Consider the following 118116-nt stretch of genomic DNA (forward strand, 5'->3'; position numbering starts at 1 on the left):
CTGGAGTGACATTTATTGATATAGGCTACACTAAAAGAATCTTGTGTCTGTGTATAGCTAAACATATTGCCTTCTCTTGTAAGCCACAGAAATCTTAGTCATAAATCAATAAATAGTAATACCATGTTGGGTATGCAAGTACGTATGCATATGAATCAGGGCAATAATCCATTTTATTTTATTTTAAATAACAGTTCCTAGTATGGTCCAAGTCTTGCCCTCTTGCCCTCTCCCCTCCTCCTAAGAGGAGCCCTTAAGGTTCCTCAAGCAAAGAAAAGAAATATAACAACCATGGCAGAATCTATGAGGCTGTTGTATGAGCTCCCTGATGTTCTCATGAATGTTCTTTGATCCAAATTGTTGGCCCTGCCTCTTCAGCCCTTTTAATGAAGAACAATAACCAGTTGTCAACTACTGCAAAAGAATTAGAAACATGGGTAATATTTGCCCTGCCTGTTCCTCCTTAATTCACTAATTAATTAAGTTCTATTATTCTTATTATCAGGAATCTCAGTCCCCACTTCTATGACTGGACAACCACTGAACATTTGAGCAGAGTTGTCCACACTGCACTGAGAGTTAAAATACATGCATGAACTAACCAAGCACAGCTGACCTTGAAACTCTAAAGTAACCATATCTAAAGAAGCCAGGAATCGGCTTTATGGCAGAGTAAAATTGAGACAGTTGATCACTTGGAAACCCCGTTGATGTCCCAAGTAAACGTTAAAAGTCTGTCTCCCTACCCAAGCCTGATCATTATTTGCCATGCTAGTTAAACTGTAAATGACTTGTCAATCCCAAAACTTCCATGAAAGGATTGTCAGTATCAAAGGAAGAAACACTTAATACCTACTTTCCTTCTGTTTATTTCTCTTTTTCTGAGACCTTTCTGAAATTTCCTCCACTGAGATGTGGTTTCATTTTGCTTTTGGCTTTTCATTTCATGGCTGCCTATAGAATCCAATTTTCTGCCCTTCCTTTATCTTAGAGATTACTGTACTCCATTTTTATGCGCACCATACCACAGCAATTTTGCCTTTGAGTAATACTCAATTCCTAATGACTTACACAGTCACATGATCCACACACTTTGCTTGGTATGATAGAGAAGTACTTTGCTATTGCATTTTTCTAGGATTTTTTAAAATTCCTGATTTAGCCTAGAGAAAAGAAAAAGTACTTTGTACTATTTACTGTTCAATTTTTTTAAAAAAAAACTATCCTAAACAATTAGTTCAGGTCTCTTAAGATGATTCCAGATGAGAATGTTATTGTGCCATCACACTTAGACATAGCATTCTGGAGAGAAGAGGCTTCCATATATCAGATTTCTGAGTTTCTCCATTGCTTCTTCCATCTAAACCAAAGAGGAACAGGCACAACAAATGTACATTTTTTTAAAATTAATGTGGAAATATCCTTAGGCAGACAAGTCTAACATGCCCACTGCAAGCATTGGTATACATCTCCTTGAGCATCTAACCAGCAGGGTAATCAGGAACAGAGATCTAACCCAGAAATGCCTTGGGGGTTTTATTAATCCACCATAAATTCCATCTACAACAAATGAAAATCATTCAACAGTGATGGCTCTCCATGCATAATTGTCCACCTTTCATAAATAGGAGTGGGGTTCCTCCAATCTTTGGAAGTGATACCTGGATTTTTTTCTGGTTAGTTCAGCGGAAGGCTTTGATAGTGGGCAAATTACACTTTGTGGCTGGAGTCCTGAAAGAGCAGAGGTTCACATTCAATAAGCTGTACCAATCTCAACTGAATATAGGGAAAATTAATCTCTCCACTTGTTTGCTGTCATGGAACCTGTCAAGAAACAGATACTAAATAGCAATGTACCACCTACGGAAGGTACACCCATTGGCCACCAGTTTTAGAAACTGAGAAGAAACTGAGATTCAGTATATAAGGTCTCGAAGAGCAGTAAAGCCCCTGCAAAGACTTTCTACCACCAGAGCTATTTAAAATATACTACTGTATAACTGGTGGACACTCTTTTGGCAGGGTTATTCATGCATAGAAACAATGCCTGCTGTTTCCCAGTTGGGTGGAAGATGGCGATTGTAGTTCCTGTACTTAAAAAGGGGGATTAAAAGGATCCTAATAATTACAGGCCCATCATACACACTGTACAGGTAGTCCTTGCTTAACAACCACAACTGGGACCAGAATTTTGGTTGCTAAGCGAAGCAGTCATTAAGCAAATCTGACCCAATTTTATGATTTTTTTGCGGTGGTTGTTAAGCAAACCATGTGTTGTTAAGTGAATCACAGTTTCCCTTTGATTCTGCTTGCTAGAAGTTGGTCGGGAAGGTCAAAAATGGTGATCACGTGACCACAGGATGCTGCTACGGTCATAAATGTGAACCAATTGCCAAGTGCCCAAATTGTGACAACATGACCATGCGGACTCTGTGAGAGTTGTAAGTGTGAGGACTGGTTGCAAGTCAGTTTTTTCAGCACTGTTGTAAGTCCCAACTGTCACTAAATGAATGGTTAAGTGAGGACTACCTGTACGTATATACTGTTTTCACTGTTTCAATGTACAGTATACATCGTAACGTTTCCCATGCCATGGCACTGACGCGTGTTTCTGTTTGGGAGGGAGCTGCTGTGAAACCTTGTACCAAGCTCTGTATCTGTGTTCATTACAATGGAATGTGTTTGGGTTATGTTCTCTGTTCAAGGCCTTTTCCCGCAGACCATCAGAAACCCTTAGGAGCACCTGGGATTGTGAATTTGGGAAGATTCTACGGGGGGAGGGATCTCATTTGCACTGAGGGTTTTTAGTTTGCATTTGGCGTGCTTTTATCATTCTCAGCTTTCTCTGTGATCCTGCATACTATTCTTTAATAAATCAGATATCTTTGAATTCCTGCTCATGGGTCTGATAAGTGTTTTAGAATAGGCATTCGTTACAATACATATGTTCCTCTTGAGCAGAACTGAGAACTGGGTGACTAAAAAGTGCACTTTAGCAGAAGAGCAGTCTGGCTTTAAACAGGGTCAATCTCCTATTGATAATTGTTTTGTCTTGAACCATCTGATTACTAAATCTGTCAGCAGAAAGGGGCAATTGTTTGGTGCCTTTATAGACCTTAGTGCAAGTTTAATACAGTTAACAGAGAAACACTGTGGAGGAAATTGACTGTCTTCAGTAGGGAGCCCAAACTGCTTGCAGTGATCAAAGCCCTTTACACAAACACCTGATTGAGGTTGTGGCTTGCGGTCAATGGAGCCACAACACGTAGGATTAATACTTCCAAAGGAGTAAGACGGAGTGCATACTTGCACTGTTGCTATTAATCTATACATCAATGACTTACCAGGGCTTATGAGAGATCCTGAAGTACATATGCCTAGGGTAATGCTGGCTGGGGACTTCTGGGAGTTGAAGTTCACACATCTTAAAGTTGCCAAGGTTGAGAAACACTGCTCAAAGAAGAGGCAAGCCCTGGGCTGCATCTAAGCATTTTGAACTGGAGCAGAGTACAAGAAACTGCCAGGCTGAGGGGTAGTTGGCTTCCTTAAGTCTTTTAAGCATTGCTGCTTTAAAACCAAGGATGACCTAATGCTATTTGTGGGCTATGATTCCAAGACTTCACCCATAAGTTTGCACTGGCAAAGGAAAATGGGCTTTTTCCTGCTCTCCCATGGCAGCACCTTTCAGCTGAAAAGATAATGACAAAACTGTCAAATCCAAGATGCCCACTCTGCAGAGGGACTTCTGGTGGTGCTGTGAGGTTGAGAGTAGGGCTGAGCGAAAAGAACACCATACATATTTATAGCTGCTTGCTAAGTGATTATGGTGCTTTTATTTCTCAAGAGAATTGTAATCGCTGTATTGCCCTTTAAGTGTTTAATTTACCATTCACTTCAACAATGATTAAGGGCTGTGTTCCACCCTTAGCACCATTAATATGGCGTTGCTAATTTTTTGACTGTTCACATGAAAAGATTGGCACATATGTTTTCTTAAATTCCTTTCTTGTTTATTGGATTCTTTATTGTGATCAGGTCCACAGATTCCATTATTTATCTTGGTATAAACATGTCTATCAAACTATACCTGTCCAATGTTTATTTCATTCCACACCACTATAGGAGCAGAAACAGATAATCCTATATTCAGAGCTGGGTATAGAAATACAATTGATTCACTAGAAATTGTGAATGTATGTTTGTGCTCTATAGGCTGCAATTCTATGATATGTACTGGAATCAGTCTTACTTAACTACAGCGACTTCTGAATAGACTCAAATGAGATTTTATTGTGCATTTGCTTTTTATGCCTCCCTTGGTGAAATATTTGTGCTGTTGGGAAAGTATCATTGAGATTAAGCATTAGCGGAAGCAACTATTTGGTTCAGGTTTTACACTTCTCTAAAAATTCTCAGAATTATCTTTATGTTTGCATTTGTGCTAATGCTCTTTCATAGGCCACCAGCTGTCTCTGATGGTGAGAAGTGAATAGAGAACATCATCAAGTAAACTTGTTATGTGATACTGTTGTCATGACCACAGTGTTTCCTCTTAGCTACCATATATTAAGCCACTTTGAGACCTCAGCCACATTTTCATTGCTTTCCTTCTGCTTTTTTCTTCTTCTTAATGTTAAGTGAATTGAGTTGCTTAATGGAAAAATCATGGGGGGTGGGTGGGAAGAAGCAAGTCTGTTACACTAGTAAGACCCACTGAGGCATGAAAATGCAGGGGAGGAACATTGTTTCCATCGCATCTATTTTTCAAATTGTTCTCTGCAAAAAAAAAAGGAAAAGGAAAAGGAAAAGAAGTAAGAAATGACCCCCTTCCAAAGATACTATTCTCCCAAAGTTCTTGAAGCAACTGAGTTTCCACCAGGTGTTTTTTAATAGAACAGTCCTTGTACCATTCCAGTGAAAAAATCCAGTAACTTTCCCATCAAAGAAAGAACACACTATTCCCCCCAATCCAATTCCATTGAAAGGGACTGGAAGGGTTTGTTCATTCTTGGAAGTGTTTTCAGGTGAGCCCTTTAGTATGCAATTGTTATGCCTCATTCACTAACTTTTATGGGGCTGTTCAAATGACACTACTATATAACAGTTCCCTGCGTTTCTACTGTTTCCTCCTTCATTTTTCTTCAGAAAATTTATTGAAGACCAGAATACTAGTGTTAGAATTTTTTTTATTTCCTTACCAGGTTCTTTTCTGAGTCAGGACCAAAGACACAGGCAGTTGCATGAAATTAAGTTCTTTATTCTTCACCCAAGAGCAAAAGCAATGACATCAAGCTGTTAGGTGGGTGGCTGTGCCGGACCCCCCTCCTTACCGCAGGTTATATATATTCCATTCAACTCCTCCTTTAGAATACCACCAGTTAACCATACTCCACTTTAACCTCATTCCATATTAGGAATTTCCTTCGCTTACTCTATCTTAACATAATTCCATATAAAGGACTTCCTTCCATCCCTTCTAGGACCGTTGATCGTTATTAAACAATGCCTTTCCTCTGGAGAAGCTATCCTTGGAATGGACACCTTACCTTTTTTCTATGGGCATATCTATCTACCAAGGCCTGTAGGCCTGAAAGAAAGGAACAGGAAGAAAGTAAACAGAACTCTTCTAGGAAAATACAACATGGTTTCAGGGCCATAATACAAGTGCAAATGTTCCTAACATATGAATACTACATATAAAATATATGAAAATGAAATATATTTGTATTTAAGTTCTACATATGTAAAATCTTCTATCAGTAGCACAATTTGGAAGAGGCAGAAAAGAAAATGTAATATAGAGACCCAGTAGATCTCATTATTCTTGGAGAATGTGGTTGCCTTTCCTATTTTCTTTCTCGCCCTGCCCTTTTAAAATGCACATCATTCTCATCTAAAAACACAAATATCGGATTTTTCTTAAAGTTGCCTTCTGCTCCGGGAGGAGCGCTGAGGTTAAAACAGAAATTTGAACTCCCTCTTCTGGAGTTAATGAGGGAAAGATATCATCAATGGAAGGTTCTCTCCTTTTATTTTGAGAAAGCAAATTCCTGAGAAGGAAATATTTAACTTCCTTTGTTCTGTGCCTAATAGTTCTCATTCTGATGCTTTGCACTCGCTGGGAAATCATCATCATCATCGTCATCTGCCTGGCGGGTTCGATCTGGCAACGCTGGCACGCTCCGGTGTCCTCGATTAAACAAAGCCTTCCATGTGGACCCCAGAAGCGCCAGCCCTCCTGGGGTTTCGAAGGGTCTTGAAGACCTCCTTCTTCACCCAGGCCCTTTGGATTGTGTGGGCTCGTTTCTTTTCTTTTCGCCCCTTCTCCATTTTTCAGGTGAGGGCTGGCGCTGGCTGGAACACGTGCGCAACTTAATTCGGAAGTCGAAGGGAGCGAAGCTGTGAATCACGCTGACGAAGGTACTGGCTCCAGGCTCCCGCTAGTCCTTTCCTGCCTTCCAGCGGGAGGCGAGCGGTCCCGATACTCTCCCTGCCTGGCCTCGGCGACACTTTCCGCGAGCTGGAGTCTACTTCTGTACCTTCCAGGGACTCATTCAGAGCGCCCCAAGAGGCCATAAAAGTAATTTCAGACATCGATCCCGTTTCGCTTTCATTTTTTGGAAAGTGGGTGGCTGCTCTTGTATTTCCCGCCGTAAAAAGTGGAAGGGCAGGGAATCGCTTCTCGAAGCACTTTTGCAGAGGCAGAGATGAGCACGCCGCTGCTAAACTTCCGGGCATGAGTCGCCGCCGGGGGAAAGAAGTTGAAAGAGACGTCAGTTTTTCAGCACCGCCCCCGCCTTTCGAAAAAGTACTGTACACGGGTGCAATTGCGTCACATTCCTCTTTTGGTTGTTCTGGAAGGTGCGGTAAAGGTCTTCCCGTTGTCGTCTTCTGTTTCCAAACCTCGGCTGATAGCTCCCTTTAAAGGTAGTCTTGAATGCACTTGTGAACGCGGAACGATGAAGAGAATAATAGTGATTTCCTTTATTATTCTGAGCTCTCCCGGCCAGGGCCGCAACTAAGTGGGGGGCAACCGGGGCATGTGCCCCGGCCGCGCGCTGGGGGGGGGGCGCCAAAATGGGCGCGGAATCCATGTTTGCCCCGGGTGACACAGACCCTAGTTGCGGCCCTGCTCCCGGCAACGGACATATATCACGTCCCGTCCGCGAATTTAATCTCAGAGCACACCTCGGGCGCGGAAAACCATGGCTGGGTTACTCAGCACACTTAGCCATAAGTTGGTTAGTTTGATCATGGTTTAGGGTGATGCACTGAGTTAATTTTGGTTTATTCAGTAAACGTAAGTAAAGAACTACAGCCTGTTGTGAAAATAGGTGCCAAAACCAGCACCAGCTGGAAGTGAATAATAGGGTGGGTCGAAAAAAAACTGTCGAAATAGCAGAAGAAATTCAGTATAATCCTTTCGTTTAGGTGATCTGTTTTTTTTTCTCCTCAGTTTACCTGCTCCAGTAAAAATGGAACTGTTGAAAGGTGCTTACGCTGATATAGCCAGTGATGAAAGTGGAGGAAGTAATACAAAGGTAGGGTTCTTGCTTATTCTGAATTGGTTATTGTTCTCATTGTTTGTGTGGAGATTCAAGAGCTAGGTTGCAAAGACAGTATCCCAGCTACAGTGCACAACTCCAGTTATCCAGGCAGGAAGACTTGTATGTAAAAGGTGGTTTGTCAGTACTATTAAGTAGCAGGAGTGGCAGAATATTTCATCTTCAACAAATGCAATGGGTTACATGCATCTAGAGGTTACAGGGGCTTGGCTTCCTGCTGTTTCCCATGACAGATCTCCACAACCTTCTCTCCCAGCCCTGCTACAACTTTCCCACAAGTCCTGTGGGAGAGCCAACTACATATGCTTGCTTTACTCCAGAGAAATCCTGTCTGCTGCTGATTTACCAGGGGAGGAGACAAGCAGGTCCCTTCTTTCTTCAATAACTAAAAGGAAGGCATGGTCTGAAGACTTGATTGATTGAAGAATCAACACCAGTGACTTAAACCTCTGTTGTATGTAATAGAGTCAGAGGCCTAGAAGAAAGTAGAAAAGAAGAGGAAAAAGGCATGAACAAATAAATGCATTAGTCAAAATGTATTTAGGTTAATCTCAGCCCTTGTTGATATGGAGTCTAGACATTCTCTCAGCCTCAGGGTCCATCAAGTATATGCACACCAGAACAAGTTCAGAACAGCCCAGATCAAAATGTATGAAATAAAATCTATACTCACAGACAACCACTACTAACTACAGGGACACAAAAATTACAAATATGTGTTGTGATACGATGCAAGCTCTGCCCTTTTGTTCTAGCATTGGACACGAGTTATGCTTTCCATGAGGATGTCATGACACACATTTCATTACTCTCTCTCCCCCCATGACTGTGTCTCATGCTTTCTCAGGCTGAGAAACCTATTAAAATTATTATTATTTATTATCCGCCCATTCCAGTAGTCTCTGGGCATCTTAAAAAAAACACTTAAAATCATAACGCAGACAGCCCAGACTAAAACAGCCATAACAATAACGAGATACCACAGGGTCCTCATAAACACATTGACCTCAGGCTTGACCCAGAGTCAGGTCTTTAGGGCTTTCCTGAACCCCAGCATAGTGGGTGCTGTCCATATCTCTGGGGAGATGCTGTCCCAGAGAGTGGTGGCTGTGACAGAAGGCACACTTCCTTGGTTCTACAATATGTCAAGGTTTAATAGAGAGGACCTGGAGTGTACCCACTTCACTATAACTGCTGGGTGGGCAGAAAAAATTGGAGATAGGCAGTTCCTCAGGTAACTAGGCTGTATGCCGTACAGGGCTCTATAGGCAATAACCAGCACTGGAATTGCACATGGAAGCCAACTGGCAGCCAATACAGCCCATATAGCAGCAGTGACGCATGGGCATAATGAAAAGCACCCATTATTGCTTGCACCACTGCATTTTGAACCAGCTGTAGCTTCCAAGTTGTATTCAAAGGCAGTCCCAGGTAGAATGCATTGCAATAGTCCAATTGTGAGGTCATCAGGGCATGAGTAACCATCTGAAGGGCCTCCTGCTTGAGAAAGGAGCATGACTGATGCACAGGATTAACCTGTACAAAGGCCCTCCTGCTACAGCTGCTACCTGCTCTTTCAGCAGGAACTGCCAGTCCAGGATGACCCCCAACTTGCACATCAGTCTCAAATAGGAAAGTGCTACAGTAGGTATAAAAAGTCTACACGCCCCTGTTAAAATGCCAGGTTTTAGAGATGTAAAAAAAATCAGAGCAAGATAAATCACTTCAGAATTTTTTCCACCTTTAGTGTAACATACAAGCTGTACAATTCAATTGAAAAACAAACTGAAATCTTTTAGGGGGAAAAAATAATAAACTAGAATAACATTTTTTGTATCTACTGTATCCCATCTAAGACCAACAATAAAAACCTCTCCAACTCAGGGGGGCAAAACAGCCACAGCCAGTCAGTCTTGTCCAGACCCATACAGCCTCCAGACATTTGGTCAGGTAATGCTCTAGTGATAGAAAATTGGCTGGGTTTGAGTCAACTTTTTTTGTCCTTAGTCTCTCAGGGAGCCCCATCAAGTTCTCTGTAGAACAGAGTTTGAAAAACCCTGGACTGTCCCACAACTTAACTTCACTGATCGTAGCATTCTGTCCAAATTCACTACAGGACTTCCAATTGTGTTGCTGCTAAGGGCTTTCTGCTGACTTGGCTTTCACCTGCCCCAGAGGAGGAAACAGAAACCTTGAAAGGCAGACATGGAGTCTGCTCTCTTCCTATTTTTAAATGTCACATAAGAAAATCTCCTGATTGGATCCTCGGTGCTTGATTTTTGCAAGTGTTGGTTGGCTCTGCTGTTACTGGGTGGGATGGGTCAAGCTAACTTTCCTTTAATTTTTTCCATGTTGGAATCTCACGGTGGAATTTTCCCACATTCTCCACAGCCCTCCTTAGTACACGATAGAATTATGTGCACCTGGAGATACGGATTGAGCAGAACATCTCTTAAATTTCCCCATGATTGAGAATCCCAGTTTTGCAGCGTGCCTGGTTACAGGGAAGATTATAAGTCCCATCAACTTGAATATATTTACAATTGCCCTTAAGACTATAGTGTTCAAGATGAAAAGGTATCCAGTACTGTAGACGTGTTGAGTGCAGGATTTCTGCTCATGGCCTTAATTATTTTCTTTCTTTCTTAAGTAACTTAATTACATTTACAGGGAATGCCTGAATTGGGTTAAAAGCACCTTTGATAATACCCCATACAAAAATTGCGTCACATCTACTTTACGTAGTCTCCAGGCACTGCATGTTCTTTTTATTGTTTTTAATGAAAAACAAAATAACAAACAAAATGCTTATTTAACTGTTGCCTTTTATTAGATCAAAGAAGAGATACTAACCAGCAGTGAATATAATCTGCCTGGTAACTATTTTCCTGAGGAAGCTGCAAGAAGCTGCAAGGGTGCAAGCGAAGAAGAACGAGAATTCACTGTGACATTGGATGGCAGTGGGAAGAAGCATGTAGTGAGAGGCAGGGTCTGCGACAGCGTGCTTACTGCTCTCAAGGCTACTCAAAACATTCGTGCCTGGATTGACAGAAAGGGGATGGAAGAGTTCTACTTATTAGAGAAGAAGCAGGATTTAAGTGTCTCCATCAATCTGGGGATGCCTTTGAAGTATGTACCTGAAGGCTCACAATTTGAAATGAAGCGATACAAGCTAAAGAAAAATGAGGAAACTAACCAATCATGGTATCGCCAATATGATGGTAGAGAAGAATGTGTATTGTTCTATGTCTGGGGAACCAGTTCTAGAATGCAAACCTGTGGGGCACAAAGCCGTAGGATAATTAGATGCCCCAAGGTGCTTGAAGAATACTGCCTCTTTTGTATCTTTGCTCCCAAAGAAGAATTAGCAAGTGATGCCGTGTGCAATGATGGCCGCTTTCTGCCGATGCTAGAAAAAAAGAATTGGGTACTGATGGAAGGTTCAAAATGCAGAGAGAAGAACTTTCCAGTTGAAAGCTTATCAGGTATGACTTTTGAAATTCAGGTGATGACTGAGACGGGTGCCACATGCAGTGATGGTCCACGTGAAAAACAGAAGCGTTTACCTTGTAAGAGGCAGCTGAAGGCTTTTGAAAAGCAGCAGCAGGACTCAGAGCAGGGCCAGCTGAATGCTTTTGAAAAGCAGCACCACCACCACCACTACTTTCACTTTGAGCAGGGCCAGCTCAATACTTTTAAAAAGCAGCAACAGCAGCAGTACCTTGAGCAGCATGTCCTGGATTTGTATCCTAAGCTGAAGAAGCAAGGAAAAATAATTGACAAGTTTTTAAGAGATCGCCAGTTGCAACTTAAGGAACAGTCTGTCTTTGAAGTTTATAAAACAGACTTTAGCAAGAAGATAAATGACTCTCTTTCAGTCAAGTTTGTGAAGACTCTTGCTAACCATAGTCAGTCAGTTGGGTATATAAGTTGGAACTGGGGTGCATCAGGGGGTTGCGCAACTTGCTTTGTTCTCACTGGTAGATATATACTAACTTGTCACCATGTAGTAAGGGATATAGTTGGAGAAGGAATTGAAGAAAAGGACTGGGGAAACAGAATTAAGCAGTCAGCCCGTGTGACTTTCTCTTATGAAGAAATGCATCCTAGTGAAAATAACTGGTTCTTATTTGAGGACTGGTTTGAAATATCAGATAAGGATCTTGATTTTGCTGTCCTGAAATTGGAAGAAAATGAAAGCAAAAATCCTCTTCCACCAGGATTGCTGCAATTATTTCCCCCAGCACCACTAGACAGTCCCCTTTTTATCATAGGTCACCCAAGTGGAGAAACCAAGTCTATGGATGTCTGTTTTCTTATTGATATATTGGACCGCTCCCGTGAATGTATATCTCGTTGGACACAAGGCAAGGAAAAGGAATGCTGCAGCATCAATATGTATAATCCAAAAGATTTTGAAGCAATGACCAATCCTAATATGGTCACTTACGATACCTCTTTTTTGGGGGGATCATCAGGTTCACCTATATTTGACAAACGTGGTCAGCTTGTTGGTTTGCATGCTGCTGGATATCTTTATAAAATGAAAAACGAAGACTGCAGTGTAATTGAATTTGGCTATTTAATTCAATCAATCCTTTTAAAAATTGAATCCAAGTTTAAATCTCAGTATGATGCTATAATTGCTCCTGCTTGTTTGACCGGTCCTGGTGCAAGAGAAGATATCTCACATGTTGAAACATCTCTGAATGAGGAAGAAATGGATTGTGATTAATATTATATTGTTAAAGTCCAACCCACTTCTCCAAAAAATGAAATTGCATGAGGGAAATTATTTGCCAAAGTTCTGCTTGCTGTGAATTTATAACAGTTTGTAACAGTTACATTTATTTTCAGATATGTAGGCTGAGCATAGTGGCCGTTCTACATTAAATTCTCTAACAAATCCCTCAAAGTTTAGTGCTCTCCATTGCACTTTTAGAGAATTTTAGCATAAATTCTTTTGTAATCATGTCTCTATCCCAGCTATTTGTACTTCTTCCTTTATGCAGACACCAAATTACCATATTATTTGGGAGAGAAGAGGCAGACTAAGGCAGGATCCCCACTAGTGACTGACAACATTTTCTAGTACCATCCAGTCATTACTATGGCAATATAAAGGCTGTCTTTTTTACTGTTATTTTGGCACAGCAATGGTTGGATGATTCTAGAAGCCATTGGAAGGGCCTTTTCCCCACTGCTGAGTCAAGGCATTATCCAGCCATCCTTGAGGTGGCAGAAAATTGAATGGCCATCTTATTTTGCCTCTGGCCTTTGCTCTTAGTCACAGCCGGTTGCTTGCCTTTTTTCAGGGTAACAGTCTTAGATGTGCTGGCTGGGGCATTCTGGGAGTTGAAGTCCACATGTCTTAAAGTTGCCAAGGTTGAGAAACATTGGTCTGGAGGCTGAGAAAGTGGACTGTGTAAATAATATGTATTCCTAACATGGTGAGGGGAGAAGGACTTTTGCAGGTTATTCTGGTCAAACCCTTATCTAAATATCAATCTACACCAGTGATTGGCACGTTTTCCAGTTTAGGACAATTTTTGGTCTATGAGGGCAACTAGAGGGGTTTTTTTTAATTTTCTGCATTGCAGGATAGGGTTTTGATGGGTTTTTAAAAATAGATACTGGTCTTACTTTTGGCTTAGTAGGCTTAACTGCTCTCAGGAAGTTTGCTTCAAAATTTCAGCAATGCAATCTTGAGTGACTTTGGATATCTCAAAAATGGGGCCACATGCTGCCCTCAGTCCATAGCCTGCTTACCTCTATTCTATATACTAAACTATATTGCTTTATTTCATAGAGTGGTACATAAATACCATTACCCAAAATGCTAAATGAATAGGGGATATAGATTACTAAGGCACAACTTTACTGTTTCATCACTTGTATGGCTTAAATATGTTATCCTAGTTCTTCAATGAGCACACTGTAGTCTCTAGATGTTGAACTGCAGTTCCCAGCAATGCTGGCATCAATATGATCAGTGCGATTTGCAGTCAAAAGCATCTGGAGGGATCCCTTGTTTTTTTGGTGATTCTTGGGTTCTCTAGTAGTTTTCAAGTAGCTTAGGCCCATTCTGCTTATCTAACTGTACTTTTCTAACTTTGATTGTAATTTAACATTTATGATTTATTGCTGTCTTATTCTATCATGTCATGTAGTCAATAAAGCTTTGGATTCCATGAGCCATTACATTGTTTCAGTTTCTGTTTCTTGCCACTTAATTATAACAGGCCTTAAACCTGGAAACCAAAGAGTAAGCATTGCATGTACTGTAATTTGCTCCAAGGGCAGCTGATGATGACAAGATGTGTCAATGAAAGCATAATTTTTGCAAGCAGTTGGGTTTAGAAAAATCAGATACAAGAGGAACTAATACTATTGGATACAATTATTTATTTCTATAAATAAGAACATTAGAATAGCAAATGGTGTGAAGCTTAAATAGATGGTGCAAAAGCTTACAAGACATGGTGCTGAGTGTAAATAGGGGGAAAATCCCCAAACTGCTATACCTGTATCAAGAATGACTTGTCCTTGGTGGGTACATGTGAATTTCTGGCAACTTGTATTCTCAGGAGGACATTACCCTTAAATCACCCTTTGTTTGTTAATGGAATGGCAGAACTGGGATGGAGGTGGTACATTCTTCCTTGTGTTCCTTGATCTCAGAGGCTTTGGATGCAACATCCATGGTCGGGGATTGGGGGCATGGTTTTATGGTGGTTTTCCAGGCTGGTTCCAGTCGGTGTTGGTTTGTGAGAGAGATCACTCCTTAGGCCCCTCCTGTGGGGTTCCGTAGGGCTCTCCCCTTTTCAACATCTATATGAAACCACTCTGCGTGAGGTCATCTGCCGGTTTTGTGTTCAGTGTCATTACTATGTCGAAGATACCCAGTTAATCTTTTGACCCCGGGCCAGACAAGTGAAGCTGTCAAGGTTCTGTCTCCAATTCAGTCTTACCAAGACTGAGTGGCTGTGGGTGTTTGGAGCAAGAGATAAGAGGTGCTCAATCTAGGTGACATCTAGTGTTCTTTCAGTTTTTGCTCAGCTACTGTATGGTAGCCCAGTATAAGCCATGTCATATGGATAGCTGGAGTTGGCAGAATATACTTGAATGTATAGTGAATGGCAGAGGGATGTGGTGCTGCTGCAGGTTAAACCACTGAGCTGCTGAGCTTACTGATCGGAAGGTCAGCGGTTTGAATCCATGTGACGGGGTGAGCTCCCGTTGCTAGTCCCAGCTCCTGCCAACCTAGCAGTTCAAAAACATGCAAATGTGAGTAGATTAATAGGTACCGCTTTGGCGGGCAGGTAACGGCGTTCTGTGTAGTCATGCCGGCCACATGACCACGGAAGTGTCTACGGACAAACGCCGGCTATTCGGCTTTGAAATGGAGATGGGCACCGCCCCCTAGAGTCGGACACGACTGGACTTAATGTCAAGGGAAACCTTTACCTTTACTTATAGCAAAGGGCAAGATGGATGATATTCTAGAGGTGGCGGACTCGACCTTGGGGGAGCTGGGGGTGGTGACCAGCGACCAGAAGCTCTGGCGTGGGCTGGTCCATGAAGTCAGAGAGAGTCAAAAGCGACTGGACGAATAAACAACAAAATAGTGATTAACTAGTTAAGTGCCCTCTCTCTCTCTGTATGTGTGTATGTGTATATAAAAGAATTCAGGATTCTTATTCTCATGTTCTTTTTCACCATTGTATTTAAGGACATTAAATAAAATTCTAAAAATAATCGTCAAGGTATAGTTTGATGGATGAAGAAATCCCAATCTTGTATATCCCATAAGAGACGCTGCAAAAAAAATTATTGCCCACACACTTGTGGGCTGCACTACCGAGGAAGAACCTGAGATGCAAGGAAACAGAAAGAGAAAACGGGAACTCTCGGGAGGGGTCCAGCCATCTTCTGGAACTTTGTAGCCCGGATGTAAACACGCCCGTCCGATTCTAGCAGACGAGGTTGCAACCTCCGGTTCGGAGGTAGGAAATGGTGAGGGATGGTGGTGATTGAGCAGGGTCATAGGCTCCCTAAGAGTGACGCCAGCAGCTGGCCAATGGGTTTTTACCATCTCAATAAACTCTACCTATCAGAGTTCTCTGGGGCCGGACCAGTTTGGCTTTTCTTTCTCTTGCGCCATGATTTTCGGCGCTTCATGTATGAGGATTTGCTTGTCCTGTTTTGTGCGCGGTGACAGAGATCTGATTTGTTGCTTTTATGTGTGATCCTACCTTTCCCCTAATCCCAGGCTGCATATTACTAAAATTTTGCGTGTCTGTGACTTAATCCTCTCACCTGATCCAGTCTGTCTCATCCTGGTTCAGTCCTTTTCGTTTCCCCAAATCCCAGCATCCCGGGGAGGGGAAAACCTGCCATTTGTCTGTTCTCCGTCTTGAGCAACTGGGTCTGAGTCTGTCTGTTGGTTAGACGTCCGGCATAGAATGCACGCTCTTTAATCGGAGGGTTCTTGATACGCGGAAGTGATCGCATGCACACCCTTCAAAGATACATTTTTTATTGGATTTGGGAGAATGCGAATTATAGTGAGTGTAACCGAGGTTCAGGCAGAGAGAGAAAAAACACCCACCCACGTCTCTCTCAGCAAGTCTCAATCAGGAGAGACCCAGGGCAGCAGCGAGGCAGTTCGCTTCTGTCCCGTGGCACAGAGGGAGGTGGGGGAGCTTTCTATCGGAGGACAGAGAAGAGCCGGAGAGAGAGCTCCTGGCAAAAGAAGGGGAAGTCAGACCCTTCCTCTCAGAGCTCTCCTTCTCCACCTACAGGCAGCTGTGTTTTCCTTCTGCACAGCCTGAGTTTTGCAGGGGTGCTGAGAATATGGGGAAGGAGGTGGGATCTATACCTTCAACAAAGTGAGGAGGTAGCACCACTCAGGATTACTTGCAGCAGGTCCTGCTTTATCATCAGTAATTACTGCAAGGGCAGGATGTCAAGGCAAGGATCTGAAGCAATTAAGCACAATATCCAAGATGCTGCAGATGAGAGGTAGCATCTCTGCCCTGAAGCCTCCACAGGCAACAGCAGTGCAGGCAGGTGCAAGAAAGCCCCCCTGTACTATTTCCAAATCTCCCCTTCTAAGACATGTACTTTCCAGCATTGTGCATCTATGGCAGGCAAAGGCTGAATGATTCCGAAGGCAAGAGAAATTATTCGATGAAGGAGACATTCAATAGTGCCTCCTTCAGCCTGGCATAATCTAATGGAACTTGTGGCTCCTGAATATCCCATGCCTTTTGCACTATCTACAATAGACCAGAGATATCCTCTAGTATGGGTCATGCTGAGAGTGCTTGAGAAAGGTTTTGCAGACCCCAGGGACATGCACCAGCTTGCACTTCACCTATGAGGTATGAAAAATAATAGTGGTGGGGCTATATTTTCCTTTTCTTCACAGGGCATTCATGGGAGAAGTTTGGGACCTAGAAGATAAACTATTGGTGAGCATTTGAATGCAGGAGCCTCATACCATGGATCTTAGTGAGTAAACTAAGGCATGCTAAGGAACTGCATGGCAGAGGGGTGGCTTGAAAAGCAGGATAAGCTTATCCATTACTTTATGGTGACCAATATGAGCAGAGACATCACACTGACAACAAAGGCCCGCATAGTTAAAGCAATGGTGTTCCCTGTAGTAACATATGGCTGCAAGAGCTGGACCGTAAGGAAGGTTGAGAGAAGGAGGATAGATGCTTTTGAACTGTGGTGCTGGAGGAAAATTCTGAGAGTGCCTTGGACCGCAAGAAGATCCAACCAGTCCATCCTCCAGGAAATCAAGCCAGACTGCTCACTTGAGGGAATGATATTAAAGGCAAAACTGAAATACTTTGGCCACATAATGAGAAGACAGGACACCCTGGAGAAGATGCTGATGCTAGGGAGAGTGGAAGGCAAAAGGAAGAGGGGCCGACCAAGGGCAAGGTGGATGGATGATATTCTAGAGGTGATGGACTCGTCCCTGGGGGAGCTGGGGGTGTTGACGACCGACAGGAAGGGCTGGTCCATGAAGTCACGAAGAGTCGGAAGCAACTAAACGAATAAACAACAAACATGGTTGCTGGGAGTTGAAAATGACTTGATGGCACATAATTAATAAAAAAAAATCTGATGACACCTGATCACTTGGGATGCCTTGGAGAGTGGAAACAAGAATATTGGAGAAAGTAGTGCTACTACTCTAGACTACCTCTTAAGAGTCATGCTACAGAGGTGTAGTGCACCTCTATTGCAGTGTGAAAGGTGGCAAAATGCTGAAAGCAGTCTAGCAGTGGTGAGCCTCCTGTAGCACCAACCCTTTCAGGACATGGTAACTTAGTGGAATTCCACATACCTGATATTTGAATGGGTGGTCAAGCAATAGCAAGCAATCTACATGGTGGCTTTGAATGGGTAGTCAAAGCAGCATTTGACAGGCAAGAATGGGACACCATCTGTCTAAGCTCTTTATGAGACCATCAACTTCATAAATGTCAGCACTGCTCTCCTCAATCAGATATTTCCTTTGTGAAATCTTTCTAGTAGTGGATGGAGAATTTCCTTATGCCCAATATTCCAGGGCTGTGCAAGCCCTTGGCCTCATCTGTGTGGGCTTTCATAAGGCAGCTGAAGGAGGGAAATGGGAAATAGCTGCTGACATTGTTCAGGGAGAAGTTACATATACTGGGGAGGAAAATGTGATCCTTGCTTAAAGGACAGCATGCATGAAAGCAACATGCCTCTGCAGCAGTGCTATGCAGAGTTGGTCAAGACTGCCCAGGAAGGAAAAAGCAGCAGCTATAACTCCCAGTAGCAGCCAAGAATAGACAAAGTTCTTTAGCACAGCAGCAGCTGACAGATTCCTCCAACAAATCCTCATTATGGGCAGAAATATGGCATCGTTGGTTGAGGATTGGGTCATCCAACCAAGAAGCTGGGACACTTAGCAGAAGAAAGTGAGGAGTTAACCGATTACTCACCAGGAGTATGGGGCAGCCTGAGGCCAACTGTGGCAAGATCTGGGCACAATTGCCTGGGAGCACTGTCAGGTCTGTGAATCTGTTCCAAGTGAGAAGTAGTTCAGCAGGACAGGTGATGTTGAGATGATCTTTTGCACCTTCTTGAAATCTGTGTTGGTGGAAGCAGCTGATGTTCTTAAAAGTACACCTCACATTCCTGGGGTACTCCATAAGTAGAATGACTGCCCTCTGTTGCATGCTGCTGCTGCTAGATTATAATATCTTAATGCATAAGCACATTATAATTTGCATAAAGTCTCCCAACTTTATCTGTACAAGTTTGGGGCAGACATCACACCTGCATTATTATTAATTCTAATCATACAGTTTAAGATTCATCTCAATTTATGAAATCAGAGAGGTAGGTCTAGCTCCAAAATTCACTGGAGAATGAATTTTGAGAATAGGGCAAATAGGGAGACATATATTTTCTTTTGTAGAACTGCAGAAAAAGGTGCTCAATAGTGAGCAAGGTATAAACTGTGAATGGCTCTAAATTATGAATATTATTGGCTTGCTTTTAAGTAGACACGGGGCACAGCTGTTCTCATCTCTCCAAATCTAAAGTTAGAATAGGGAAGAATATGTATGTATGTATGTATGTATGTATTGCTCTTTTGTACTATGGAACTCCAGTTGTTCTAAGCCAACCTCCTTCTCTGGGTCCTGCCATTTTGTGCCTGGCACCCCATAAAAGCTAGGAATTAAAGGCAGTGAAGCACAAACCTTTGGTTCCACATACAAAACAAGTAAAATATTAGATTATAAAACAGATCTTGACAATACATATTTTTAAGATGGAATAGGATGTTATACTGGCCCAACCACCTGCTTTTTATGCTTTTTTCCTACACATTAAAAATTTTGGATACTTGTTTTCTTGTCCTTTCCTCAACCCTGTTCTCTGCTCTACAAGTACAGGGAAATGTTTTTTAAAACCTTTGAGGCTAACTGCCTGAAACATGGCAGGGATAATGTCCTTTTGTAAATCTGCTGCCATCCCTGTTATTTTCATCCTGAACTGCCAGGGGTGTCCATAGGAGGTGCAGTGTTCAAGAAAGTCAAGTTGGTGGCTATGACTTTGCAGTCAAAATCCTACCCCTTTGGGACGGGGCAGGTCTCTTATGGCATAATCACAGCTGCTATCTTGCCTTTTTTGACCCACCCATGCAGATGCTCCTACATTTTGCCAAAGGCTGAAGCAGCTTCAGACATGTTGAAATTTCTCCATTAACTCTGGTTACCCTAGAAGGCCAAGAGGTACAGAAAACTCTTTCCTGTGATTGTCCAAACTATTGCCACCGAGAAGTAGCCTCCTTAAAGCCTGTGGATGGTTCTTCTTTCGACCTGAATCTTCATTCCTGAATCAGATCAAACTGGATCACCCTAATCCTAAACTAGAATCTCAGACTGGAATTGAATCAAGTCCTCTTGGAATCTCAAAACTCCCATTAAAAATGAATCCAAGATTATTTGCACAGACTGAGAACTTCTGCATATGTTTATACTGTTATGCTATTTTTTTTTCTGTGAAAAGAAAAAATTACCAATCTCTAATATTTTAAGAGGTGTACAGGGAAAGGCAGAAAATAGATTTCTATCTGAATATCATTTCCATGGGTGAATAAACATCTCTGGTTAGTTTGAAAAGAGTCTCGGTTAGCTAACAAGCAAGCCCTGAACTATAACTGAGCAACTTGAACATATTTCTTGAGTCATAAGAGGCCTTCATTGTCTTTCATTTGTTAAGCATTCGAGATAAGTTTTTAATTTTTTCTTCCCAAATTGATGCAACTTTCCTGCAGGTTCTTGGATGATCTCTTCAGTATTTATACATATCTTTGCAGCCCTGCTAATAGCAATGAAAACACAAAGTAAACCTGCAGAACCCCATAGCATAAGTGGCTTAAAAGTGAGAAAGAGTCCTGCAGATCATTTTCTGGAATCTGCCAGCCAGGTACGAGTGAATGATCCAAATAGGCCCCCCTCCACCCGTTAGTCAACCTGGCAAGGAGCAGAACATCATCAGAAATGGTACTGAGAGATCTCAGGAATCGATGCAGAAGCATTCCTCTCATCCTTCTCCTAGCTAAAGCATTTATCAGCGTGACTACCTGTAAAGCAGCTTCAGCCTCAAATTTGCTGGGAAGTGCATGACAATAGCTTGGAGCCTTTCCTCTGAGAATGAGAGATGTATTAATGCATTGCCACGGGCTAATAAATGGAGAAAGTAGTAGCCGCTGTAAAGGCTGGGGAGGCATCTGCTTTAGAATCAGCAACCACTGGGGGCTGCAGTGGGTTCTCCTTTGCTGTCCATGCCTGGCCCATGCCTTGAGTGAACCTGATGGCCTGGGCTACATCATCTGGGTTGGGAAAATCTGGGTGACCACTAGATGGCAGCAACCAATTTCTGTATCTCTGCTGCCATGTTGAGAAGTACAGGAGCCAGTCTAAAAGAGCAGCACAGAAGACAGGAGAGCCCCCCAGCAGGTGCTGGAAGCAATCCTTGGTGGCTTCTCCATTGATCGTAGGCTGCTGGCCGCTTTCTTCCTCTTCCCCTTCCCTGCCTGGGAATTGAATAGATCTGCCAGATCTGGACTGGAAAATCCAAAGGGCTGCTAGATCTCCTGGCCTGCTGTTTAGTCTAAATTGTCTCTCTTTGCTACTATCTCGTGCTGGTCCAGATTTTTGCAGCCCAGATCTGATAGGTCCAGAAACATAAGACTTTCAGGCAGCCAAGGGGTGGGTGGGGGTCTTCTAAGGGGTATGTAAGTCCAACATACCCATGTGGCTGTATTCTGAAGGTGGAGGAGAGAAGAGCCCCCTCCCAGCTAATGATGGAGCAGGAGAGGCCTTTGCTGTGACTTGAAGATGTGGGTGGGGGGGGGGGTTCTTGTGGTAGGAAAGAAGAGGTTTTGTGACCCCCACTGTCTCTCAGTTGCTGCAGCCTGGGAAGGCTTGGTGCCAAGCTTTTTTTTAACCTGAGGGGGGCATCTGAAAGGTTTGCCTTGGGGCACAAAGATCTCTGCTCCCTTCCCCCTTGTCTGTGCTTCTGTATCCCTTGATTTCTCTGTTGACTTGAAGCTGAATTAGAAGACCATCTCCCTGATGATACAGTACTCACTTTTTTGGGAGTGGGGGCTGGGGGAGAGAAGATGCTATTGCCTTGTGCTGAGATAGGCAAACATCAGTAAGTATTGTATCTTTAGCAGCATTATCTTTATAGCCTAAACAGGCTTCTGATTCCACCCCCTGTCCAGCAGTTAAGCTGACTATATTTCAGGGGTTGCACAGATTATATATTTTCAGAAGCAGAGATGTGCTTCATCCTCTTCTACCTCCTCACATTTTTTTATCAAGTGCACTTCCTGTAACATATTTCTACATATCACATCACTGTTAGAGGCCTGGTGCATGTGCTGTTCTATATCCACAGCAAATGTTTCTCCTCTTGCCTGAAAAAAAATGGACGGAATCACATAAACAGAAGCAAACATGGCCATGTTCAGCCAAACTTCGTACCGTAGTAAACCCTCACACCTAATGCGGCAGGTAACCAATCCGGTTCCTTTGTATAATGCTTTTGAAAATGTCCGTATGTATTCTTCAAAAACCGGATACTTAAATTGGCATATTAAGGCACCGTGCCACTTTTTGAAATTATCCACGATGTGCTTGGATTTATCCTAGGAATCACACATTTAAGTATCAAGCCTTAGCAGCAACTCATAGTGTCCATCTTCTTACATTAGTAGCAGCTCTCTCCTCCACTTGTAGGTCTTACGCATTTCAGAAGCCAGCTGTAACTGAATTAACAAGTGCTCTACCACGCCTCTGCCAATCTCACCAGGAGTCCAGCTTGACTCACAGGCATCTTCCTCTCTTCATGGCACCATCTCTGAGATGCCCCTCTTATTCCTCTTAATGAAAGCAAATTGCAGAGTTTGTTTCCAGGACATTTTTTCATTGCAACAATTTTTGTTGGTGGCTTGTATTATTAAAGGCCATGTTTTGAGGTCCCCAACATGCAATTGTATCTACAGTAGTCTGTATGAATCCTCTCGGCTACCACTACTAAATCTAGCTTTGAAGCGAACCGTTGCAGTTTCTTACTGAGAGTACACCTATGTTTCATTGGTACATCATGGGGGCAATAAGAGATGCTAGTACTACCTTTATGCAGTAGAGATTTTAAAGAGCCTCCTCAAGGATGAAGTTTTTGTTACTGGGATTTTCTTACATGTTAAATCTGCAAATGCATGGAACTGGAATTTACTACATCTGCTTGAATGACTGGAATTGTTTCCCCATACCTGTAAGTTGTAGGCCTGCCTCATCCAAATTGGGGCCTCCAGATGTGATAGGAATTCCAGGTGGAGGAAGACTAGCTTAGGCCAGGCGGCGGCAGGGGGGGGGGAACGTTTCTAGGGGGTGGAAGGCTGCGTTCTCATTTCATGGGGAGGCTGAGTCATTGCCAATGATGTCAACTGTGTATGGACATATCATATATGTTATAGATAACATGTATGTTATAAATACTGCCAAGGCCAAAGCTTTTCTTTAATTTGGGTAGGGGTCAAGAAGGGAAAGTATAAAAGGATTTCTTTGGCTTTTTAAAAACGATATATGTTAAGGCTACTGTACTTTAGGGCTTACACTACAGCTTTAACGTGTCCATGCCTTAAAATGGCAGGAAATAATGCTGCTGATTTTCAGTAAGAATCAGGGAAAGCTCTAGAGGCTGCAGAAAGGGGTGAGGGCTGTGTGTGGCCCTGAGACTAAAGATTCTCAATCCCTTTTCTAAGCCATACAATATAATCAAGATACAGTAGCACATTACATCACAAAAGCATCCATACAATTAAAAATAGCGAGTCATGCTTCACTGGGTACAGATATCCACCCAGGGACAATTAACTGATTTTGAAAAGTATTTAAGATTTTAGACACCCCCTTCTCCCCACTAGCTCCTGAGAGACATTTGGGAAGGCTTCTGAATGTCTACCTCATAGTGACAATAAAATCCCAGAATAGAGATTTCTCACCAAACCTGGTCTTTATAAAAATTGCATGTTACAAACAACAATGTTCCTTCCATGCTTTAAGCAAAAGAGAACTGAAAATAATGCTGATCATCCCTTTCCAATGAGGTTAAGTATTTCCAGGGAAGGCCAATGAGGCCCTGTGAGAGCAATCAGGACACAGGCAAAAGAGATTCTCAAAACAGTTTCATTTGAGTTGAACTATATCTAACATTAGATGGGAGATGCAAGAGACTCACTGAATGCATGTCTAAGATCTGTATCTCTGGGTATATATTATAAACATAGTTTTTTAATGAAATAAAACTCCCCTGCCTGGAGCCCTATTTTCATGTCCTCATTTTTTACATGTGGCTTGGGGAATATCTGATGATGATGATGATGCATTTTTGGTAGTGGCAATGAATCAAGGATAAGTATTTTAAGCCCAGACATTTCAAAATATATTGCCATGGCCTTCATATGAAATACACAGCTGATAACTACAGGAAAATCACCCCTAAATGATGTTTTAGATTAATGATATGGCTGCAGGGTTTGAGGTTGCTGGTCTGCAGTCAAAGGCTCTATTTATCAAACCATTATGGGCTGATCAACATGCAATCTGCAGAGCCGCATGATCTCTGGAACCATGGAAGTTAGAGCAGTCATGAAACCTCCATCAGTTCTCCTAAGAGCCATCAGAAAACAGCCTTCTGTCTCAAGATATCTTTTGTAAAGGAATGGGCAATCTGGTAGCTAGGGTCTTGTTTTACCTGCTTCCATGGATCACAGAAAGGATGGCCACTGAGCATGGCAACATCCCATGAGTGGGATCAGATGAACCTTTGGGCTCCTTTTTCCATTTTGGGAGGGGACAGTTTTTTTAAAACACAAGATAGCTTTAAAGTATGCTACTTATGTATTTACAAATATATATTTTTAAAAAAAGGTTTAAAACAATGCTGCTAAAAATTTTGCCACCAAATTTTTTTTGCTATTTTGCTACCAAATCTCAGTGGCATGGGGGCTGGGGTTAGATACAATCTATGACCTAGGAGCTGCAGACTGGTGCTTTACTGAAGGGCGATGACAGTCCAAGCCTGATTTGAAAGAGAAAGAAACATAAGAAGGAGCAGTTCCCAGGGACCTTGAAGTAGCCCAAGCATTCAGATCAACCAGTTGAATTAGACACATACAACACTGCTCATAATCTTCCCTGTTTCAGAGAGTGGTGTGTGGCAAACTTATATAACAACAACAATAATTTCTAAATGTGCATCATGCATATACTTTTATTTGGTGATGCATTTCCCATTTTGGCCATACACAGATGCTCTAATAGGAGTTCCAATCTTTCTACTCTGAAAAGGCCCTTTGCAGCATTTGAATGGTACTAGTTATTGCTACTTTGGTACATGGAGTGAGTTTAACTTCTTTTGACTGACTATGTGCCATCAAGTTGATGCTGACTCTCAGGGACCACATAGATTTTCTCCAGGATGATCAGTTTCCAACCTGGTCCTTCAGGTCTTCCAACAGTGCACCAATGCCACTGTAACTGAGTCTATCTACCTTGCTCCTGGTTGACCTTTCTTCTCTTTCCTTCCAGAGAACTAGGTCTTTACATAATGTAGCCATAGCACGATCATTTCAGCCTGGTCATTTTTGCCTCAAGTGAGAACTCTCATTTCTTGGGAAGTCTGAGTCCTTGCATTGGCTGGTTGCTGTACCTTTTTATCATTAATTTGATCTATTATATATTTAATCTTAGTCCCATTTTTTTCACTGTGTTCTCTGACTTTTATTACTAGAGCTAGCAGATCATTTGAATTTTCAACTATCAATGTAGTCTCATCAGCAGAGAGCAGGTTATTGACCCTTCCTTCCTTCCTTCCTTCCTTCCTTCCTTCCTTCCTTCCTTCCTTCCTTCCTTCCTTCCTTCCTTCCTTCCTTCCAAACCACACTCATCTTGCTCTAATCCAGCTTCCCTCAATATATATTTAGCATATAGGCTGAATAAATAAGGGGAGAGTATACAGCCTTGTCTCCTTCCTTTGCTGATCAGTGGCCAGTCTGTTTCATCATATTCCATCTGTACTGTGGCGTCTTGACCTATGTATACTGTGATTTCACATGAGGACAAAGAGATGTTCTGGAATTCCCCTTCTCCTAAACACATTCTACAGCTTGATATGGTCAAAACAATCAAAGAGCTTTCTATAATCAATGAACCACCTATGGACCTCTTTTTAGTATTATCGTTCTCAATTATCCAGTCTGCATCAGAAATAAAAGTGAATGAGCATTAGATATTTGTAGCTTTACTTGTGGAAAGGCAGAAACTATTGTGGATGCATGTCTTGTGCATTAGAGAGGCTGATCAATGCATTGGTTATTGACCCACACCAAGGGTGCCTCTTTAGGTTTCAGAAAAATAACTTTGGCAACAACTGATGTGCTTATGGATTTGGACCGTTGTGGAGTTCAAAGATATAGGCAATGAGTCGCTGAGAGTCAGGCAGCATACAAGTTTAATAAATATTATTTTCAAAGTATGACTGTACAGGATCTGAAGCAAGTAAAAACACAGGGGCTATCCACCTGTGTAAGAACGAGTCTTACATCCATTCAAATTATTATTGCACTTACTGTAGATGCAAATTGCACTGAAGTCAAGATTTGATTCTATAAATCATGTGCATTAGCTCTGAATACTTGCCATTGGAGTATTGCTCTTAAATCAGTTTATTTTTTGAACTTTCTAGAAAGTGTTTAAAAATATGATAGTGCTTGCAATGTTACCAGTTTTTTTAAGACACAGGATTGTGACTGTTGAGAAACAGGTTTTCCCAAGTTGTTTTCTATCCTCTTGCTATAACATGTTACTTTTCACTTTACATGGCTGTGTCATATCATAGATTCTCTACCCTGTTCTGCATTTGCTGCTTTTGGCTGAAGGCAGATAAATAAATACAGAATAATATATCACATATTAAGTTCAGATATGCGTTGAATTCCTAACTAGTTATATACCCTCCAATGTTTGACATGAAATAAAAGGATACTTTGGAATAGTAAATACTTTATTTATATAACTAGAAAGCCAGCTTGATGTAGCAGTTAAAGGCACCAGAGTAGAAACCAGGAGACTGTAAGTCTCACCTTAGGCACAAAACCAGCTGGGTGATTTTGGGCCAGTCTCTCTCTCCCAGCCCTAGGAAGAAAGCGATGGCAAACCACTTCTGAAAATCTTGCCAAGACAGCTGAGTGGACTCATCCAGGCTGCTTTGAAGGCTCACAAAATAATAATAATAATAATTATTATTATTATAATGGCACTGAAGATACTTGTTTAAAATAATTCTAAATTGTTCAAATGAGGCTGCTGGAAATATTAGCATCTTCGATGGAAGCAGGGCCAAAACAATGCCAGGAGCTTACAAAAAGCTTGTACACACTGCATTTTTCGAAGCTACAGTAGCACTACGGTGTACAAAAATGCAGAAATGCATTATAGTGGAAAGGAGTATTTTGTAGGAGATAGATGCTGCATTTTAAAAAGCAGCACGCCTTTCATAAGGGCAGGGCGACCGCTGGAAATAATTGGTCCCTACTACCAATTCTGTGAGGGTGTGATTCTCACATCCAATACCCCACCCCCCGTTTGTCACCCCTGTCAGCGCTGGAGGGTAGTATAGGCTGCAGTAAAAGGCTACACTACATCAAGCAGCACGCTTGAAAAGCAAGGGCTGGACTGATCCCGTACAGTAGTGGGCTTTTGGCCAGCAATCATCTCCCGTGCTGTCTCGCCGCCGCCTCTCCCCGCTGATAGTGGCAAGCGATCGGGCACCCCTGCTTGGGATGTGGTGGTCCAGTCCTGCCCGCAGTTGCTGTTGGCTTTATCTACGTCAGCAGAGGGCGCTCGATGCTGAGCAGAGGGGTGGGTTTAGGGGCGGAGGGCCGAGTATGAGGTAATGGTGGGAGGAGCAAGAGGAGGGAACGCAAGACGTCGCGTTCCTGGGGCAGCTCGTGCTGCGGCTTCTCTTCCAAATCCTTGCAAATGCTGGGAAGTTGTAGGGACGGGCGAGGCTACGAGAGGCAGGAGTCAGGAGCTCGGGCTGCGGGCAATGGGTTATTGTTTCTTAGCTGAGGACAGGGGGCAACGCGCCGGGTGGAGATTTGCATTTCTCGTGCTGTGCCGAGAAAAACCCACTCACCCAGATTCCTCATAAAAAGAAGAAGGCATAAAAGCAACAGGGAGGTGGAGCTGGAGCGATTGCTGCATCTGCTGCACAGGGAAGCGGGGGGAACCCAAAAACTAGAGCATGAAATCCCTAGAAGGGTTGGTCCAAAAGAACCCCTCGTACAACCGCAGAGTAGGAGGGAAAAAGCAGAGTAGGAGGAGATGCAACTGGTGTAACTGAGTCACCCTTCTGCCGTAGCAATAGACAAATTCCCCTCCGAGACACTTTACGGAGCAAATGACGGAACCTGCTTTTCCAGCTTGCTGACTGGACGGGTTTTCTTGTTAATTTTTAAATGCATGCATTTCACAGGCAACGAGGGAAGCCTACTGAATTCGGTCGGAAACATGAAAGCTTTAGAAGGCTTTTAAGTCTCTTTCCATGAAATAATACCCAAAAGACTTGAGGTTTTTTTTTTTACCCGACAAGATCCAAAATACTAGCCGCACAAAAGCGGGCAAGAGAAACAATTCAAAAGAGGAAAATTTGGAACTGGTCCAAGGAGCGATCAGCCAGCCAGGCCGTAGGCGTGACGTTGCAGAGTTTTAAAGGGGGCAGATGAGACCCATCGGACGTTGATCGGACGAAAAGAGGCTGCCGGAGGAGCCTGGGATTCGGTGGCTCTCTTGGAAGTGACCGCTGAAGAGCGAACGAAACGATACCATGCTCCTGGCTTCCGCCGTTGTGGTTTGGGAATGGCTGAACGAGCACGGTCGCTGGAGACCCTACAGTCCGGCCGTGAGCCACCACATCGAGGCGGTGATCCGGGCCGGGCCGAGGGCTGGGGGGAGCGTCGTTCTGGGCCAGGTGGACAACAGGCTCTCGCCGTATATCATTGATCTCCAGTCCATGCACCAGTTCCGCCAGGACACGGGTGAGTTGACCCCGCATCTTCCCAGCGCCACCCCGACCACGTTGCTGCGATTTTGTCCCTTCCTGTCCGGACCCATCTCCCTTGTCATATGCCCCTTCTGATCGGCGACCAAAGGAGGGGCGTATCTTCCTTTGGGAGATCTGTTTTTTTTTTTTAAAGGCATATAAAAAGTCCGCTGGGATTAAGTTTCATTACGATTACACAGCCTGTCATATTAAAGATTGGCGTTTGGGGCAGTTCTGATACGCAGAGAGGGAAATGAGATGGGACAGGACAGAGGGGGAATTCATGGCAATACTGGAATTTGCCAATTCTAGAAAAGGATTTGGAGATGGAATATGGTGCAGTTGATATACTGTACTACAAGCTCCCAAATCCTACTGCCATTGCCAAAAAAAGGTGGGGGGAGCTTAAGTAGATGGGCTTCTTTGGGATGGAAAAGACGAATAGTTCTCAGAGTGTTTGTCTTTCCGATTCTTTATATTGGGCAAACTCTGTTTCTGCTTCATAGTGGTGCCTGTTGTAGCATGCACATGTTCAGAAAACGCTGTTCTGCAGTGAACATGCCAGTGTTCTCAAATGCCTTGTAAAGGTGTGTGAGCAACCATATATTTGTTCATCTGCAAAGAACAAAATACGCAGATGTCAAATGTCAGAGGCTAGTGTGAAAAGAGGTACTTGAAACCAGTGCTCCTTTGGAACTGAAACTAACTACTGAGTAAACTTGCATAGCAATTTGGCTGTGTGTGTCTTACACCATGAGACACAATACAGCTGTGACAGGAGAGGAGCATGAAAAAAATCCTAAATAATATGTGGTATTATGTAATGTGATGTGATTTTGTAGAAGTTCAAGCAGCAAGTCAAACTTGCAGTTTAAATAGAGACTCCTGGACACATTTTGAGGAATATTGCATACATGTGAATGAAAAGCTTTGTGATTCTACTTTTAATTAATTAACTGATCTGGAGTAAATCTACACCCACGTACTACTGAAACTATAATCATAGGCTGAAAAGCAGGACTAATGAATTGCTTACCAAGAGCGGCTGAGAATAAGGATGAATAAAAGGTTATTATGGAAGAGCAACAGATCCAGATGGTATCCTGAATGAGTATCTTTGAAGGTACTAATCTTAATTCTCCCTGAAACTTTGTAGAAGCAGAGAGAGGGGAAGGACCCATTTCTGTGGGTTAGTGTGAGTTACAGGTAGGTTCTTTTTAGAATTATTGTTGATTCACAACTAGACCCATCTGCTGATGTCTAGTACTCTGCATGGAAACCATCAAGTAGAAGAAAAATGGGCTGTTTGTCAGCTGGGAAAACCCAAACACGACACCAGGCTAAAATGGTAGGAACTATTTGTGTTATATTGTGAAAATCATGCCAGGAGCTGTAGCTGAAAGTGGAGACTGGAGGTGTGGGCAGTGCTTGGTTGCTGCCCCCGCCACCCCACCCCCGATTCCTCCACTGTCCTTTTCTTTAGTATCTGGACTAAGCAGTTTGCCAAGAGCTGAACATCGTAACATGTTCCTGAGATCCCGTCAGTGAAGCAGTTGCAGTCTCATGGCTAGAAGAACCAGGCGTAGGTGTGGAGCTGTCTTTGCTGATGAGGAAACACCCTGGGAAAACCATCAGCCTCCTTAGCCGGGAATCCCGTTTGCTCCTGCCAGTGAGCTCATTTGAAGAAGGGAAATCGCTATTGGATCAGGAGAGGAGCTGGGAGGAGATAGCAGGTGAATCAGACCATCATTGTGCATAGGAAAAAGCCTCCTGCTACTGTCTGTGGTGCAGCTGGCTGCATGTGGAATGGGCTGGAACTCAGCAAGCAGAAGAAAGAGAAGGACTGCATGGAAGCTTAGCCTACAAACAAGACTATTTTAAGGGAAGATACAGAAACCTAATAGAGGCAGACAAAGCTGATCAAAGGAAAATGGGCAAAGGAACTTTCCAATTCCTTGTAGGAGCCCAAGATTTTGGAGAGTCAAGGCATACTAAAGATGTAGAACCAGTTTTCTACTTCTCAGTGCACATACAAAACCTGGAAATATTAATTAGTGCTTTCTGAGATAGTGCTAAAAGGAATAAATAAGATGTAAGTAGTAGTTTGTCAGATGTTTCGTCTGAACACATCATCCCCAAGTCTGGCGCATAATGCTGAAGTGCACCATTTGTCCTGCCCCCTAAAAGTACAAGTGCATTTTGTCATGCCTTTATTTTACAGTAAATATTTCTTTTTAAATGTCAGCAGAGCAGATTTTGTTTCTATATAATGGGAGTCAAAGTGGGGTATATATGTGTGCGTGCATGCGTGTGTGTGTATATTCAGGCTGGCTGAGAATGATGGGAATTAAAAGCACTGGATTGCAGAAGACAGCTTTAAAGACTATTAAATTGATTGCAGCCTAAGCCTTTGTAAACCAGGGCTTGTTTCATTCCGTTATTTATTTGTCTCCTACTTTTTGGCAACTAAATGGGAGTCACTTATACTGGATGAAATGCTATCACAATCACAACCTTTATGAAGCACGACAATGTGAATATTGACTATGCCTGATGGAAAAATAAATGGGAGAGGCATTTTGTCTGTTCTTGTGGGAGGAACAAGTATTGTACTAAGTCTTGAGTTTGTCCATAGTGAGCCTCAAGTATGCTGTGAAGGTCAGGTTCTGATCAGGTACTTTTTCCAGCTCCTCTGAACATTAGTGACCAATCTTGGTTTCACTGATTAGTTGAGTACAAACAACTCAATGGTCACAAGGTAGTCTCTCCTGCTCTTTGATTATTAGGCCAGGGCTCCAAATTATATATGATTACTTCTTCCCCCCCTCTTATTGTTACTGCCATGGGAAGGAATGAGCTCTCCTCAGTTCCATTCATTCCCAATACTGTAAATTGTCTGTTGTGAAATGTATTCTGCCTAGTGTCCAGTTCTTTCACCAAGCAAGCCAGATTTCCTTCTCTGAAGATCCCACATTTCTCCAGAAGCTAGCTCTACCTCATATGATTAGACCAGGGTTTCTCAACCAGGGTTTTGTGGCACCATAGGGTTCCACGAGAGGTCACTAAGGGTTCCCTGGGAGATCATGATTTATTTAAAAAATTATTTCCAATTCAGGCAACTTCACATTAAAGAGGTAAGTTCCATTCTTTATGTTTAGTTTAAGAACACTGTTAATGCATATATACGGGCCTAGCCATGAAACGAATATAATAATTTTGTAACTTCTGGCCTATATTTGAGCTTGAATGTGCAGGGGTTCCCGGAGGCCTGAAAAATATTTCAAGGATTCCTCCAGGGTCAAAAAGTTGAGAAAGGCTGGATTAGACTGTGAGTAGGAACAGTCTCCAAGAGTTGCCCAGATCTGCTGACTGAGCCTTTCTGCACTTGGGTGTAAGAACCAGGCTACAGATTGAATCTTCAGCTGCTGTGAAGGTATGTTGGGAGGCCCTTCCTCTGCAGACCAACTCCAGTTCAGATACATCTTAAGCTATGTGACAGCTTCACATACTCAAAGAAAGTAGGGTATGAGAAAGTAGGGTGTGAGGTATTTCCACTACATGTCCTTCTTACAGTTAATGGTAGCTTGATAGCCTACCCCAAAATTGGTGCTTAGACGCCTGTTAATCATATACCTTCCAGTCCGATACACTCCTTGGTTGGAGTGTTGCAGCAGAGATGAATTAATATAAATTCTCATTTATATCTTTCATTATCCTCTCTACAAGTGCAGCCCTTGTGCTCAGCCTCATCATGAGGGACTAACATCCATGTCACTGCCTTTCAAAAGTTCATTTTATCTAAGCCCATGTCTTGACAACTTCAGTTGGAGGCAGTGAATTGGGGAATGCAAAACTAAAGAAGTTCAAGGACCAAGGAACAGTTAGGACGAGCCACAAAATTCTTTTAAGCAACTAATGAGACAGATGGATCCTAGATGAGTTTAAGTTAATGGTGCATTAAGGAAAGACAGTGAAATTGCACAGCCATTGAATAAATTCCTTGCATCCATATGCAGTGCAGAAGAGGTAGGACAGATACTATTATCTGAGTTTATAGAATATTATCAAAGAATTAAATCAGAGAAATAAAAGCAACCTACAGATAGCATCCATGCTGGTCAGTCAAAGTTCTAAGCCAGCTGCCTGCCTTCCTTCAGTCATGAAGCAGAAACACCAAACACACTGCTTCCCTGTTCAGTTTGCATCCAAATGTGAAATACTGTTGGAGACCTGTTGCATTTTGTGCTGAGGGGTTAATGCCTTGCAAAATTAAGTCCTAGTCCATTGGAGTCAAAGATAAGCCATTTTTCTCCACCCAGTAATTCTGTACTGCAACATCATGATTTGGTGCAGAAGAAGTATAAGGAGATTCTGGGTTTAGTTTTGGTTCATGGAATTGGGGGTGAGCAGCACTGTGGATAAGGTTAACATACAAAGTCTTCCTGACCTTGGATGAGAAACTCTCGCTGATCTTTCAGGGTCTCTCATAAGTGTCAAGAACGATACTGAACAGTAATCCAAAAGCTAGGATGCTAGCAGAGTAAACAGGTTTTGTTCAGGAAAAAGAACAAAAAAGACTGTCAAAAAGAAAATGGAGGAGAACAATAATAATTGTATTAATACAATTATAAAATTAATGCAGTAAGACCAACAATTGAAAAATATCTAAATACACCAGATGTGGTTGATCAATCATAAAAAAAAAGAGAGAGATTGTGGAAAAGCCAGATGAGTTATTTACGACTGTCTTCGCTCAACAACAACAACAAATCAAAGTATTTGAATTGATGTTTTAAGCAGATGGGTGTAACTACAGGTATATTTTAAAGTTCTGCGGTAAAACCAATTAATGTTAGTTAAAATACAGAACCAACTTAAAGGGTAATAGGATTCTAGCCAACATTAATTAGTTGGCTTAAACAACAGATATCAGTCTTGAGGGGAAAACATTACCGTAAAACTGTGTTTCTCAACCTTGGCAACTTCAAGATGTGTGGATGTCAACTCCCAGAATTCCCCAGCATGCTGGCTGGGAAATTCTGGGAGCTGATGTCCACACGTCTTAAAGTTGCCACGGTTGAGAAACACTGCTCTAAAAAGAAAGGTTTTTCAGTCTTTCTGAAGACAACTGGGGCTCTGATCTTGCAGACCCCATCTGTTGAAATGAGGTATGCCGTGGCCCAGAAGGTCTTCCTTGCAATAGCCTCCATTTGTGTGCTACAGATCCTCCTGCTGTCACTCAGGGACATGTCTCTCTGCCTGAACATGGTGAACTTGAGGTACATCTCCATGCCCTGGATGTTTGCTCCTTCAGTTCTACCCCTTCTGCCCTTCAAAAGGCTTTCATTTTTCACAACTCTCTTGCTACCCCAAATGTTGGGAGCGACTTGCAAAACCATCTGTGTGGTGACACATTTTGTATTTTCACACAGAAGTAATGTTTGGTATGCAGTTTAAACACAAACACGTGATCTTTTTTGGCAGCCAAGAGCTGCACTTTGGAGAGTGATTGTTGAGCTTCTGAGTCATAGGTGGTTTCACAGTGAGGTTGCCTGAGTGGACAAGGTTGAATTTGGGGGCAGAATTTTGCATACCAATGTTAGCCCTTGACTATGTTTTTAAAAAGCGAAAAATCAGGCTACTGCAAATAATTCTACTGTTGAATTTCAATAGTCCCATCCTGGGGTTGGAGAGGCTACAAAAATGAACATGGGGAGAACTTATACAGGCTCTGGTTGCCGCCCCTGAGCTAAAGCATTATATATGCCCAGTAGACTTAGCAGCTGTTGGTGTGTTTGGTAAGCTTTGAGGCACCATTGCTTTTTGGAGTGTAAGTGCTACACATCCCCATCTCAGATTCTGACTCTGGTACAGTATTGCAGAGGTGTGATGTAGTTGATGAAGTGTTTCTTCACTCATTGATTAAGAAATTGGGTGGCTATTACTGACTCAAAGCTCAGCATCACCACAAATGGAATAGTTTTAGACTCATCCGTTTCTGCCCATCGAAGGTTTCTCAACCAGGGTTCCATGGCACCCTAGGGTTCCGCGAGAGGTCACTAGGGGTTCCCTGGGAGATCACAATTTATTTAAAAATTTATTTCAAATTTGGGCAACTTCACATTAAAGAGATAAGTTTTGTTCTTTAGTTTTAGTTTATTAATGCATATATACAGGCCTACCCATGAAATGAATATAATAATTTTGTAACTTCTGGCCTATATTTGAGCCTGAATGTGCAGGGGTTCCCCGAGGCCTGAAAAATATTTCAAGGGTTCCTCCAGGGTCAAAAGGTTGAGAAAGGCTGCTCTATAGCCTTCATTTGTCTGTAGAATTCCTTCCCAAGGAAAGAATGAATGCCCTGTTCTGTGCCATTGTTTAGGCAAGCCTTTAGCACATTTTGCTTCTACCAAGCCATTCGTTTCTTTTATGACGTTATGCACGTTTTCTTCCTTAATTTGCTTTACTCTGTTTTTAGTGCTTCCTAATGGTATAAATTGTAGAAATGTTAAATCAAATTAATTTTGAAGTCCTTATAATATAAATTTAATCACATTGTATGTCAGCTGTCCTTCTCCATAATATGGGGGCATGACGTTGGTCTATTTTTTTAAAAAAAGTTAGGAAGACGAACAAGAAATTTCATATGAAAAATTGGGAATGCGTAGTAAAAGAGTTATATTAGTATAATTGTATACTTACAGAGCAGTGGCTGGCTGGGGAATTCTGGGAGTTGAAGTTCACACATCTTAAAGTTGCCAAGGTTGAGAAACACTGCTATAGAGCGTGATGATTTCCTTTTCCTGGCACATACAACTTTGTTTCGACTTCCAGCACATAAGATAACCTGTTTGTGACTGAGGTAGACATCCCCCATTGTTTTTGATATGTGGTGACCATAATATGAATTTAGGTTAAGTCTTTAAAAAAAAAAAGTTATTGATGCTCGAGGCCATTCAAGTCTTTTGGTAATTAATTCTGTACATTTGAAATATTTTGTTTTGTTGGTCATGCTACTGCTGATGAGTTTCACTGGATCATATTAAGCAAATTGGGCTTGGGGAGGGAATGGGTGAAAAGGGCATATATTGTAAGAATAATTGTATCTGCATTCCTCTTTTTCTTAGCAATAATGAGTTTGTAGAACACTACCCTGCTCTTCTAGAGGTTCTGCTACTCCCTTGAAGAGAGAAGTTGGTGGGCAACAATTACTAACACAGATGGTTTGTCCTCTGCCCAGAATTTGGTTGTGGATAGTTGCATATTTGAGTAGATGTTGTATACAGATGTTGTATATCTGTATAAATCATTTAGCATTCCACTGGCTCTGTTGCCAAGATGGGCTCACTTCGTGATAGGAAGGCTGTTGTAGGATTCCTCTCTTAGAAGAACTCTAAAGACTGAACCCAGAAAAGGGGCTTTTCTTCCCCTGAAAGAATAATTAGCATGCACACCAAATCCTTCTCTGTGTGGAGGTATTGTAGATCTACTCATTGCCCACCCCTTTCCCAAACTCACTCCTCGAATAAAAGCTTTGTCCATATACTCTGTCCTTATCCAGTGGTTGCCACAGTGATAACAGCAATGTGTCTGCCTGTTCTTCCACCTTCTAGGCTGAATTTGCTGAAACCAAATCAAACTTATTTTGAAGTCTGATGTCGTCCCATCTTGGCAATAGAGCCAGTGGGTCAGGAAAGAAAGTGGGACCGGCTGCAGCTCTGTCTATAAACCCTTTGTCAGCTCTGAGACAGGCAGAGATTAATGTTTGCTTTGCTCTTGGAAAAAGAAAGGCTGAAAAGAATACCAACACCAACATGTTGCCATCAAGCTTAGGGGGTCCCCAGAGTTAGGAGAGCCATTCATTTGCCTGGAGAAATGAAAGAGGAAATAATTTTTGTCTATTGTGCTTAGAGTTTTACCTAGTGCCCCAATGCTTTCTCAGAGCGCTCTACAGTTTGTACTCACAACAATGGTAAAGTCATTATTATTCCTCTTTTGCAAAGACAGGTCTGAGAGGCCAGTGGACTATTATATAACATGTTATGTTTTTTGTGAACATTCCTGGACAGACCCATCAGATTATACGACTTGCTGAGTCCTTATAAGCCATGTTGATGGATGAAAAATTAACCCAAGCTGAAGTTTCTCAACAGATACATGCATTTTTAGTGAATCCAACTGTACTAGATAGACTGGATGTGTCATAAATGCATCCTGAATCCAAACCAGTTTTTTTATATGACAAATATATATCCCCACCCTTCCTCCCAGAATTTTAAGTCAGCACTAAGGAAGCTCACCATACTAAACTTAATGCATTTAGTCTGAGACTGAGTGATTAGTCTAAACATCTAGTGTGCTTCAAGACTGAGTTGGATTTTGCATTGAAATTTATGTGCCTCAAAATAATACTCATTAATGCATTACAGTCCAGTGGTTCTTGGCTGTCAGATAAGTTCATGATGGATTGTTTGCTTATTTTTTGGTTGGTGTAGAACCTAAAGCTTGGTTTATTTAAAACTTCAAGCTAGAAGATTTGATTAATATTTAATACTCTGCAGTAAAGAACGTATCCAGTTCCCTATAAATATCCTTGCTTGTTTTCCAGATCTGGAATTAAAAACATAAAACTGCATCCTGCCCTCAGATACAAAAAAATGATCATTGAATAGTTGGCTAAGGTAGAGGACGCAATATGAGACCTTGGACAAAACCATTAAAATAATGTATTTGCATATGTGGTTTTTGTGGTATATATATATTCCATGAAGGCTTTCCAATTTTTAAATTTTTATTTAGTAAGAATTGGCTTCTATATTATTAGGTATCAAGTGGAGACAACTAGAAACAATCTTCTGTATATACTTTCCCAGCCAGCTGGGATACAATGCTGCTCTTCTTTTTCCTTGTTCCTCCTCTTCATGTGCAGTATCTCCACATCAGTAGCAGCTCTACAGGTGTGAGAGGAATAAGCTGTCACTAATAAGCTGTGACCGATCCTATTAGATCTAACTCTGTTGAGAGCTATAACTCAGCTTTGTAGGCCCAGTCCTGTCCTCTCCATTTTTTGCTCTTCTGAGGAAACACTCAATTATCCAGGGGAGAAGGGAAAAATTGATCCATGCGTTAATGAGAACTTACCCATTTCACATGTTCAAACTGATACATAGACTGAAGCTCCCTTGCATGCTGGTTATCTCTGCTTTTCCAAATTTTGCAGTATTGTTTGCAGCTTTAAAAAATGAATCCAAAACAAGTAACAGAGAAGAGTGTGCACAAAATAGTGTATTTATAAATGCCTGTAAACATGTGTATTAGGAAAAAAATACAAAGGTTGTAAAAATATGCATAAGAATTTTCAGACATACTTTTAAAAAATAGCACACTGATAGAGAAACAAGAGAGGATAAATAGAACAATCAAAAATGAATGAAATCAAGTTTAATAGAACCATGTTCTTGTTTAGAGATAGACAAAGCTAATGAATTACTCCAAAATAGTTCTGGTCTCTCAGTCAGCTACACAAATCAGTACTTTTATTCTATATCTTAGATCTATTTTATAGACTTCACATGCTGCCAAGGCCCAGAATTATGCATGATTCCCTGCAATACGTGCTTACAGAATAGATACTGAGTGAAAAAAACAATCTTTCATGTATTATTGTGTCATGTGAATATGGCCAGCATGCAGATACAATCATTCCTCTCCCTCCCTCCTCTCTCGTATGAAGCATTAATTGTTTCTTGCTTGATAAACTCAAGGCAGTCTGATGACATTTGGCTATACTAAATTCAGTGAGGAATGTACCTTTAATTTAAGGGGAACATACACTGGTTTTTCCCTCCTTCCTTAAACCTTTTCAGTGATAACAGGCATGAAAGTGCCTTAAACACCCATTAGAAGTGGAGTAATTATATATGTGAATATAGTATAGGCTAGATCCTTCTCAGGATGAATGCAGCAGTTCAGTTCCTAAGGATATCAGCATACTTTACAGAAAGGATCTTCTGGGTCCTTTTTAAGTTAGAATGCTGTGAGGCTGCCTTGGGGGAGGATGGGTTGCAGACCCCTTATACCCAAGTTGCCTTGTTGAAGGAGCTATTGTTCTGGGTGACTTCCCCCTTCTCCTTCCCCAGTTGCTATGAATTTTGTTGTTTGGGGTCATTAAGGGGTTCTGATGGTAAAGAGGCCGTGACCCTGGCAGGGTCTCAATAGCTATTGTCCCTTTTCTTTCCTTCTTGAATGGCTGATGGCTTGTCTCAGAATTACCCAGGGAGGGAGAAATGGAGGGAGGATTTTCCCACAACACTGATGGATGAAGCAGGATAGGCCAGATGCAGAAATTCCAACACAGCTCTTCCACCCCCAAATCTGCTGGTTCCATCCCCTTCTGATGATGGATTATAATAAATTAGAGAGTCTGTGCAGTAGTACAGTGGTTTGATTTGCAGTATGCTTTCCCACTGTAATACCTGTTTCTTAAAAGTTGGCCTCCCTACATAATCTCCCCAGGAACATTTTTGATGGGATTTAGTTAAAACCTAAAGAGTGAAGGATTTTTTCAGGAATCAGAAATGGAGTGGGGGTTAGAAATATCTAGGTGTTAGTTACAGAAAACTGAGTATCTACATTGAGAGCCAGTTTGGTGTAGTAGTTAAGGAGCTAGACAAAAATGTGAGACCTTGAGTTCTGTCCCCTATTAGGCATAGAAACTGGTTGGATGACTTTGGGCCAGTCATTCTCCCTCAGCTTAACCCACCTCTCAAGTGTTGTTATGGGGAAATACTGAGTTGTACAAATAAAAGTGGGATATAATTCTAATCAATCCATATATTAATTCATATCTCCCTTCAGCCATCTTAGAAGTATGTTTTTCAATCATTTTTTCATGGAATGGGGACTAATCACAATGGCATTGTTCTTTTGAACTGTATTTTGCATTTATTGCTAAGACATAAAGCATTTCATGTAATTCAGATTTAAACTACAATAATCAGAATAATTTTTCCAGATTTATTCTTTCCTTGTTATTGTTTGATCACTGCTAATTCACACTCTTCAGCCATCTGCAACAGGCACCTGTTCCTAGTACTAGTTAACGGGGTTCCATTATTCTGTAGCACAGATAAAATTTCTGAAACTATTTTTCTGTTTTTAAAAAATGGGACTCAGATCAACACAGAGCTATAGATTTACTTTTATTTGGAGTTATGCATCTGAAAATGATTCAGTACCTGAGTTGATTACTGCTAAGTTCAGAGATGGCAGATGTTGATATTGCTTGACATTTTAACCAACTTCTTCTCATTTTAAGAATAGTTTTAAATGTGTTTTGCCGTGAAACTCTTTCTGTACCTTTTTTTAGCCTCATATTAATACCATCTTGGAAGACAGGTAATTTAAGACTGGGGATCTCAGTCCCCCCTCCCCACCAACCTTTAGACATCTAGATACTCACTGCTTGAGAAGCCAAGAGGCATTCATGTCTGATCAGAGCTTTGGATCTGAGTAATTTAATAAGCTGAAGTCATGAACAGCTGTCTAAATCACCCTGCCTTGAGATATGCACACATATTAGCTAAGAGAAAATGTACAGGAACACACAAAGCTGCAGAATAATCAGGGCAGCCTAAGATGGCTTTTGCGGCTGGTTAAATTGCATCCAACTTACAGTACTTTACTAATATTAGAATATAGATAGGTTTGTAGCTTTAGGGCATATCTCTGTGACAATTTGCTGGCTATAGCAAGAATCTCTAAAAAGAAAAGGGCACCTTTCTTTCAACTCTCACTAAAGAAACCCACTTTTCTAGATTGCCCAGTACATGTTGATTTTATGGGTTGGGTCATCTTCTCTCTATTTGTGCTCCACTAGGGATATTTAGGGCATCAGTTTCTTCATTGCAGAGATTACAAGTATATTACATTGCATTTCTGAGCCTACTGACCAGACACATCTGTTAGTCAGTGTGGTGTGTCACTGCCCTGATCCAGACCTTCTTTGCATTTCAATGCTTTCAATCTGATTTTAGCTAAAGTGGCTTTCCTATTCACTTGAATGGACAAAGGCAGTCAGCATCTTTTTGTGTGTGTGCTTGAAGCTATGGATGTACAAAACTTTTTACATAAGGGGTACCAGGAGTTGGTTTTACAGGAACAAGTTCTGCAGGAATAAGGAAGAAGAAATTAGTGTGTAACCACTCCTCAGGGTAGTTACAAGCCTAGAGAATGAAGCCTGTGGATCGGCCTTCATGGAATATTTTTGTATGTATTTCTTTTTCCTTTTTGCAGTGAAAAATCAATACTACTTTATCAACCAAGAAGGAGGAAAATATAATTTAGACATAACATTTTTCAGTGCTAGGTAGTCAGTGTTAAATGTTTTACAGCAGAGACTTTGACCTTATAATTGTTTTATTTTTCCCTGTTCTTTGTTCCAGTTAAAAGGCATTGGTAAATATAGGTCATAATGAACACAAGCCAATTCTTTCCTAGTGTTCTTTTTTGAATAACTCTCTTCTGGGGATTTTGCCAACTTCCTGTTCATTCTGACTATATAAGCAAGAATTGCCTATCATATTTTCTAGTGAAAACTTGCTTCAATAAATAGTCATTCCCTGTTTGGAATATTTCTTTTCCAGAGAAAGCCCCTGATCAAAATATTTATTTTTGCAGAACTGCAGTTATAAACAAAGTTAACTGAATTGAACACAGATCCAAAAGATGCCCATAGTTTTCATTCTTCACATAATCTCAATGGTTATCAGCAGCTGTTAGTTACATGTGTCTTGTATCAAAGTTAATGAGACTGCTGCACAATTGCTTGTGTCCTCAATCAGCACTACAGTTTTAGCTGCCACTTAAATTATGCAGGCCAGAAATTAAACATTAGAATTCCTAAACTGCCTTCACCTCATCACACCATTCAAATTTAATTTGCTTTCTCTCTCACTATCCTTTACCCATGCAAGTACATGTTCATTTAATTTTTTATTAAAAGAGGGAGTGCCTTATTTCTTGAGAAGTGCTGAGTATACATCATTGTCCTTCCAAATAAATGGTCTTCAAAATATTGAAGAAAAGGTTAGGACATTGAGGTGGGTGGTAAAATAGCCAGGTTCAGCTTCTGTTGAGCCTTGCAGAAAGAGAGCATGAGGGAGCCATGTCAGTGTTCACTGGGACAAGAAGTAGAGTGTAGGAGGTTATTAAATCAGGGTGGAAGGAGGGGCTGGAGCCAAATACCAAACTCTTTTTGTGGCTGCAGAGTTGAGCATCAACACCCCAGCCCAGCCCAGCCCCTTTCTAATTTCCCATGTCCAGGCCATCCTTTCTGCATTTTTCTCACAGCTTGACTTCAGTGCTGGAAAAAGAGCTGATTGAGAAGGAAAGTACCTAAAGTGATGGGCAGTTGGCGAAGCAAGACTTGTCATTTAATTTATGTCTTAACATTGCCACCAGAATGCATCACTTGCATTGGTGGAACTCTGCAGTCCTTTGCTCTGTCATGTAAATTAATGGTCTTTTGACTATAGGTTAAAGGCCCTCCACTGCCGTGGTCTGGGCATTTGGGAATTGGGTAGAATATATATATATATATATATATATATATAAACTAAATCAGTATATAAACGTGAGACCATTAGATTCCCTCTTTCTTGAAGAAAAGACCATTAGAATTCCCTCCTTCTTTCTCTGAAGAAAAGACCACTCAGCTCTGCTTTTCTTCAGAAATCTTGGAACGCTGGAAGTCTGTGAACTGAAGCAAAAGAAGCACTTTTATAACAAAGGGATCAGTTGTGATAATTGCATATAATTGATGGCTTATGGTGATCTTAAAGCTTCCCCTGCCTTGCGTAGTTTAATTACGACATTGTGCCTTTTCCATGGCATTTCTTAGCATCTCGTGAAAGTAAATCTGGCCCCGGAAGGGATTTTGTGCACCTTTCTTTTGCTCTTGTTCTTAACAAGACCCTCTCATATTCTTTATAGACTGTCCCAGGTTAAATAGTTGTCAAAATATGCAGTGTCTTGGCAGCTGTTAGCCACATCACTACTTGCTTAGCTTTCATTCCTTGGATCGCGGATTGAGAGGATGAGGCAGCAAAACAGCTGCCAATCAGACGGGGCTGTTGAAATAGTTCCAGTATTTCCTCCAGAGAGCGTGGAAAGACAGCCTTTGCTTCCCAGGGCAAATGTGGGCAGAACAACATGTTATTTCAACAGATATGTGTTCCTAACCTGTGCTTGTTTAAATTATGTAGAGGAGCACAATTTGGGGGATGAATTTATGGACGACATGAAAGACTGCTTAACCAGTTCATCACTTGCTAATTCTCCCTCATAAATCCCTCCCCCCCCCCCACTCTATTTTCTGTTCTCCCCAAGCTGAACTCTAAATTCACAGTCCATCTTGGGAAGGGGTTTTTTGTACATTTTATTTATTTATTTATTTATTTTCTATCCCGCCTTTATTATTTTTATAAATAACTCAGGGTGGCGACATCCCTATTACTCCTTCCTCCTCCTATTTTCCCCACAACAACAACCTTTCTTCCCTGTTGGAATTCAGAGCAGGAGACATGCTTAATTTAAGTAGGAACTCTGTACCTTCAGATAATGTCTTGGGGTTAGACACAGCAGAGAATTGACAGGGAAGGGAATGGTGTTTGGAAGTTTCCATATACTTTGGTAAAGGTAGCCTGCAGTAGAAAGGAAAGGCTCTGTTTCGGCTTAGGAAAGAAACAAGTGAAGCCTCTCCATTATAGGTAGTCCCCAGTTTAAGAAGGTGTTCCGTTCCCAAGCTCCGTCCTTAAATCAAATTTGTATGTAAGCCGGAATAGTATTTTTGTATAAAACTGTATAAATGGTATTGTGTAATTAACTTGAACCGTTGTGTATTTGACTTGAATTTTGCTACAATAGGCTCCGTTTTTAACTATGGGTTGTCTGTAAACTGTATTAAAACCCAGCAAGACACAGGTCAAGCAACATAAATGAACTTTTGCAACTATCTTTGGTGGTTTCCGTGATCTTTTAATGCATCTTCCTCTTATCGTTACTGCTTGTAAAATTGTCCAGGAGTGAGAGACATAGAAGTAGTCACCATGTAAGCTCTGTGGTGATTTTAACCTTCCTGTTTAAGCCAAAAAGGAAGGATAAATTTTACAGTACTTCATAATGTGTTTATAAGCCGCCACAACCGGTATACAGTACATAATTTCCTGATAATTGAATTTAAAAGAAATAGACTAAACCTTGATCCATTGGAATAATCTGTAATTCCAGTATTCAACTTTATCACCCTTTGTTTAGGATAGTCACTGAGGGATACTGTATAGGAGGAAAGTGTATTAACGTATTGTACCCCAAATCAAGAGGAATCTAGCAGCATCTTTTCTGACTAACAAATTTTAGTTAAAAGCATTACGTTTTGTGAGCTGCAGCTAATTCATTGGATGCATAGAGTGGCTAAACTGATTAGGATTTAAATTGGGATGGGGGGGAGACAGGGTGGTTATGCAGAGGCAAGTTACGTGTGAGACAGATTACAAGTACCTTGCCCCTTAACAATTGTAATGTGTTAAAAACTCATTGTGTTTGTTGAGTTCTTCTGAGATAGCCTGAAACCTTGTGATGGGTTCAACAGTCTCTTGCTCAGTTGTGGTGGTAACATTCCTTTTTCCCCCAAAATGATTACTTGCTTTGTGCTAAGGAATTTTCTTCCCCCTCTCTTCAGCCCAGGAAGGAAAAGGAAAAAGCAGATTCCTTGTTTTCTTCTTTCTCTCTCACACTTCATTGATGATTTCCCTAATCCAGATGGCAGTTGTGAAAACGACAACTTTGTTTTCTTTTCATTTGCTAAATTCCCCAGTGACTAGGTAAAAAAAAAATCCTTAATAATTCCAGAATTAGAGGGGGAACACAAATTCCTGCCAAGTAGGAGGACTCCTCTACTAAGCAACATGACTTTCTCTTTCTCCCCTTCTTTCTTCAGGAGAAACTACACCAGTTTCCATCACACCCAAGTCAGCAGACGATGTATTTTTGCATTAATTGGTCCACGGTTCAAGTCTTTAGTAGGAACCCAGTCTGCAAACTTTCCTGAAGTTTGCATCCAAGGGTTCTCTTCGGTACCTTCTGGGAGTGGTTTCCAATTCTGTGTTTGGATCATTCCTAGCCTTTTTTTCCCATGACTTTTCTACGCAGACTCTTCTGAATACCAGCATTATAATTTATTTTCTTCACTGGATCTTGCTGCAATATTGTTCAAAATGCTTAGCTTAATGCTTAACGATTCTAATTCTCCTGTTTAGTAACGTTCTCTGTTTATGTGCAGTTCCAGTTCCACTGATGAATTTGTTTTGGCTCTTCTGTAATTTAAAAAAAAACCCTACCGCTTTCAGAGCTTTGGCTGTGGCCTTTTGGGTGGCAAATTTTTATTAGGTATCCATGGTTCAATGTCATAAGATACTGCATATGTAACTGTGCAGTATGTATGTATGTATGTATGTGTGTGTATTAGAGGGAGAGAGAGAGAGATAGTACTTGTTTAGCAACCACAGTTGGGACCAGCAACTCAGTCGTTAAACGAGAGCAGTCGCTAAGTGAAACCATGACTGTGCTTATGACCTTCAGTTTTCCTTTGCTTTACAGGCCTGTGAAGGTCATAAATGTGAGGATTGGTCGTAAAGTTACTTTTTCATCACCTTGTAAATGGGAACAATCTCTAAATGAGTCAGTTGCTCAACAAGGCTACCTGTGTGTGTGTATGTATGTATGTATGCATATATCTATCTATCTATATCTATATATAACATACATTCATGTAGACAAGTAAACATACTTGATAGTAATAGTTAGGATTTAGGGTTAAGTATATTTCCCTCTTTTTTTCTAATTCTCTCCTGCAAATGCATGCCTAACTCCTGCATTTGTGTTATATGGAAAAGATGGCTGGGGAACTGCATTGCTCCCTTAATCTGAATCTTGCTCCAAAATACTCAAGGGAAAAACAGGGTTCTAGAGCAAGATTGTGCTTTTCTTAGCAGCTGCTTTCACTTCCTTGGAAAGGTCCACCTCTCACATACGAGGGCTGTGGATTATGGCCCAGAAAGTAACTAATCAGATTATCTTTAAACTCATTAACTGACTCTACAGGCATAGATAAAATACTCCTAGAATTCTCATTAGCAAGTTTGTGGATGAAATAGGTCAGCATTTTCAGAAGCCTGTCTCTCCCTTATCCATGGACTACCCAGTATAATTATTGAAATACAAAATGAATTTGTAACCTCCTGAGATACAACTGCTACTTATAGATTTCATTGCTACTATTTATGGTAATTAATCTATTGCAATTCTTTACTCCTCTGAAGCAACTTTCAGGGGAAAGGAATGGCAAGCTAGATATTTTGAAATAAAGCCAAAAGAAACATTAAAGTTGCCTGGAAGACTTCAAGGGTGCACATTTTTCTAGATGGCTTTGTAACCAATTTTCTGCAAGCCTTTGCAAAAGAGTTTTGGGTGTCCAAGGGTTAATTCCAGCGCTGGAACTTCAGGGAAGAGGTTAACCCCTGTTGCTTGTATAAATATTTGCCACTGGGTGTGATCTCTACATCATCCCTGCTCTGATCATCTGATCAGGTCTTTGGTTGTATAAACATGATCAGCTGGAGTTGATGCTGGAATTCTGAGTAGTTAGCATTAATGGTATAATGATTCTTATCCAGTAATGGTTATTTACTTGACACTCTGGGTGATTTTTTTATCCAGGAGGAATAAACCGTGTTTAGCAAGAGGTTCATTTATGGTACCAGAGATAGATTTCCTTGTTTTTCTGCAAATGTTTATTTTTTTTTCTTCCCCTCCAGTGCCCTATTGTTATTTCAACAGTTCCTAAGATCTTGAATGGTGTCAGCTTATTCATTTGAAGAGACTGAAACACCAAGAACTGAACATGTATCATCCTTTTTTAGCTTCCAAAGGATCCAGAGTGTTCTTTAGCAAGAATGCAGTCATCGAGGGCAAGTAGAGAGGGTGCAAGGATTGAGGAGCAGAGGGTCATATGGGCAATGGCCAGCAAAACAGCAAATAATAAGTGACAGGGAGATGAAAACCATCCATTTAGTTTATCCTAAAAATATAGTGTGGAGAGAAGACAAGGGGAGAAGAGAGGGGGCTATTACCACTCGGGGAGACAAGTTAGTGCCACATATATGGGGAAGTAAACGTGTGCAGACAATGTGCATATTATCTGGATTCCATGACCCCAGAAAGAACATTCCATCATTCCTGTGGGAAGGATTCTGGGGAGAGAGGCCTCTTCAGCCAAATTTTCCTTTCCTTCCACACCGCACTCTTACTTAACAACACATGATCCATGGGAAGGGTCCAAATAATAAGTGGTAACTTATTATTTAACTAACTAACTAACTGGTGCTGTGGGTTAAACTGCTGAGCTTGCCGATCGGAAAGTCGGCGGTTCGAATCTGAGTGACGGGGTGAGCTCCCGTTGCTAGTCCCAGCTCCTGCCAACCTAGCAGTTCAAAAACATGCAAATGTGAGTAGATTAATAGGTACCGCTTCGGCGGGCAGGTAACGGCATTCCGTGTGGTCATGCCGGCCACATGACCACGGAAGTGTCTACAGACAAACGCTGGCTCTTCGGCTTTGAAACAGAGATGAGCACCGCCCCCTAGAGTCGGACACGACTGGACTTAATGTCAAGGGAAACCTTTACCTTTACCTTAACTAACTTGTAAGTAACTTGTATACAAACTGCATTTTCAACACAATGGGAACAACAAAATATCAAACTTTCAATCCTAGTTATGTGACCTTATGTTCAGCCGTGACACGGAGGTCAAAGGAAGGGAGGAGAAAAAGAGTATCCTGCAGTCCCCTTTGCATCTCCAAAGAGTGGATGGAAAGGAAATTGAGTCAGTGAACTATTATTTCCAAGTTTACAAGTTCATCTTAGATGTGGAGCTATGCTGAAGATCCATGCATAAACAGAGAAGGGAGCAACAGAATTTCCTGGAAAGATGAGTTTGGCTGCTATTTGTCCTCCAAACTCATCTTTCCATGTAATTCTGTTGCTCCCTTCTCTGTTTATGCATGGATCTTCAGCATAGCTCCACATCTAAGATGAACTTGTAAACTTTAGAAATAATAGCATTCAGGCTGTCATGTGAGACACAGAATATTGAGCTTATATGTCAAATCTAGTTTAGCTGCCTCTTTAGTGGATAAATGTTGTCTGTGAAATTTCAGCCAGCAGCTTTCAAGTGCATGCTGTTAGTTACTGTGCTACGTTTTTTCTCTTACCTGGCTAAAACTCCAACATGCTTTTTTCAATCACGATTTGCTAGTACTTGCGTTAATGTTCTAGAACAGTTATCTTCCTTGTTGTCTTTTTTTGGCATTACTTTCCCATTGCTCCCTTTGCAGGCACCATTCGCCCAGTGCGGCGTAGCTATTATGACCCCTCCTCGGCACCAGGCAAGGGTGTGGTATGGGAGTGGGAGAATGACAACGGCACCTGGACCCCCTACGACATGGAGGTGGGCATTACCATCCAGCATGCCTACGAGAAGCAGCATACCTGGATCGATCTCACTTCCATTGGCTTCTGCTACATAATTGACTTCAGCACGATGGGGCAGATCAATCGCCAGACCCAGCGCAAGCGCCGTGTCCGCCGCCGTCTTGACATGGTCTACCCACTGGTCACAGGCACCTTGCCCAAATCTCAGTCATGGCCAGCAAGCCCTGGTGCAGCCAATGTGTCTCCTGCTCCTGCTTGCACTTGTCCACAATGTCTTCTTGTCATGAGTATCAAGGCAACAGTGGCAGCTGGGAGCAATGGAGGAACTGGAGCTACAGCTAGCCAGCAGCCTCAACCACCACGTAAAGCTGTCTCCCTTTCTGGGAGCACCAGAATCCCCATGCCAGCATCAGTTCACAAGCCGCAAGATGGAACAGCTACCATGCGCAGCTCTTTGAAGAACCTCGCTTCTCAAGTGAGCCGAAGGCAGGCAGTTAGCACACCTGCCCTCACCACAAGCAACTCCCCTGCCAGTCCTCCTAATGCCAATGGCAAAGTGACACGGGCCAGCCTTAATACACTGAACCGAACCAATCTGCAGCGCCTGGCCATCGCACAGTCTCGTGTGCTAATTGCCTCAGGGTAAGCCTCGTTTTAGTTGTTGCTTATGCCTTCAAGTCAGTGTTGACTCCTGGCAACTGCCTGGACTAGTCCCTGCAGTTTTCTTGGCAAGATTCTTGCAAGTGACTTGCCATTGCCTCCTTCCTAGGGCTGAGGGAGAATGACTAGCAAAGGACACCCAGTTAGCTTCATGCTTAAGGCAGGACTAGAACTCAGTCTCCCATTTCTAGCCTGGTGCCTTAACCACTATACCAAACTGGCTTTCAAGTACTTGTCTACTGCTCCTAATTCGACTTCTTGGTGTCCCTCCTCCTCCTCCTCATATGTAGGCATGTAACATATGCCCAATACTGTTTTACCATTGTCCATATTTAGACCGTGAGAAGGGAGAAGGTCATCTCTTTCCTGGAATATTGCAGATGAGCCTTCCCCGATTTGATGCTCTCTAGATGTAATAGATAGGGTAACTGTGGAGGTATGCATGTAACATGAAATACAATAGATTTGGAAGATACCTAGTTGAGGAAGATAATGCAGACAAATTGTGAGTCAAGTTAAATATTTGAACATAGGAAACATACTGCATAGATTACAAGATGTGGTTCAGTTTTGTGAAGCCTTACGAGGAGGAGCCCTTGGAGATGTTCTGCTTGAAGACTAAGCTGCAGAATTTTGAAGAATGATGTCTTAGGTGCTTTGGGAATAGAAAGAAAGAAACAGACTTCTGATATTTTCTGACTGAGGAAACTTTGCACTGTAGTGTTGTAAGGCAGGGGATTATCAAAAAGGTAGGATATAACTGGGGAGCTTTGAAGAAGCGACAAGTGCCTGATGGTGAAACAGAAGTAGGCTGTTCGTAAATATATCCCAGCCCAAATATCAGCAGGATAGAAAATTCCTAAGGAAAAGCTGGGACTGACACTGGGTGATACTCCCTCATCAGCACCACTCCGTCCCCATTCCTCTGTTCAGCAAATCCCACAGACCCTTTGAACCATAAAATGGGGAAGCCTTAAAGCCCCTTTTGAATGTTAATGAGGAAATGGAACATTCTTCTTCTTTACCCTTCAGCATTGAGGTGGGTTCCTATTAAAAGGCCTATACAAAGTTTTTCAGGCTGCTGCCCAATCTGGAAGATACCCCATTAGCATCCCCCTCCCGCCAGGCCTCCCTTGACCAAAACACTATTTCTTGGACGTCTAATTAGCGTGTTCCTTCCCTTTTGTATGATTTGCCATCGGCCGTCTGTTGCTGGTTGTTCCCCCCTCTGCCCATGACCCTTCTCAAAGACTTTCCCATGGAAGGGAGCAAGGGAGGAAGGGGCCAAGGCGATGCTTCCCCAGAACAAAAGGCTCTGTGAATAACTGGGAGACACAACCAAGGTTTCTAAAGAGCTGAATGAGGAGAAGGCAGGCCAATGGGGAGGGCGGGACATGCCTCTCTCTTCAGATTAGAGGATTCTCTGTCTCCAGCTAGCCCCTTGATCTGTAACTACAGCAACTATTGTCCAGTTAAAAAGGTGCCCCACTTTGTCTATATCTCAGCCCTTGCTGTCTCATATGTCCCCCTCTATCCCTATTCCAGAAGCCTTGATAATTGCTGTGCTTCTGTCTCAGGAGTAAATTCAAGATTGTTCACTTTTGAAAGCAGGAGCTTGTGGCTGGGATGTGATACTTTCTTGTGTTCCAAAGCTAATGTCAAGGTTGTGTCAGAGAAGGCTTGGAACAGCCCAGATCATGCAGGCTTCTGTGGGCTGGTTTGGTTTCTGCTGGTCTTGTATAGCTGGCAGACTGAGCCCAGATTGTGTGGTGCATATGGCTTCTAGTTAAAGTGAAGGTGTTCCATGAGAGTAAAGCTGGAAAGTTGATGTTTTGTGGTGAACAAACAGGGTCCCCAAAGGTGGCATGTGGACATGTTCTAAAAACAGCCTTTCCCAAGCTGACTGCAAATTGTGGAACTTTGTAATCAATTTATCTAGAGGACACAAAAATGAGGAAAGCTTTTCTGAACACACTGTGGGTCTATGATACTATTTTTCATACCGTGGTCCCATTTTGTGCTATAGGTTACTTTTCCTACCTTGAGTGGATAAGAAATCTTGTTTTTGTCTTTCTCCAAAAGAAACACAGAACATTTTTTGAAAACCATTCTAGGCATACTTCCTTAAGTATCCATTTGTACATGTCGACATGGTTATCAGCCACTTCTCACATTCTGCCAAAATATATTTAAGCATAGGTAAAAGCCTTGGGATCAGCTCAAGCATCCTAGGTCCAACAGTGGCCAACAATATTGATTCAGGAAACTCACAAAAATGGACAGGAGAGCAAGTTTTCCTTTCACTATTCCTCTCTGGAAGCTTTTGAAGTACGCTGTCTGTGGTTCAGATTGTACAGGTAGCCCCCAGTGTAAGAATGAGTTCTGTTCCCAAGGTTTGTCCTTAAGTCGAATTTGTATGTAAGATGGAGCAGTATTACTGTATAAGACTGTATATGTAGTATTGTGTAATTAACTCGAACCATTGTGTATTTAACTCAAATTCTGCTACAGTAGTCTCTGTTCTTAACTATGGGTCGTCCTTAACCCAGGGCCTTCTTAACCCGGGGACTATCTGTAGTAGACAGCCATCACAATTAATAGTAGTTGAGAGTTCAGTTTTTCATGCATCTATCTAGTTCCCCTTTAAAGCCATCAGATTTGGTGGCCATTACAGTGTCTGATGACAGCAGATTCCATTGTGCACAGATTCGGTCCATATGCCAGTCTGACTGTTAGTGCATGGGCAGAATTTGGGTGGTTGGAGATTCACATCAGGGTGAGTGAGTGTATGAAAAAGTTCTTCATGGGCAAACTGGTATAAATTTCTGGGTAGGACTGGATGTTTTAGTAAGATAATACCATCCTAACTTGGGGCAGAAGGTATAACCCTTAGCGAAATTCAGCACTGAGATTAAACATGGCAGGAGGAAGTCTCCTGAAAACGTCTTCACAAAAGATTGTTTCCTGTTGTTCTCATGGCCTGTCAGCCCCTAAAAGGTGTTCCCATCATTCAGGCAAGCAGATGATCATGGCTAGACGAATTCAGTCACTGTAAATCTAACCACCTTTTCAGTCCCTGTGCACACATGCCTTTAAGGAGTCACATACCTATCACAACCACTGGCTTGCCTATTGACCAACCCAGTCCTCGTGTCTCTGTTAATACACCCTTCTTTCAAAGATCCACTTGCTTGCTTGCCTCTCTCAGACCGGGTCTCCTGGCTCAACCGGGGAGAGTGTTTGTGCCTCAGGCTGCTAACAACCAAAGAGTTGTAGCCTGCCAGCTAGATTGGTGGGAACACAAGGCCTGGTACCTTTTAGGGTGTTAAATAAACCAGTACAGGGACCAAAGAATAGACAGAAACTTCTCTCCCCCCTCCATTTAGTATGTATAGAAGGTACAATGGATTCCTCTTTGTTCCCATCGTGTCTCCAGCTCCATCCTTCAGAGATTCCAAGGTTTGTTTTGATGCCTGTTCATAGCCTCCTTCCATGTATGCTTAATTCTCAAAGACTCCTGATTTTATAGAGATGCAGAATCTAACCATCTCTAATAACCTGTATTTTTATCCTCCTAGAGTCCCTACAGTTCCTGTAAAAAACCTCAATGGCTCAAGCCCAGTCAACCCTGCACTAGCAGGTAAGGGGACCAAAAATCCTGTGGGACCAGCGGTACCATTAATAGCTTTTGATCGACCTAAATAAGGGATCCTTGGGTGTGAAGGCATTTTGAAACCTTGACTTCAGCAGGGTTTTACCAAGATACAGTGATGGAAGAATGGTGGGAGAGCCAGTTCTTTCTATTTTTTCAAGAAGTGGAAGAGATATGCTGAGCAGGCCCATGAATGAAGATACAAGTTGTGTTGAGGAACGGATAAAGGAAGATGATGGTGATGTTCTACCAGATGGAACGTGCAGTGCCCATGTTGCCTGGGGATAGAGACATCCAGCGCAACACATCTGAAGGGTAGAGGTTTAGGGAAAACTAGCGTACACTGCCATGGCGAGGGAGTGGGGCTTTAAAAGAGGAAAAGTGCTCATTTTAACTCTAAGCTTTTAAGCTCAACCATCTTATTGTCGTGTATGTTAATAAATGTTGGTAATAGTAACAGTAATGCATGTTTTTGAAGTTTGAATTAAAAAAAAAACCTTAGCATTAATGCTTTCCAAATGAGTTGGATTCCCAAACCCTGAAGCCAGCATGGCATTTTAGTCAAACCTATCAAGAGGACCTGACATTGCAAAAGGCTTGTATAGATTTCTGACTTCCTTTTTCCTTTAAAGCATTATAAAAATTGGAAGTGGCAAAGAGCCACCCTGCTAACCCTACATAAATGGGTAAAAATCTCAGACGAAACAAGATTCCAGCCTATAAGTGTAAGAAAGAAATAAGGCAAACAGAATCGGTTTCCACATGCCTCTGCCCTCTCCCTCCTGTCAGGAATCACAGGAATCCTCATGAGTGCTGCAGGGCTACCTGTCTGCCTGACTCGGCCTCCAAAGCTGGTTCTGCACCCCCCTCCGGTCAGCAAGAGTGACATTAAATCCATCCCTGGCATCTCCAATACTTGCCGTAAGACAACCAAGAAGCAGACCAAGAAAGGTAAGAATGAGCGGTCCTCTGCTTCCCATTGCCTACATCATTAGAACTGTATAACTGGAAGGGGCGGGTATCCAAAATATGCAAACCTATAACCAGAAAGAATGTGCCTTGTAACTTATTCAGACACCATACCAAACCAGATTTTGTGCTGACTGAAGTTAGAATCTGAAACATAGTTTGAGGCGCCAGCTGTACCTAAAAAACAAAACAAAACAGGTTCAACTTGCTGGGTCTGCATCTTCCGTCAGCTCATTCATTTTCTGCCAGAGTCAGTCCCTAGCTGCTTACAACTTTTGGCAGAGGGATATCATATGTTCTGATTCTCTATTCTTATTGGCTGGCTACTTCTGGAGGGTGACAGTATATTCCTGTCTTTGCAGGCCTCAGTCTACGGACCTTTCCTCCTCCTCTTCTCTCCTGGTTTCTTGTAACTATCACCCAGACAGCGTTTTGTTCTCCTGCACTGCCCCCTCCCCACTTCCATTTTGCTATCCCATCCACATGCGTGGCTGTATCTGTTGATGGTTGGACAGTGGCAGATATCCAACCAGTGTCCTTCCAAAACATTCTACTGGATAATTCCCATCTGCTGCATTATCTAACACACGTTCCCAGCAGATGACTTGCACATATCCGCCACTGCCTCATGCTTTCCCAGCCAGCTATAGTGAGCATGATGTATTGCACACTCTCTCTGGTATGTGGCTTTTCCTTTTTAAATTGTCCTTTCTCCAGAGTGCATCATATCTGCTTGACAAATAGTAAGCCTTACTTCCAGGTGACTGTGGAAGAAAAGAGATGTTAGAAGCCTAACTAGTTTCAATGTTGTCTCTTGTGCATCTGTAAAGAACATAGAAACATAGACAGTCATTCGAGTGAGGGCATGAGTTCACTGCCAGCCTTGTTAAAATGCCACAAGGTCAGATACGCTCACTGTGCTCTTGTGCTCCTTTCATGATAAAGAGCTAAAGCTTAAATTATGCACTGTAGTCTGTTATCAATTGAACAAGTGCCATCGTTACCAACCATGAGCATCCACATAGCTAGACCTTTTCCAGGAGGATCTGTCCCCAGCCTGGCCCTTCAGATCTTCCAACAGTGCACCCATCACTGCTGTAATCAAGTCAAGTCAAGTCACCTTGCTGCTGGTCATCCTCTACTTTGCTTTCTTTTCACCTTTATGGATTTCTCAAGGGAGCACATACAAAGTAGGTTTCCTCATCAAGTATCTAGGGAATTGCATACATCAGGGATAGGGTAAACAGAGGTGGGTAATCTCTGGATATCATGCAACCTCAGGTTTCATCTTTGATCACACCACCACCATTTGATAGCAAAATATTGAAGCCAGTAGTACAGTTTCCCACCTTTTAAAGGGGTAATGTTGTGTATTAGTGCTGTATTTTAATATTGTAAAGCTATGGGTGGGCAACATTTCAGTGGCCAGTGGCCATGTAATACTTTGTAGGAGAACAAGAGCTTGGGATGGGGAAGTGGGTAGAATGATATAAAGTAGGTGGAGAGATGTGGCACATGTAGTTGGAGCCACATTTTTCTGGTTCTTTTCCCAGATGTTGGGGTTTTTCTTTGGTTTTTAACTGCTAAGCCTATTTTTGGCTTCTGCTTCACTCCATGAGGTTTTTTTTTTTACCTCAAATGGCAGATCAGTTTTTAGCTATTGTGGCTGGAGAGTGCTTTGAAGGCCACAGAGAGAGGTTTGAGACAACTCTTGAGACCTTAAATTGTTCACTCCGGCCATAAACTTGGTTAGGTTAAAATTCTTCCCAGAAGCTGGAGAAGAATGGGAAAAATGAGAAATTAATGACCCCACCCATGAGATGCCCCTCATAGCCAGAAAAATGTCAAAGAGTGAGCAGAAGCATAACCATGAAAACATCACCTGTCCCCATTCTACCAGATTCCATTGACTGTGCTCTGCCCCAAGATGATGTATTTCCTGTTCTTAAAAAAGGATAGCATTTAATTTTTTTTTTGTCAGATTAACCTGTTGAGGTCTTTGTTTGTTTGTTTATGTATTGAAGTCAAAGACATTTTTTCCTCAGGGCACTGGGCAAAGATTCTTCTGTAAGCTTTCTTTGCTATCTCCTCAGTACAGAATTCAGTTGCACACAAAGCTTCTGGGTTTTATATATTCCTTTATAGAGTTACACTTCTGAAAGCAATAGGGAGGCTACAAGTCCCAGGGCCGTCACGTAAAGGAGTCGGGCTTGTTTGCAGCCATCCTTCGTCTGGAGGCAGGTCCAGGAATATTGCAGTATCACAAGGAGAGACAAACTGGCTCTTCCCTACTGTGGGAGGGGTGTAATTTTTGACTCACTTTGGAGTCTGAGCGGGTTGTTACGATGATGTAAATGCCATTCTTGTTGCTGTTTCTTAATTTTTTAGAGGTATAGATACGATTATTATTCTATTTAAGATTAAAACAAGCATGTTCTTTCAGAGTCCTGCCACCCTGGTGGTTCTTAGTAAAAGCAATGCTGTAGGTAGGTTAGAATACTGGGAAGCATGTTTAGGAAGGCCCTAGCAAAAGTTTTATCACTGCCTTTATTTTCTCTCTACTTAGCCTGCCTGTGTGTATCATGCGGGCTTACAGAGGGACGCAGCTTCAGCTAACATCCTTTGATTAGGACATTGCATGCTATCATAATTAGAGTAAGGTGGTGTGCAACACACTTCAAGCCATAGTTTCTGATTCTGGTTTGTCACTCAGAAATGCTAGTTGATAGTTTGAATGTCCAGGCAGACTGCAGTTATATTTCACAAACTAACTGGCTTAGTGACATCTGAATTGAGCCAGTACGTAAAACCAGTGGCTTGGGGAGAAAGCCAGGCTCCACAAAGCAGGGGAGTAGCATTTGCAGTTGTGCAGTTGCGCTCGCTCACTCTCTCTTTTGTGGTTCTCTCAAAACTTGTAACAAAGCATTAGGAAGCTTTGCTCCCTTCCTTCCTGCTTTCCATTTCCTGCCCTGTCTTCCGTTCTCTTGGTGCTGTCAGGAAAGAGACATTCAGTTTGCTTCTCTCATTTTGATGTCCAGGTAAAACTACAGAGGAAGTCTTGAAAAAATATCTACAGAAGGTGCGCCATCCTCCAGATGAGGTAAGCCTGGTTCTCTCTATATAGGGCATCCGTGTCTGCGTAGGCAAGTGCAGTGGAATATTTTTTGATGCAGACTGATATGCTTAGTGTGCAGATTTCAGTGCAGAAATTAAATTTGTCTAACTGTAGTGGTATGTTCATTAACTACCTATTGCTGTATAGCTTATCTCTTTGGTGGGTATTGTCCAGAATACAGAAGTGGCTTAATTCATATATTGCACTATGCTTAAATGCAATTAATTTGGTCCTTGTTTAGTTTGTGATGTGAACCCAGCCATTAACTGTGTTCACACATAACACTAAGCCATAAAGTGTGGTTCACAAAACACACAAAAAGTGGTTTACCCTTGGTTTACAGTGAAGATGCAGGGAAGGCCAGCGTGGCTTGAGGAATTTTGATGAGTCAGAGAAGGGTAGAAACTCTGCAAATCAGGGCAGGTAATATTGAATTAGATGGTCCACTCAGTAGCCTCATGTCCATGTGTCAGCTTCCTCTGGTTTTAACATTGGGGATGGCAGTGGCAGATGAGCTTCATTCAGATGTACATCTATTTCCAAAGAGACAAGTAAGACGACAACAACTCATGCCATTGTAACTTAACCAAGGATTCTGTTGCTTTCTCACCTGACACAGTTTCCCACTTCTCTTTAGGACTGTACTATCTGCATGGAACGCCTCTCTGCCCCCTCAGGCTACAAAGGGCCTCAGCCAGTCGTCAAGCCAGAATTGGTGGGCAAACTGTCCACGTGTGGCCACATGTATCACCTCCACTGCCTTGTGGCCATGTATAACAATGGAAATAAGGTGTGTTACTGGGAGAGGAAGGCAGAGCTGTGATGCCCTGCTGTTCTTTGGGCAAAGACTGGGTAAATCATGAACCTTATTGGAGGCTGGATAGCTAGCAGTCTTCACATTTAAAAATAAAGGCCTCTCGGGGTACCGTGACTTCCTGCCATCCGTGTTGCTTTGTTCTGCATTTAATTCGGAAGCATTTACAGGGGACAAGTTGGAGCTTCTGCAGATCCAATTTGTTATACTCATAAGCTGTAGGGGAAAGGGGCATCATAATGTATTTGGCTTCCTCTAGTAAAAGTTGCACATGATATAGGAAAGGTCTTTGCGCTGCTCATATTTAACTCTGCTGTTGATTGATTCTTACTGTATTTTAATCAGAAAATATCAGGGGTGTAAGAAGACTTGGTTCCCTGAATTGCCTGAGATCACAAGTGGCAGTAATACCCTGTGCTTAGAAGCCCCATGGATGATTTCTAATGATCACAATATAAGAAATAGTATTTTGATGTCCCCTCTTAGTGAGTTATACTTCTGTGATGGCACACCAGTCTAAAAATCTCATTATCAATGCACTGTTTAAGAAAACAAGATCCTCATTATCCTCTGGTAATGTGGCAGTGTTTAGGCAGGACCTTTCTTAGAAGTTGTAGGCTGCCTGTCTTAACTTATAGCCATTTGATGAAAAAGCCTCAGTTTTTACTGTGTTCTGTCATGGAAAAAAGTGATCCATTGAAAGAAGAACCAAAGCAATGGAGACCTGAAGCAAAGTTTCTTTATTAAAATACTCTAAAACAGTGACCCCCGGGCTCCTAGCCAACCAGACCAAGAGCACCGAATACAGATTTGCAAAGGATTGTATAGAAAGAGATACATTGTCAGACATGAATAATTAATGCATTTGCCTAGATTTTCTTAAGACCTCGACTCTACATCAACAGTAAGGTGATCGCCTAAATCCAGACCTTGAGGCTGGTGCCTTCGTCTTGCGTTCACCCTTGCTCTACATCCCTTCACTATTACAAGTATTATAAGACGACCCCTTTTACGCTGCCTGACCTTTTTATGCCTTGTTATCCAGCTTCTGCTGGCTTTCTCGGCATCGCACCCACTAAACTACAATGCCAAAACTTCCTTGATTTTTCATATAGTTACATTTGCTTGCAGAGGAATGTGATTTTGAACAGAAAAATCAATTCTTAACTAAGAAAACTAAAAAAAAACAAACCCTACCTTTACAGATGTGTTTTCAACCCGGCTGCGGTTCTCTAGCAAGCGTACATAGGATCAGATCTCATGTCACACTAAGCTTGCCTTGCTCTGTCTGTGGTTTAATGTATCCTGCAAACCACAGACTCAGGTTTATTTTAAGAGGAACAAACCAGAAAAAGAAATAAATCAAATTTTGCTTGTTTGCTGCTAAGATCTACTGTAGTGAGTCGAGTCAATAATTTTACTCAAATCAAGGGCAAATACTCAGAATTTAATTGAAACTGCAGAATGCACCAGCTCCCATTTGAGGCCCATGGGTAGAAAGACACCATCTCTGGTCTCCATTTAAATAGTATTATCAGTAGTTCAGCAGCTTCATTTCTGTTCTCTGGGCTAAGAAAGAGGCTTTCTCTTGTCAGCCGAGTTCAAAACGCTGGTGAACTTGTGATAAAATTGTAGGCTTAACTATTACAGCAAGAACTTTTCCCTTCTCTCCTTTTCAAAATTCAATTCTAGCATTGGTTATTGGGGTAAGAATATTCTCACATTACATTTTTAAAGATAATTTGTCTTCATGCTTAAAACTGAAAACACAGTGAGAAGAACTTATATATGTAGTTTGAATAAGATGCCAGAGGAGCTGAATATGCAAGTGGAGAGAGGAGAGAGCTTGGCTTCAATCTTCTTTCATCTGAGGATGTATGAAGTTATGAAATGTTCTGGAGAGAGATCACATCTCTCTATTACCCCTTTATCACTTAGGTTATTTTGCAGTCCTAGTAGTATAACTGCTTAATTTCATCTTGATGTTTTTTTTTATTCTGTGCTATTCTGAAAATATTATCTGGTGTTATTGCTTAATGTTCTTCACTTTTAGGATGGTAGCTTGCAGTGTCCAACCTGCAAAACCATCTATGGGGTGAAGACTGGCACCCAGCCTCCTGGAAAAATGGAATACCACCTCATCCCCCATTCACTGCCAGGACACCTTGACTGTAAAACCATCCGAATTATCTACAACATTCCACCAGGGGTACAGGTGAGATTCCTAGACAGGGGTCTTAAGAGGACTGCAGTTGCAACTGAGAGCATAATGGGCAATGCTGTACTTAGATTTTAGCTGGTTTTTTTCCTCCTCCTGTGAACCTTCTTTAAAAAGTGAAGCCTTCTTTAAATCAAGTTCTACTCCTGGTGACCTCATGGTCATATCCATGCGTTTTTTTGGGCAACAGTACAGAAGCCTTTAGCCACCAGCTTCTTCCAAGATGATTTTTGGCTTCCCAGTCTAGCCCAAACCCTTAGTATTGCTTAGAAGTCTCCAGTTCAAGTAGCAAATAGCCCCAACCCAACTTAGCTCTCAGCCCCTACATTCTCAACCAGGTACTGCCGCCGCCGCCGCCTCCTTCTTCCTAGCATTTTCCTGCTATCGCAGGGTCTGCTTTTCGGATCCTGAAATGCCACTTTGCCTGATCGTCCGCATCCTCAGGGCATGGGCCCTCGATTTGCATGTCTTTATTGATGGTGTCTTGCCATCTCTGTTTTGGTCACCCACGTTGTCGCTGGCCATCAATTGTAAGATGGTAAACTATTTTGGCGACAGTTGTCATGAGTAAGGATGGCGAGCAGGGGGCTCCCATCCAGACTGTCAAGCGCATGCGTAGCACTGATGAATTGTTCAGCCATTCAAAGAGACACAGATCGGGACCGCCTTAACCCTTGGGGGTTATATGTCTGGGTTTTCCCACGCTTCTTCAGTTTGTTAGGATTCCTGTTATGTACTAGCAATAAATATTAGAGACCAAGTCATTGTCTCAGTGTGTTTCCTGGTTGTTAGGACAACAGTGGAAGGTTCTGCTCTAAGGACATGTCCATACCGATGAAGCCGGCTTTCTCTCATCTTCTCTGTAATTAATGACACACCTAGTTGTTGTCAGATGGCATCATTTGTGACGTGATCGAGCAGGGAGATGGCCAATATCCAACAGACCATACGCATTTCCATAACATGGAGGCGGCTCTCTATACCCTTTGTTGCTGCCCAACACTCGGTTCCATACAGTGCCACAGGGTGAACGATCGTCTTTTAGGTCTTAGATTTGAGACGGGTTGGTATTTGTTTGTCACAAAGCACACTGGAGAGTTCTCGCCAGCACAACCAGGCTGCATTCACCCTCGCTCGTACATCACCATCAATGCCACCATCACATTGGAGATGGGAGCCAAGGTACCAAAAGATATCCTCCTTTAAGTTTTCTCATTTATTTGGAGTGTCCCGTGGGTGGTTACAGTCTCTAGGTACTCAGTTTTCTTTATGTTCAGGTGGAGTCCAAAATGGCTGAGGCAGTCATTCCATGCCTGTACGTGCCACTGCAGTTCATTCCTAGTAGTAGAAGCAAGCATGACATCACCAGCGTAGAGTATGGTCCAAGATGCATTTCACTGCAGGTCTCGTGTGATGGTGTCCTTAACTCATATAAATAGGAGCAGCGACAGCACAGAGCCTTGATGTACTCCGACCATCACCAGAAAACTGTCAGGCCAGCTGAGCATTACACACGGCTACTAGTGTTCTTATATAGCGTTTTGACCCAGTTGATGAGTAGTTCAGGCACCCTGTGATCACGAAGGTTATACCACATTAGTTGGTGTGGAACACGGTCAAAAGCCTTTTCCAGGTCTACGAATGCCATGTGCAACGATTGGGTCTTCTCTCGATGTTTCTCTATAAGCTGGAGAGCTGCAAAAATGGCATCGGTAGTCCCGCAATTCCAACCAGGTACTGCCATCTGCCGAGACTGAATTTTCTTTACAGACAACTAAAAAGAGATTTTAGTTGATTTGTATGATGGTTATCTCAGTGGGATGTGTACTTTCTTTCCCCTAGAAGTAATAATATTTCCTATTCTCTCTAGGGACCAGAGCATCCGAATCCTGGGAAGAGTTTCACTGCCCGGGGTTTCCCTCGACACTGCTACCTCCCAGACAGTGAAAGAGGCAGAAGGGTAGGAGACATCTTGATATTATAGCAAATACAACAGTGTGTCTGTAGAACAGATCTAGTAATCAAAAACAGTGTATTCTGATGTAGGGCGAGGGTGCCATTGACTGACATCAGAGAGTTTCTTCTGAGCAACTTACACAACATTTGCTTATGTTGCTTTGGCTACTATGAAGGAAATAGGGGCCGAGAAAGTAAGAAGGATTGTATTCTAGTTGTTTCTAGCCAACAGAGTAGCTGAGGGTGATGGAAATTATAGTTGGACCCTTTGTGCACACTCACTTCCCCCTGCCCCTGCAACTGAGAATAATTATATATTGCCAGTGGAGAAGAGGAGATCCGATCTGCCTTGGATAGTTTGTTTGCTTGTAGTTTCAGTTATATTCCTTCCCTCCAAATGCTCAAGGAGTCATGTGGGATTCTTTCTCTCCTCCATCTCCTTCCTCTTCCCAATTTTATCTCTAAAATAAGAGAAAGTAGTCCAAAGCCAGTCAGTAATTTTCATGGACTCCTGATCTTAATCCAATGTCTTCCCTACTGAAAGCTCTGTTCAATGTGCTTGACATTAACAAGAGTACAGGTAGTCCTCACTTAACGACCACAATTGGGACCGGAATTTTGCTAAGCGAAGTGGTCATTAAGCGAATCCCATGCAATTTTACAAGCTTTTTTGTGGCAGCTGTTAAGCGAATCACCGCGGGCATTGAGCAAACCATGTGGTTAAGTGAATCACACGGTTCCCCATTGATTTTGCTTGCCAGAAGCTGGCCAGGAAGGTCGAAAATGGCAATCACATGACCATGGGATGCTGCGATGTTCATAAATGCGAACTGGTTCCAAGCACCCAAACCATGGTCATGTGACCGCAGGGATGCAGGTCGTAAGCGTGAGAACCGGTCGTAAGTTGTTTTTTCCAATGCCGTTGTAAGTCCAAACCGTCACTAAATGAATGGTTTAGTGATGGTCCCAATTGTGGTCATTAAGCAAGGACTACCTGTATTCCCCTATTGGAAGAGAAGGAAACCTGTCTGTGTAAAACACTTTGGAAGAAAGTTTGAAGCAGGAAAGTCCTCAGAGATAGCTTCTATTAGCACTTGTAATGTTCTTTCAGCTTTACAGATGAGCTTGTGGAATTTATCCATATGTATTGGGTGGATTTCTATGCACCAGAATCCAGATGTTTGCAAGAACATCAGTAGAAAAAAAATTGCAAGTGATTTTGCTTGTGATCTAGGCCCCTTCTGGTTTGGACACCCAGCTCTTCTAACACTCATCCATTTCCTCCTGCAGGTGCTGAAACTGCTGTTGGTGGCCTGGGATCGAAGGCTGATCTTTGCCATTGGCACTTCAAGCACCACTGGAGAATCTGATACAGTGATCTGGAATGAGATTCACCACAAGACGGAGTTCGGGTCTAATCTCACAGGCCACGGCTACCCTGATCCCAACTACCTAGATAATGTACTTGCTGAGCTGGCAGCTCAGGGCATTACAGAGGAGAGTATGATGCAGGAGAAGGACTGAAACCGTGGGAGGAAAGGGGAAGGACTTTGTCCTAGGGGCGGAGCGACAAGTATAGCAGCGTTTGCATGGATCACACTCCTCTCTCTTCCATTGTGCCTGCTCTGTCCTCTCATCCTCCTACCACAGGCCTCTTAAAAGGCTCAGCTGTGGCTATGCAGCAGTGGGCTTGCTTAAATGAGGAACTCCCAGCCTGTTCTCATATGAGGCCCACAGCACCTGACTAATAAAAAGCAAACAAACCTGGGAAGGTTTTTCTTGTTCCTCTTGAGCATGAGGAGGAGTGTCCTGATGAGGCCTGAGGTTATATTAACCTTAGTGCCCACAGCTGCTTTAGGTTTGTATCTCAAAAACGGGGTTTTGTCCCCCTCTGGGATGCAGGAGCATCTTGTGTCCATGAACAGCAAGGGATGGCTGTGGAGGGCAGGCAGCTGGGAATGGCAGAATCACTTGCAAGTCTAGAAGATGGCTTTGTTTCAGAGGTGCAGAGGATTGAAACCAGCCCTTGTCCGCTCTCAGTTGTTTCCTTATTTCTTACTTGCCCAGCTAGGTGCCTGGTTCCATGTTGTCATGTCCCTGCTGCTTTCATGTCATGGGCTCAATGGGAGTTAGATACACGCTGTTTGCTGGTCTGGTACTTCACTCCCTGCCAGCTTCCTTTGTTGAGAGGCTGCATCTGTAGTTCCCATCCAAGATAGCTGAGCAGGAGGCCTGCTTATTGCTCCGTAGTGAAGTAGACTGGAAATTCATTCTCTTGAATGCATTCCAAAATGGGTCAATGCATGCCAAATCTCTGTGGCCTGCTTCAGAGTGGATGAGAGCAGAATGAATTAATTGAAGCTAGTATTTGGACTGAACATGAAATAGGGGCCGTAAATCTCTTGGGTAGTGCCTGTCTCCAAAGCCAAGCCCTGTTTTTGCTTTTGTATCTGGGTATGCTGGATCAAGCTGGGCTTCTCTTGCAATACTGACTAGCCCTCTGGGTCAGACTGCATCAACTGACCTCCCAGATCAATGCTGAGCTGTGTGTCCCAGTTTTGTTCGTGAATTGCATCATTGAGGAGGGTGTTCTACATCTAATCTGTTTCTGTTGGGAGTTAGAATCAACAGAGTTCAGGGGGTGGTGAAGGAAAGACGCTTCCTGTCTCTGTCCCCACAGATCACAGTGGGTTCTTTGAACTATCTGTATGGGGGAGTCCCCTGGATACTGATTTGAATTTATTTACCTCATGTTTGGAGGATTTGTCACATATATTGTGTGTGGGTGTATGTATGTATTTGTAACGAATGAGAAAGAGACTTTGAGGGTAGAATGTGTAACACAACGGTACTTAAAAGTTAGACCTGAAGATAAGAACTGCCACTGCTCTTGATTGCCATGGTATTAAGGTAAGACCGCCGACCGTTTTGGAAGGGCTATGCCGGGGTTAAAATCATCTGGAATCTGGCGATTGGGGCATGCAGGATATGAATACTGTTACCAGTAGATGTATATGTACACCTACATATTTGATCCGTATATCCCTCACTCCTCACCTCTTTCATTTTAATTAATCCTGAGGCACTATAAAGCTCTCAACCTTCTTTGAAATCTCAGTGAAATAGGCTCAGGTGAGAGCGTAAAAGAAATGAACATCTTTTTGGAGTTGACCATATGCTTATCCAAGTGGGTAATGGTGGAAGTGTGTAAGAGGAAGAGCATAAAGGTCATGCAAGGATAAGAGTGCAATGTGTAAGTATTTAGGCACTCCTGAAGTTCTCATTTTCACTGGTATTTTTTCACAAGAAGAACGAAACATGCTCATATGCTTGCTTTCGTTGGAAAAGTGGAAGTATGTTTCAGTCTTCTCTTTTTTGGGCACCATGATACAGAAGTTAAAACAATATCCTGCTTGCTCTTTTCCCAACTCTTATGTCTCTCCTAACATTAAGTTCTTAAATCTTCACAATAGTAATAGTAAGAAGGGCTAGCAGATACCAATAGTTGAAGTGTCCTGGCTTCTGTCATACACAGAAATACCTTTTGTGGTAAATAAATGAATATAGGTAGTTGACTGATGACCAAAATTGGGACCAGAATTTTCATCATAAGTTGTTGCAATCATAAGTTGAGTCACCACATGACCAGACCTGATTTTATGACCGTTTTTAAGGCAGTCCTTAAGTGAATCATGGGTCGTTAAGCAAATCTCCACAGTCATAAGTGGAGCATTTTTTGCTGGAAAATGGCAAAGTTGCAAAATGCAATCACGTGACTGGAGGACATTGCAACTGGTTGTAAATGTAAGCCAGTTGCCAAGTGCCCGAAATGCGATTATATCACCGCAGGGTGGTGGTGTGATGTTTTGCGATGCTCGGAAGTGTTTTACAGGTTGTAAAGCACCCATTCCAAGGCCATTGTAACTTCAGATAATCATAAAATGAACAGTCATAAATTGAGGACTACCTGTAGTGCATTTCCCAGTTGGATTTGCAGTGACATCTTGTCTTAGTGGACAAGAACAACAAATTTCCTTTTCAAGGTTTTTTCATACCTCCCCCTTGCACCAAGTTTCCTCTCTAACCATGGCATTCCCTCATATGCAACTTAATCTCCAAGATGAGGGAGAGGGTTGGGAAGATCATTTTCCTGTCATCAGCATTTCCCAATGGAAGGGAGTCAATTTGCTTTTTTCCTTTGTATGGTTTTGGCTGACTGGTTTCTTCTTTTAATTCTCCAATTGTTTTGTTTTGTTTTAATTGCATCATAGTGAATAAGCAACCTGATACAAGACTCTTATCAGGAATGATAGTTTTTGGTTTCTACTTTTTGGGTCAGATTGCGTGGGTGCTGATAGTGGTATAGGGAGCGGGAGGGCAGGGTGTGGGAGCCACATTGTATATTGTTTGCTGTTTGTGAACGGTGCGTTTTGCACCCGTCTCTTAGTTTGTTGCCTTGCTTGAGGATGGCACCCTTGGGGTGTAACAATAAAAAGAAAATTCCACTGCCAGTTTGAATAATGTTTTGTGTTTGTCTTTTCTCAGTCCGTGCCTCTGTCTTTTGTTTATTTCTTTCTGTTTCCAAAGTGAATGTGTACAGTTTACCTTCCTGGGAGAACCGGGGGTGGAGAGGGGGCGTTTTTTCAATGACAATAGAAGTAAATGTTGGAATGTCAGATCAGCAGGAACCAACAGCAGTTATTCACTACAGTTAGCAATGGAGTCGTCCTAAGTGCTTTGTAGGAGAAGATAATCCTTAATCGTTTTGAGAAGAATCAAAATTTCACATTACAGTGTCAAAAAATGATGTGAAGGGGAAAAAAACAAAGAATTGAGTTATAAACGAACTTGGAAATAAACAAACAAACAAATTTATAGAGAAGTTCATTGTCAAGGACGGTCTAAGGCTTTCCTGAGAGTTTCTGTGATGTTAGACTGCACAACTAGCAGAAGTTAAGCGGATGTACCTCTTCCCCCACCCAAGCTGAAGTTGCAATGCTGGAGAAATCTGGATTTGCAGAATGTTTGCCTCTTGGGCAGTGATTACAGAATCAAAGATTGGCCAGAACTGGGTCAAATACAAACAAAATCCAACCCAGGTACTTGATGAAAAAGAGACTGGGTTGAATTTTGTTGGTTTCTTTTTGCTTTTTTCCTTCCTGTTAATTTATTTTGTACAACTTGGAATTATATTCTGTTCTATTTGTTTCCTTGACAAGCACAAAATATGCCAGGCAGCCACACAGTTGCTGTTTTTCTACATTAGCTTTAATTATTGCTGTTAGTTGGGAGCTCTTCTCTGGTTGCCAAGAAAAATACTGGAAATTAATGCTGAGTATTTATGAAAATTCAGGAAAAGAGGATGGGGCTGCTTTGGGCTTTTGAAGTCAAGAGTTCAACTCCACAGCTGTTTGTTCCTCTCTGATACTACTCCATGACCCATCTAGAGACTAAATTCCCAGTCTTTTTATTCTGTCGTCTCAATTACCAAATTATTCCACGCATATAATGTGATAACATGAATCCTAGAATGGGAGGATAAATAGGCTAAATATTATTCAGGTTGTGGCGTTTATTTTCTGAATCCAAAGACATTCTTATGCAGAAGCACTGGCTATCATTTTAGCTGTCAAAATGTTTTCTCACTGAATTTCTACCTGTGCATGTTTCAGTTCTTTTTATATAACTGAGTGCTACGTTTCTGCATCTTCTGTGTCCTTTAAAATGGATTCCTTTCTGTTCAGAACAATAAGCAATAAACAGGACAACGAAATACAGTAGAAAAAACTTTCAAAAGGTTGATGTGGCTCTTTGACTACTTCCTAAATTTCCTTTATGCAAAATGCTGTTTACTCAAGTGTATTCCTGTTAAATTTGCTTGGTATGTTTTTAAAAAGAGCACAGTATATATATTTTTGCAATTTGGGCTATATTTTAATGCATTCTTATTCATGCAATTTCCTTCGCTGGATCAAATAAACCAAATACATGTGATTTTCTAAGTGGCCTGCTGTGATTTTCAGGCAAATGATGGGCTGATTTGTAAAACAGGAGGAAAAAGGAGGGCAGGCACTGTGATTTAAAAAAAACAAAACAAGAATGAGAGTATCTCAAGTGCTGGTAAAAAATAACCTATTGTGTAGAAGCCCAGCAAGGGCACCACAAAAGCCCATGTCCAAAAGCTGGACTTTCCTCCCAGGGGTGGGGGGGCTGAATCATTGAGACATTGTGGAAAATTCCTTTTTTCCATCACCCTTCCCACGAGGATATGCATTCTTGTAAAGAAGAACTGAGCACAGAGTTCCTATTCTCAAGGGAATAAATGATGCTAATGCACCGGTCTTGTGCTTTATATGTGGGGTCGGCTCAAGGGGGGAAAGGAGGAAAAGAAGGAATCCTGTCTTGTTGAAAGATAGAAGCCCTCCCTACTGCCCTTCATTTCAGTACTTTATATCACTGAGCAAGATCTAAAATGTGAAGTTGCTTTGAATTCCTTCCTTTGTCCTCCCCCATTTCCTTCCATCCTTCCATCCATCCATCCATCCATGTATGTTTGTATCTGATAACATTTCAAAACATTGTCCCCATCCACCAAAAAATGCCAGCCATGCCCTGTGTTCTAGGTAAACTTTATTGTCCTCATGAAAAGAGAAATCAGGACTTGGCACTCATTATTACCTGACTTACTTCTACAGCATTTCTTGCAAAAACCTAGAACATATGTCCTGTTGGCTCCTCATATTATCCATTTTAAGTTTACAATTAGGGGATGCTGCAGAAAGTTTTAGCCAAGTTGCACTATCCAGTTACTTCTAAACTACAAGTGAGCATGACAGTCAACTTTTCCAATCTTCACATGTTGCCAGAGCTAAATAAATCCATAAAAGAAGGAAAAGAGTATTAGCAGTAATTTTTCCAAAGTGTAGGAATTGCTAAGCATGGAAAAAAAATGGGTTACAACTAGGGGATTTTAGTCAGTGGTGGGATGCAAGAGGAAAGAAGACTATTCTCTACGGTAAACGTCTTTACCATCAGTGGTAAAGATCAGGTCTTGTTGACCTTGTATGAGCTTAAAAACAAAAGATCTGGCTTGAGAAGTATTTGGATGGGAGATCACTAGGAAATCCCAGGGGTAAATGCTAGCCTGGAGGGTAGAAAAAGCACCATGGAAAAAGGCAGTGACAAACCTTTTCAGCATTACTACCAAAAGAAAGAAGTAGGTTGACAAAGTCATCAGGAGCTGAATGCAACTTGGACACTCATCAATCAACTATGAATGGCCCTTGGATTCTAGATAGCTTCCTACAAATCGCCATACAGCTCTTTCTCCACCTGATTAATAACCCTAAATGCAAAATAAGGGTGTAGATTGTCACTAAAGCTGACAGTAAGACTAGGTAACAGTTTGGTTTGGCTGTTGCATCTTACTAATGCTTTTCGTTGCTGTGTTTTCAAAATGTCTCACATAACTAACTATTAAGGGCTGTAAATACAGGCTGAAAAGAAGTTTCCCTATGTTCTTTTTGAATAGAGAAGGGATAATCCTCTTGATTTAAAATGGGAGGATTTTCCATGCAGTTGCAATCTGCTATAGTGGTATGATAGTTCTTGTCAACCTGGAGGCTGAAAAGACAAACTGCTCAAGTACCCACATTCGTGTCCCATCGGACATGTTCTGCAACAGCCTTTCCTAACTGGGGGGCCCTCCACATAATGGACTTCAACTCTCAGAATTCTCAGCAATGACCATGCAAAGTGAAACATTCTGGGAGTTGAACTCTGCATAACCAGAGGGCATCCAGGTTGGAGAGGGTTACCCCATGGGGGATAGACCAACAAAGATTTTGGGAGGTAGGATATGCATATGTCTATCAGGCAGCGCTTGCACCTTCACATTTCTGATTGTGCTGACCTCCTGGAGAAGTGTGCTCTGCCTTGGATGCCATTGCAGCTTCTGGGCTATTCAAGGAGCTGTAATGAGAAAAAAGGTCACCCCACACAACATTCCTGTTTTATAGGAGGATCATTTCTGATTTATTCATACTACCACTGATTTGGGCATGGTGTGTCAGTATAAGGCACAAAAGCACAGACTGAAAATATGATATAAATGGTTATTTACAAGCCTTAGCTATAGTGCCGCTCACCATGTTGCCAGCCTGGGATTTTGCACATCCTCTGAAAGGCTGTTAAAATAGCCTCAAACAAATGCATAATCTTTACCTAACCACTGCATTGCCAGTGGTGATGTTACGATCTCTCCCTAGCCTTTTTAACATAATTCATCCAGATAACAACTTTCTTCTGTATGCCCATGGTAATCCCCCTAATCCACCCATCATCTTAACCTGCAACTTGCAGGCTGACCGCATGCAACAGAAGGACACGCGTGGAATTAATTTGGGTGCCGTCTGCCCTTGAGCCCACCTGCATGCAACTGTTCCTCTGTGAAATGCCAGAGCTGCTGCCACTTGATGTAAGCAGCAGCAGTCCAGATGGACCAATGGTCTGGCCCACGGAAAGCACAAGGGGAGACTTTTCATCCCTGATTTTGCATCTACCTACTGAGTATGGTGAAAGACATAGCAGAAAAAGGAACCCTGTAGCTGTGCTTGGGATTATAAATTACCTGTAATAAGATGAGGAAAAGCTTGTAGCAAAGCTTGTTAAGATACAGCCATCTCAAAGCTATGGACCAATAGCCGTACTAGAATTTTGGGAGCTGAAATCCAATACATGTACGTAAAAGTCACTAGGTTACCAATTAATAGTATTCTCCTCCACTAAACTGATTGTTTTTCCAGCTCTGACTGGAGTATATCCTCCGTTTCAACTAGGAGGCCATAGACAGGATTATTTGACATCAGACATGTCTCCTCTCCAGCTATCTTGCTGAACTCCCTTTTCTTGTACCTCTTACATACATGGACAATTAGACCAATTAAAACGGCCAAGCCGGTGGTGGCTCCAATGGTGACCCAAGCTGCTTCTCCATTTGACAGACTCCCACCAGCATCCCCACCTCTCTTCAGGTAGTGGAGCACATCATCAGGGTTGGCCAACTTCCATAGCTGAGTCTGCGGATCCTTGATCCAGGTCTGATCCCCACTGCTACTTGTAACGAGGATGATGTCAGCAGCAATGAAGCTGATGGCTGGCTTGCGAGTGAAGGGTGGCAGCTGGGCTTGAGGTAAAGTCTTATCTGTGAAGCGCCCGGCTTGAACACAATATTCCACTTGACACCCATCACTAATCAGAGCCATGTGCTGGCTAAATCCTGCTGGACACCTCTTGAGGTATGGGTCATTTTCTGTTCCATTATGCAATCCTGTCAGTGGGTTTCCAATCTGGCAACTAAAGAACCCACCAAAGGGCACAGAGTGCCGCTTTCCCCTTTCATCAGTACTCACACAAACTTTGAGCTGGTCAAAAAGCTTCAGTGGGTAGTACCTGGAGGGACAGGACTGAGCCTTAGTGACAGGATTGGTACTCTTGGCACTGAAGAGTCCTCCAAAGAGAAACGCTGAGTTTTCAGGGACCGGGCCTCTTGCTGCACACCAGTAGGAGCTAAACTGCACTTTGGAGAGTGTAAAAATGTCTTTGCAAAGCCACTTGCAGAATAGCTTCCAAACAACACAATCTTGGTGGCAATCCAAGTGGCTGAATCCTTCCTCACGTTGTTGGGACCTCAGTTGGATGGAGGTATAACCCACAGGACAGGAGAAGGCTCCAGTGAGGGGGTTCTTCTGCTCAAGGGCCTGGCAGAGTATGTCAGCATCAGGGCCTTCTAACTGAGCACACTCTTGATAGACTCCTCCAAAGGTAAAATTAGTTGCTGTCCCTTCACAGGTGCCATCATCCACATTGGCATAGAAGTTGAAGTTGGGTGAAGCTGGATTTATGCAGCCAGGGTAAGTGTTGAACATATAATAGCGGTCAATGGCAGATTCCACAGCCTTGGACAATTTCTTCAGAGTGGGGCTGGGCAGTCCTGGCAGATTGTTTGGGGTGATGAAGAATGGCAAAGGCAAGCCTGAACGGTCAAGAGCCACCAGCTGATTGATGATGCTTTGTTGCCAGGTTTTCAGGGTAATCCCAGGATAAAAAGGCAGTCCCCCAAAGCTCTCCACTCTCGAACTAGTACGGTTGCCCTGGTACTGCTTGGTGAAATAGTCTTCTGTGCCTGCTGAAACACTCACATCAAAGTTGATGACATTTTGGAAAGAGATGCCAGCCGCAGCGGTGATAGCATTTCTCATGGACCGACCTTCTTTCACAAAGGTAGATTTGATATGGTCCTCCTGAACAAGGCTGGCTCCAATATCTACTCCAGTGAGAACATGAGTGCCATAGTTCAACACTAAGATTTCTGCTAAGTAGTTAGCCATTTGAGTCTTGTTTCTCTCAAGGTGGCTAGCAATGGTGACAAGCTGCTGCTGGAAGCCTTCATCTAACTTTGCTGTAGGATCCATTTTTACAGAGTACATCAAATTCCTGATCTGAACTTTCGTAGCCACAGACTTCTCTCTCACTTGGTGAGTTTTCATCCTGCGGAAGTCACTGGAGAACCTGCCATTGATATAAGAAGAAGACAGCTCTGCATTGATGGAAACAGCAGTGGTACATTGGTAATCCATCCAAGACTCAATGATCTCTGAGTTCATCTCCAGTGAGCTTTGTTTAAGAGCAATGGTGAAGATTTCATTGGGGATGATGTAAGCCCCATCTTCTGTAGTTTTGCACAAACTGTAATTTCGGTTCATCACTCTACCCATATCCAAGTTCCTCAGATTATCCCAGCCACCTCCAGGAAGAACTTCCAATGTAGGACGGTTCAAGGCTTGTTTGCACTTCTGAAATCCAGTAGTAGGAGGATAATGCCCTGGTTGTTCTTGTGCACAGCATGTCCACATTATGAGCATCAAGGAGAGAGAGATTGCTGTAGAAGGACTCATGGATGCAGCAGTGCAAAGGACTAGCATTTGAATGGTTTAATCAGCCTGTTTGAGCTGTGGCTAACCTAATAGAGACTTCCGTCTTACGCGAAGATTAGGAATTGAAACATGAAACAAATGATATTGATTTGGAACTCCTTCTACCCAGGTCAGAGGCAGCTGTTAATATCTTTACTTTCCAAATGGAAAAAAGGTAGCAAATGGAGACGTGGATATCTCTGCCATTTATTTATTAAATAATTTGAGAAAGTATTACAGATGTAGGTATAAAACCCCAAGAGAGTTCTATCTGATCCCAGATAGTTTCAATACCACTGAAATTTAGTATTTCACATTTCCTGAAGTCTTCTAAACAAGATTTCTTCTAACAGATCTCAAATGCAAACTGTTCTGTTCCTATTTCCTTGGCCCCATATACTATACTCTAAGTAATCTATTTTTACAACCTCCTTTCACCATATGGGAACTGACCATCCAAATTCATGAATTAGTCATTCATTTGCTCCTATTTCCAGCACATGGCAATATTAACAACAGGATTTGAAATCCAGGACAGAAGGGGTCATAATAGGGAGAGTATAGAATTAGTATTGTGGGAAAATGAGAAAGAGACCATGAATCCCCCTGCTTCCCCCCTCAAAGGATGTATAGTCACCATTTCTTATTGCCGTAGAGGGCATGATAATACAAATTGCTAATATGATGGCCAAAGGACCATGGATGGAGAAAACTGATTGGTTCACATCTGAATCCAAACTCTTGCAATCTGCCTTTTACCAAAACACAATTATATTTCCATTTATACTTTTCAGGATTTACAGTGCAATTCTCCTGTCAAAAAAGCATGTTAGTGAAAATAGCATATAAAAATATTACATAGATGAAATTGGTTGCAAAAACATCTGCATAGATTTGCATACATTTCTTGGCGCAGGCTACATTTTTTTAAAGTCACAAACTATGATAGGAAGAAATCAATTGCCTATGGAAAAAATGAGAAACTGAATAAAGCTGAAATGGATAGATTTGTTCATCCAAAAGGAAATATGGAGTCACTAAGGCTAGGTGGTGAACAAGCTGTCTATTGTATATGACTTCCACCTTGTGTCTCAAAGCAACTCAGATTACTAGCACCATAATCATGTGTAATTTGTCCTTCTGGTGTAGACATACTTCTGAGAACTTGAGTGGTAACCTCTGGCTTCCTTTTCATAAAAAGGGGTGTGCCGTGAGTCTTTACAGAAACTGCTCAACTCCAGGAAGTTAGGAAAATCAAGGAAATGCTGTGGAAGATGGAAAAGATACGGCAGCAGAAAGTTTGGTCTGGCATCTTAACTTCTAATGTAGGTCACTTGCATCCTGGTACATCTGAATATCTATGAAACAAAGACAGGAGATAGCTTAATCTAGATCAAGGTGGCTGATTACTCCCGCTATCGCTGTACAATGATCAGTAAGCCTATTGTAAATGCTAGGATATTTCTGGTAAGCTGGTGAGATGCATCTAGAGGAGGAAGTTTAAACACATGCAGATGTTAGCCCAAATGTTTGTCTCATTTTGATTGCTTGCAAACTATCGGCAGTCCGAGCACAAGGGAAATTTCTATCCCACTCCCTGTTTAGATGGAGAAAATGCGATTCTGTTTTGATAGATACGAATTGAGACACAATAGAAAATCCACAATCAGCTGGAAAAAGAACACATCTCAGGTCATCAGACCCTTGGATCATAAACAACATCTGCCTAAGTGTCTTCCTCCTGATGTGCGCTGGCAAAATTGAATGGAATGAGGGAGGATAATCATGTGCTTTGAGTGAGATGGAGAGAATCCTGTGCACAAGGGAAACTTGAATTAAATGGCTCGGAAAACAATGAATTGGAACATGATCAGGTTGCCAGATCCTGTTTTGATAATAAAGGCATCTCCTCCTCTGACCTTCCTGTGACTTCTCCTAGTCACAATGCTGCAAGAATTCTGAGAGGCTGTATGTTCTTCTTCCTTAACACCTAGATTTTCAAGGGCCAGGGTTGCTTTGCGTAACACCTGCTTTCTAAGACAGTCTTAAGTCAGTGGGGCTTGGAGCCCATTCTTTCCCACAGACGTAAGGGTATTGACATCAGCCCTTTGACTGTTACATTGTCCTTGTGTGATGTGATGTAATCTGTGCATGCAACAAACAGGCTGACAGGCACACACATCACAGCAGGCGTTCTTAACCTTTTTGTGCAGTGGACCCCTTTGAGAGTCTGATGCAAGCTATGGACCCCTTCTCAGAAACATGTATTTAAACGTGTAGAATATACGTAGATTGTATTACAAAGGAAACCAATCATGCTCAATACAGTTATCAAACAATTAAAAAACAACGTATCTGCAAGAATAATTTTAGGTAGTGAGATTTGTGGAAGTTAACATTTTTGGAGTCTAGAGGCCATAAGTTACTGAATGGAAAGCTAAATTTCAGTCAGACGTTAGTGAATATAAAGTTGTACTTTTATTTCCAATCCAAGTTCTCACTCCCTCTGAAGTCATGAACCCTCAGCAGGTTTGTAGACCCCAGGTTAAGAACCCCTGCGCTCCAGCAATCTGCGCTAGAGAGACAAAAACACTTAGGGCCCTCCACTGCGTGCCTCCTATGGGGAAAGGATGTCATGGCTATTGTGTCACCTATGAACTGACTCCTTCCATGACCTGAGGTCTGGTGCCATGGGAGGCCTAACAAAGCCTACCCTTCATTTTGTTTTCCCATTTACAATAAAGTGCTACCCACAACTCCATGCTGTGTCCCATAGCCTGCCTTTTTAATATTCCTTCAATATGATTCCTTAATATTCCTTAAATAATATTTCTTCCTGCTCCCTACCCACAAAAAATATCTTGCACCAAAAGCAAGAAGTATCATGAGGCAGAGGGAGTGGGACAAAGATAATTTAAAATGTAGCAAAAAGCATTCACTCTCTCTCTCTCTCTCTGGGGCACGTGAGCGCCCATTATGAGTGAGTGAAAAATACTTTGGCTTGATGTCATAAATTATCTCAGGATTTCAGTTCTCCTTCTGTGTTTGCACACGATCAGAGTCCGCACAGGAGGCTCTGTACAAAGGGGGAAGTGAATGTTGGTTCCAGCAGATATGAAATTATAAGCATCCTGGCTGAGTGAATTTCAGATCACAGCAGAAACATATACAGTGGATGGAGTGTTCAGTGGGAAGAAATAGGTGAGTGGGAAAAAGACCTGTTCCATAAATGGTCTTTGTATTGCCATTTAATCCCTAATTCAATGGGCTGGCTTTGTTTTTTGTTTTTTTTAAACATGACGCCTTCTCTGATTTTTAGAAAAGGAGGAGTTGGCCCTGGCTTTCAGCATTACTCACTGAAGTTGTCATGTTAATTTCATGAATAAGGAACAATGCTTTTCCCCCCTCACATGTCTTTTCTGACTTCCTTGTTCCTAACTTCTTTTTTTCAGAACAGATTCAGCTGAGAAAGATTCTAAAGGGAAATTCTGAGTGGGAAGTTGGTCCTTACAGGTGGTGACTTAAGAGTTAGAAATGCAGGTCAAACATACTTCACTCACATACACACACACACACAAAATGGAAAAACTCAAGTTTTGTGAAATAAAACAAACCTAGGAACTTGTGCAGGCGTATGAACCCATTTACCTTAGAGGGCTAAACAGGGATATTTTATTAACTTCAGTGGAAGTGCAGGTGGTTTGCCAGACACAATAAAAGTCAGTCTTCTGATACAAGCACCATCCTCATTTAACTTCTGTTCCTGCATTCCTAAATTTTTTAGCAACTGGAAATAAAATGACTCAGATTTTCCCAATACAGAAGCTTGATGTGTTGAAATACAACATCCCAATCAGCAATAAATGCTGGGTTGATGGGAATGCAGCCTAATCCATTTGCACCCTTTGAATTGGAGAAGGCCAATCTAGGCCAATCTACTTTGTGTGCCCTTTAAATGGCAGTGGCTCTTGCTTTTTTAAAGATATCCTTCAACTGAAAGTTGAATTCTGATGTGTCCTAACATATCGTTTGTATTTAACATCGTCTTTGTTTCCCTAGTTCACTAATGAGAAAAATAACATTGTTATTTCAGTTCATTTATCGAAGAGAATTCTCAAGCAAAACATAATGTTCTGTTCCTTACTACAATTCCTATGTTTTTATGGTAATAACATCTCCTGAAGAATTTCTACGCCCTGAAGGTGTTCTAGTCATGGGCCTATTTTCATAAACCTCCATTACAATTGTTTATTTCTGGTAGAAAGGAATCATTAGGTGGGAAATTCCAGCTTATACTTGAAATGTCTACTGGTATGGGAACAAGGCTACATATAGGGGTTTATTTTTTGAAAACTAGACATTTTATTACTCCTTCCTGTTACTAAGAGCAATGGATTGTGGCCATTTGTTCCAAGAACTGAATTGCCTCTGTGTCAATTCACTTGACGCTCTTCAAGGTAATGGGTGACAAAACTTACAGATTTTATACAGTTTGAGGCTATCTTTGAATGGTATTAAAATAAAGGAGGAAAACACCAATAGAGCTAAGGATTATTTAAACTTGCCACATTCATGTGGTGGGAACAGATGAGAGTAACATCATGTCAGAACTTGTTTCTGCCACAGTTAGGTACACATGGGAAAAGTCCCTAAATTTTGGATCCTCTAATGTAGGTGCTTTAGGACATAAATTCTTTTCTTTCTTTTCATGACATCTATATGATCCTTTTGTTCTCTTTTATCCTGTATATTAATAAAGTTCTTGATTTGGAATCTGAAGTTTGAGTACATACTTTTGATAACTCAGAAAGTCCCCACCCTATCTAGAAGGCTGATCTTTCAAGTAATGTGCTTAAACCAAAGGAAAGAGTAAAGTTGCAAGCAATGAAATGGGATTTAGCCAGCAGCAGGTCTGTCCCACTTTGAAACCAGAAAATCCTCTCTCACCACTCAAGATTTATTTTAAATTAAGGGATAGTGGAAGCAACAAGAAAAAGAAGTGTGGCATGCTGACCTCTTGGTATGTTTTTTTTCCCAAAATCCTTCCACAAAGGATTAGGTATACTGAACTAGGGAAGTTTGTAGGAATTTTTTCTAATGGTGCATTTACATTTCAGATGAGGTAGTACCTTAAAAGCATAAGCATTACTTCCAAATTAAAATATGTAGGCCTCATTCAAATCAGTAGAACCAGCTAGTCATGACATTGCCAGCATCAATGATTTTTTTGGTGCCTTCAAGTCAGCATTGACTCCGGGTGACTGCCTGGACTCGACCTTGCAGAGTCCTCCTGTGTGGACTCTATCATGTGCAATGAGAATTATGGGTAGCTAATTTAGGGCACCTGCCCATCGTCCTTTTTTATCCCCAAACTCTCAGTACTTTAATGGAACAATGGACTTGAGCTGTAACAAACAAGATCTGGATCTGACAACTGCTAGAAACAGAGAGTAACTATGGTGTTTGATTTCTCAGGTACAGCAACATAGGCTGGAATGGCCTCCTTTTCTGCACCTACCTCTTTGGGGGCACATGCGGACCAGTGGTATGAGATTAAACAAACCCTGATGAACAATCCTGAGACATTTTGGGGGGAAGGGCCAGCTCTCCTGAGTGAAAGAGGGCATTGCTGTGACTGAAACAGTAAATCATTGGATTCAACAGACATTCAGCTTTAACAGACAACTCTTCTCCTCAGTTTGTCCATTCAATAGAGGGGTGGTGTGTGTGTGCACCTTAAAGTCAGTGTTTACTCCTGGCGAGACCCTGCAGTTTTCTTGGCAAGGTTTCAGACGTGGTTTGTCATTGCCTGCTTTCTAGGGTTGAGAGAGTGACTGGCCCAAGATCGCCCAGCTGGCTTTGTGCCTAAGGCAGGATGAGAACTCATGGTCTCCCAGCCTTAACCACTACACCAACTGGCTCTCTAATAAAGGGTTTACTATAATCTAAAAGTGATTTGTGATCTTCCCTTCTATTTGAAATGCTGAGAACAAAAGTAACTTGATCTACCTGTCCTGCTGCAGGTCCCACCGCAACAGAAATCCCCTTACCTTACCTCCCCCCCGCCAAAAAGAAGGAAAATCCCATTCCCCATCTGCCAAGTGTTGAAAAGGAGGAGGAAAATGGCAAAATATCTTGTTAATTTCACCCCTGCTTGTTTTGTCTGAAGGAGAATTGAGAAGTCCTCAAAGTAGCCTTTTTTTGGACCTGATCTGAAACTCAGGAGCCAGGAAGGCTGAAGCAACAGTTTCCCCCATTGAGAAAATGGAAGTGCAAAATCCTTTGAAAAATTAAGTACAATCCTTGTTTTAGCATGGTTTTAACTTATCACAGTGGATTCTATAATAAATCAATTCAGCTCTCCAACCCTGTGGAAGTTGGGGTGACACTGAAGTCCAGGGGTGCTTTCAAACAACTTGCATGGAAGGGTTCTTAGGATCAAAGCTTAAAACAATCCATTGTAGTATAGGTTTTGTAGGCTAGAGTCCAATGTTTTGCTCCACCTTTAAAGTGTCATGAAATTCCTTATTTTTGCTGCAACAGACTTAACCCAGTTACTCTTCAGGAATCTGTGATATGTTTGTATTTCATCTCCAGTTTTGATGTGCAGCTGTGAGACTTCAGGTATGATTTACTAAGTTAAACAAAGAATCTTTGGTCTTCAGTTGATCAAGTTTATTTTCTGTATTATTCTGGTATTTTAAATATATTTTATTGCCTGTAGTAGAAACACTCACATGCATAAACCTACATTTAAGAGTATTAGCAATGGTATAATAGTAAAAGGTGATGAAAGAAAAAAATCTATTCTAAACAAAACTACAGAATGTGTGACCAAATTGCTCAAAACTCTTCTTTGCCCCTTTGTTGAACATAGACTGAAATGTTGACAAACAACACATATCAGCAATCCCGTGTTAAAACGAGTATCTTGCTGATAGAGCAATACAATCTCTCACACATGCACAGACACAGATATTGAACCAAGCCAATCAATGAAAAAAGAGCCACAGTTGTAATGAAATCTGCAACTTATAGTCTGTTTCCTATAGCTCCCAAGATAAATACAGGCACCAGGTAAATTCTAATTAGGAACTGGAAATAAAAAGATTAGCAGCCTAATACTGGAAGCAAAGCAGAAAATATGAGAAACATTTAATCCTTTGAAGAGACTTCAGTGGGAACTTAAAAGCAGTAAGACATTTCTAACTTCCATAGGAGCATGAAACAATATGTGATTGCCACAGATGTTATAATTGCAAAAATGGCTGGAAATCTGACAAAATATTGACAATGCCTCTCATGAGCCACATTTCTCACTTTAGAAAAGCCTTTCCAATATACCTGTATCTTCTTAGGGTAGCCTGGAAAGACCACAATGCAGGATTTATTCTCCTCTCCCCACACAATCACAGTTTGTCTAGTGGGACATGGGTTTGGCTACAATTCATTTCTAATGGCATCATCTGAGAAACATCATGATGAATGGCTAAGGCTGACTAACAGTATGAAAGGGGGGGGGGAAGGCTGACTCACAGTATGAAAAAGAAATGTTGGAAATCGATGAGGCCTCTTAATATCTAATGATAATTCCAGCAGAGTTAATGCTCCCATATATGAGGGCCTCCAAAAACAGAATGGGCTGGCCCTTCTCTGCTTGTTCAGGGACTCCAACCATGCTGAAATTGAACTGATGAGCCTGCCATTTAAAGAACCCAACGGTTCTTGTTCACCTTCCCCAGAACTTCCAACTAAGAGATTCTGTTCCCAGCTGCATCCAGTCTAGCACTTAGAGTATTACTAGTAATTTTAAAAACTCTCATGCCCTCCAACATTTCCCTAGGATCAGAGGTAATGCTGCTGTTCTAAGCATCTGACACAACAATTACTTGGAAGGGAGAGGACTGGCTAAACCTCCGTGAGCACCACCCAAACTATCCGCTGCTCAGTTACGCTGGTTTGAAATTCTGGGAATCCTTATCCCGACACAACTGGAGGGTTCCAAGTTGGGGAAGACAGAATTAATCACACAAATGAACCTGTCAAATTCTGACTTTTGCTGTGTCACCAGCACAGTGCTGTGCCCCTGGGGGTTACTGGAAAACTGCACATATCTCTTGGCTGATTGGCATGCTTCCCTAACACTGAATTCTTAGTGGCTGAATTCAGGACACCACAATGTGAAAGAGAGGCTCTTGTCTCCAGATTTCCTCATCCTTTTGCATAGATTTCCTCATCTGTTGTCAGTTTGCCCATGAGGGGAAAGCTCATATCTATAAACAAGCTTTTCAGAAACGTATAACCCTAAATAAATCTGCATCAGCTGGACTGTCATGTCCAGGAGAGCAGCGGCATCCACATGCAATTGCTGCTCTCTGAATGACGAAAGTGATGTCACAGCATTGCACCACAAGCTCCACCCTTTCGGGGGCAGGTGTGTGAGGTCACAACATACGTAGGAAAGCGGTGGGGCTTGCCCTGCAATGCCCTGTGGTTGCTTGCATCACTCTGCCCCCCTTGCAAGCACCTCTGCAGGACAGAGTAGTGGTTACAGTGTTATACCTGGTCAGGGGAGATCAAGATTCAAATCTATCCTCAACCACAGAAGCTGCCTGTGGTTATTTTGGGGCCAGGCACTGTCTTTCAGCCCAGTTTACCTCACAAGGTTGTTGTTGTTATCTGGAAAAATGGAGTGTCGAGAATGAGGCCCTGAACTTCTAAAAGGAAGGTGAGGTAGACATCTCATTAACAACCCCCCGCCCCGAGAATTATGATTTGGGGAGGTGCCAAGAAAGGGTTTCAGTTCTTTATTTTACTGCATAATAGTTTTACAAAGGTCCTGTCCTAACAGTCAGGAACCACGCTGAGATGAGGAATAAGTCTCTAGTGTTTTATTACTGCTGCGTTAGACAGAAAATCCTAACAGACTGAAGAAGCGTGAGAAAACCCATACAGATAAACCTCAAAAGTCAAGGCGGGTCTGTTCTGTGTCTCTTTGAATGGCTGCTCAACTCCTCACTACTACGCATGCGTTTTCCCCCCTGGATAGGGCCCCCTCCTGCTCACCATCAGTGCTCATGACAGGTCCAGCAATGTTTTGACCACATAAATCACATAATTATTTAAACTGAAAACCAATTTGACATTTTCTAGAATAAATCTGTATGAGAGGGATCCATTTCAAGCAGTGCCATATTTCTCATCCTGTGCAGCTTAGAAAGGAATTCCAGGGCCAACCTTCAGTCCTAAATACCAGTTTCTAAGGAAACGACCCCCACAACCTCATCATCCAAGCAGGAGGCAGGTTGGAGGTGCCTTTTATGTCATCAGCTAGTTGGCAGAGGGTTCGGTAACAGTCTGTGGGAATGACCTTGAGAGACAGGAGCAAGAGCCGCAGCCTAGACAACTGTCATGCAGAAGGTATCTCGGGCCACAGAAGGAAAAGGGGCCCTCCCTAGTTTTCTGAAAAGTAAAAGTAAAGGAGGGGAGAATTGCTTTCAGACTTGTGAGGTTCTGTTACTGTAGCCTTACAATAAAGGTGGTGTTAGTACTCATGGTTTTTGCTTCTTGTCTGGACTACCTCGAAGGGCTGATGGGTTCAAAGTGCTTTCTGCATGGATCTGAAACCACCTCTGGTGATGCTCTCTGTTGCCTTTGTCCCTAAGCAAGCTATCTCTGATGCCAGAGAGGGAAACAAAGACATCTAGTTCCCCAGCAAAAAAATCACCCTCTGCCCAGGAGGAGCACAGCTGCTTGGGCCCTCACCCCAGCCATTCTGTAATAGACAGAAGATCCTTCAGCTACAGGAAACAGGTGTTGGGTTTATGAAAAGAAACAGCTGAGGGCTTTACAGTTTGAAAGAAGTGGGGGCTAATGGGGCCCCTCCTGACTGGCCACAAAAAGGGGAATCACAATAAGGATATGGTTACAAATCAGTTATGCTACCTTGCCATGGACTTCCGGGCATTGTTCCCATGTCATTCAGGTAGTAGCATTGTTTGGTTGCAGTGCTCTTCCCTTTCTCCTCCCTCTGGTGACAGCAATCCCTCCACCCCTCAGCTTCTACTGAGCAAATTCCAGCCTAAACATGAAAATAGCCCTTTCTCCAATTTGGTAATTCACAGAAAAGAAATTGTGACCCTAAAGTTAACCTTTCCCAACTGGTGTCTTTCAAAATTATCAGACCACTTCCTATAGTCCTCAGATGAGATTGGCTGCTCTCAAAATTATGGGAATTGGATTATGGAAATTGAAGTCCAATGTATCTGGAGGGCAGTACCTTGGCAATGGCAGATGTGGTACATTGGTCTTAGAAACTAGAGTGAGAGATCCTGGTTTAAATCTCTGTTCACCTCAGACATTGGTCAAATTATTCCTTTCCAGCATCAGTGTTTGAATATATCTGTGACCCATGTTCAAGGTTCAAGGTTCAAGCTTAACTGTGCCCAGAGCTGGTTAGTTTGGGGACTGTGGTTCAGGACAAAAATCTGGAAACTGCTTGGCATGCTTGGACTGCTTCAGTTCATTAAAAAAATATTTGTGATATGCTATTAGTTTGCAGAGTGAGCTGGACCAAATAATAGGATTCCAACTCATTCTCACCTGATCCAAGGTCATCAACTTCATCTTGCCAGTTAATTAACTATGTAAGAATAGCTCTGCTGGATCAGACAGACATTCCTTAACGAGATGCAGATAGAATGGTCTCAAAGAGCACCTGGGGATAAATGTTCTGCTCCCCAGAAAGAAGTATTTTCATATGATTTTGGTGATGTAGTAATAAATTGCCATCATCACAGTGATTTCCTCCATAATCATCCCACTTGCTCACCACATTCCATGGGAAGAAATGTCATAATTTAATGGTGTATTGTGACTTTGTTTTGGTCTGTCCTGAGCCTCCCACTGCTCAGTTTTACTGGTTGAACCCAGATTTTAGCTACTAGTATTAGCTACTATTGTTAGAGTCATCAGAAAAGAGGACAAACTACAATACTAAATTGCATGGATTAATGTATATTTCATTACTGTAATTTATCTAGATACATCTCACCATGCCTAAGTAGGGGCAGCACCTAGCTAACATTAGTAGATCTCAAAAACTATCCAGAGTCAGACCTGGCTAATATTTGGATGGGAGACCACTAGGAAATGCAAGAGAAAATGGGAAGTTAAAAAAATTCCAGAAGGTGGCAATGGGAAGCAACACCTGTATTGCTGCCAAGAAAACTGGATGGACATGTGTCCATAAAGTCACTAAGAGTTGGGCTTGACTTTGAAGGAGGTTTTCCATTACATTTTACCCTGTGGAGAAGAGTGTGACCTATATGTTTGCTTAATATGCTCATTGCTGACTGATGTGAATTATTTATTTTCTTGAGTATGTTATATCCCACTCAAATGTGTTTAAAGTGGATACTTTAAATGTTTCAATAGTAGAGAATATTTGCTGAACTGTTGGGAACTTGGTTGCTCTTGATAATGTTACTTAGTCTGCAGGAAAACCACCAAGCTCAGAAAACACCAAGAACCCAACCCTTTAAGAATTACTGTCTGAGGAAAATAAAGTACCTAGATAAAGCCTTCACTTTAGAGTGAGAATGCCTTACCCAAAATTTAGAAGGATCACTCATTTAAAAGGTACAGAGAGAGAGTCAATTATTATTATATCTTATTGAAGATATAAGATGTAAGTTAATATGCATAAATATGGAGCAGATTAAATTAATGAAGCTCATAAGATATTTCAGACATTATCTTAGACAGGGACCTCTGGTTATTAGGATCTGTCCAGGAGTTAATTTACAACTCTTTTTGTTGTTTATTCGTTTAGTCGCTTCCGACTCTTCATGACTTCATGGACCAGCTCACGACAGAGCTTCCTGTTGGTCGTCAACACCCCCAGCTCCCCCAGGGACAAGTCCGTCACCTCTAGAATATCATCCATCCATCTTGCCCTTGGTCGGCCCCTCTTCCTTTTGCCTTCCACTCTCCCTAGCATCAGCATCTTCTCCAGGCTGTCCTGTCTTTTCATTATGTGGCCAAAGTATTTCAGTTTTGCCTTTAATATCATTCCCTCAAGTGATCAGTCTGGCTTTATTTCCTGGAGGATGGACTGGTTTGATCTTCTTGCAGTCCAAGGCACCCTCAGAATTTTCCTCCAACACCACAGTTCAAAAGCATCGATCTTCCTTCTCTCAGCCTTCCTTATGGTCCAGCTCTCGCAGCCATATGTTACTACGGGGAACACCATTGCTTTAACTATGCGGGCCTTTGTTGTCAGTGTGATGTCTCTGCTCTTAACTATTTTATCGAGATTTGTCATTGCTCTTCTCCCAAGGATTAAGCGTCTTCTGATTTCCTGACTGCAGTCAGCATCTGCAGTAATCTTTGCACCTAGGAATACAAAGTCTTTCACTGCTTCTACATTTTCTCCCTCTATTTGCCAGTTATCAATCAAGCTGGTTGCCATAATCTTGGTTTTTTTGAGGTTTAGCTGCAAGCCAGCGTTCACACTGTCTTCTTTCACCTTCATCATAAGGCTCCTCAGTTTCTCTTCACTTTCAGCCATCAAAGTGGTATCATCTGCATATCTGAGATTGTTAATGTTTCTTCCAGCGATTTTAACTCCAGCCTTGGATTCCTCAAGCCCAGCTTGTCGCATGATGTGTTCTGCGTACAAGTTGAATAGGTAGGGTGAGAGTATGCAGCCCTGCCATACTCCTTTCCCAATCTTAAACCAGTCCGTTGTTCCATGGTCTGTTCTTACTGTTGCTACTTGGTCGTTATACAGATTCTTCAGGAGGCAGACAAGATGACTTGGTATCCCCATACCGCTAAGAACTTGCCACAATTTGTTATGGTCCACACAGTCAAAGGCTTTAGAATAGTCAATAAAACAGAAATAGAAGTTTTTCTGAAACTCCCTGGCTTTTCCCATTATCCAGCAGATATTGGCAATTTGGTCTCTAGTTCCTCTGCCTTTTCTAAACCCAGCTTGTACATCTGGCAATTCTCGCTCCATGAACTGCTGAAGTCTCCCTTGCAGGATCTTGAGCATTACCTTACTGGCATGTGAAATGAGTGCCACTGTTCAATAGTTTGAACATTCTCTAGTGTTCCCCTTTTTTCGTATGGGGATATAAGTTGATTTTTTCCAATCTGATGGCCATTCTTGTGTTTTCCAAATTTGCTGGCATATAGCATGCATTACCTTGACAGCATCATTTAGCAAGATTTTGAACAGTTCAGCTGGGATGCCGTCATCTCCTGCTGCCTTGTTATTAGCAATGCTTCTTAAGGCCCACTCAACCTCACTCTTCAGGATGTCTGGCTCTAGCTCCCTGACCACATCGTCAAAGCTATCCCCGATATTGTTATCCTTCCTATACAGGTCTTCTGTATATTCTTGCCACCTTTTCTTGATCTCTTCTTCTTCTGTTAGGTCCTTGCCATCTTTGTTTTGATCATACTCATTTTTGCCTGGAATTTACCTCCAATGTTTCTAATTTTCTGGAAGAGGTCTCTTGTCCTTCCTATTCTATTGTCTTCTTCCACTTCCGTGCATTGCTTGTTTAAAAATAATTCCTTATCTCTTCTGGCTAACCTCTGGAATTTTGCATTTAATTGGGCATATCTCCCCCTATCACTGTTGCCTTTTGCTTTCCTTCTTTCTTGGGCTACTTCTAGTGTCTCAGCAGACAGCCATTTTGCCTTCTTGGTTTTCTCTTTCTTTGGGATGTATTTTGTTGCCGCCTCCTGAACAATGCTGCGAACTTCTGTCCAGAGTTCTTCCGGGACCCTATCTACTAAGTCCAGTCCCTTAAATCGATTCTTCACCTCCACTGCATATTCCTTAGGAATATTAGTGAGCTCATATCTAGCTGATCTGTGGGTCTTCCCTAATCTCTTGAGTCTGATCCTAAATTGTGCAAGAAGAAGTTCGTGATCTGAACTACAGTCAGCTCCAGGTCTTGTTTTTACCGACTGTACAGATGTCCGCCACCTTTGGCTGCAAAGGATGTAGTCAATCTGATTTCGGTGTTGTCCATCTGGGGAAGTCCATGTATAAAGCTGTCTCTTAGGTTGCTGGAAGAGAGTGTTTGTTATGCAGAGTGAGTTGTCTTGGCCAAATTCTATCAGCCTATGTCCTGCGTCGTTTTGTTCTCCCAGGCCATACTTACCTGTAATTCGAGGTGTCATCTGACTGCCCACCTTAGCATTCCAGTCTCCCGTGATGAAAATAACATCTGTTTTAGGCGTGTTGTCCAGTAGGTGCTGCAGATCCTCATAGAACTGCTCTACTTCAGCTTCTTCAGCATCTGTGGTTGGGGCGTATATTTGGATCACTGTGATGTTAGATGGCTTGCCCTGAATTCGAATTGAGATCATTCTGTCATTTTTTGGATTGTATCCAAGCACTGCTTTATCCACTTTACGATTAATTATGAAGGCTACTCCATTTCTTCTGTGGTCCTCTTGTCCACAGTAGTAGATCTGGTGGTCATTTGATGTGAAGTGGCCCATTCCAGTCCATTTCAGTTCACTGACGCCCAAAATGTCTATCTTGAATCTTGACATCTCACCAATAACCACATCCAATTTGCCCTGGCTCATAGATCTTACATTCCAGGTTCCAATGGTGTGTTGATCCTTAGAACATCGGATTTGCCGTTCACCACCAGCACCGTCGGCCGCTAGCGGTCCTTTCGGCTTTGAGCTAGCTGCGTCATCACGTCTGGGGCTAGTTGAACTCATCCTCTGTTCCTCCCCAGTAGCATTTTGACCATCTTCCGACCTGGGGGTCTCATCTTCCGATGGTATACTGACATATCTCTGGTTGTACTGATCCATTTAGTTTTCATGGCAAGAATACTGGGGTGGGTTGCCATTACCTTCCCCAGGGATCGCATTTAGTCTGACCTCTCTGTCATGACCTTCCCATCTTGGGTGGCCCTTCACGGTTTAGCTCATGGCATCATTGAGGTGCTCAAGCTCCAGCACCACGACAAGGTAACGATCCTTTGCTGAAGAATTTACAACTCTAACATCAGTCATTTTATAAGGGCAATAAGAAATGTTTCTTTAACAGTGCACACAACACTAAGGATGGATTACTAAGTGATTATTTCTTAAAATGCCATCTGTGTAAGCTAACAGGTCATTCATACGAAGATGAGGCGAGGGGCAGCCAGCAATTGTGGGTTGTGACCTCCTCCGTTTTGTTTGTTGTTGTATACACACACTATTTCTTAAATACACTGCAGTGACTTTTCAACTTTCTAAATCAAATTGGTTCTATCAGGAGGAGGCAATCATCAATAGAAAGAAGTCTGTGAGTGTGGATTTTCTCTGGCAATGTCACAGTGAATAAATCACACTCCATTTCCATAGTTCAACTGTTTTCTCAGGGTGCGGACCCTGAGGAAGATCTGCTTTTTGCTTATCCACTACTGCTTCTCTGTTCCATGACGTGATGGATAACTTCATGGTTCCTGTTCTCCCATCTTACAATTTTTCGTCTTCAAATTGGACTTCGGTCTGACAGCCCTTCAAAGACAGAATTCTCCTCTACAGAATAAGCTCCCTGACACCAAAGCCAAATTGTTCTGCTGCAATTATATTTTCAGTGATGACCACCCTTTATAGCTCAGACGTGACCCTATGCAATTCCGCCACCTGGTGTTGTTTATCATTCTTACAAATGCAATAGCTCTTGGGAATTCCTCATCCTTCAGACAAGAAAACAGGCTCCCTCTGTGGGTTTCACTGCATAGTGTGCAAACTACCCAGTCGTACCTATTTAGGAGACACAGTCCTTAGATTCCCAGCATGTGTAAAGGATACTAGGACATAACTGCAAGCTGTACCAATAGTGACTGGCCTAGGGCTCTTCCTTACAGCCACGTGAATGTGCTTTTCTCTGATTCATGAGTCAGGAAGAATGTATTTAGGTATAAAAACCACTGCCCCACAGCCTACCTTTACTGCACTTTGGCAATGAAGTTGGTCAGGATTGCTACAACCACACAGTTTAATGCAGGGTAGTTTCTGAGCAGTGACTGGTGGGTTTCCCCAGCTCTTTCCCTGCAACAAACATGCCTGCCCCAGCATCATTTACTGATGAGGAAACCAACCACCAATTGCCATCCTGAATGTGAAGTGGTGGGGCAGGGTAGGTGGGGGGTGGGACTCCAGGATCCCTTCCCCCTGTGAGAGATTGTGCAGAGGCTGGCAAAAACGAGGAGCGTTCATCATAAAGAACCATCAGGTGAGAGAAGAGTTCTTTGGTTGTTTACCTCATAAATGGCAGGTGGGTTGAAGCTGCACAAAGCCCAGGACGTATTGATCAAAATGTTCAAAGAAACTCCACCTTAATGAATTCAGTGATATGTGTGGGATGGGGATTCCTCTTGCAGTTGCCAAGATTCTGCACTTTGCCCCTAAAAATCCTTGTTGACGTCTGTGTGATCCTTTTTAATTATGCTGGAAATTATGCCAAAGCTGGCTGAGGAATTCTGAGAGTTGAAGTCCACACCTCTTCAAGTTGCCAAGGTTGAGACACACTGTTCCAGCCAGACAGCTGGAGTATTTTCCAGTTTTGTTTTGTCTTTTGACAGCCCAGGGTCCATATTCATTTTTTAATTTATATATTGCCCTGGGAATATCGATCTCCTGGAAGATGGAGAGGTCAATATTCCCTTAACAAAAAGAGCCTGTAGTTTTCATAGCTGTTGCACTGAAGCCTCCAAGAAGTGGCTTTGGGCTTTGCTGCTCCTTCTCATGCCCACTTGGGTGCTGAGCTGCCTGTCTCAGTGGCCAGCTTGCCTTGCTGGCTTCACCCCACCTGTCCGTTCAGCTTGCCGTTGCCCACTCCATCTGCCACCAGCCTGGGAGCCTTCCAGCAGGTCCTCATCCACCAGCCAGTTCCAATCCGCTCCACTTTTCACACCATCTGCTGCTCCTTTCAGAAAACCTCACATTCTAGGCAGCGCTGGGCATTTGGCCCCAAGCTGCAGCCCTTTTCATCCTGTTCTGGGGGCTGAAAATTATGTCATGGTTTTTCAATGTTCTAGCTGTAGGAGAATTCCTTCAGATAGGGTTTTTTAAAAAGAAGCTGTGATTTTCAGCCCTAGAAGAAGGGATGTGCATAATGGAAATCAACACCTGGGTACAATGGGGGAAGAGAGTTCCCCCGTAAGTCCCATGGGACATTTATTTTTGAGTGTCACTGGGAATATCAATCTCCTGGAATACATGCATTCCCATGCCCAAGCCATAAAGAACAAGAAGAAATAGGCTGCATTGGTGAGTCAGTCTGAGAGCTGCAGCACCAATGGCCATGGAAGTGTAGTGCCCAGCCACTGCCTGGAAAGAGCAGTCCCAGGCAGACCTTCCAGGGATGAATTTGTTGGTAACACTGGGAAGTACACATATACATTCCAGCTTGCTGGGAAATCACAAAAATATGATTGAAAATATCTTGCAGTAAAACATGACATTTGTCCTTATGGCAACATCTTACTCCCATGATAGGGCTGCTGTGCTTTAATTGCTATTCAGAAGGAGAGTTTCGCCACACATTCCCTTCCTCATGTCCGCAGGGATGCCTTCATGAAAAAGAAGAAGCAAAATCTAGTAGCAAATTCATAGAGGAATTCTGCCAGCTCCAAACACAGTCATGTGGCATAGTTTCCATGTCACTCTGATTAGTTTGAAAGAGATTTGCATAACTAGGATTCTTTCAGGAGACATACATCTGCAACTGTATTTTGCTGAGCTCTCACCTGAGTGGTACTACTGAAGTGGTGAAAACCTTCCTTCTGGAAAAATGCATTGTAGGACATCCATATAATATATTCCTCCTGTGATTATGATATGTTCACTTATTTGTTACATGCATATTTTGTTGCAGTAAAAATGACTCTTGACACTTTATATGATATGAAACAACAGTAAAACATTGTGAACCTGCTTCACCTAGTCATGCCCCCCTGTCAAGAAACAGCGCTGGTGTCAGCAGAGAACCTCAGTGGATAACAGCACTACCATCTTACTGTGATTCAGCTTCAGCCTCTTCTATCCCATTCAGACTCTGACAGCCTCCTGGCCCCAGGATGAGACATCAACTGCACCTCCATCCTTGCCTGGGGTAATGATATACTGTAAAGCTAGGTATTATCATTGCACATATTTTAACCATTGGATGACCTTTCCCAGTAGCAGCAAAGCACTGCAAGATAGTGCCTCCAATCTCCAAGCCCTGTAGGCAGGCCAGGAGGGTAAAAGCCAATGAAAGGTCTAAATGGATCAGGAGAGGTAGACCACACCCATCCAGGTCCCCTCAAAGGTAATCTTCTACAGCAACCAATGCTGCCTCCATCATATGCCCATACCTGAACCTGGCTTGATAAGGGCCCAGCTAATCCACTTCAGCAAAGGATCGTGACCTTGTCATGGTGCTGGAGCTTGAGTACCTCAATGATGCCATGAGCTAAACCGTGAAGGGCCACCCAAGATGGGAAGGTCATGACAGAGAGGTCAGACTAAATGCGATCCCTGGGGAAGGTAATGGCAACCCACCCCAGTATTCTTGCCGTGAAAACTAAATGGATCAGTACAACCAGAGATATGTCGGTATACCATCGGAAGATGAGACCCCCAGGTCGGAAGATGGTCAAAATGCTACTGGGGAGGAACAGAGGATGGGTTCAACTAGCCCCAGACGTGATGACGCAGCTAGCTCAAAGCTGAAAGGACGGCTAGCGGCCGACGGTGCTGGTGGTGAACGGCGAATTCGATGTTCTAAGGATCAACACACCATTGGAACCTGGAATGTAAGATCTATGAGCCAGGGCAAATTGGATGTGGTTATTGGTGAGATGTCAAGATTCAAGATAGACATTCTGGGCGTCAGTGAACTGGAATGGACTGGAATGGGCCACTTCACATCAAATGACCACCAGATCTACTACTGTGGACAAGAGGACCACAGAGGAAATGGAGTAGCCTTCATAATTAATAGTAAAGTGGCTAAAGCAGTGCTTGGATACAACCCAAAAAACGACAGAATGATCTCAATTCGAAATCAGGGCAAGCCATCTAACATCACAGTGATCCAAATATACGCCCCAACCACAGATGCTGAAGAAGCTGAAGTAGAGCAGTTCTATGAGGATCTGCAGCACCTACTGGACAACACGCCTAAAAGAGATGTTATTTTCATCACAGGAGACTGGAATGCTAAGGTGGGCAGTCAAATGACACCTCGAATTACAGGTAAGTATGGCCTGGGAGAACAAAACGAAGCAGGACATAGGCTGATAGAATTTTGCCAAGACAATTCACTCTGCATAACAAACACTCTCTTCCAGCAACCTAAGAGACGGCTTTATACATGGACTTCCCCAGATGGACAACACCGAAATCAGATTGATTACATCCTTTGCAGCCAAAGGTGGCGGACATCTGTACAGTCGGTAAAAACAAGGCCTGGAGCTGACTGTAGTTCAGATCACGAACTTCTTCTTGCACAATTTAGGATCAGACTCAAGAGATTAGGGAAGACCCACAGATCAGCTAGATATGAGCTCACTAATATTCCTAAGGAATATGCAGTGGAGGTGAAGAATCGATTTAAGGGACTGGACTTAGTAGATAGGGTCCCGGAAGAACTCTGGACAGAAGTTCGCAGCATTGTTCAGGAGGCGGCAACAAAATACATCCCAAAGAAAGAGAAAACCAAGAAGGCAAAATGGCTGTCTGCTGAGACACTAGAAGTAGCCCAAGAAAGAAGGAAAGCAAAAGGCAACAGTGATAGGGGGAGATATGCCCAATTAAATGCAAAATTCCAGAGGTTAGCCAGAAGAGATAAGGAATTATTTTTAACCAAGCAATGCACGGAAGTGGAAGAAGACAATAGAATAGGAAGGACAAGAGACCTCTTCCAGAAAATTAGAAACATTGGAGGTAAATTCCAGGCAAAAATGGGTATGATCCAAAACAAAGATGGCAAGGACCTAACAGAAGAAGAAGAGATCAAGAAAAGGTGGCAAGAATATACGGAAGACCTGTATAGGAAGGATAACAATATCGGGGATAGCTTTGACGGTGTGGTCAGGGAGCTAGAGCCAGACATCCTGAAGAGTGAGGTTGAGTGGGCCTTAAGAAGCATTGCTAATAACAAGGCAGCAGGAGACGACGGCATCCCAGCTGAACTGTTCAAAATCTTGCAAGATGATGCTGTCAAGGTAAGGCATGCTATATGCCAGCAAATTTGGAAAACACAAGAATGGCCATCCGATTGGAAAAAATCAACTTATATCCCCATACCAAAAAAGGGGAACACTAAAGAATGTTCAAACTATCGAACAGTGGCACTCATTTCACATGCCAGTAAGGTAATGCTCAAGATCCTGCAAGGTAGACTTCAGCAGTTCATGGAGCGAGAATTGCCAGATGTACAAGCTGGGTTTAGAAAAGGCAGAGGAACTAGAGACCAAATTGCCAATATCTGCTGGATAATGGAAAAAGCCAGGGAGTTTCAGAAAAACATCTATTTCTGTTTTATTGACTATTCTAAAGCCTTTGACTGTGTGGACCATAACAAATTGTGGCAAGTTCTTAGTGATATGGGGATACCAAGTCATCTTGTCTGCCTCCTGAAGAATCTGTATAACGACCAAGTAGCAACAGTAAGAACAGACCACGGAACAACGGACTGGTCTAAGATTGGGAAAGGAGTACGGCAGGGCTGTATACTCTCACCCTACCTATTCAACTTGTACGCAGAACACATCATGCGACAAGCTGGCCTTGAGGAATCCAAGGCTGGAGTTAAAATTGCTGGAAGAAACATTAACAATCTCAGATATGCAGATGATACCACTTTGATGGCTGAAAGTGAAGAGGAACTGAGGAGCCTTATGATGAAGGTGAAAGAAGAAAGTGCGAACGCTGGTTTGCAGCTAAACCTCAAAAAAACCAAGATTATGGCAACCAGCTTGATTGATAACTGGCAAATAGAGGGAGAAAATGTAGAAGCAGTGAAAGACTTTGCATTCCTAGGTGCAAAGATTACTGCAGATGCTGACTGCAGTCAGGAAATCAGAAGACGCTTAATCCTTGGGAGAAGAGCAATGACAAATCTCGATAAAATAGTTAAGAGCAGAGACATCACACTGACAACAAAGGCCCGCATAGTTAAAGCAATGGTGTTCCCTATAGTAACATATGGCTGTGAGAGCTGGACCATAAGGAAGGCTGAGCGAAGGAAGATCGATGCTTTTGAACTGTGGTGTTGGAGGAAAATTCTGAGAGTGCCTTGGACTGCCAGAAGATCAAACCAGTCCATACTCCAGGAAATCAAGCCAGACTGCTCACTTGAGGGAATGATATTAAAGGCCAAACTGAAATACTTTGGCCACATAATGAGAAGACAGGACACCCTGGAGAAGATGCTGATGCTAGGGAGAGTGGAAGGCAAAAGGAAGAGGGGCCAACCAAGGGCAAGGTGGATGGATGATATTCTAGAGGTGACGGACCCGTCCCTGGGGGAGCTGGGGGTGTTGACGACCAACAGGAAACTCTGGCGTGGGCTGGTCCATGAAGTTACGAAGAGTCGGAAGTGACTAAATGAATAAACAACAACAATCCACTTCATCTAGAGTTCTGTGTAGCTGATCTCTCACCACTGTTTCAACATAACTTTTCCTTTAAAAAAGGAAGGCTGTAGGACAGGCAATAGTTATCTAAAATCACCAGATGCAGAGAGGGCTTCTTTAAGACTTTCAAGACTGCAGGCAATACCCCTTTCGAAATCAGACACTGACAGTTACCCAGAGCCAAGTGACCACACACACACAAGCCCCCTGCAGGACCCAGGAGGGGCATGGATCAAGCCTATTCTTGGCAGACAACAGACCAGAGTGCACACAATCCAATGCCTCAGTTCACAGGCCAAATGGAGTCCCAGATAATATGTATGGCAAGACATTGCCCTAGTCGCCATCATAGATTCTGCCCATGAAGCGTCAAGATTTTAGTGGTATCGAGCAATTTTGACAACAAAATGCCATGTAAATTGGTCACAATGGCCAGGTGGAATATCTCAATGCTGACTTCTATCTAACAGGAAGTAATCACCCTAGCCTGTCTTAGCCCTGCAGGGGCACGTACCCATGTAGTCACTTTTCATCTTTCTCCACTGACGCTCCAGGAATCACTTCTACTGCTTCATCTCCCAGAGGTCCTTCATCTCTCAGAGGTCCTGATGAGCCAACCAGGTTCAGTCAACAGACAGAGGCCTTCCCTAGTCCCCATGATCCCCAATGTAACCTAATGCTGCTGTGGGTTTTCCTCATTTTACTATCATTGTACATGATTGCTAAATGTGTTTAGGGCATTCCTCTGGGTTCTGCCATAACATGTGAGCTGGGAGTAGGAAGAGCAGCAGACAGCTGTCCAGGCAAAATGCCCACTAGCATAGCAGCAACACACTGCAACATGCATTCAATCTGGGTTTGAGGTAAAGGGGAAAAGTCCTTTCTGTGGCAGTGACCAAAGACAAGAACTTGCAGTGCACCACTGCTGATTTCCAGCCTGTGTCCTACAGCAGACACAGAGCATAATTCTCAGATCATAGGACTGAATACAGCATGATAGTTAAATATCATGTAAAGTAAAGTATATCTAAATAAACTGTAGAGAAGAGCTCGTATGGATTAAGTGGTTGATCAACACAGTAGAGATTTATATCTACACTGTAATACCATTAAAAAATCAGGAAAATTGTCTGAATCCCTTTCAAACAGGATGTCTGAATTCCTTTATCATAGCAGATGCTCCAAGGCTGGTGACTAATGTGTTTTTATATAAAGTTCTAAGATTATTGATGTGTGCAGATTACCTTTTAACTCTCCCTGCCTTTGAAATTACTCTGAAGTTCCATTACGTATTGTTCTCAATCATTCATTTTTCTATGCTTCAGGAGAATAAGAACCATAAAGGACCTTGGGTTTTCTTCTCCATAATTGTGAAACTGATTTGTTCTTGAAGGCTAAGGTTAGAGGCAAGATTTTTCGAAACTAGAAACCTGAGCTCTTAAAATTAGTTAGCCGTGCAGAAGCCCTATCAGAATAGCCTTGGAGCTGTTGGTGAGATGACTCCAAAGGAAGAGATTTACAGAGGCCTGTGTGGTTGTAACTTTTCTTTTTGATAATTTGGCTTTAATACAGATTCCTTCTTCCTCTGTTGCTAAATATTATTTGCGAAACAGATAAAGAGCATTCATCAGGTTGCACCAAAAAGTTCTTGCCTAGCATGACAATAATGTCAGGAAATCAAATCTTACCCAAACAGTAACCCTCAATTTAACAGACTAACAGAGGAAAGGTATCAATTAGACCTGAATCTCTGTTAAATCCAAATGGAATTTTCCACAATACATTTTACATATTTTATGCATGTGTAAAAGGGAATGGGAATTTACCTTGAATAAAGTGGCTAAAGAGAATTTGTCTGATGCATCCAAAGGCTTTCAGATCTTTTTAATGCAAACATTCCTCTGAATCTAGAAAGACAACAATTTTACATTTGCTTTTTAAAAGGCAAGGCAAGGCAAGGCAAGGCAAGGCAAGGCAAGGCAAGGCAAGGCAAGGCAAGGCAAGGCAAGGCAAGGCAAGGCAAGGCAAGGCAAGGCAAGGCAAGGCAAAACAAATTTATTTAAAGGAAAACTCCAGAGAAGGAAGTGAGATCCACAAAGTTTTAGCTTATTTTAGACTGTTTCTTTCTATAGGGACATCTGCAACTGAAGGAGGGGTCCCCAAAAAATCAAGATGGCAGGTGTGCAATTGAAGCCATGCAATACACATTAAAAGAGGTGGGGTAGGGGTTCCACTTGGTTAACTTTTTTGACACCCCCCCTTCTCTGTAGATACACATCTTCCTACATCCCTTTTTAAAATGTTAAAGATTGTAATCTTATACATTTTGATGAGAGATTATGAGCTTTTTTCCACCTGGACCTAACCACAGCACAAACAGGCCTTGTCCGTGTGCTACCATGTCCCTATGATGTTGGCTTCATCTCATCCCTAGCCCGTGAGTGCAAAGGGTTTAACTTGTCCTTAGCTGTACCAGTGTTAACATAGCACTTTCCTCCTCCTTAAGACTCCATCCAAAGACCACTCAAACAGCATGGTGCAGGGGTTGGGAGGAGGACATTCAAAATCAGCAAGATGGCAGATGGTGTCATGATGCAAGCCCTGCCTCTTTTAGACATGAACAGAAGGGGTGGGGCTTGCATCACAATCCTCCACCCACCACCTTGCTGATTTTGAACTCCCCATGAGAAGCCCCTACACCCAATAGTGGGTAAAATGTGTTAAGCTTTATCACTACTACTTGCGGTGAAGTCACAGCACTGGCAGTTACAGGGAACAGCCTTGTCAAACTTATATAAGCTTACAAGAAAATCCAGGAACTAAAGATAAGCAGTATTTATTGAAGAAAGTCGAAAACCAGTACCCAAAGAATTTCAGCAACTGGAGTTATATACAAAGTAGCCTTACTTATAAAGACAATGTTCAATCCTTTTTTGCTTGATTTTTCATCCTACACTATGTGTTCCCTTCTTTTGCTTAGGTTTGTTTCGATCTATCCTTTATTTTTACAGAGGTCAGACTTGCTTTTATTTGGTTTCTCAGTAGGTAGTCCTCACTTAATACATGACTATCTTGTAAGGCAAAATACTACATTGTTGCACATATAGAGTACATTCCCTAAATGCCCCCTGTCAAACCCACCAAATTGATGGTAGTTGTTTCCTTGTATGCGACTTGGAGATAATGATGAAAGGCCTTCATTTGTTACCATTTATTTCTAGGGGAGTATAAATCATTAGAATGAAGAGAACAGAGGAAAAAGACAAATAATGATAATAATAATAATAAAATTAGCAAACAGCCCCACTCTGGAAAATAATGTCACCAGTTATAAAATCAGACAAAACATCCATCAGGGACCCTTTCCCAGGTCTGCTACTGAATAGCCAGGCCATTCAAAAACCCTACAGGCTTGGGGCTGTATCGTCTTTGGTGGGGAGGCTATTCTAGAGGGCAGGAGTGGCCACAAAGAGAGGTGGCATATTCATGAATGTAAAAGGTACTCTCATCTTTAATACTAATCGTAGATTTTACAAACCATGTTTACACAACATGCAAAGCTCTATTCCACTATGACTTACTGTGTCAATTGAACTGCAAACATGGTTGCTTCATGGTTAGGTAAGAAGCTTTCAACTGTAATAAGGCACCAGGATTTGTTCCAGTTTAAACAGCATTGCCCACGCCTAGCAAATTTTACAAACCTGGAGTTAGGATTATATTATATATACTTAGGCATCCATTAGTCTTCCTGGAAAATAATGTGAGAGGCAAGAGTAGCCACAAGTAGAATCACTTCTATAGCAGCAATTCTATGGAATGGCTCTTATGGGGCTAGAATTGAAGGTTTTTTCCTCTTTCCCAATTCCATTCTAGTTTATCTGAAACAGAATACTGTGAAGCTTTATTTTGTTTGCACTACTATAGCTCTGAAGAGCCTGCGGATAGTTCATTCTCATAATACAGTAGTAGAATGGATAGTTCACTCTCATAATGGAAGAAACCTTTACTTTTTCTTGCCTCCTGGCTCTTCAAGTTTGATCTTTCATGGGGGAAAGTGAGTTGCGGCTTTGAAGTTCCCTATAAGCAACCATATTTTATTTATTTATTGCAGATTGTTGCAGAATGCTGGGAAAGCCTTTAGCCCAGGAGAGATCAGAAAAGTCACACACACCAGGCATTTCTATAAAAATAATTTATTTACAGAAAGCAAAACAAAAGCAAAACATATTTAAAGGACTTAGCTCTCATTGAGAGCAAGCCTGGCTTGCTACATATCGGCAGAGAGAAAAAAAGAGGAAGTAAGAAACAAGTCCAGGCAGGATCCTCCCCCCAGGCGATTTGCATCAAGCAGTGAAAGGAGTCAATCAAATACAACCTCTTCACCTGGCCAAAATGATTAGGTACAATAGCAGTCTTAATCGTTAGTAGGAAAACCTCAACCCAGATGACTTGACAGATGCATCTAACAAGAAGGACACTGAGGGAGGGTTTGAAACAATTATTTTCTTTCCCTTTTGTGTGGTGGGTGGGTGGTGAGTGATCCCCCCCCCTTTTTTTAGAACCCATGGCAGCTTGTGGCTCTAAAGCAGGCATTCTCAACCTTTTGACCCTGGAGGAACCCTTGAAATATTTTTCAGGCCTTGGGGAACCCCTGCACATTCAGGCTCAAATATAGGCCAGAAGTTACAAAATTATTATATTTGTTTCATGTGTAGGCCTGTATAGATGCATTAACAGTTTTCTTAAACTAAAAATAAAGAATGAAACTTGCCTCTTTAATGTTGTTGTTTATTCATTTAGTCGCTTCCGACTCTTTGTGACTTCATGGACCAGCTCACGCCAGAGCTTCCTGTCGGTCGTCAACACCCCCAGCTCCCCCAGGGACGAGTCCGTCACCTCTAGAATATCATCCATCCACCTTGCCCTTGGTTGGCCCCTCTTCCTTTTGCCCTCCACTCTCCCTAGCATCAGCATCTTCTCCAGGGTGTCCTGTCTTCTCATTATGTGGCCAAAGAATTCCAGTTCTGCCTTTAATATCATTCCCTCAAGTGAGCAGTCTGGCTTTATTTCCTGGAGGATGGACTGGTTTGATCTTCTGGCAGTCCAAGGCACTCAGAATTTTCCTCCAACACCACAGTTCAAAAGCATCGATCTTCCTTCTCTCAGCCTTCCTTATGGTCCAGCTCTCGCAGCCATATGTTATTACGGGGAACACCATTGCTTTAACTATGCGGACCTTTGTTGTCAGTGTGATGTCTCTGCTCTTAACTATTTTATCGAGATTGGTCATTGCTCTTCTCCCAAGGATTAAGCGTCTTCTGATTTCCTGACTGCAGTCAGCATCTGCAGTAATCTTCGCACCTAGAAATACAAAGTCTTTCACTGCTTCTACATTTTCTCCCTCTATTTGCCAGTTATCAATCAAGCTGGTTGCCATAATCTTGGTTTTTTTGAGGTTTAGCTGCAAGCCAGCGTTCGCACTTTCTTCTTTCACCTTCATCATAAGGGTCCTCATTTCCTCTTTGCTTTCAGCCATCAAAGTGGTATCATCTGCATATCTGAGATTGTTAATGTTTCTTCCAGCAATTTTAACTCCAGCCTTGGATTCCTCAAGCCCAGCATGTCGCATGATGTGTTCTGTGTACAAGTTGAATAGGTAGGGTGAGAGTATACAGCCCTGCCGTACTCCTTTCCCAATCTTAAACCAGTCCGTTGTTCCGTGGTCTGTTCTTACTGTTGCTACTTGGTCGTTATACAGATTCTTCAGGAGGCAGACAAGATGACTTGGTATCCCCATACCGCTAAGAACTTGCCACAATTTGTTATGGTCCACACAGTCAAAGGCTTTAGAATAGTCAATAAAACAGAAATAGATGTTTTTCTGAAACTCCCTGGCTTTTCCCATTATCCATCGGATATTGGCAATTTGGTCTCTAGTTCCTCTGCCTTTTCTAAACCCAGCTTGTACATCTGGCAATTCTCGCTCCATGAACTGCTGAAGTCTCCCTTGCAGGATCTTGAGCATTACCTTACTGGCATGTGAAATGAGTGCCACTGTTCGATAGTTTGAACATTCTCTAGTGTTCCCCTTTTTTGGTATGGGGATATAAGTTGATTTTTTCCAATCAGATGGCCGTTCTTGTGTTTTCCAAATTTGCTGGCATATAGCATGCCTTACCTTGACAGCATCATCTCGCAAGATTTTGAAAAAGTTCAGCTGGGATGCCGTCGTCTCCTGCTGCCTTGTTGTTAGCAATGCTTCTTAAGGCCCATTCAACCTCACTCTTCAGGATGTCTGGCTCTAGCTCCCTGACCACACCGTCAAAGCTATCCCCGATATTGTTATCCTTCCTATACAGGTCTTCTGTATATTCTTGCCACCTTTTCTTGATCTCTTCTTCTTCTGTTAGGTCCTTGCCATCTTTGTTTTGGATCATACCCATTTTTGCCTGGAATTTACCTCCGATGGTTCTAATTTTCTGGAAGAGGTCTCTTGTCCTTCCTATTCTATTGTTTTCTTCCACTTCCGTGCATTGCTTGTTTAAAAATAATTCCTTATCTCTTCTGGCTAACCTCTGGAATTTTGCATTTAATTGGGCATATCTCCCCCTATCACTGTTGCCTTTTGCTTTCCTTCTTTCTTGGGCTACTTCTAGTGTCTCAGCAGACAGCCATTTTGCCTCCTTGGTTTTCTCTTTCTTTGGGATGTATTTTGTTGCCGCCTCTTGAACAATGTTGCAGACTTCTGTCCAGAGTTCTTCCGGGACCCTATCTACTAAGTCCAGTCCCTTAAATCGATTCTTCACCTCCACTGCATATTCCTTAGGAATATTAGTGAACTCATATCTAGCTGATCTGTGGGTCTTCCCTAATCTCTTTAGTCTGATCCTAAATTGTGCAAGAAGAAGTTCGTGATCTGAACTACAGTCAGCTCCAGGTCTTGTTTTTACCGACTGTACAGATGTCCGCCACCTTTGGCTGCAAAGGATGTAGTCAATCTGATTTCGGTGTTGTCCATCTGGGGAAGTCCATGTATAAAGCTGTCTCTTAGGTTGCTGGAAGAGAGTGTTTGTTATGCACATTGAGTTGTCTTGGCAAAATTCTATCAGCCTATGTCCTGCGTCGTTTTGTTCTCCCAGGCCATACTTACCTGTAATTCCAGGTGTCATCTGACTGCCCACCTTAGCATTCCAGTCTCCTGTGATGAAAATAACATCTCTTTTAGGCGTGTTGTCCAGTAGGTGCTGCAGATCCTCATAGAACTGCTCTACTTCAGCTTCTTCAGCATCTGTGGTTGGGGCGTATATTTGGATCACTGTGATGTTAGATGGCTTGCCCTGATTTCGAATTGAGATCATTCTGTCATTTTTTGGATTGTATCCAAGCACTGCTTTATCCACTTTACGATTAATTATGAAGGCTACTCCATTTCTTCCGTGGTCCTCTTGTCCACAGTAGTAGATCTGGTGGTCATTTGATGTGAAGTGGCCCATTCCAGTCCATTTTAGTTCACTGACGCCCAAAATGTCTATCTTGAATCTTGACATCTCACCAATAACCACATCCAATTTGCCCTGGCTCATAGATCTTACATTCCAGGTTCCAATGGTGTGTTGATCCTTAGAACATCGGATTTGCCGTTCACCACCAGCACCGTCGGCCGCTAGCAGTCCTTTCGGCTTTGAGCTAGCTGCGTCATCACGTCTGGGGCTAGTTGAACTCATCCTCTGTTCCTCCCCAGTAGCATTTTGACCATCTTCCGATCTGGGGGTCTCATCTTCCGATGGTATACCGACATATCTCTGGTTGTACTGATCCATTTAGTTTTCACGGCAAGAATACTGGGGTGGGTTGCCATTACCTTCCCCAGGGATCGCATTTAGTCTGACCTCTCTGTCATGACCTTCCCGTCTTGGGTGGCCCTTCACGGTTTAGCTCATGGCATCACTGAGGTGCTCAAGCTCCAGCACCACGACAAGGTAACGATCCTTTACTGAAGCTCTTTAATGTGAAGTTGCCTAAATTTGAAATATTTTTTTAATTAATCATGATCTCCATGGGAATGGTTTACTACAGGGTAGTGTATTGGCCCCAACCCAATTTGCCCAGTTTGATATAAATCAGCACATGCTGGGAAAGTAGACGTTGCTTTGAATGAAACTAGCAGAAGTATTACTAGATGTCTGAAACCTACCTCTCTAGGTAAGATCTGCCACCTAGCCAGCATTGCTCCACCTGCTGTCCGTAGAGAAGCAGCAGCATATAGAGAGAGGCTTAAATCATCAATGTCCAAACAACACGCTCTGCATGGCCTACAACCAGCTACTCAGATATTAAAATCCAGGAAAAGTTTCCTTAGGTTGACGGAAGATTTTGATGAATTTAAAAGTAGAGTGGACCTATGGAAAGCTACAAAGAACCAACACTGGATGGAACCAGCAGAGCAGCTGGCACCTGGGTCTGGTGAAAGTTGGGAAGTATGGAAATCATTGAACAGACTGTGCACGGGCATAACAAGATCCAGAGATACTCTGAACAAATGGGGCTATCTGGTGGCCTCTGCCCTTTGTGACTGTGGAGACATGCAGACAACAATATATATGTACACTTTTCTTTGTGCCCTGATCAATGCACATTTGAGGACCTCATGACAGTGTGACAGAACACTATTAATGTTGCCAGTTTCTGGGCAAGATCTGTTTAACTTTTATATATTTTAACTTTTATATTTTATATTTTAAATTCTAGGTTTTACAGTATGTCTTATTTTAATTGTGATGCTCTGACATGAATAAATAAAAATAATCTCCACGGGAACCCCAGTGATCTCTTGCGGAACCCTAGGGTGCCATGAAACTCTGGTTGAGAAATCCTGCTCTAAATTGCTTTGATGCTCTTTACTCATTGTTCCCAGTCTTTCAAGACTGGCAGAAGTAAAAATAAATTGTAGATCACCTCCAAACTGGTGTTTGAAGGATGGAGGAGGTAGAGATAGTGTTGCTGTGTTCCAACAGTCACAGAATTGATCACTTGAGTATCTTAGCTAAGATAAATTATGTATATGCAGTAAGTTCATTTGCCATGATCTGAATGTGGTTCTGGCCACACTGTGAGCCAACAAGGTGCTAAGCAAGACATCAGAGGACACAAAGACAAAGTTGGGTATTGGTTCCTATTCTGTAGACCTCAAGGACTACTTCATTTAATCACATTTTAATTGTTAATGTTCCACTTTGAAGTTCCACTTTTTCTTCTTTCCTGTTTATATAGGCATATCTGTTATTAGTGGTTTCAAAGCCGGGTCATAACACCTGGTTCTGACTCTTTTCTAGCATGACTGCTTTCTGTATCAGGAAAGAAGACTTGTTGCCTACTAATTTAACAAGGGTAGACAATGCCCTCTTCTGTAACCAAGTTCTCTCCAAGCTTGTTTTAATGAACTTGCCCTCATGAGAGCAACAGTCCTATGTGTCTTTTTGTCTCAACATGCTTCAAATATTATGGGGGGAGGGGTATGATTATAATATAATTTTTATTACTTTTTGTTTGTATGACTTTTAATCATCTTTTTATTGCCAGACTGCAATAAACTTGCTCATTTTCTCTATAAAGGGTTTGGACGGCATGCTTAGTTAAAGAGTGGGAATTAAGCCCTGAGGATTTTCTCATAATTAATATGCACCACGTTTTATGAGTCATAATGTGCTCTATATCTGGACTGGCTCTGACAATTCTAATATGTAGGTAGCACATTTTAATCCTAGCCTGAAGTTGCAACAATTTTCCATATACATTTATCTTGCAACACAGACATGCAAACCAAGTAGTTCACTGCCAGGCATAACACTAAATCCCACAGCTCTTTCGAAGGAGGTAGGAGGGTCTGAGCAACCACTGCCCAAAGACACACAACAGACTTACTATATTCCTGAAGCCATTTTTCCAGAAATCTTTTTCAGCTTCTTACTTGGCTTAAGAATCCAAATGTTGTTTAAAGGTCTAAGACATTTCCTTTGAATTGACTTCATGCGCTACCTTCTGAGATGCTTCAGAGAAGATATGCAAGTCTTCCTTTACTTCTGAGAATTTGTCCATGAGAATGTCCATTAACTGGTCACATTACCAGCAAGATCAGCTTAAAAAAAAAAAAAAAATCAAATATTTGTTGTTGATGTAGTTCATTGAGTTAGCCCTGATTCCTGGTGACTATAGGGACAAATCCCTTCTTGGCAACATTTTTTCAGAACTGGCTTGCCAGGACCTCCTTCCTAGGGCTGAGAGAGAGAGAGACCAGCCCCAAATCACCAGCTCACTTTGTGCCTAAGGCTGGACTAGAATTCAGTCCCCCAGTTTCTAAACCAGTGCCTTTACCACTACACCAAATACTGTTTTGCCTGAGAAATAAAATTCAGTGGTCATGAGAACAAAAAGATTACCAAGTATTTGGAACTGGAAAGAATGTATTGAAATGTCAGAGGTACTCTGAAAGGGATATTGCAGCTCATTTGTTGTTCTGTAGAATTGTTATTTATATAATTTCACTTTGCTTGCAAATTAAATGATGGTGAATTGTTTGGTTATTCTTCTGGCTTCTCGACTACCATAATTAAGCAAAAATAATGCATTCCATCCAAACAAAAGATTGTGCCTCTCTTTATTTGTTGAGAAAATCAAAATGAGCATGGATACAATCCAGTGATTTTATAACTGGTCATTATAACAAAGGGCAAGCAATTTAGCATGTTTCAGCTGTATCCAGAAGAACCAGATTATGGTTTCTTGATAAAACTGTGTTTATGAAAATGAGTATGGCATTGATGCAAAGCACAGTTTCCTAAAAAAAAAAAGCCTGAATCCAGTTTGCCAGTAATTCAGGGAGCATGTGGCCTCAGACATAATACTAAGTGGGTCAATCAGAAAATCCCCACAGATGAATCAGCATAGGACCTTTGAGGCAGAACGAGCTCAAATGAAAATCTATTTATTTATTTATTTTTCAAATTTCTCTTACTGCCCATCTCTCCCAAAAGGGGGACTCTGGTCGGTTTATAGTAAAATCAAGAATTAAAACCATATAAATTGCAATATAACAAAGCAATAAATAAGGATAAAATAGATACAAAATCCAAGAGGCAAAGATCTTATTCGCTGGGGAGTGATCTACAGTGCTAGCCATCCCCAAGCAGAACTGTTGCCCCTCCCACCCCAAGCAAGGCGGCAGAACCAGACATGACAGATTTATTTTGGAAATCAATGTATGGCTTTCCCAGATAAATCTATTTGGCTCTACAGAGTCCTGCAGTTGCCATTGTGGGGGATTCCAAAAGATTTGCAGAACAAGGAGGTTAACTCAGAGAATGTAATTAGATACCTGGCAAGAGCTGGCAAAGTGGTCCATTTTGCTGTGACTGAGCAGGGGAAATTCCCACCAATGGAAAGGTATTGCTTGTTGAGTACAAGGCAACATAATTTCTCACCTATTACCTTTTCCTGCTTTCACATATTCCTTTTCAGACTGTTTATGGCTTTAGTGTTAAGTTCATATTTTTCAGTTATCAGTGGAACTCCTTGTACTTGGTTTGTGAAAGCACTTTTGCTCACAAAACATTTTGAAGCTAATTTTAATGTCTTTTGGCTTCAAAACATTAAGGACATGCAGAATTTGCCCTAAGATAATTAGTGTTTCCTGCAGTTGACCAAGATGGACTGTAAAGTACCCTTTTATCCATGCTGCTTTGATGGGAATTTTGCCACCCCCTCAAAAAGGGAACTGTTGATGCTGATGCTGTGTGATCACTTTGCCCAAAGATGGTTCTGAACTGGCATAGAGTCTTCATGTGGAAATATACTTAATATGTCCCTTTTTACATTAGTTTCAAACAAGAATTCCTTTCATGGACGTGCCTCTTTGGAAATTCTGTGTCAAATCCTCTTCATAAAGCCTCTGAACTAATGATTCTGCTCTGTTCTTATCTTCACTTTCTTTTGATCCTCATGTTGCTCTTAAGCTCCAGGCAACGCATCTTGCAATTATCTTACAATCTAATCCTCTTACTTTCTTTCATGTAACTGCATGCTATTCTGGAATGCTACCCTGAAAGTTAGCCTTCCCCAACCTGGGGCCCTCTGGCTTTCTTGAGCTATCAGTTCCAGCATCTTTAGCCAGCTGGCTGTGGGTGGTGCGAATTATCATCTACTACATTTGTGGAGTGCCAGATAGGAAAATATTTATGCAGTAACCAAGTGATCTCCTATAGCTGAGCATGATAGTAATAATAACTACCTTTGTCCTGAAAGAGATTAGAAATAAAGGGTTTATTTTCCAATACATTACTAAATCCTGGATCGAGAGGCCCTTCGGACAGTCACTCACGCTCTTGTTATCTCCCATATAGACTACTGCAATGCGCTTTACATGGGGCTACCCCTGAAGAGTATCCGGAAGCTTCAGCTGGTCCAGAATGCAGCTGCGTGGGCTATTTTTGGTGCCCCTAGAAGGGTGGACATAACACCTTTGCTACGTGAGCTGCACTGGATACCAGTTTGCTTCCAGGTCCAATTCAAGGTGTTGGTTATCACCTTTAAAGCCCTACATGGCATGGGACCAGGTTACCTGAGGGACCGCCTCTTCCTGCATCATTAGCCCATCCCACCCGATCATGCAGAGAAGGCATGCTACGGACTCTGTCGATAAGAGAATTCCATCTGGCAGGGTCCAGGAGGTGGGCCTTCTCTGCAGTAGCGTCCACCCTTTGGAACATCTTGACCCCGGAGGTGAGATTAGCTCCATTGCTCCTAGCCTTCTGGAGGGAGTTGAAGACCTGGATCTGCCACTGGGCTTGGGGCAGGGAGGAGAATCGACATACTTGGGGTTGGCTACTGCCTTGAAGTGCCCCTCCTACATAATGACTGAATGAGACCACAGCCATCTGGATTTTATTACATTTGGTAGCTCTGTGAAATTGTTCTATAGTGTATTTTATTGGAATTTTATTATATATTTATTGTTCTATATTGTAAACCGCCCAGAGTCCCTCTGGTCGGAGGAGATGGGTGGTGACAAATTTGATAAATAAATAAACAAATAATAAATCATCTAAACTTTCTTCAAATATATGGTAGACAGAGAAATTTCTTCCTTCTGATCATGGGAAGTGGAAGTAGGTCATCTATTTTTGTTTAAGAACAGGAAGGCTGAAGTAAACGAGAGAGAAACAAGAGGTAAAATTAAAATCAGAAGGAGTGTGGTAGCATATTTTCCAACTAACACTTTTTATTAAAAGGCATAAGGTTTTGTGAGCTGCAGCTCATTTCATCAGTTGCATAAAGTGGACAGACTGATGTAGGATTTAAATTGGGATGAGGCAGGGAAGAGGAAGGGATGGGAAGTCCGAAGACAGGGTGGTTATGATGATGCAGGTTGCATGTGAGACAGATTGCAAGTACTTTACCAATTAACAATTGTAGTCTGTTAAAAACCCATTGTGTTTATTGCGACCTTCATAGATAGCCTGAAAACTTTTGATGCATCTGAATCCAGAGGGCATTGCTGGCAGATGTTGGCATATATTGCATTAGAGGAAGAGCATGTGAAGACCCCTCTAATCTTGTGTGTGAAGTTTTGGGGCCCTGTGATGGTGCAATGGGTGTAAAAGTGGAGGCACAGTAGATATCTGGGTTTGTTGCAGGATGTCATGTTCACTGTTTCAATGTGCACTGTACATCGTAACGTTTCACATGCCATGGTACTGACATGCGTTCCTGTTGGGAGGGAGCTGCTAGGAAACCTTGTGCCAAGCTCTGTATCTATGTTCATTTCAATGGAATGTGTTTGGATTATGTGCTCTGCTCAAGGACTTTTCCCGCGGACCAGCAGAAGCCATTAGGAGCACCTGGGATTGTGAGCCTGGGAAGATTCTACGGGGGGAGGGATCTCGTTTGTACCGATGGTTTTTTAGTTTGCATTTGGCATGCTTTTTCCATTCTCAGCTTTCTTTGTGATCCTGCATACTATTCTTTAATATATCAGATATCTTTATGGTCCTGTTCATGAGTCTGATGGTGTTTTAGAATAGGCAATCCTTACACAGGAACAGATTCCCATGTTCGGATCATTGTTCTATTGTTCCTTGTGAAAATATGCTTCAGGTTGAGTGGTGGTCTATATGCAAGTATAGGCGTGCCACCAGTGCTTGAGTAAGCATAGTGTCATTGTCAAGTATGTATTGTAGCTTATTCATGAGTTTGAGTGGCTTGAGCTGTGAGCTGTAGGTGACAGCTTATTGTCCAATTATGTTTTATGGTCTGTCTTTTAATAGGTCCTCTCTGGGAATTGAACTGGTTCTATATTGATTTGCCTATTGATCTCAGTAGGTGGGTAGATCAGTCTCCTGAATGCCTGATTTAATTCCGTCAGTTGAGTATCTCTGTCAAGTAAGCCAGAACAACTGCAGTTGTATCAGAAAGCCTGGCTATAGATGATAGATTTGATAGTGTGTTCTGGATGGAAGCTGGAAGCATGTAGGTATTCATGGGGATCTGAAGGTTTCCTGTATAACATGGAATTCATGTATCCATTGTGTAGTTTTACTGTGACATCTAGGGAGTGGACCTATTCTGTAGGTAGGACTGAGGTTGACAGAGGGTGGGCAGTTGTTGAGGTCATGATGAAATTTAATGAAATATTCTTTTCCATGAATCCACATGATGAAAATGTTATTAGTGAATCTCAAGGAAAGGAAGGTTTTCAGGGAGTAAGAGTTGAGAAAGTGTTCTTTCAGGTCTGTCGTGAAGATGTTGGCATATTGTGGAGCTGTATGCATGCCCCCAACTGCACCACTGTAAGGATTGCCTATTCTAATGGATATCAGACTCATAAGCAGGGTTTCAAAGATATCTGATTTATTGAAGAATAGCATGCAGGATCGCAAAGAAAGCTGAGAATGATGAAAGTGCGGCAAATTCAAACTAAAAACCCTCCATGCAAACAAAATCCCTCCCCCTGTAGAATCTTCTCAAGTCCACAATCCTAGGCGCTCCTAACAGTTTCTGATGGTCTGCGGGAAAAGTCCCTGAGCAGAGAAAATAACCCAAACACATTCCATTGTCCTGAAATCACATACAGAGCTTGGTACAAGGTCTCACAGCAGTTCCCTCCCAAACAGAAAAGCACGTCAGTGCCATGGCATGTGAAACATTATGATGTATAAACTACATTGAATCAGTGAACATGACATACTGCCTCCCCAAAATGCAGAATACATTAAGCAGAAGGTTTCAAAGGATAAGCAAGGTGGAAATGGTTAACTAAATCAGGAGCGTTAACATGGTGAGCAGACACCCATTCAGGATGAGGAAAGTGTTTCCATCGGACCAGATACTGGAAGGTGCCCCGAAGCTTGCGAGAATCAACGATGTCCTTGATTTCAAAGTGTTGTTGGCTGTCAATCATAATTGGAGCAGGAGGAGGAGGTTGAGGGTGCCAATGCGGTGAGTGGTGCACAGGCTTAAGCAAGCTGCAATGGAAAACAGGGTGCAAGCATTTCAAATTGTGAGGTAGTTCCAATTTAACAGTAACTGGATTGACAATATCAACAATAGGAAAAGGACCAATGAATTTGGGAGCAAGTTTTTTAGAGGGTTGAGGTGATTTAATAAATTTAGTGGATAAATACACCTGATCCCCAACTTTAAAGTCGTGTTGTAAAGAACGATGCTTGTCAGCTTGAGACTTGTAAGCAGCCTGGGCATCAGCCAAAGCTTGTTGAATTACTGGCCAGGAATCAGGCAGTTTAACAGCCCAGTCAGATGCAGAATACATTGGGGAAGGGGGCTGTGGCAGTTCAGGGATGGGAACAAAGTCATGACCAGAAACCACACGAAAAGGGGATTGTCCGGTACTTTGATGTACAGCATTATTGTAAGCAACTTCAGCAAAAGGTAACAATTCCACCCAATCATCCTGATGGTAGTTAATGTATGCTCTAATGAACTGTTTGAGAGTGGCATTTAAAATCTCAGTAGAACCGTCAGTCTGTGGATGGGACAATGTGGACAGTGCCTGTTTAGTGCCAATCAATTTTAAAAATGATTTCCAAAATTGGGAAGTAAACTGTGTGCAGCGGTCTGAAATTAAGTGGGAGGGGCTACCATGGAGGTGGTAGATGTGGTGGAAAAATAGGCGCGCTAATTGTGGGGCCGAAGGAATGGATGCACATGGAATGAAATGAGCTTCTTTAGAGAAAAAATCCTTGACAACCCAAATGACAGTTTTCTTCTGACTGGGTGGCAGGTTCACAATGAAATCCATGGAAATCTGGTCCCAGGGGCAGGATGGGCTGGCCACTGGCTGTAAAAGCCCCTGTGGTTTCCCCCCTTTACGTTTGGACATGGCACAAACAGGACAGGAAGCAACATAGTCTTTAACATCACGTCTTAAGGTCGGCCACCAAAATTGACGGCGAACCAAATGCAACGTTTTGACAAAACCAAAGTGTCCAGCAAGTTTATCATCATGGGAACGCTGCAAAACATCAGCTCTTAAAGTTTCAGGCACATAAAGGCGGTGTTCCACCCAAGCAAGACCGTCTTCAAAAGAAACATTGTCTCTATTAGCTAGCAACCAAGTGTCAGATTTCAGTGCCTGGAGAAAGTCCTTCTGTAACTGACAAGGAACTTGCAGTTTCCGCTTCCCAGGCTGTGCTGGGGGTGGGATTGCCTGTGCATGGGTCTGGCTCCAAGTGACAGCAACCAAGCCCAGTTGGGGTTCAGTGAGAACAGTCCCAACCACATCTGCCACCTGGTCAAGGTCCTGAGGTAAACGTGACAAAGCATCGGCCAGAAAGTTTTTCTTTCCTGGAATAAATTTTAACTGGAAGTTAAAGCGACTGAAAAACTGAGCCCAGTGAATCTGTTTAGGGCTGAGACGTCGTGGGGTGCAGAGGGCTTCTAAATTCCTGTGATCGGTCCAAACCTCAAAAGGGCATTTAGCGCTTTTAAGGAGATGGCACCAGGTTTCTAAAGCTGCTTTTACAGCAAACGCCTCCTTTTCCCAAACATGCCAACGGCGTTCTGTTTCAGAAAATTTCCTGGATAGATAAGCGCAGGGTTTTAAGCAATTTTCTGAATCCCTTTGTAACAAAATAGCCCCAATAGAGGAGTCAGAAGCATCAACTTGGACCACAAAGGGGCGCTCAGGATCAGGGTGCTGTAGAATAGGCTCAGCAGTGAAAAGTGTTTTTAATTTCTCAAATGCTGCCTGGCATTCAGGCGTCCAATTCAGCACTGCCCCAGGGTTTTTTACTTTGTGTGTCTCCCCCAAGCCCTTGGTACAGAGTAAATCAGCGAGGGGCAGAGCAATCTCAGCGAACCCCTGGATAAATTGCCGATAGAAATTACTGAACCCTAGGAAACTTTGTAATTGCCTCTGGGTGAGGGGACGTTCCCAACTTAGAATCTCCTGAATTTTTGCAGGGTTGATTTCTATACTCTGGTCAGACACTTGATAGCCCAGATAGTCAAGTTGGGTTTTGTGAAACTCACATTTGGAAAGTTTGGCATAGAGTCTGGCATCTCTAAGTTTTCATAACACCTGTCTGAGGAGACGTTCGTGTTCCTTCTCGGTTTCAGTGTAAATGAGAACATCATCTAAATAAACCAGAACCCCTTTAAACAAATAATCATGTAATACTTCATTAATCAATTGCATGAAGACTCCGGGTGCCCCTGCCAACCCAAAAGGGAGGACTTTGTCTTGAAACGATCCTAGTGGGCAATTAAAAGCAGTTTTCCACTCATCCCCAGCTTTTATGCGAATGCGGAAGTAGGCTTCGCAAAGATCGAGCTTGGAGAAAATCTTGCCCTTTGACAAATGAGCTAACATGTCCTTCATGAGGGGCAGAGGGTACTTGTTGACAATAGAGATGGAATTTAACTCTTGATAGTCTGTACAGAGTCAAAGCGTGCCATCTTTCTTTTCCCGGAACAACACAGGAGCCCCAACTGGGGAATTAGCAGGTTCAATAACCCCCCTTGACAGATTTTTGTCAATGAAGTCCCATAATACCTCGAGCTCCTTCTGAGTCATCGGATACATTTTTGGCTTGGGCAATTGAGCATTGGGAACCAACTCTATTGCACAGTCAGTTTTCTGGTGGGGGGGTAACTGATCTGCTTCCATCTCCCCAAATACGTCCACAAATTCTTGGTGTTGAGCAGGTAAGCCTTCTAAATGTAGCAAGTCAGGGTGCGGCATGGCGATCGCTGCCCTTACAACCCCTGCATGGGCAACTATCTCCACTGTAGGAGCTTGGTAAAATCCATCTTTAAAAGTCACAGTTCTGTGCTCCCAATTTATATAGGGGCTTCAATAGGCCAGCCATGGCATCCCCAGGATTACCAAGGGATTGCCAACAGGGGCTACAACGAATTTCAAAGTCTCATGGTGGCTGCCTATTTGCATTGCCACAGTTCCAGTGAAATGGGTTGCCAGCTCCCCCCTCCCCCCGCTGCTGAACCATCCAGCTGTGTAAAGATCAAAGGACGCTGGAGGGGAAAACTTGGCAGTTCCAAAGCGGCAACCAAATCAGGGTGAATTAAACACCTGGAACACCCAGAGTCAACTAAAGCCCACACCTCGTTAGATCTTGTGCGGGAACTCAATTTCACTTTTACTGCTAAAGTGGGACAGTCAGCACTCACCATAGCATCTTTGCGCCCATCCTCTTCCACTTGCCCGCTGGCACCCTTCATGGCAGATGGCTGGCATTTCCCGCCAGCTCCTTAATTTCATCTTCAGCCTCTCCCGAAAAGTAGATTAATTCTTCAGTGTCGGCTGTCCCTTTGGCCGCTGTCATTCGCCATGAAGCAGGGGGCGATTTGGCCAGCGGCTTCCCCGCTCGATCTCCGGCTTTGGCTTTCGGACAATCAGCTGCTCGGTGGCCCTCCTTTCTGCATCAGAGACACTGACCTCTCGCGTAGCGCCGATCTCTCTCTTCATCCCAGGCTCTGTGGCTTGGCCAGACAGCAGTCGCAGCACTTTGGGGTCCTCTCGTGGTGGCGTGTGGTTTTTCGGATTTTCTGGTTTGCAGGAAGGTATGCTGAGCATTCTCAGCCTTTCCTGCCAGACAGATCCAGTCGTACAGTGACTCAGGGTCATCTCTACACAATGCCCAACACAGAACGTCTCGGTTGAGTCCCCCTTTAAAAAGCTCTATTAGAGTTGACTCAGACCAGTCAGTGATTTTACCAGCCAGAGCTTTAAACTCTAGAGCATAATCTGCTACTGACATTTGGCCCTGGGTAAGATCCTTCAGCACCTTCTTAGCTCTTGCCTTGGCCAGAGGATCTTCAAAATGCAGTTTTAATGCCCAGATGAAATCAACGAAATAATCAAGTGCAGGGGAGTCAGCATCACTTAATTGAACACACCAGTCAGCTGCTCGACCCTTCAACTTGGTGGCAATGGCATTTATTTTAGACTCTTCGGAAGGGAAGCATGCCCCAAACTCTCTCATATAACTCTTAGCATTAGTCAAAAAGAAAGATAACTTTGTTGGATCCCCATCAAATTTGACAGAAAAGTCTCTCACTCTGCCTCTGGCTGGAGCGGACCCAGTAGGCAGAGTGTTTTGCCCCCAGGTTACGGTAGCTTTACCTTTACAGGGTGGGGATACTGATGGCCGGGCTCTGCGGGGTGGAGATTCATCCCGGAACCGTCTCTGGCCCCGTTCTGCTGGTGGTCTAGATGGGAGGATGGGGGATGGTTGCGGAAGGCTGGGATCTCCTCCATGTCTCCCCTGTCCCTCCATTGATAGAGACAAGTTTTTTAACATGTACTCTATCGATTCTATTTTGGCTTCCATCACTCTTAGTCTCTCAGGGGTTTGAGAGTCCCTTCTCTTTTGCGTGCCTGGTTTCCTCTCAGTCGACATTGTAGTAGATTCTTTGTCTGGGGTTAGTGGGAACCAATATTTCCAGGACGTCCCTGACGTCCCTGGTTGGGGGTCCCCCACTTCATCCAAGATGATCAACTTGGTGAGCGATTCACTTGGTGTCGGTTGCTTTGGCTCTTCCCCATTGTTGGATTCTTCTGAATCAGAATCGGAATTCAATTCATCCTTCGACAGGTCTTGGGATTCTGAAGGTTCTGTGGTGATGTTTAGTTCTCCGCTTTTGACCATCAACTCGGGCATCAAGCTAGCTGCTTCCTCGAGTCCCCTGGTTGTGGATTTCGACTCAGCCATCATTAACTATTTTCCCTCACAAGAAACTAATCTTGGTAGGAGGTAACGGTATAATTTTGGGATTCTCAGCTTTATGTAAGGATTGCCTATTCTAACGGATATCAGACTCATGAGCAGGGTTTCAAAGATATCTGATTTATTGAAGAATAGTATGCAGGATCGCAAAGAAAGCTGAGAATGATGAAAGCGCGCCAAATTCAAACTAAAAACCCTCCGTGCAGGTGAAATCCCTCCCCTCATAAAATCTTCTCAAGTCCATAATCCCAGGTGCTCCTAACGGTTTCTGATGGTCTGCAGGAAAAGTCCTTGAACAGAGAAAATAACCCAAACACATTCCATTGTCCTGATTTCACATACAGAGCTTGGTACAAGATCTCACAGCAGCTCCCTCCCAAACAGAAACGCGCATCAGCGCGATGGCATGGGAAATGTTACGATGTATAAACTACATTGAAACAGTGAACATGACACCACTAATATGCAGGTATAAATTATTGCCAAAGGTGACATAGTTATGGGTGAGTAAAAATTCAATTATAAAATACAATAACCAGCAAGATATATCAGATGTATATATTATGAAAACAGATAGACCAGCATTTTGGGGGCACAACCAGTTGAGAAAGTTACTGCTGGATTGGAGTTACATCAGTGCCTATGTGCTATACTTCCTACCATGATAACCACCAAGAGTAAGCTGAGAAACCTGCACCAGTGTTAAAGGATGACATCTAGTGTAAAATGGTACTAGAGGAAAATGCCACAGTCCAGTTTCACAAAGCATGTCCAATTCCATATGCCATAGCAAAAAAATAGAATCTGGATTTGTATCAAATGGAAGCTGAATTGTTTCAAAATAATTGACTGGAGCCCATGGGCTACAACTGTGGACCAGTAGCCAAAAAGAATTTAACTGTCAGGATCTGTGGTGATTTTAAAGTCAATGTTAATCTGCTGTTAGAAGTTGAGCAACACCCTTTGCCTAGAACTGAGGGCAACATTTCAGCAGAACAGACCTTGCTGAACCTTATTAACAGATGGAAATGAAGGAAGATTCCAAGGTGTTTCTCACCCATAAATTCATATAAGGGGCTATATCGTTATAACACTGTTTTTGGAGTATCATCTGCATTAGTGTTTTGGCAGGGAGCCATTAACCAAGTGCTCCAAGGCTATTCATATGACATCACTGTCATTGGGGAAAATGATGAGATGCTTCTGCAAGTTCTCAAGACAGCATTGGAGAGATAGGCAGACTTCAACCTTTGAGTCTGATGCTGCAAATGTGAATTCTTTAAATCAAGTATTACATATTACAGTCATACCATTAATGCAGAAGGCCTACACAAGAATGCAAGAAAAATAAACAAATAAAGCCATTGCAAATGCCCCAAGGCCATGAGATATGTCACAGCTATGATCTCTTTTAGGGTTTGCTAATTATTATAACAGATTCATGCCAGATTTAGCCACTGTGCTCTACCCCTTAAATGCTTTACTACAAGTGGGACAGGCATGGCATGGGACAAAAGAGTATAAACAAGCCTTCACAGAAAATGGTTACATCAGATACCATAACCTGCACCTACCACTGAAGTTGGCTTGTGAGACCTCACAATATGACATTGGCATGGTTATATCACACATAATGAAAGACGGCAGTGAGTACCTGGTAACTTTTGCAATGTACCCTCTCACAGCTGCAGAGAAAAAATATGGGAGGTGATGAGTCAGTCTGGGGTTAAATGTTTGAAAGACTACCTGTACAGAAGACTACCTGCATGACTGATCATCAGCTGCCACTACTACTGTCTTCAGCCCCCAAAAGGGATTCTGTTTACAACAGCTGCTTGAACACAGCACTGGACTTTGCTTCTTGAAGGGCAAAACAGGATTCGGAGGGCACATAATCACCCAAATCTGGGCAGATTGTCTTGTTTACTTTCCAGATTAAACACATAAAAATAATCCACATCAGATGGGGATTCTTTTGCCACGTCTTCTCTCACAGAGATCAAGAATCTCCCCATCACAGCTGAGATGATTCAGAGAGAAAGTAGGAGAGACCCAACACTGTTTCATGTCTATTCAGCAAACCAGGATTTCTGAAAAATGGGGAAGGAAGCAGTTTATGGAGTTTTAGCAGCACTGTTATGAATGTACCCTTGACAGCAGTTGTATTATGTAGGACTTGAGAAACATCACAGCACCCAAGCTGAGACCTCAAGTGTTGCAGAAGCTATGTGTTGGACAACTCAGCAAAGATAAAGTCACTAGGTTTTGGGTGGTGGCTAGGAATAGACCAACAAATTGGGCATTTTGTAATGCGTTGCTATCAAAGTGGCAGCATGACATTGGTGTTTCCCCACTTAAGCCAATAACATTCAATGGCAGCCACAAAGTCTGTAAAATCTGCAATACTTATCCTCCCATTACACTGGAAGTGAAGATAGGTGATCATTAGTGGGTGGGATCAGAGTAGCACTTATTGGCTATCCCAGGCAATTTATTTATCTATTTATTTATCATATTTCTACCCTGCCCATCTTGTATTACGACTCTGGGCGTTGCTCCTCTCCTCCAGTCCCTGGATAGCCTTGCCTGCTGTACTTCTGCTTTTTGAAGCCTAAAGAGCTGGAGACAGCCACACTGTGCTTCTGATCTATCAGAATTACACAATAGCTGATTGATGGCTCAATTAACTGTTTTCTAAGTACTTGCACATATCCTTCCTGGTTTAGCACAAGGCTGAAATAACAGAACAATGGTGTGGTGTAGCAGGGGGATGTTCTAACAGTGACCTTGAACTGTGCCTTATCTGGTAATGAGCTCTTAGAGGCAAATAAGCAATCACATCAGCTGCTTTGGTATTATAAAATGTTATGGTTTTATGATAATATTATGACTATATTGAATTTGTGTTGATAATTTTTGAAGCGATTATTTGATACATTTGATAATTTTGATAATCTTTGAATTATTGCAATGTCTGCATTACATGTTTTGCTGTAAGTGTCTTAGAGTTGCACAGTTGATGCAGCTTAGCATTCATAATCCATCAGTCAACTTTTTTTTAAAGCTCTCCTGGTCACAAGACAATTGTCTATCCTAGGGTAGGCTGATAGCATTCCCCTTCCTTTGATCTAAGAGCAGGGATGTTTCCAAGATTACAAAACACTTAAGTACTTGGGAGTGAGAAGCAATGAAGCTGGCTGCTACTTTTCCCCTCTTGGCACAGCTAAACAAACACAGCAAACATTTCTGAGCAGATTGGAAACCTGGGAGGACACTGTCCCTGAAGGGTGCAAAGAAATCCAGCTGAGCCCAATAGACAAAAGGATGAGCAAAATATAGAGTGTTACTCACACTCCCAGGTTCAGCTTCTGGTCACTCACTCACACACTCACAGCCTGTTGAGGCATGCAGATCATGTAAGCCCCCCTTGTTTTCTACCTGGGTTTTCTAGATAGGTGCAACTAGAGGAGACAAGACACGCAGCCCTGGTCAACAGCTGGGAAATAATTAGGGACACACACAAATCACTTCCAACTGAACACTGA

General features: G+C 42.4%; 3 protein-coding genes across 3 annotated transcripts; 2 read left to right on the forward strand and 1 right to left on the reverse strand.

Annotated features, from left to right (window-relative positions):
* The first annotated feature begins 7445 nt into the window (after positions 1-7445).
* On the forward strand, positions 7446-12560 carry LOC134487361 (serine protease FAM111A-like). The gene is made up of 2 exons (XM_063289116.1): positions 7446-7541; positions 10399-12560. The coding sequence occupies exons 1-2, from the start codon at positions 7476-7478 to the stop codon at positions 12298-12300; spliced, it is 1968 nt and encodes a 655-aa protein (XP_063145186.1). The 5' UTR covers positions 7446-7475; the 3' UTR covers positions 12301-12560.
* Positions 12561-27645: 15085 nt separating this feature from the next.
* DTX4 (deltex E3 ubiquitin ligase 4) lies at positions 27646-67669 on the forward strand. The gene is made up of 9 exons (XM_063289118.1): positions 27646-28737; positions 48195-48933; positions 52530-52591; positions 53393-53554; positions 56611-56672; positions 57325-57477; positions 59555-59716; positions 61590-61679; positions 62966-67669. Exons 1-9 carry the CDS (start codon positions 28527-28529, stop codon positions 63197-63199), a joined length of 1875 nt encoding a protein of 624 aa, XP_063145188.1. The 5' UTR covers positions 27646-28526; the 3' UTR covers positions 63200-67669.
* Positions 67670-70206: 2537 nt separating this feature from the next.
* Positions 70207-72643, reverse strand: MPEG1 (macrophage expressed 1). Its single transcript, XM_063292750.1, has one exon. The coding sequence runs from the start codon at positions 72628-72630 to the stop codon at positions 70459-70461; it is 2172 nt and encodes a 723-aa protein (XP_063148820.1). The 5' UTR covers positions 72631-72643; the 3' UTR covers positions 70207-70458.
* Positions 72644-118116: the final 45473 nt, after the last annotated feature.

Source organism: Candoia aspera, chromosome 1 (assembly GCF_035149785.1).
Source record: "Candoia aspera isolate rCanAsp1 chromosome 1, rCanAsp1.hap2, whole genome shotgun sequence".
NCBI lineage: Eukaryota > Metazoa > Chordata > Lepidosauria > Squamata > Boidae > Candoia > Candoia aspera.

Coding starts and splice junctions, on each gene's coding strand:
- LOC134487361 (XM_063289116.1), top strand. CDS start 7,476: ATGGAACTGTTGAAAGGTGCTTACGCTGATATAGCCAGTGATGAAAGT. Junction 7,542..10,398: donor GTGGAGGAAGTAATACAAAG/GTAGGGTTCTTG, acceptor GCCTTTTATTAG/ATCAAAGAAGAGATACTAAC.
- DTX4 (XM_063289118.1), top strand. CDS start 28,527: ATGCTCCTGGCTTCCGCCGTTGTGGTTTGGGAATGGCTGAACGAGCAC. Junction 53,555..56,610: donor CAAGAAGCAGACCAAGAAAG/GTAAGAATGAGC, acceptor TTTGATGTCCAG/GTAAAACTACAGAGGAAGTC. Junction 56,673..57,324: donor TGCGCCATCCTCCAGATGAG/GTAAGCCTGGTT, acceptor ACTTCTCTTTAG/GACTGTACTATCTGCATGGA.
- MPEG1 (XM_063292750.1), bottom strand. CDS start 72,630: ATGAGTCCTTCTACAGCAATCTCTCTCTCCTTGATGCTCATAATGTGG.